The sequence below is a fragment of the Gossypium arboreum genome, chromosome 4 (genome assembly GCF_025698485.1).
Source record: "Gossypium arboreum isolate Shixiya-1 chromosome 4, ASM2569848v2, whole genome shotgun sequence".
NCBI classification, from domain to species: domain Eukaryota; kingdom Viridiplantae; phylum Streptophyta; class Magnoliopsida; order Malvales; family Malvaceae; genus Gossypium; species Gossypium arboreum.
The window spans coordinates 11,556,621-11,700,799 of NC_069073.1; the positions used below are offsets into that span (position 1 = coordinate 11,556,621).

Below are 144,179 nucleotides of genomic sequence, written 5' to 3' on the forward strand. Positions count from 1 at the left end.
TAGTATTTTGGGTTCTTCCGATCTGGTATTTTTCTAATTTTTTTTGCTTTGAATCACTGTTTTGCTCTCTCTGTTTAAAAAAATCAAATGTTTTGTATTAAAAAATGCCCAATCCCCTTACAATATTTTGCTTGGCTTTTTATAGCCATTTTTTACATGCTTTTATTACTACTTTTTGCTATCTCTTGCTTCTGCCTTGCGTGTTTACTTTGTTTTTGCAGGGTATGGTCGGTGGAGGTGACTGGTGGAGCAGATGATGCCAAGGGATGGTTGCGGCTGTCAGTGCAAGTGGCTAGGGTTTTTTTTTCTGTTAATGTTTTGGCTATGTTGGGCTTATTTAGTGGGCTTTAGAGTTTTTAGTTTTTTTTTTTCTTTTAGTTTGGGCTGATGCAATTGGGTCAAAATTAGGTCTCAACAGACACGGTTATAAAATTAGTTGAATTAAAGTACAAGATTTCATAAACTAAAATCTAATACAGTATTGTTGTAGGTGGATGTAGAATCCAATAATTAAAAGTAAAATTGTGTAAATAATGATTAAAAATAAGTAAAGAAGTTTATAGAAAAGATAAAAGAGAGCTGTGATTTATTGTTTAAATGCTATTAATAAAATTCTTAGATTAAATGAGTTAATTCAAATAATTTTAAATTTTAAATTTCAAATAAAAAATCTTTGTTTTCAAATGATTTGGTCAATCGATACGTCTGCCTCAAGTTTGGAGTTTGTGGAGTAATATTTAACTTGTTGAGGTTACGCATGAAAGTTGCTTTGGATAGTGCTTTTGTAAATGTATTTTGATCAGTCGCAGAAATGTGAATGATATCCAATTATTTTTTGAACATAATCACAAAAGAAATGTAAATCCAACTCAAGATACTTCATTTTGCTATGCAAAACTGAATGTTGATTTTGAGATATTGCACCGTGATTGTCAAAAAATGGTTTTCAGGAGATGAGATAGTGGAGGAGCGGGCAATGGTACGTTGCTTCTTTGAGAATCATCTTATTGAATTTTGACCAAAAAAAATAATAATTTAAAACCAATTATTAAACTATGATTGGTGTGGTCACTTGCCTAGGTAACGTTTGAGTACATATAAAGACTCGAATCCATATGGCGAGTGAACAAAAGACCATAGTTAAAAGGTTTGTTTCAATTGCCAAATAATTCATTTCACTCCCTTCCGATGTATGGACAATAGAGCATGCATAAATTAAGAAAATATGTTCACAACAAACAAATATCAAGTCTTGTAAAGGAAGTATATTGGAGTTTCCCAATAGTTATTCAATATATAGTAGCATCAGTAGGGTCAAACTTATCTTGAAGCTTGTAATGGTGAGAGGAGATCATTGGAGTAAGTACTCCTTTACTGTCTTGCATCTCTATATCATTAGTACATTCTAAATGTATTTGCTTTATGACAAGAATAGATCATCTGTAGTTGATATTATGTCAACCCCAAGAAAAATTATTAATGAATCAACTTCTTTAAGTGCAAATTTCTATGAAATAGAAATAATTTGTTCAACAATTGTTGAATTATTTTCGGTCACGATAAAATTGTTTTCATAGACGAGTAGATAAATTAAAATACCAAAATCATTGATAGGATGTCGAGACCTATAAAAATAAAATCTACTTAAAAATATGAAGTTAGTAAAAGCAACAAACAGGGTCATTTCTACAAATATTGGTAATAATTTTATTTTTTAAGAGAAATAGAAAAGTAAATAAAAAAGGGTTTTTAAAAAAACTAATTTTAAATTAAAAACTAAAACAAAAAAAGCAATAATCAAACGTTTTAGAAAAACCAATGGTAAAAAATTCTAGCTAAAGGTAAAATCTTCATTTGATTCATAGATTCAATCATTGATGCAATGATATTTTTAATACCTTTAGTATATTAGTTCTAGTTGCTGGCTCAGCGTCAGGCAACCAATAGAGATAACCCGTTTGAAATTACTTTTCTAACCGATAAATAACATTGTAACTCAACGCCCAAAGTTTAACTTACTAACAACATTAAGAACTAGATAGACCTAATTCTAACTAGCAAACTCACCTCAATAGGGTTTTTTAAGATAGCTCACATATCAATACCACATAATCATGAACTACAACATAAACAATTTATGTAGTTCATCACTAGTATTATAATGAATTAAACAATTACGAATAGTTATTTTATATGATAAAGTAAGCTTTCTAAGCAATTAATACTAGTTGAATATTTAACAAACCTAAACAATTATAATTAAAATAAAATATGCATGAATACCAAAAAACAAAAAGGATTAAAATACAAATAAGTCTTACTTAATTTATCAAATCAAACTTTGATTAACCTTCACTAGAAAAGAATTGTTTATAAATTCATAAAGAAAATAAAACGCATAAAAACAAAATATATTATTTTATTATATATATATATATATATATATATATATATATATATATAAAGACATGAGTTTGGAAAAACTTTTGAACTGACGAGAATACCCTTTATTTTATATCATATTACTAAATTAACTTAATAAATAATTATAATTTAACTTAGAATTATTAGTTTAAAATGATGTGCTACTTTTAAAATAGAGTTAGTACTTGAATATAATTATAATTTACAATTATTTGTTAAAATTTTTACGTAAAAAGGTTATGTTTATTTTTTAAAAGAATTGTGCTAATTTTATTTATGTAAAATATAGTAACTACTTGAATAGAATTTTAAGCATCTGAATTATCACTTAATTAATATTAGAGTTATATACCTATTGAATTTTAAGTTAGCTTTATAAATAACATTAAATATTTAGACATATTCAATCAAGTAACATCAAAGAAGAATTACTAATAAAAAAATGAAGATTTTTAGAATTAACAAGTTAAAATAATATAAAAAAGAATGGAGAATTAAAGAAATGGCTCTTCAAGAGACAACATTGAATCATATTCGAATAACAATGGCACTTGAGAATGATCAAAGATTATTTTAATTGATGATGAGGTAATATAATATGATAATATTATTTTTAAAATTTTTCTATAAGTTTATATTATGTGAAGCAAACACTTTTAAAATCGTTTCTTTTTTTAATCACTATTATTAAATATGTTTATTAATTTAGTTTAAATATATTTCCTATTTATCTTGAACTAATATTATAATTGTTGCATGTTGTTTTGCCTATATTTTTTTTCAATTTAATATTTAGTTTACTTTCTTATATAGTTCCAAAATTTTATATTATTTAAAAATTTAAAAAATTATCATTATCAATGATTGGTAACAATAATATAAAATACATTATTTAAAAACTAATTAAAAATTAAATGCGTAAATTTGCATGCAACATTAAAACTAGTATAACTAAGGTGGCTATGTCTAGGATTGTTTTAGTCTTAACCTAATAATTTCTATTTATAGGGAAAAATAATATAAGGGAGAAAATAAAAGTTGCCCTTAATTAAATAATACATATTTTTCCTAGGCTTTTCAACAAATTTTGCCTCAAAATTTCAGGCCATTTTTGGGTGCCTTCCTGGTGCTTTTTGAGCTTGAGTCATAATATAATATCAACTATTATAGGCCTAAATCGAAGTTCTATAGGTTAAGTTATAGTCAAAATACTAAAGTTGCACTACACTAAAATTCCGTACTTAAAAACTTGTTAAAAATAAACTTTAAATTTCTTTTTCTTCAATTATTCTCTAAATTAATAATAAATAAAATATAAGTAATATAATTAAGAATAAAAATAGCATAATTCAACATGAGAAATATCATAAATAATTGAGAAATTACGCAATTATTAGTCACCACAGATAAATAAGAATGCATCGCAGTTAGATTGTTTGAGGCCAATTTCGAGTTTAAATTTTTTGAGTTCTTTGCTCCATTGTTGAGGAGCTTGCTTGAGTCTACATACTGTCTTTTTTAACCGACAAACATAGTTAGAGTGATTCGAGTCTTCACAACCCAGTGGTTGCCTCATATAAACCTGATCATCAAGATAGCCTTGTAGAAAGACATTGTTGATATCAATCTGTTGTAGTAACCACTGATTTTAAACAACAATTAATGGTACAAGGCGAATGGTTGCAGGCTTAAAGACAAGACTAAAAGTAGAATGATAATCTACACCTTCTCGTTAGTGTACCCTTTTGCAACAAGTTGAATTTTATAATGCTATATTGATTTATCTAATTTTTGTTTAATTCTGAAAATCCACTTGTAGTTAATTACATCGGTGTATTTGGGTCTCGAGGAACAAGGGTTTAAGTCTCATTGGTTTTTAAGGCATCAAACTCCTCTTGCATGGATGCTTTCTAGTGTGGATATTTGGTAGCTAGTTTGAAAAAGGTGGGTATGTGAGAGGCAATTAAGATGATCGAAAACTTTTTTGGGCTCGGAAATTTGGTTTTTAGAGTGAATGATGACATGGTTTGGCTGGTCGGAGAGGGATGACTAGTGGAGATGGTTCAGATTGGGAGATGTTTTGAGTTGGTGGATTAGTTAACTGCATGGTATGGGTTTAGTGTTTGTCAGCTGAGATAAGATTAAAGGTTGAAGGTAAAGAAGTTTGAGTGGTGGAAATGGGGTGAGAGCTAGTACCTTTGTCGAAACCTATAATTAATAATTACTTAAACAAAAATAAAGTGCATAAGTGGTGACCGAAGCGACAATGGAAGTGGACATTTCAAATGGCATTACAATAAACAACAGAAAAATAAGGGACAAGAATTGTTTACACAGTTCTATTTTCTCTAATTCTATGGAATGTAGCTTAATGAGTAATTTTATTATCTTTAATTCATAATGCAATAAATTATTCAACTTCTATAATATGAAGAGTAGAGTTTGAAGGATTACCTCACAATTAAAAAGCTTGTCGAATAGCTCTTCATATGAAATGGCTTCATTTTGAGCCTGAATAGTTGTCTTCATAAAATCATACTCAATATTGAGACCATTTAGGAATTTTAGAATCAATTCTTCATCAGTTATTGGAGCATCGGCAATTGCAAGTTCATCTGCAATTTTACGGATCTCTTAAAGATATTTTGTTATGGTCTTTGAGCCTTTTATAATGACTTGCAGATGGTTGCGAAGACTAAAAATGCATGTATGCAATTTGTTTGCTTACAAAGTGTGTAGTTTATACCAGGCTTGCTAGGAGGTATTGGTTTTTTCAATTGTGGAAGTTATACTGAGGCTAGTAAGGCATTGAGTATTAGTTGATCTTGCCTGAAACAAAGTTTGTATTTTGAGTTGGGGATAGCTTCATTTTGATAGTAATGGTTTGTGATTGTGGTTCAATAGTGCCATCGAGAAAAGGCATGAGATCATGGTCATACATCAACAAAACTAGGTCATGTGGTTGTGGTTCATTTTGAATGAGCATTTATTTATACACATAAACTATCAACAAAACGAGGAGCTAATTCAAATAAAAAATTTTAGTTGCCAAAGACTAGGTCAACTAATGATGATTAACATTCTATCAGTAGAGATAGGTGAAAGATCACAAATAAAAATTGTAAGGTCAATACAATGAGAATCTAGTCAAAGATGAACTCTTAGCTTTGATTAATGAGTTTAATTATCTATGCAAGGATAAATTTAATATTGTTAAATGAACTATTTATAGTTACCAATGTTGCGTCTTCAATAACCAAAAGAAAGCTGGTTGAAGTTATTTTACTTATTAACAAATAACTCTAAAACAAATCACACAGAATTTAATTCATTAATAGCATTAAGAATTAGAAAAACTTAATTCTAGCTAACAAACGTACAAGCGGAGTTTATTTAAACTAAATTACATATCCACCAAACATGAATTGTGTACATAGCCTATACCCAATCATGTTACTTTCCGCAAGCATTAAGATATTTAGGCAATTATAAATTTAAAAATCCTATTTGAGCAGAAAAATATTCTCTTCTATCTAATACGGATCCAACAAATTTAAATATTTGTAATTAAACTAAAAATATATAAATACCAAAAATAAATAAATACTTAGAGCTTAGGTTAATTGTTTATAAAAATAAATAAACTTAAAAATTATGCATAATATTACTACCATACATGGATGAACTCGAATAAACGAATAAATACCAAATATCTCCTTTCTTTTTTTTAATGGCAAAAAAAAAGCTATTATTTTGTTTCCAATTTACATGGCACATGTTCAATAAATTTTCTTTTCAATTTTTTAAGAGAAAACATGAGATCCATCTAAAAAAAAAAAAAACCCTAATACTATACATGTTTGAGTGGAAGAGTTTGAATTCCAAGTTGGAACCATGTGGTGTGATTTGGCAATGCGCGTGTTGTGTGATGTGCTCGTGAACCATGGTTTTCCCTTGAACCCAGTTTGAAGGTTTATTCATTTATTACAAGTCTTTATTTTGATAGTTTATGTATTTGCATTTTGTTTGTGTATATTGTAATAAAAAAAATTATTTATTTAATTATTTTGTGAATAATGAATACAACTCACCATGCTAGCTTAAATTACATTTAACAAAATGAAATTTAGATCACAATTTTATTCATAAACAAATCTATTTGTTAAGAAAGAAAAAAGTGGTGAATTGGTAAAACTTGTGAAAACATTAATTTCAAACAAAAAGAACTTCTCAATGTTTGACCCTCTAAATTTCCAGTCAATCCAACTGAATTTCGTTTCTTGCTTCCTTAACATCAACCCCATTTCTCATACTTGTTTCAACCTGAGATTTCCCCACTATTTCTGGTCAAAACCAAGCTGTTATTACCTTTCCTATATAAACCACACTCATGCAATAACATATTCAAACTACATTTACACATTCTTTTTCTTTACACCCTTTGAATATATATACACACACACAAAACATAAATCCTTCATTCATGGTCATGAAACTCAAATCCACCCTCCCTTTCGTTTCCTTTATTGTTTTCTTGAGCTTCACGTTACTGGTTTTCACCCTGGAAGCTCGTACTTTATCTCCAAATCATTTTCCCCATGACGGTCAAGGAGGCCGTGGACTTCGACTCGATGAAGTTCTCGAAGTTCTCGATCTTCTGGGAATCAAGGATTCTTCAGGGCCAAGTCACGGCGGAGAAGGGCATTGATATAAATAATTGTCCATGGTGTATTGAAAGTTTGCAATGGTTGAAAATAAACACCTTTACTTTGGAGGCAATTTGTAGTTTGTAATAGGATCATATTCTTAGAGGAATTATAACACATAATTCATAAGAAAAGAATCATAGTGGTTGTTTATTTGTTCTTTCATATTCACGTTTTATCCAACTTTTATCTTATGAATCTATGATATAATGTGAAAATGGGATTCAGAAATGGATTTAATACATTAATATTAAAAAATTTAGATTTATTATTTAGAGGATTATATTATATCATATGAATTTATACCACACACAAGAAATGTAGAAAAAAGGAAAAATCCGAGTAAAATAGCTTTAAAAGCTGAGAGTAGTCGCATATTGAACTATGATCTGCAATCGAATTACCATCTCTAGAAAGCTATGTTATGTTCTATCATATACAATAAGAGCGGAAGAAAGAAAATGATGGAATGCAAAGATCCAAGTGTGAACATCCGCACCCAATCTGCAAGGTATTATCCCCTTTTTCACGGCATCAATTGTGAAACTTTGGAGTCAAAATGGACAATATCCTGCAAGTTGAGTGCGGGCTCCGGTACAAGTACTTAATAAAATTATTCTATACCTGGTAGACCATCCCAACCTCTAGTGTAGATGCATGAGGAATGCTTAGGACGTAAGTTGGTCCTCTAGAGTTTCTTCTTAAGAAATCATATCCCAAATTTATCACAATTTTCTTTATCAAACTTGATCCTTTCTTTGCTCTTACATATGAATGGCCAAGTATGAATGCCATTCCTGCCTCCCTTGCTTCCATCAGTTCTCGTAATTCCTCCTTCACGCCGTTATCGATCTGTGAACTTTCCGGGACAATGAACCGCACTCTCTTCCTCACCTTCTCCGGGGACTTTGCCACCCTTCGCTCTGAAGTGCCAACAATTTCAGATGAATCCACATCACCATCTTCATGCATTCTTATACCTTCTAAATTAGATGATGATGTCCCGATAACTGTCATTCTTTCATCATTTTCAGAGTCTAGTATCGGAATACTACATTCAGGTCTCTCTGATCTGATAAATTCCGCAATACTACAAATAAGATCTTTTTCAAAGTCGAGATCATCTTTGTGAACGTCTCGATATCCATATCGTGCTATACATCGATAGAGCCTGTATTCCTTGGGACCGACTCTTCCTACTAGGAACCTTTCCTTTGGACTCACATGTGGTACTGGAACTGATTTTATGCAAAGAAATACTACAACTTGGTGGAATGCAGGGAGGTTGGTGACAAAGTGAGAAAAAATAGCTGGGATCCCGGAAACAAGCTCAGTATGTATAAGCCCAATGCCTCGGACCCGAACAATACCGAGAGTCGGACCTAGAGCAAGGAGCCAGTTGATAGAGACCTTATTCTGAACATCAAACTCATATTTCTTGAGTGTGCCATAGTGCCAAACATACATTATGGCTGAAAATATTAAAGCAAGGGCAATAGGAACCCAAGCCCCTTCAAGGAACTTGATAAGAGATGCTGAGAAATACAGTGCTTCAATGGAGCCAAAGAAGAATATAAACAAAATAGCCAGAAAAACACTTTTATGCCAGCATAAGACAATAACCAGAGACATTAAACATGTTGTAACCAGCATAACTGTTATAACTGCCAAACCTGTAGGATGTAATAAGAAAAATGCTGTAAGAATGATGATCATCACACAATTATGAACTCTCGAGATCAAATAAAAATCCAGAGAAGATGATACCTGATGCATTTCCCATGCGTTTTGTGTCTCGAAAACCAACAGTCACTGCCAAGCATAACAGCATTAGAGTCCAGTTGATCTCCGGTATGTAAATCTGGCCATGCATTTTGGATGAAGTGTGGATAATTTTGACCCTTGGGAAGCAACCCAAAGCAGAACATTGTTTGATGATTGAGAATGTTCCAGTAATTATGGCTTGACTTCCCACAACTGCTGCAAATATGGCTATAACCAGAACAGGCCATCTTATTTTCTCTGGTACAGAGACATAGAATCCAATCCGGTAGTCGGTTTCGAGAATATGATGCTTCGAAAGATATGCAGCTTGTCCCATATATGCAAGGATTAGAGATGGATAAACCACAAAGGTGAAAGCAATCTGCAGGAAAGTTGCATTCTGTTAGGGAAAAAACAATAAATATGAGCATTTTATACAACTAAAACATGAAATAATATTTAAGTTACCTTGATGGACAACTGTGAAAAGTGTCCAAGATCAGCAAACATAGCTTCTGAGCCTGAAACAATAAGATCAGCATTAGTACTCTATGTGCGAACCCGTATTTGAGACATATTTGGACACGAGTATACTCGTATCCGACACCCACACTCCAAGATGCAGTTTTCCTGTACCTGTTATACAGAGCAGGATCCCACCAAGTGACATCCAACCACCCTTTTGGGTCTTCTTCAAGAACTTGTACATGTAAAAAGGGGACAGAGCTTGGTAAACCTTGGGGTTCCAATAGAAGATATTGTAAACCCCAATGGCACTGATGCATAAAAGCCATGTTATCACCACTGGTGCAAATAAGAACCCTACTCGATGTGTCCCATAATGTTGGAGCGCAAACAAGAATATGAGAATGGCACAAGCTGCTGGGACTTCGACATCTGCAGAATGATATAAACTCTGAGGAAACAGAATATTAAAGCACATAAGCAGTGTTTTGAGTTTGAGCTTTTGAAATAAATTACGTTAACCATATATGATGCTGTTAAATTGATGGACAATTTAGATACCATCTCATCTATCTCTTATCTCATGTAATTCCAACTCGAGTGGTGAGCATTGGGCTTAAGAGGTATTTGTCCATCATGATTATATTCAAAAAAAAATTTCTTAATAGTTTTTCATGTGCTTAGAAGACTTTCGGAGAGTGGTATGCATATACCTATATTCAAATATGCATTGAATATGAGTGTCAAATACGATAACCTTAAAAATGAAAAATGCAACATATAAGATATGCTTAGATAGTTGCAAAATTATCATTGAATGAAATCTTAGATCTAATTGTTTAGGATATTTTATTAGAACTGTGATGCCATGATAGAAAGCTCAAATGAGTACATGTCAGCCATAAATAGAAAATGCTAGCAAACAAAGGATGCAAGGAGACAGACGAAAGCCCACTTGTAGAAAGAATAAGGTAATGTGAACAAAGAATCAAACATGATAAAAAGGAATATAAGAAAAATATTATGCGATTTCATTAGAAATTTGGAAATCAAAGTAAAAAAAAAATCATTAAAAAGAGGATGAGTTTACCACATTTTCAGTGGTGGCAGTCAATCAAAAAATCATTCAAAAGTGATTCAAGCTTAGCTGAAGCCATGATGACCCTTATGAGGGGTTTTCAGTCATGGTTTCCAGGTTGACTATTTTAACAAAAGTAGGTTTGCCAAATAAAGTAAATAATGAAATTTCGATATAAAAAAATGATTTTTATTCGAATACTGTTAATGTAGTTCTGTTTATCCCAACTTTTATCCTTCACCAAACATACCTTTTTCTAGCCTTATAACGACAGATTAACATACGAAAATTGACACTTTCCCATCATCTTTCTGATTTATGAAATTTAGAAAACTTGTTTTCTTAGCCACATGTTTCACCTTTACTTCAATTACATACAAAATAGCTAATCAACTTGACTTTCCACATTATGCATCTAAGCGTAATTTTATGAAGTTGGTGAATTGAGTTTTATTAAAACAAGGAAGCTTATGAGGGACCCCACACTAATGCAACACCTTTCACGATTTTGATAACCTATACATCAAATACTAGGATTTGGATGAGTGTGGGATACGGTAAAACAAGGTTTCTGCAAAACAAAAATATGAAAGTTAGGCTTCTAATTTAAGGACTTACATCGATGTTGCTCTTTGGACATTGAAAGCTCCAACCCTGAAACTGCTGAAAAAACTGCAGAAACCCAGAAAGTCTTAGTATAAACCCAAGGAAAAATAAATGAAACCCAGATTTTATGTTTGAAAAAAATACCAGAAATTGCAGGTGTGAGAACCCCATCTCCAATGACCATGCAAGTTCCAATCAAAGCCAATACAAGCAATAGCCTTTGCAATATTTTGTGTTTTTCTAAAGTTGATTTCAAACTTGAACCCCAAAAGCTCCTATTATTATTTGATGCCATCCCATCTTTTTTGTACTCTGATAATTCCTCATCTGCAAGCTGACAATTAGGCAAAGAACACACCCTGGCATGCCTGCAGAGCAATGAATATAATGCAAAAGTTCCACCTTCCCCATTATCATCAGCTTTGAGCACAATAAACACATATTTCAGTAATGGCATCAATGTCAATGTCCAGAACACAAATGATAAAACCCCAAATATCTCTTCATTTGTATCAGAGTGTTGAATATCCTCAGCAAAAGCACTTTTGTATACATATAAAGGGGAAGTACTTAAATCTCCATAAACAACACCTAAACTCTGATAAGCTAAACTTAACACTGTCTTCCATGATTCCTTCTTCTGCAACCAAAAAGAAAAACAAAAACAAGTTGAGATTTTGAAGAGAGTAACCATTCAAAAGAACTAATTACTGCCACTTTCTTACTATTGGACTCGCGGGGATAGCACCTTCAAGATCCATTATAAACTTGTCTACAGTCACTCAAAATCCATTCTTTCAACAAGTAAACCAATTCTTAAAAGTTGAACAGAAACACACAAAAGGGTAGGCTTGGCTTGGTAAGAGATTATGTATATACTGTAGAGAGAATAAGCAGGTGATGAAGAACCAGACAATGTAGATAAGTCGAGAACAATTTAACATGAAAGACCAAAACGAAGAAGATATGTTTAGAGAGAATGGTATTGAAAATGGAAAGGTGATTGGATTTAGAGCTATAAGAATAAAAGAATATTGTGAGTTCTAATTTTATAGAGAGAAAAAGTAAAACAAGATGGATTGGAAAAATAAAGAAGTGGTGGTTTTTGAAGATTACAAAATTTGGGTAGTCTTTTTAAGCTTTTTCTTTTAGCAGTATTTGAGATTCTAGATTACATGGATTTTGTTAATGCTATCAATTTTCATCCTAGAGGGAAAAAAAAAAACCAAAATCGAAAAAAGGAAGAAAAAGCATGCTTAAAGGTTTTTTGTTTGTTTACTGGGAAAATGTAGTGCCTTATAAACTGGGCAATGGCCATTCACTAACTGAAAATTGAAAGATTTTCCCTTTTACTTTTCCTTTTTTATTTGGTGAAACCTAACACAGACCACTCACTGAAACGTCTCTCTTTTCAAGTTTTTCTATTGTTTTTGTCTGGTTTATTTGATTTACTGCTAATTTAGCACGGAAAACGGGACCATCTTATTCCACGAGTAAGATCGGATAAAATTACGAGGTGTAAAATTTATCTAGTTATAATTACCCCTAAGATTACATCCTTTTCAAAATAATGGAATAATAGCTATACTACTAAGATATTTTATTATCATTTTGATATGTATTAGGACAATGATTATTACTTATATTTATATTTAATATATATTTGGATAATAAGTAAACTATTAAAATAGTCAATTTTATTTATCTCATGTTATATTTTTAGTCACTTATATTAACATGTTGTAACATTTTAGTCATTAAGCCATTAATTGTTGTTAACTGTCTGACGGTAAGCTGACGTAACACGTTAGATTATCATTTCAAACAAAAAATTTAGGTTAAATGATACAATTGATCCTCATATTTTTTAGTTTTGAGTAATTAATTTTTTTCTTTTATGTTCTTTTAACTTTCTTTATTTTTCATTCTCTTCTGCTTCTCCTTCTGTTTTCCTCACTTCTCTATCTCTTTTAACGTAATTTTGTTCTATGTTTTCCATTTATTAAAACCTTTTTATGTTTATGAAAAATTAAAAGGCAAAAGTTGAAATCAAAATAAAACTCACTTCGCATATTCTCCCCCCACAATTACAAATCCTCGTCGTCTATCATCACTTTAACGAACCAATTTGGATCTCTCAATGACCTAATCCACAAGCTTGCCTCACTCGAAGACCTCGCCAATCGTGACTTATGGCAGTCCACCCTCAACAAAATTTTCCTAGTCCATTCCCTTAACCTCCTAACCAACCCCACGACCACCTTATCTATCTTACCTACAACATTCTCGCCCTCTTGAAACTACGTTGTTTCACGAATTCCTCAAACAAGCTCTACACTCTCAATAACTAAAATGAACACCATACGAAATTTACCCTCAACTTTACCCAAACCAATTTGGTTCCATGCTCCCTTTCTCTCTTCGGTTCATCTATGCTTAGCTTCCAATCAAGCTTGTTTGGGAATATCCAAGAAAGGTTTAGATCAATTTTACAATTTGGTTAATTTTATTTGTCAAAAAATAAAAGAAAAAGAAATGAATAATCTACACGGTTCTGTAAAAGTTTGGGAACGAAAAAAAAATTGTTTTGAATATAAAGAATTCAATTTATGTTTAGATTTGATTAAGCATATGATTTTTATATTAATTAGTTAGATCTAATTTTACTTTCAAAATTAGGTTATATTCAAATCGAGATTTAATTAAAATGATTGATATTTGGTTTTGAGTGAAATTCAATTTCGAATCATGTGAAATAAATAAGGACTTGGTTTATTTGATAGGAAAATATTATGTTTTTGTGGTAAATAATATGAGAAGAGAGAAAATAAAAGGGAAGAAGAAAAGGAAAATGAAAAATAAAAAAGTATAGGGACTGGTTTTAACAAATAGAAAACATAGAAAAACTACATTTAAAAAAATAAAGATGGGAGGAAAACAAAGAGGAAAGGAGAAAAGAGAAAAATAAAAAGGGAAGAAGAAAAGGAAAATGAAAAATAAAAAAGTATAGGGACTGGTTTTAACAAATGAAAAACATAGAAAAACTATGTTTAAAAAAAATAAAGATGGGAGGAAAATAGAGAGGGAAGGAGAAGAAAATAGAAAAAAAAAGTTCAAAGAACATAAAAATGACTAAATTGCTCAAAATGAAAAAAAATAGAGATCAAGTGTATAATTTAACGTAAAATTTTTGTTTGAAATAATAATTTAACGTGCCACGTCAGCTTATCGTTACGACACGATAACATAAATGGCTAAAATATAACATTTGAAGTATAAGTGAATAAAACGTAACCTAATTGTAATAAAAAAAATTATAATACTCCCCATTAAATGTAAAAACATAATTTATTATGATTCACAAAGCAAATTATATGAGATTAGAATTAATGTTAACAACCTTTGAATTGTAGGAAAGAATAAAAAAAGAAATAATGTTTCGTAAAACACAAAATTTGTCGACCAACTTATTTGAAGTTTGGAAATCTTCGAATATAAATATTAAAATAGGATGTTGAAAAATAAGAAAAACATACATTAGTCTCAAATCCAAATACCTTGTATTCTCATTTTGTAATTTGTAACCAAATTTAATGCTAAAACTGAAATTACTTTGTACTGCCCATTGGATTTAATTCTAAAATTCTCCATAAATTAATATTTGCATCTAAGAATCTAATAATCACTAAATAATTCTTTATCCATTAATTTAACCTTTTTCTTATATATATAGAATAAATCCTTCAAGAATTAGATCCTTTTGAAAGAGCATTAATTAGGATCACTTCACTGAATATTGCTTACATTATTATTCATCATGCTTTTACTATTCGACATTCTTCACGATTCCAACTTTTGATTATTACATTGGAATAATGTAATTTTTAATTTTAATATTTGTATTTAATAATTACTTTTTAAAGTTAAATTTAGTCATTCACATTAATTAAATCATTTTTAAAAATAAAAATATTAACTAAGACATAATTTTTTAACGATGTTAACCTGAAAATTTAGGTGAAAAATTAGGACCGCGAACTCTTCACTAATTTTAATTTCTGAAGAAAATTCATTGAAAATATTACTTAGGGCTGAAAAAGTATTTCCAACGAAAGTTTCATGACATAAATTATTCACGATCGAAATTTTTTTTTAATCAAAATCGTTTTAGCGACTAAAGATTAGCATCAGAAACAGTGGTCCCCTTGGAACCCCACATTTTGTTAGTTTCTTGCTCCATAATTTGAATGAAAATGGTTTTATTTAGTATCTTACCAATCTTAAATATATCTTTTCCAATAACAGAAAAAGAGAAAAAAAAGAAAATTTGATCCCAGTTTGAGTTAATGGAGTACTCAGCACCAAGTGCTACAGTTGACCTTATCTTTGCACTATTTTTTGATATTAAAAAGGGATAAAAAGATGATTATCAAAAGGGATCGGGAATGAGACAAGAAAATCCACCAAATTATGTCATTTTTTTGCATTGTTGTATAAATATAAAAACAATAACATGATTTCATATCAATATATTAAACAATTAAATTTTATATAATATGATTTCTAAATGCAATAAAATTTATATAAATAAGAGGTTGTTAATTACGCTAAATAAGGTATATATCTCTTTTTTTTAATTTCGTTTTTATGTCTTTTTTAATTAGGAAAGACTCTTTTTAAAAAAGAAAATGTGAAAGCATGAGCAGCTGGGCTCGCTTTCATACTCTCTCCTCATTTTTCTTTTAAATTTTGTTAGGGTTAGGGTTTTTTTAGGAATTAAGGTTAGGATTTTAAGGCTGAAACCGTAAATATTTATAAGTAGATTTGAAGGGCTAGGGATGAAATAACATGCCTCAAAACACATACATTTCATATGCCACGCCGGGATGGGACCATTACATTAGAAAGTCATCCTATGGAAGTCAAGTTTCGAGGTGACAATACTTGATACGGTCACATATCGAAGTCTAAGTGGAGGTCCCAGTCGACGACCGTGATGCAGTCACGGGTTCAAGTATAACTGGGGGCCAATTGACGGTTGCTATACAGACACAAGTTCAAGCTTTTTGGATACTTGCAAACGATGCATTATATATATCATATATAAGATTCAGGTCATGATCATAGGGAAAAATGGAAGGGTTCCTAGTGTAATCAACGTAATTTTTTTCTCTATTTCCAAGTAGTCAGTAGCTTTAACCTTTCATTTTTATCCAAAGGCTGACACCGAGATGGACACAAGAAAGCTCTCAAGCAGAGAGTGGATGTTTCAGCACAGTAGAGGTCAAACTCAAGTCAGGGTAACCACGATTGTAGTTATTACTGGGTTGTTTAATAAAGAAAACCGTTGTCACCCCGAAATGAGCATCACCTTTACTGCATTGCAACAACCACTGTTTGCTTGAAAGTCCCCCTGCGTCCACAATGATGCTAGCCTTCAGATAAAAAGTAAGGTCAAAGATATTAGCTGTGTGGAAATGGAGAAAAAAATTACACAAATTATAACGGGAAGCCCTACAGTTTTTCCCTATGATTATGCCCTCAAACTTCTGTATTGTATTTATGAGACAATATTTTCAGGCACCCGAAAAGTTTGAGCTCGTGCCTGTGTAACAACTGTCAACTAGCTCCCCTGTTATACTCTGATCCATAACCTCATAACGGTCATTGATTGAGACCTCTATGTAGACTTCCACTTGTAACTTTGCAAAAGAAAAATATCCCCAGAACTCGACTTCAATAGGATAGGTTTCAAAGGTAATGGTCCCATCTCAACAGGTTATATTAAATGTGTGCATTTTGGAGTAATATCGCGTCATCGATGACTCAAGAATACCTCGAACTGAGAATTTTATTAGCGACGACCTGATACTCATGGATCACTTGTCTAGTGATGACAAATTCATGATGCATATACCACTGTCTTCTAACACCCCTCACTCGTATTTAATGCCGGAATAGGGTTACAGAGTATTACCGAACTTATTTCGCAAATAACTATACATTTCATAAACATCTTCATATTCCAAATAAACATCATTCAAAATCATTCACATTGTCCCTAAAACGATCCTACGAAGCCCAAATCATGCTTTAAAAGTGGTTCGAGCCTAAACCGATAACTTATGAAATTTCTGGAAAACTTAAAAAATTTTACAAAATATAGGGGACACATGGCCGTGTAGCCCGGTCGTGTGTCTCACATGGCCAAAGACACGCCCATGTCACAGGCCGTGTGGACATTCGAAATAGGATCACATGGCTGTGTCCCAGCCCGTGTCCGACCCTATGCAACTCTCTGATTTGGGTCACACGACCAACCACATGCCCATGTGACCAGCCCGTGTGCCCTTCAAAATGGCCACACATGCCCATGTACCAAGCCATGTGTTAGGCCGTGCCAAACCTGTAGGGTATACTGACTGTATGCCACACAGCTAAGACACACACCCATGTGCTGAGCCGTGTGGAGCATACTGACTTGGTTTCTAATTAAACACCAGAGGACACACAGCCATGTCACTTGACTGTGTGTCACATACGACTGAGACACATGCCTGTGTCTCTGCCCCTGTGGACAAAAATAGGCTATTTACCAAGCCATTTTACTCACCCAAATAACACATACCTACATCAAACCAAATGGCACAACACAAGGCATAAATAGACATTCAAACTAATCATACCAAGCCTAATTCATACTAATTCCACACCATCAACCATAAGACACACATGTGTCAAGATAACTCATATGATTTCATACCAAAATTCACATTTATAATTCACTTAAATGATTACTTCATACATACTTTATCTTGCCATAAAATCATAAGCATATCAACTTCTAATTTCAACCATTTGACATCCATAATACCAATTCACAACAAGCATATAAAAAGGCAATTATAAACCATACAACAAAAACTATTTACACAAATATATACATCACTAAATATACCAAAATAAGCAACTCTCATGGCTATACACAAAAACAAGTACTTAACATTTACAAGCCAACTCAAATTGCTAAATTCATTACTAAACTATATACCAAAATGACTAAATTCCTATACATGCCATATAACCAAAACAAAAGTTCAAAAGTATCAAAGTAGATGCTCGATAGTGTGATACGATCTCCGAAGACTCCCAATTCGAGCTAGTTTCGATATTCATTATAAAATACTAGAAAATAAATAGAGTAAGCTGTAAAGCTTAGTAAGCTCGTATAGTTAATAAGTAAACTCACCATTTAATCACCATTCAAGTAATATAACATAATATACCTCAAATCATGTAATTATAAGGTTAACATATATTCAATCACATAATTAATCAAGATTTCACAACTTTCATAGTTTCAATGTTCATATAGTTTCTGTACATAGTTGTATTGATACGTATCTATTTCTCACCATTTCATATCTTTGATATACCCGTTGAACCATTCGGAATACTATCGGATACTCGAGAATTTCGCACCCTAAGTGCCAATATAGCCGAAGCTATCACAATCTTATATCACATATAATGCTCACTCTCGAGCTATCAACGGGTCTGCCCACACAAGCTAATGGTAATGACGTAGCTACACGGTGCTGCTCACACAAGTTGACGAGAATCTATAATACATGCTGGATAACTTAGCCACCGGTAGGACGTACGGACCAACACCCAAATCACATAACCCTTAATGACATGTCATTCGTATCTTAATCTATTCCTAAGGTTCAAACGGGATTTCTTAATGCCGAATCTTCGTCAAATATATCCGCAAGGTCGAATTTCACAAATAATTCAATAATAAAAATTTAAAATACAATTATATTAAAACTTATTAACATACGAACTTACCTCGATCGTGAAAACAACGAAACATATCGACTAGTCCGAAACTTTGTTTTTCCCTTGATCTAAATCCGAACTTCGCTTTTCTTGATCTAAGTCCGAAACATTCAAAAGTTTTGTTCCTCAACCTAGTAAGTAAACAAAAACAAAAAGGAATTCAATGTTTAGGGTTCAATATAAAAAATAAGACTAAAATTAAATTTAAAGGACAAATTTAACTAACTAGTTAATGAAAAATTACTATATTAATAACTACTAGAGTTATTTGATTAGCTTCCCTCATGAGATCCATAGTCAAGTTTAAAAAGTCTATTTTAAGGTGAAAAATGAAGAATTTAGAAAGATTTTTTACTTAAGAAATCGAAAATGGTGGGAGGCAACTTTAGCTTAGGTGGAAAACCCAAATGAGGAGAGGGTGTATTTATAAGCATGGTGAAAAATTTCTGAAGAGGCCAACACCTATGGGTATCAACATTAATTCTTGAGGGTTAGATTTAAGCAATAGATTAAAATTCAATTAAAAAATTTGGCATCTATGAGTATTAAATCCCTATTAAAATATTTATGAGAATTAAATTTATATTAAATAATAAAAGTTAAATAAATACAAACTTAACACTTATAAATGTTGAGTTTAATATAACACTTTATTAATCTTAAATTCAATAAATAAAAATTTTAAATGCATAAGAATTTAATATCTCTTAGTGTGGAGAAACATTTGATATATAAGTTAATTACCTATGTATTAAAATATATACAATAATCGTTAATTGAACTTTAACTCGATTAGTATATGAAACTAATTTTATAATAAAATTTGATAGCGATAGATGTTGAGACATCCTATTTAAAAATGTATTAATAAAAAAATATTGAAGTAAAAAAAGGCAGTTGCCATATGTAATATATATGGTTCCAAAGATCCTATATAAGCCAGTATTTGTCACGTCAATTTACTTAGTGGGTGACCACTTTCCACTATTGTCTCAATTTGGCTCTTTTGCTTTGCTATTTTGATTTTTGAATTGGATTTTTTTCACTTTTTTTTTATCAAGTTGGACCCTATTTTTGAGATCATCATACAAATAAATAAATAAAAATAAAATTTTAAAAGCCTAGCTTTTGTTTTGATTTTACTCCATGTTTTGCAGAAAAGGAAAGTGAAAGATTTGAGAGGTGATTGATATTGCTTTGACAGCATTAGTTTGATTAAATAACTTTAATTTGATGTTATCTTTTTCAATATACCTGAGATTTATTAGAATCACACATAGATTTGTTATTTAATAATTCAGATCAAATTGCTGCTTAATTATAAAGATATTAATTTATACATTTCTTTAATCACTCATAATTCTCTCACCTCTTATTATAATACCAACTAAATTAAAATTTAATCATATATTAAACATTTTAATAAATCAATTCACAAACTAAACTGAAATTAAAAAAAAAGTTTAAAATTCTCCCACCATGAATCACTTGTACAAATAGGCCTTGTTACTTTTAGGCCTTCGTAAAAATAATAATTTCATAATTTGAACTAAGTTTCTCCAACAAAACATTCATGCGCCCCAGCTATATCTGAAGCAGGAAAATAAGAGAGGTAAAAAGAGAGAGTTAAAATGGTTAATAAAACTGACAAATGGACCCACTCAAACCCTGTTAGAGGAGCAAAAACAGGTGGGATCACATCAAGCACATCACAAAAAACAATTTTAATGGGATCTCTCCGTCTTAATAAAATATAGTGAATAAGATCAAATAGAAGTTTCGTTTGGCGATGGAGCGAGTCCTTTGAATCCGGGTTTTATTCTGTTATTGTTAACATAACAGGGCCAGCTCTAAGTTTAATTATTTTTTGCATGACAGAAGTGTGAAATTATTATTTCTTTGAATCTTGATCTCTGCCATTCCATTGTTTTCCTTTTTAAATATTTACTTTTATGTCTTTGTATGCAACCATTTTTTTTTAAATATTTTCAAGTATATTCGTAATGGTTATCTTGGAGACGATTCATCTTTTAATGGAATCACAATGAAGGTCGAAAAATGTTTTAGGTTTGTGTTTTGGGATTTATTATTTGCTTAAAAATAAGTATTTTGTGCTACTCTTAGACCATTGCCAACTAGTCCTAACATATGTTATGAGCGTCTGTTAATTCATTAAAAGTCGATTTATTGGTTTGGGGATCCAATGCTTGAAAATATCCTGTTAGCCTGACATCAGGTTTAGATGCAGCCCACATCACAGATATGAAGGCTATCTTATAGAAATATTTATTTATTAGGAGAGAGTTATTCCCGAGACAGGAAACATGTGGCGAAAGTGCTCAATTTTCTAGCTTCCTGAGGGTCTAATCACAGCATGAAACACAAGTTATTTGGATGGAAATGGTAAGGAAGTCATACCTAATACTCATTTAACATCCACACCAAAAAAGAACCCTTAGAATCCTAACCCTCTAAATTAGTCTTAAAAACAATCATTTCTACTATTATAAGAGAATATTGACGTGATGGTTAACAGCTGCTAAATTAATAGTAAATACTGACATTGAATTCTCATGCACGATATCAAAATGAAAATTTAAAAATATGATAAATATTTAAAATTTAAATTCTAGACAAATAGTTATCTAAATTTTATTTAGAATTATTTTATTAATTTTTCTGAAGTTTTAAATAATATTAAAAATATAAAATAATTAAAAATTATAACTATTTTTCTGAAAAATATTCTAAATGTATTAATAATAATTGTATAAGGCTATATTTGATAACTAGAAAATTTAAGTGCTAATAAATTGGAAAGATCTGTTTTATATTTATTTGGTTTAATTCCTTTAAAAAATTATTTGGTTTAATTATATTCATTAATTATATACTAACTTATTCATTAACAGATCATTATTAAAAATCTTCAAGTGGATAATCTTGTAAGTATAAATACAATAATTAAATTAATTGTAAAGGTAAATCTTTAAAGGGTTTATGTTCTAAGCAATCAAGAGATATAAAGATATAATAGATAAATATGTTGTTTTGACTTGTAAAAATAATAATTAAGACTTTTGTTAAATATTTATTTAACATGAGTTTAAATCATTTCATCTCTTATTCTTAATATTGTATTAAGAAAAGATAAATATACTTAAAATTGCATCTTAAAACAAACCACTCAAGAAAGCTAAAAAATATATTCATAAATAAGTGAGTGTATGATTTATATTAAAAAATTCACATAACATTATTTATTTATGAATTTGGTTCTGTATATATCTTATTAATAAAATAAATTCAATGTATATTTTATAATTAAATTTCTCAATTTCTTTTTTACATTTTGCATATTAATATCACTTATTAATTTTAAATTTTTGATCCATGAAATATTATGTATAATTTTTTATCATATTTAAAAAAAAACTCATTATAATAAAAGAACTCAATCAATATTTGTTAAAATAAGGGAGCAGTGTTACGAGTAGTGATACATGTAATGGAAGCTGAGAGTGTTATTGTGATAGAAACAAAGATGAATAAAATTAAGTTGTTTATGCAGTTCGGTTTCCCTATGTCTGTTATGGCCTTACTTGATTTACAATCTCACTTTTGCACATAAATTTTAGATCTCTCCAACAAATTTTCCCCTTGAAAACTTAGTTGGTAAATCAAGTGGTTCACTCGTTTAATTACATAATGGACTCACAATAATAAATTCCTAATGAATAAATTAAGTGCTCAACTCTCCTCACTTCTAACTTACACAAACCTCTAATATATAAGAGTTTTAAGGCTTGCTTAGATAAAAGATCAATTACAACCAAGGTTCCACTAAAATAACTTAAAAGGGCTTTACAAATATCCTCATAAAATTTAGAATAAATCATATATCTCCAAGATAAGTCTTCAAATCAATCAAGTCAATCCCCATAAAATAAGAGATTCGACTTACTTGATCCGGATTGATATCCAATCTTCAAAGATTTGCTGCCCCACAAGATTGATCTTCAAATATGGACTAGCATGAATCTATAATATCTTCTAAGTCATTACCTAACAATTTTGGTACAACATATTGTCAATTCTAAATAAAGCAAGTTATGATACTTGCACAATGTTAAGAGCAGTGGTACTGCTTACATAATTACCTTACAATGACACCTTTTAAGGTTGATGATAAACTATAAAAGTAACATGTTTTAATCTCATGCTTGGCATATTTTTGGATGATTTATTATGTGAACTAGTGAATTTGATGCTCCTAATCCTTTAAATTTATGTTTCTATACTTAGGTGAGCATAGGGGAGTGAAAGAAGCGAAAAAGGGGCAAAAATCGGACAAACAAAGCTATTTTCAGGAGCCACACGGCCTAGACATTTTCATACGAGCTGGGCACACGTCCATGTGCCAGCCGGTGTTGATTTCAAACCCTGCTTCACTTTTATGCAGAAAAACTCAATTTTTAAGGTTTCTAAGCATTCTAAAGTTTATAAATATATATTAGAAGAGGACTAAAGGGGGTACGCAGAGAATAAAGAAGAAATTACTCGTAGAACACCACGGGATTCAACTCAGAAGCAGATCTCCTTCAAGATTGAAGATCTCCATTCAAATTTCGTTCGAGGTTTTATTGAGTTTCTTATGTCTTGTTGTTATTCTAATTTTGAGATGTTTCCCTCCCAGATTATGAACTAAATTCCCTATATACCTAGGGAAGATGAAACCTATGATGGATCTTATTATTTGATTCTCTGAATTACATGATAAATACTTGATTCTTTTTCTCAATTATGTATACTTATTTCTTGCTTTAATATTTTCAGGATATTAATTCAAGTGTGATATGCTTATTTCAGTAGAGCAAAAGTCCCTATTTAAGAGTAGATCTGGCATAACTGAGTGGAGTTACATGCAATCCTAGAAATAGGACGACATAAATCTACCGGATTAAAGTAAAATCTAATTGGGGAATCCATAGATCGAGTTAATGCGACAATAAGGGTTTTAATTAGAAAGAGATTTCAATTAATCAACCTAGAGTCTGTTGTTTTTACTTTCGAAAGAGATATTAACATAATTTAAGGATTTCTACAGATCAAGGCACAAGTGAATAAATCGTTTAATTCAGATTCAAAATAATAAGTGAAGTCTAGGTGGATTCTTTCCTGGATATTGTCTATCTCATTGGTTTTCTTCAAATATTTTCCCAATTCGCTCTCTGTTGCATTCTTAGTAATTCGTTTAGTTAATTTTAGATTAAAATAATTCCTTCGATTTATTGACTAGATAATAAAAAGATAGTAATTACTAGTACTTTTAGTCCTCGTGGATACGATATTCCCGACTCATAATAGCTATACTACTATTCAATAGATGCGCTTGCCTTTTTCGTAATTTTAGTTAGTTTAGTGACTCATCAGTTGAATAAAGCTATTATATTTAGAGTATAAATCTATCTTCACAAAGTAATATTTAATCAATCTTGATTTGCTCAAATCTCATCAAATCAAATACTTAGGATATAAAGGATTGAGACAAATCTTCATCAAGTCATCCCCGTAATTTAATACAATCACAAATTTAATTGCATAAAATTCAAAAAAAAAAAATACAAGCAAGTAACTAAAATATTTTAATTAAACATGTCAATTAAATGAAGTTGTGAAATTTGACTAGTTACAAATATAATGATGATTGTTAAAATCACTATGGTCAAAACTTGCCTTAACATATAATAAGCACGAAAAAAACAGGTTTATTGCATAAAACCAAAACCATAATCTTATTAAGCTGGGCAGTATGATTGGGAAAATTAATTAAAATTCCACCCCCCACTTCTGAGATTTTTAAAGTCTTAAATTGCTCCAATGAATTTAAATTAAAGTCAAGGTTTGTTAGCTTGTCTTACCAAGTACTAACTAGTAAAAGTTTTAGTTTAAATTTGAGTCATATTTTATTATTTGAGTTAAATTTTTAAATTTCTGTTTTATATGAAAAAAATTAAATTGTTTGAACTAGACTAACTTATCTAATAAAAAATAAGCTAGATTGGTATGTTTGAATTAAAAAAATTTCAATACTAATTAGTCTCTTCAGCTACTCATATCGGCCACTATTAACGAGCCAGACACATTATTTATTAGATATAAAAAAATATATATAGTTTTCTAGAGAAAAAGGGTATATACCTTAAATTCTTGAAGTAGAGTTTTTGTTTGAGAGAGTTAAGTCCAGAATATTCATAAAAGATAAGAAGCCTTTATTTGGGGGGATGAAATATACGAAGCCATTGTTGAACACGTTTGGTTCCTTTCCGTTGTCTTTTCCCATCATCTGAAAGTAGCCTTAGCAGGCGGTTTATTTGTAGCCACCCACTTGCCAAGCCTGTGGTCCGGTCTGAATGACATTTATGAGTATATAATTCCCACCAAAATAATCCAACAATCTTAATTAACAAATTATTATTTTCAAGTGTTTGGTTGTGTTTGAAGTTGGGAGGAATTAGATTTCACATCTAAATGGGGCATCTTTGAAACTACAAGGCATACGCAGCTACACCTTGTACTCTACTCACGTGTTTTGCAACTTATTCGGATTTGCTTAAAAAAGAATTCCAATTCATTTGGTGATTGTCAACTTTAGCTATTAACATAGTGAAATTCAACTACTTATTGTTCGATGTTAATATTTTGGATGTATGTAAGCTCAACCTTGAAGACCAATCATTTTAAAGTAACTTTCCTTGAAGATTGGATCAAGCAATCAAATTGTGGAGATCAGATCAAAATAACATTGAAGATACTATTAAAGAACGAATCTCCAACAATTCAATTTACATTGGTCTTTATTAGTATATTATATTTTGCTATTTTATAATTGTTGTTTAATAAGGACTGGATTGTAATTAATCTCTAGTATGTCAACAAGTCTTGAAAACTCTTATATATTGAGGGACTTGAATAGCTTTTGCATATAGAATTGCATGCACTAATCTATTCATTGTGGAATGCTTGTTGAGTGCATTTGAAAGAGTAATCACGTTTTGTTTATTGCCTAAGTTCTCAGGGGAAGAACTTAAAGGTGAATGATTTAGGTCTTTAGATACAAAATCGAGGTTGCTATACCGAGAGTGTGATAGAACTTAAATCACTTGTTGTATTGGCGATTAAAGATAATTGATTTACACACTGAGTTAGACTTTGTAGACGTAGAGAAACTAATAAGCCATAAAAGTAATATGTTTTTAATCCTTTTCTTGATTACGTTTTTGGATGATTTATTATATGAATTAGTGAATTTGATGCTCCTAATATTTTAAATTCATGTTTCTATACTTAGGTGAGTATAGGGGAGCGAAAAGAGTGAAAAACGAGCCAAAATTAGGCAAAAAGAGCTGTTTTCAGGATCCACACAGCTTGGGCATTTCTACACAGGCTGGTCACAGGCCCATGTGAGCCACACGGGCTGGCTACACGCCCATGTGCCAGTCCGTGTAGATTTCGCACCCTGCTTCCCTATTACGCTAAAAACTCTAATTTTTAGGGTTTCTAAGCATTTTAAAGTCTATAAATACACACTAGAAGAGGACCTAAAAGGGGGTACGCAGAGTAGAACGCAGAAATTACTGAGACAAACTCAACTCAAAAGTAGGACCTCCTTCAAGACTGAAGATATCCATTCAATTTCTTTAGAAGTTTTTGGGGTTCTTTATGTTTTTTTTCCCTATTTTTGAGATGTTTTTCTTTCCAAGTATGAACTAAATTCCCTAGATGCCGAAGGAAGATGAAACCTATGACAGATCTTATTATTTGATTTTTCTGAATTACATGATAAATATTTGTTCTTAATCTCAATTATGTTTACCTACCTTCATGTTTAATGTTTTCAGGATATTAATTCATGATTGATGTGCTTATTCAGTAGAGCAAAAGTCCCTGTTTAAGAGTAGATCTGGCATAATTGAGTGGAGTTGCATGCAATCCTAGAAATAGGACGACATAAATCTACTGGATCAGAGTCAAATATAATAGGGGAATCCATAGATCGAGTTAATGTGACGATAGGGGTTTTAATTAGAAAGAGATTTTTAATTAATCAACCTAGAGTTAGTTATTTTCACTCTCGAAAGAGATATTAATATAATTTAGGGATTTCTACGGATCAAGTCAAATGAATAAATCATTTAATTAAGATTTAGAATAATAAATGAAGTCTAGGTGGATTCTTTCCTGGGTATTGTCTCTCTCATAAGTTTTTCTTCGATTATTTTCCCAATTCGCTATCTGTCACTTAGTAATTAGTTTAGTTAAAATTAGATTTTAAAACAAATCCTTCAATTTATTCGGCTAAATAATATAAAGATAGTAACTACTAGTACATTTAGTCATCGTGGATACGATATTCTCAACTCACTATAGCTATACTACCATTCGATAGGTGCGCTTGCCTTTGTCGTATTTTAGTTAGTTTGTGACGTTATCAGAAACTAAACTGTGCAAATAATCCTGTATGTTATTTGTTTACTTTGTTTTTTAGTTTGTTCATTACAATGGCAATGAACTTTATTTTCTAAGCAATTGGCAACTATTCGATTAAAAAAATTAATATTAGAGCCCACTAAATGTATTTGGTGGTGTTTCATGGTGTTGTTGATGGCTAGATATGGAAAGATCTTTGACGACTCATCCCCCTATGTTAGACAGTGGCAACTAAGCCTATTAGAAGACAATGGTAAAACCCTACATCAAGTCAACTGAAGAAAAGACATGGTGCTCTATTCTCACTGGAAGTCAAGCACCTATGATTGAAACTAAAACTAGAAAAAATCCTAAATCTAAGTTGGAATGAACTACTGATGAGGTTTAGCCTGGACATGTAACCTAACATGTGTATATTCAGCTTGTACAAACAATCAAATGTGTCGTTATAAAGGTTTAGCCTGGACTAGTAACCTAACACGGATATATATTTAGCTCGGACGAGCAATTGGTGAATTGAAGATATATGTGACACATGTTTAACCTGGACAAGTAACCTAATGTCATTTTAAAGGTTTAGCCCGAACGAGTAACCTGACATGTATATTTTCAACTGTGACAAGTAATTAGACGTGTCTTTATAAAGATTTAGCCTGTATTAATAACCTGACATGAGTATACTTAGCTTGGACAAGCAATTGGTGTAATCGAGATACATGTGTATCCGAGTCCATTTACTATTGTTCATCGGGTAAAACAAATTACATGAATTGAGAAATTGAAATGAGATATAATGATCTTGATATTCACTTGTGAAATGTTGAATTTGAACTTGAACAATGTATTGGAGAAATGACATTAGCATGTATACAAATGTTTCATTCCATGATTGAATTTGTTTTGATATTGTTAATCAAGATGACATGAATTGACATGACATGTTATTATGGTATTATATGTTTTATTTACAAGATAAAACTCACCTTATGAATATATGGTTTTCCATGTATAACAAACTATACCAAGCTTAATAACTTATTATGTTTGATTGAAAGATAATGTAAGTTTTTGTTCAATGCCTATGAACTTACTAAGCATCATATATACTTACACCATTGTTTTCCCCTTTTTCTTGTAAATCGTCACCTTGTAGAACATGTCAAGCCGAATCGACTCAACTTTCACATTATCCTATCACCAAATCGGTAACTATTTGATTATTTTTAACTTAAGGTTGTGGCATGTATATAGATATCTTGATACATACTTAAATGTATACAAGTCTTGATGACTTTGGTAACTTTTGATGGATTTGGTATATAATGATTCTCATGTTGTTCATGGAAAGTGAATTGGTTAATGCACGAATTAGCAATGCTTGATGAATGTGGAAAGTTAAAACAATAGTTTACTTAAGTTTGATTTATATGTTTGAGATATGTATTGGTTGATTTGATTCAGTTTTAATGCCATTAAATCAATAAGGTATATAATGTTCACATATGTATAAAATGGAAAGCTTTAATGCATTATAAAAAAGGTAAGATTGTTATTTGAAGAGTTACATTGATTTGTTTGAATGACATTTGATTGATTGTATGGAAATGGTTAGCTTGGTAATAGGTTGAACCTATATTGAATTAGTTTGATTTGAAATGATTAATTGACTTGTTTTTATATGTTTTTTTGTATGATTTTGGGCATATTTTGAATCAGGTGAAGTTAATATTTTGTGCACAAATTGATTAGGTTTGGTGGAAGGCTTGAAATAGGTACTAAATGGTTCATTTTTACAAAAAACTGAGTCCACGTCCTGACAAGCAACCTTTCTCGTTGCAACGTCGAGTGGCTTAAGGTCACGATGCAAGAAACTATTTAGCGACACCACACATGGAGGATGAGACGTCATGACATCGACCCTAATCTTTAAAAGTTTGCAATTTGGTCATATTTCGCGCTCAAGTAAACAAAAGAGCTTTTGTAAGCTCGATTTTGATTGTTTAACCATAAACGAATATGTTTGGCATTGAATTACTTATGCATGTGAATATTTTACTGTAAATTGATTGTAGTTGTTCTGGAAATGAATGTAACATCCTATAGTTTGGACTCGATGATCGGGTCAAGCTAGGGGTGTTACACCATATTTGAAGTTGGCAATTTATTGAAACAAAATCTTTCGACTTTGAAATAATATTGATATTCTGGAGGTATGCAAGCCTGACCTTCAAGACTAATCCATTTAAATAAAATTTCCTTAAAGATTAGATTGAATTGTATCAAGCAATTAGATCCCTTGGATTATGGAAATTGGACTGGAATAGCATTGAAGATACCATTAAAGAACGAATCTCCAACAATACACTTTACATTAGTCTTTATTAGTATATTGTATATTTCTATTTTATACCTATTATTTAGTAGGGATTTAATTACAATTGATCTTTAGTACGTTAGAAAGCCTTGAAAACACTTATATATTGAGAGATTTATATAGGTTTTGCATGGAGAATTGAGAGCACTGATGATCGTTTCATGAATCACTAAACTAGACTATGATCACGACTGAGGCAAGCGCACCTATCGAATGGTAGTATAGTTATGGTAAATCTAGAATATCGTATCCACAAGGACTAAAAGTACTAGTATTAACTATCTTTCTCTTATTTGGCCTAAAAATATAAGGGATTTGTTTTAATTTAAAATTAACTAACTAATTAACTACTACACGTGACAAAGAGTGAGGGAAATAATCGAATAAACCAATAATAAAGGCAATACCCAAGGAAGAATCCACCTAGACTTCACTTATTATTCTGACTCTGAATCAAACGATTTATTCACTTGTCTTGATCCATAGAAATCCCTAATTTATGTTAATATCTTTTTTGAGACTAAGAACAAATGACTCTAGGTTGATTAATCGAAATCTCTTTCTAATTAAAACCCCTATTGTCACATTAACTCGATCTATGGATTCCCTTATTAGATTTGACTCTAATCCGGTAGATTTATGTTGCCCTATTTCTAGGGTTGCATGCAACTCTGCTTGATTATGTGAGATCTACTCTTAAACAGGGACTTTTGCTCCATTGAATAAGCACATCAAACTTGGAATAATATCCTAAAAATATTAAAGCAAGAATTAATAACACATAATTAAGAACAAGAACAAGTATTTATCATTAAATTCAGAATATTAAATAATAAGGTCCATCTTAGGTTTCATCTTCCCTAGGTATCTAGGGAATTTAGTTCATAATATAAAAGAAAGACATCTCAAATTTAAAAAAACAACAAGACATGAAAAACCCAAATAAACTCCGAGAGAAATTTGAATAGAGATCTTCAATCTTGACGTGGATCTGCTTCTAAAACGATTCCAACGGTTTTGTTCGAGTAATTTCTACTTCCTGCTCTGCGTCTCCCCTTAGTTCTTCTTCTAGTATGTATTTATAGATTTTTGAATGCTCAAAAACCCTAAAAATTGGCCTTTTTTTTTAGTGTTTGGGAAACAGGGAGAGATATCGACACGGGCTGACACATGGGCGTGTGGCCTACCCGTGTAGATCACATGGGTGTTTGGCCTGCCCGTGTGGATCCTGAAAACTCCAATTTTGGCCCCTTTTTCGCTCCTTTTGCTCCCAAATGCTCTCCTAAGTATAGAAACATGAATTTAAGGGATAAGAAGCATCAAATTCACTAACTTACATCATTAATCTTCCATAAACGCATTAAGAATGGGATTAAAATATGTTACATTTATGGTTTATCAAATATCCCTACACTTAAGCATTTGCTTGTCTTCAAGCAAAATCCTCAATTCACAATTAAAATTAATTCTTCTTAACTTATAATTGTCTTCAATAATGTTTCAAAATAATTCAAAAATAATCATGCATTGAAAATTCAACTAAAAGAGCCCTAAAGATTCAAACAATCCAAGTCACACTTTTTTTAAGACATGAAAACATAAGTATCTCCCATTATTTAAGTATTTACCTTTAATTCAAAATCGACAAGATTTTACATCTTCACTAAAGATTCACTCAAATCACTCAAAGTGTTTAAGGTTAAAAAATTAGCACTCAAAAGTAAATTATGAACAGTCATTACCATAGGCTTGCATGAAAATCAAATCTCCACCACTATAGAATGATATGATACACAAATCAAAAGGTCTTTAAAGAGTTGTAATGAGGCTTGGGTTAAAGGTGTGGATAAAGGCTGAAAAAGAAGGTTAGGATCGAGATCGAATTGATAAATTACCTAACTAGAAAAATAAACTAATACTGAATAATTACATCAATAGAAATTATTATAACACGAGCTTCTTCTCAGAATATGCAATTAACTACTTAAGCTCAAAAACATAGAACTAGTAATAATTCAACATAAATGTATTTTTTTTCACTTTTTTATTTCACTTTTTTTTTTTTTGGAGAACAGTAGATAATAAGAGAAAATTTAACAACTGAAACAAAAGAACATAGTTAAGCAACTAACCAAATCAAATCTCAACAAAAAGGGAGTCAATAAAACGGGAAACAATTCTCAATGAATCAAAAAAAGCTATGGGCTAATATTAAAGGGTAAATCAAGAAATGGTTTGTTAGGCTTAAAGGGGGTTCACTAAGGGTTAATTATGTAGGTAGGCTTATGGGATAAGTGGGTTAAAACCTAGGTACCTTTATCATCTCAGTAAATCAAATCAAATGTGTGGTCTCGACATGTATAATCGAAGCAAGTTCTAGAATAACCAATCAGTATTGACACACTCATAACCAATAATAGAGTGAGCAAGAAAAGTGTATGCTCTAAAGGCTCAAAATCTCACAAAAATTATGGTTTTTGATGTTAATCTTGCAAATCTCAAACTTCAAGGTAATACTTCAATTTAGGGAAACAACTTAAAATTTTTAATTCTGAAAATAGACTTATCATGCTTGATTCTCTAGTGTCTTAAAGTTTAAACAATCAATGCATAATTACCTATGAATTTAATCTAAAACACATAAATGATAATCATAAGTCAATAAGAATTCATTCTAATAGCAATGTGAGAAAATTACTTAAATACAAGGTATATAATTCAGGGATTTTCTAATAATTCTATAGATAACCTCCTCCACACTTAAGATGTACATTGTCCTCAATTAATGTACAAACATATATAATCACAATATAAACAGAATATCATAAGAGAGGGAGAAAACTGAAACTGCCCTGAATATTGGATGAAATCTTCAAAATAGTGAAAAGCGAAATTGCAGTTAAATTTAAATGTAACTCATGATTCCGAGCAAACTAACAAGAAAATAAACACAAATAATAAAGAAAATTAAGGGTTATAACTTGATTAGAAACAATCATAAATCTTTCAAAAATAATAATAAAAATAAGTTGAAGAGAAAAAAAATAAAACAACTAAAGCAAAATTAAAAAGAAAGATAAAATAATAATAATAATAATAATAATAAATAATAATAATAAACTCAATAATATCAATAAACTTAAAAGGTAATTGTAATGATAATAGTAAAAAGAAAAAATACGAAAGAAAAAAAGAAAAAATAAAAATAGCAAAATTAAAATTAAAATTAAAATAATAAAAGTATATAAAAATTAAAATTTAAAAAAATTTAAAAATATAAGTATAAGAATAATAAATTAATTAATTAATTAGTAAAATAAAAATAAATAAAATAAAATAAAATTAGGGTGATTAACCCAGTTTTCACATGGCCATGGACATGCTAGTGTGTCCAGGCCGTGTAGGTCACATGGCCATGTCACCAGGCCGTGTGTGTTTTCCTTTATTTCTCTCATGCCCATGTGAAATCCCACATGCCTGTGTAGTCAGGCCGTGTAACTCTTTCACTTTGAAAAAAAATAGCTTTAGGTTTCACACGGCCTAGGACATGCTCATGTGTCCCCACACGGCCATGTCACCAGGCCATGTGTGTTTTCCTTCGCTTCTCCCATGCCCATGTGAGATCCCACACACCCGTGTGGCCAGGCCGTGTGCTCCACACATCCGTGTGGCCAGGCCATGTGGGTCAAAAACACAAAAAAAAAAAAAAAATTAGATTTTGAAAATTAATTAATTTTTAAAAAAATCATGAAATAATGTTAAAAAAATAAGCAGTGTTAACATTCGGGTTGCCTCCCGAGAAGCACTTATTTAGAGTCTAAGCTCGACTTACCTCTCATTCACATGGTCACGGTGGATCATGGAGTCGAGACTCCTCTTTCTCGCTGTATTTCCTCTATTTAAATAAGGTTTAAGTCGAGTACTGTTTACCTTAAAAGTGCCGAAATGAGAATGAGTTACCTCGACTGTACCGTATGGAAAGACATTGAGTACCGTAAAAGGAGTCGTGCCATTTGCGTTGAGCTCTGTAGTGATAATTCGAGGGTCCTTTTCATCTAACAAGACTTGGTCCCAACCTTGAATTGATTGTTTCTATCATTAAACTCGACATGGTGTTGCTTCTGCTCCTCCTTGCCATAAGTCCGTCATTCGTCTAGTTCATCTATTTGTAGCATTCGTCTTTCATGGATGGTTCCATTATTAGTGCATGAACTAAAACGTGGCTCATTTATGCTTCTCGAAAGTGTTTTCTGCAAAGGGGATTGAACCACATGATTAGTATTGTTAACCAGATTTATAAGGTCATCTTTATTACTTGATATCTCAATTGAATCACGAGCCTGAAGAGTAACCGTTTCGTCACCTGCACGAAGTGTGAGTTCACCTGTACCAACATTAATAATAGTACTAGCAGTCGCTAAAAATGGTCGCCCTAAGATTAAAAGAACGTCACTGTCCTCTTCCATGTCTAAAACAACAAAATCTACTGGGAATATGAATTTATCAATTTTTACTAGTACATCTTCAAAGATACCCCTAGGAAATCTAATAGTTTTATCCGATAGTTGAATACTCATCCTAGTTTGTTTGGGTTTCCCAAGACCTAGTTGCTTAAACATTTTATAGGGCATGACGTTAATACTTACCCCTAAGACAGCCAAAGCATTATTAACAGCTAAACTACCAATTAAACAAGGAATAGTAAAACTCCCAAGATTTTTTAACTTGTTGGGTAGTTTATTTTGTAGAATTGTAGAACAAACTACATTTAATTCTACATGCGATGAATTATCTAACTTTCGTTTGTTTGCCAGAAGCTCCTTTAAAAGTTTAACTGAATTGGGCATCTGTGACAGAGCTTCAATAAACGGTAAGTTAATATGTAACTTTTTTAAAAGGTTAAGAAATTTACCGAATTGTTCATCTGTGCGCTCTTTCTTTGTCGCTTTAGGGTATGGCACGCGAGGTGTATATTCTCTGCTTACCAGTTTTTGTTTATTCTGGCTTTCATCCACCTTATCTTTACTTATCGCGCCTTCTTGCCTTGGTTCTGGGTTGGAATCAACTAACCCTTCATCATCTCTAACAGTAATCGCATGGAGTTGCTCTATTGGGTTAGTCTCGGTGTTGCTAGACAGGCTACCTTGTGGTCTTTCAGAGATCAGTTTAGCAAGCTAACCTATTTGGTTCTCGAGCCCTTGAATCAACGCTTGCTGATTTTTAAGCGTTGTTTCGATGTTTTGGAAAAGTGTTTCTAACACCGAGATGAATTTCGTTAGCATCTCCTCAAGGTTCAACTTCTTTTCCTGCTGGTACGGTGGTTGAAAGCCTGAAGGGGTTGTTTTCTTTGATTACCTTGACCACCCCAAGAGAAATTGGGATAGTTCCTCCAACATGTATTGTAAGTATTACTATAAGGGTTATTTTGAGGTCTAGAATTGTTACTGATTTAGTTGACTTGTTCGTTCGTATTGCTAGGGTCGTAGGCTACGCATTCTGGATTATTCATTCCTCCTCCACTTATGTCACACTGCATCACCGAATGTACCTGCGTAGAGACACATAAACCATCAATCTTTTTATTTAAAAGCTCTACCTAGTTTGATAACATGGTGACTGTGTCAAGGTTGAAAACACCAGCGGCTTTTGTCGGCTTTGTCCTTATGACTTGCCACTGATAATTATTCAGTGACATTTCTTCAATAAACTCATAAGCCTCCTCAGGTGTTTTGTTATTTAGGGTCCCTTCGGCAGCTACATCGATTAATTGTCTAGCTAAGGGGTTCAAACTGTTGTAAAAAGTTTGAACCTGTAGCCATAAAGGTAACCCATGGTAAAGGCACCTTCTCAATAAGTCCTTATACCTCTCCCATGGATCGTAAAGAGTTTTTAAATCCATCTGCACAAAATAAGAGATATCATTCCTCAACTTTGTCGTTTTAGCCGGCGAAAATTACTTTAGTAAAAACTTTTCGGTCATTTGTTCCCAAGTAGTGATGGAACCTCGTGGTAACGAGTTCAATCACTGTTTAGCTTTGTTCCTCAATGAAAAGGAAAATAACCGAAGGCGAATGGCATCATCAGAAATGCCATTTATTTTGAAAGTATCATAGAACTCTAAGAAGTTGGCCAAATGAATATTCGGGTCTTCATCCTACAAACCATCAAACTGAACAAACTGTTGAATCATTTGTATAGTGTTAGGTTTCAGTTCAAAATTATTTGCAGCAATTGCAGGTCTAACAATACTCGATTCAGGCCCCGCTAAATTAGGCTTAGCATAGTCGTATATAGTATGAGGAGCAGGATTCTGATTTACAGGATTTGCAGGAACCACAGGAGGTAGCGGATTATTCTGATTTTTAGCCATCTTCTTGGTAGTATTGGTATCGTTCTCGTGCTCTTCCTCTATAAACTGTAGACTTCGCGTTATTTCTCTATGATTTCTGCGAGCTGTGCTTTCAATTTCGCTGTCAAAAAGTAGAGGTCCTAACGGATTTCTTCTAGTCATAAACTAAAGAAACCTGCCAGAAGCAAATAGAAGATAAGTTAGTAAATTATAATATAAAAATAAATTGCAATAATAAAAAATGGTTAAAGTAATAAAAATTAAACGTTCCTAATATCTTAGTCCCGGCAACGACGCCAAAAACTTGATGATTGTTTTATGAATCACTAAACTAGACTACGATCACGACTAAGGCAAGCGCACCTTTCGAATGGTAGTATAGCTATGGTGAGTCCAGAATATCGTATCCATAAGGACTAAAAGTACTAATATTAACTATCTTTCTATTATTTAGCCTAAAAATATAATGGACTTGTTTTAATTTAAAATTAACTAACTAATTAACTATTGCACGTGACAGAGAGTGAAGAAAATAATCGAATAAACCAATAATAAAGGCAATACCCAAGAAAGAATCCACCTAGACTTCACTTATTATTCTGACTCTGAATCAAACGATTTATTCACTTGTCTTAATCCGAGAAATCCTAATTTATGTTAATATCTCTTTCTAGACTAAGAAAAACTAACTCTAGGTTGATTAATCGAAATCTCTTTCTAATTAAAACCCCTATTGTCACACTAACTCAATCTATGGATTCCCTTATTAGATTTGACTCTAATCCGATAGATTTATGTCACCCTATTTCTAGGGTTGCATGCAACTTCGCTTGATTATGTGAGATCTACTCTTAAACAGGGACTTTTGCTCCACTAAACAAGCACATCAAACTTGGAATAATATCCTGAAAATATTAAAGTAAGAATTAATAACACATAATTAAGAACAAGAACAAGTATTTATCATTAAATTCAAAATATTAAATAATAAGGTCCATCTTAGGTTTCATTTTCCCTAGGTATCTAAGGAATTTATTCATAATATAAAAGGAAGACATCTCAAATTTAGAAAAACAACAAGACATGAAAAACACAAATAAACTCCGAGAGAAATTTGAATGGAGATCTTCAATCTTGACGTGGATCTGCCTCTGAGACGATTCCAACGGCTTCCTTCGAGTAATTTCTGTTTTCTGCTTTGCGTCTCCCCTTAGGTCTTCTTCTAGTATGTATTTATAGGCTTTTGAATGCTTAGAAACCCTAAAAATTAGCTTTTTTCACATGTTTGGGAAATAAGGAGTGATATTGACACAGGCTGGCACATGGGCATGTGGCATGCCCGTGTGGATCCTGAAAACTCCGATTTTGGCCTCTTTTTCGCTCCTTTTGCTCCCAAATGCTCTCTTAAGTATAGAAACATGAATTTAAGGGATTAGGAACATCAAAGTCACTAATTTACATCATTAATCATCCATAAACGCATTAAGAATGAGATTAAAATATGTTACATTTATGGTTTATCAAACACTAATCTATTCATTGTGGAACACTTGTTCAGTGCATTTGAAAAAGTAAACATGTTTTGTTTACTACCTAAGTTCTTAGGGAAAAAATTTAGAGGTGAGTAATATAGGAGTAATATAGGTCTTTATATATAAAAATGAGGTTGCAATACTGAAAGTGTGATAGAACTTAAAGGGTAAGTTCTTCTATTATACCCTACTTTGCATAAGTTGTGCATTTAGTACCTATACTTTAATTTGGTTATTTTCAGTCATTGTTCTTATATAATTTGAAAATTTTAGTCCTATTCATTAAGTTAAGTTCTATTATTTTTAAAATTTGATATGTCAAAGATATTATGACATGTGTAATGATTTTTTTTTTTTGTTATTTTCACGTATATTACTTGCGAAAAATCAGTTGAGAGATTTAATGATTGTTGTTTGCATTAAGACTAAAGTTTTGAAATTAAAAAATATAGCCACTAAGAATGATCCAATTGGTAATATTGACTAAATCTATAACTTTATGCATAATACAAGACTAATTACATAATTTAACTAAACAAATTTAACTCTTACACTTCGGCCAAGATTAAAATTTCAAAATTCAAAAAGTACAGGTATTAAAATTGATCAAATTAAAGTATATGTACTAAATTCATAATTTACACAAAGTATAGTGTCTAACAGCAAAATTTGACCTAACTTAAATCACTTATTGTATCGAGGATTAATGATAGTGGATTTACTCATTGAGCTAGGCTCCACGATCGTAGGGAAACGAAACTGTATAAACAATCTTGTGAAATTAACTTTTAGCGGCGTTCTTTTATGCCTATAACGGCGCTTAAAAGTGCCGCTAAAACTATTTGCGGCATTTTTACAAGCGCCACAAAAAACGCTAAATTTTACGACGTTTATTTTAAAAAACGCCACTAAAGGTCATGGCCTTTAGCGGCGCTTTTCTCGAAAACGCTACTAAAGGTCATGAAATTTAAAAAAACTAAAATATTATAAAATATTATAAAAGGTCGTGAAAAATATAAAAAAATTAAAATTCATTATCAAAATATTGAGAAGAATAATGTCCATGATATAATATAAAAATTTTCTATTAAAATTCATTATCAAATTAAAATAAAATAAAAATATAGAATCAAAACTAAAATAAATAATAAAAATTAGATTAAATATAAATATAAATAAAATACAGCAAGTCTTTTACTAACAGCAAGTCCAAATATAGCATCTTATTTGCGAACCTAAACAACACTGAAAATGCAAATGTCTTTTATAAAAGACAAATTGCTAAGTTTTGAACTAGGAATTCTAATACCTCGAAGGACAATGCAAAGTTTAAAGCTTTATAAAGTACACTCTAATCAGGACAATATGCCAATGAACCTACAAACAGAGGGGAAAAAATATTATAGATTTGAATAGTCTGAAAGTGTCTAAAAGATTTTTGTACACTACTCCAGTCTGTTAATGCAGAAGTCGTTGAAAAGGCTGTGCATAATATGTACCTACAACATACAAAATAATGTAACGTGAAACCCAAATCCGTTAACTACAAAATTGTAGGAAAAGAGAGAACAACTTAATATTTCGGTTAATTTGGTTGGTTTTTGTTAACTAAACAAAATTAGCCTTCAACATTTTTTCAATGGATAATTCTACATATCCAATCAAAATATCAGAACAAATCAAAATCTAGAAGCACAATACAATGAAGATATTAATCACCATCAGATGTTAAATGAACACATACTAAAAGTTCAAAACAAATAAAATGAAGGTATAAAAACTTAACAGGACTAATCCTAACTAATAACCAAAATAACATTCAAATATCAAATTTTCTTAAAATCTCTTCTGTTAACCAAACTGAATTTTTTATGGTTAACCAACAAACCGAATTTGGTCAGTTAATTCAGCTAAAAATAAAAGAATATTAGCAACAAATTATAAATTGAATTTCAGGACCATGTTAAATTTTCCTAGAAAACTTCTAGTCAATAAAAATTTTGAGAAAGTAGTTCAAAAACTCCAACACTCAAATAAACAACATATGAAAACTACATACAAATTGTTTAAGACAAGGATTGATGTATAAGTATCTTAACCTCAGTTTTCTTCAAGTAACCAAGTTACATACACTCAACACCTCAAACAGATTATGAAGGTATAACCTTGTAATGACTTACCTTGATTGCAGCACCAAAACATGACTCAGCAGTTGTACTACTCTGAAACATTGTTGGGATGTTTTCAAGCAATAGTTCTAAATGCTGGAGGCACTGAATCCTCGGAACAAAAAAAACCAAGTCAGTACAAAATACTCGAGAGGCCTTAAATATGACATCATAGTAAATTAATAATTAAGAAACTCCAACTGGTATAAGAAAAAAATTCTCATATATTAAGAACTAGCCTCGAAAAGCTGGACAATAACATCTGTTTCAAGAGGGGTATAGATAAGCATCAATGGCTGCAAAATTTAAGACATCAAAATCAGCTAACATTTTCAGGAGGTTCTTCAGTAAATAAAATCAGAGAAAAAGATCGTATAAAAATTAAATGCAAAGATTTCTCAACATCCAAAATCCTTATACCAAATAATGAATATATATACACACATGCCCCAATCGAGAGAGAAGTAATAACCTAGAAAACTTACATGAGGCAATTCAACATTTTAGGAGCAATGCCTTTATCAATACGATATTCACCATTAACGAGGTAATCAGGTTCCTTCATAACAGGGAAGACTCCACCTCTGATTCTCACAATCCACAAAAATCTATTTCCCAATAAATATTTCTATATTCAGTCCATTATTTCTATTTTTATGATTCATTAACTCAAATACTACTTTCTGCACTTTAAATTTTATTATATTTCCTCATGTCTGTACAATTTGAAAAATAAATAAATCTGTCAAAGGATAGAGGAAGTAATACTTGGTAAGAATGAATTCAGTGATGAAATGGCACTGAAACACCCTCAACTGGCATGCTAATACCAAAGAATAAATTCAAGACTCTAAAACCCACCTAATCAACCAAGTATAAATTGAAGAGCTTCTTTGAATAGCAGTTCGAATGTCATTGTCAGTCAAGCCTTCACATGGATCAACCCCCTGTACAAAAATCAGTTAACCACAAACTCAAAACCAGCATCAGGCAAAAGTATTTACATAAAGGCTCTTGTTCAGAGGCACGTCTTAGCAATTCTAGAGTTGCAATGTAAAACTAATGTCTGTGTTTTACATGAAACAGTGCCATGACAAAAGTTAGAAAGTTCTATTTTATTGCAGAAAAAAGGGAAGGTGAGAAATTAACATCATGAAACCAGATAACCACTTATATTGATCAGGTTTTGGCATCTTTATTTTAAGCATCCTGTCCTTGCAGACAACTTATGCACAATCACATTGGCGAGTAAAATACACTCATCACTAGAAACAACAGAAATATTAATGATAAAAGATAGTAACTAATGACCAACAGTTTGTACAATGATGTCAATATTAATAATTAACTGATGACCAACTTTGTACAATGATGTGATGAACCACCCTTCAACAAACCTTATGAGCATGGAGGCGAATAAATACACGGATAGGATATGTAAATATTTATATGAAGAAAGGGCAAAGTAGCCGAAGGTTCATAGGCAGCTGAATATTTATAGCTAGAACAAAGCATTGACATTTGAAATTGAGTTATATTCCATAAAGTTTATGAAAACTTCATCTTGCAAATACTTTACCTGGTTCAGCTTCTTCGCCAACTGACAATTGTTGCCCATAAAACATACATGAAAAAAACATGAAACCATTGGCTTAAGTTTATGAAGCCAGTTTCTCCACAGACTACATGGCCAATATGGATTCCAGTTTTTATTCTCCTCCACCTGAACATGTTACGTCCTGATGTACTGCCTTTTACTCTGAGCTGTCTCATGTTATACATACTACAACTCAGTAACCTCCTTTTTCTACCCAAATTTATTTTTCCCAAAATAATATTTATTAATTAATTAAAAAAATTCTTTATACTTTTTTTTTATATATTTTTCGTTCCACAGTAGTCCATTATTAGTTTTGATTGGCAATTTTAAAATTTCTTTTGTTGAGACGAGGACACCAAATGACAGAAACTGCATTGCAGTGGCAATGTAGCATCTAAATAGTGTGATGTCTAAAACAACATGATATAAAACATGAGACACCAAGAAAAAAACATGAAGAAAACACCCACACAACATGAATACTCAAACATGCCAAAATCTATATAAAAACAAATAATTTAACTTGTCAAAAGGCATACCAATATAAAATAACTTAAAAACAGTTATGACACTAGAAAATATATGAAACACAACACGGATTGCCAAGACTCCTAAGTTGAACATCAAACCATTGCAAATGTAATGAATGAAAAAGGTAAGAAGTTCAATGGTAGATTCCCGATAATGTTCACAGGTTCCACATTTCAATTACTAACAAGAAAATTTCAATTCCAAGACTACAAATATTTTTATCAGCAACAATTACTTTTCACAGAATCTTTATGTACTGAAATGCTAGAGGCAGGTGAATTCATTCTTTCAAAGATGATAAAGCACATAAACCTTCTATCAGCGATAGACTAATGGATAACAAGCAAATTACCGAAATCATCTACTGCAGCTCCTTTATCCCAGGAAAAGAAGAGAGAATTGCAATAAGATCATCACCATATCCGATAGAATCTATCATATTTAAGCAAAGAAAGTAAGAATAAATGAGTAAATGACTGGATGACACTGTAAAATACCACAAGGTGAAATGTATTGAAAGATGGAAAAGACATACCACCATCCTCTCGTAGAATTTTTATGACCTCCCTGGATACATCAGACTATAAAACAGTGATCGGAATTAGAGATAATCCAGATTGATTGATCATATAAACATAAGCATACAAGAAAACTAGAAAGACAAGTAGGGTGAACCGTGAAATAAACCCTCATTTCCATTTGTTAACATGCAGAAGCCACATCGTAATTCCTGTTAAGTTGAGATTTATACCGCAGTCAGAATTTCGCAGCCTAGTTGTCCGATGTAGTAAAGCACCTGGCCTTCCTTTACTATTTGCTTCTGTTGCATAAACAAAAGCAACAATTGAGACTTTGAGAGTACAAAGGAACCAATGGAACACACTAGAGATGGCTTCCAAGCCAATGGTTTCATGTATGATCAAAGTAGAGATCATCAAGAAGCAAAACTATGATAACTTTGTGGAGAGAAAGATATAAAAGGGTTTTTTGAGACAAAGAGTTGCCCATAAAAAAGCTTGTGTACATTTTTTCAATCGATTCCTGATCTATTGACCAGCCCATATAAAAGGCTTTGCCTTGATCTATGCTAAATATCACACACCAATTGAAACAAATAGCCACCTAAAGCTTATGGAAATTGTGTATCTTTCTTCTATAACCCAAAGGATTTTATGTGAAAGCAAAAAATAGCAGAGGCACCTCTAGAAACCAGAAATTTCAAATGTCACCCAATTAAAATGTTTCTCGCTTCAATGTTTTATCTTACAATTCTAAGAAACCTTACAAGCAGTTTGAAAAGGGGAAAATGATAATAAAATTGCTAACTTCTGCTCTTCTCAATCATAACAAGCAAGACAGAACCTGAATCTCCCTGCGAATCTCAGAGAGGTCATAGAAGCGCTTGCCAGGCAAGTGAAGAAACTCGACATACTCTTCATCAGAACCATCAGGTTTACGCTTGGTCTGGAGAAACTAAAGGACAAGAGGGCGACGTATGCATATATTGGAACCACGAGGCAAAAAATCACGACCAACTAGCGACTCTAGCACACTGGACTTGCCACTGCTCTGGCTTCCAACCACCGCCACCTGCGGCAACTCTATAGTGGACTGGCTACCAGGTTTAGCGAATATGTCTTATAGCTTGTTCACTAGCGGTATAACAGAAGATCCCAACGGCGACGCAGATGATTGAGGCGGCACCGATGCTACTGCTGCTTCTTCAGCCATTAACTTAAATGATTAACGGATTCGAGTTTAGAAAGTGAGGGAATAGTGTAGCCGCTAGGGTTTTTTCTTTTTCTATTCGAGAAGTGAAGTAGAGAAGGGTACATAAACTCCATTACTTCTTTGATCATTGCTTCTACTAATTTCAGGTGAAATTTTAGGATTTCTTTGGGGAGGGGGGAGGGAACCGATTTTGGGAAAAAGAAAGAGGGAAAAGGAATAGATTTCAGGTAAAATTTTGGGATTTCGGGGGGAAGGGGGAACCAATTTTGGGAAAAAGTTTAAGGCATTCTGGGGGTAACAAAACGAAAATTTTTTGTGTAAGATATTTTACGCGTTTTTTATAATTGCTTACCTGGTATTTTTAATAAAAACGCCGCAAAAAGATATTTTTCTTTACACAAAATATGCTATTTTGTGTAATACATATGAACTTTATCATTATCTCTTAAATAATTTAAACTATATTAATAATTTTAATATATTAAAATTAATACTATCTTATTTACAATTATATAAGAAATTAATTAATATATAAATTAAAAAATAGTCATATACCCAAATAAAACTTTAAAATTATTTTAATTAATAGTATTTTATTTTTTCATTTTTGACATGTATTTTCTATATTTTTACTTTCAAAATTTTTCTCACTAAAATCTAAATGTTGCTTCAATTTTTCGACAGTAAACCTTAAAACTAAACCCCAACCCATAAACCTATATCCTAAACCCTAAATATATATTACAAGAGATAAAAGTAATTAAAAAAAATCTTATTACTTACCAAAAATAATTTTATTTTTTGTTATCTTATCGAAAACCCTAACCCTTAAACCTTAATAGCCTAACCCCTAAAACCATGAACAGTACTACGATCCTAACTGTAAAACAAAAAATCAAAAACTCTAAACCATAAACCCTAAACCAAAAATAATAAATATTATATCATACACCATAAACCCCTACATTAAACCTTAAATCTTAAATCATAAATCTTAAACCCTAAAATAATAAACATTATATCCTTATCCCTAAACTCTAAACCATAAACCATAAACCCTTAATCCCAACCCTTAAACCATAATTAGATATTTAATTATATGTATACACCTAAATTTTGATAGAGATACATCTCGAATTATATATGAATTTCGATTTAATGTGTAATTATAGACGTGAAATTCTAATTGTGGTTTAAATGTATAATTGAAACTTTAATTTTGATTTAATCATACACATTTTAAAAATAAATACATCAATATATTTTTATATTGAATAAATATAAATATTTATGTATGCAATATATAAATATAAAATGATGTTATATCAATAATTGTGTTCATAATTTATGCTTTTGGGATTTAACCCATTTTGATATATATATTTTTAAAATAATAATTTATATATATCTTATTTAGATTTATATTATAAAAAAATCCAATATACACAAGTTAAGTAGTTTACCATATTTACCTCTAAACCTCAAATCCTAAACTCCAAACCCCAAACTCTAGGCCTTAAACCATAACCCATAAACTAAATTACTTTTTTGCGGCGTTTTTTAAAAAGCACTGCTAAAAGCTCAATCTATAGCAGCATTTCTCTAAAAGCGCCGCTAACAGCTCGATCTATAGCGGCGTTTCTCCAAAAGCGCAGTTAAAAGCTCGATCTATAGTGGCGTTTCTCCAAAAGCGCCGCTAAAACCTCAATTTATAGTGGCGTTAGCGGCGTTTCTCCAAAAGCGCCGCTATTGTTCAGTTTTTAGCGGCGTTTGAACCAGAAACACTGCTATTGCTCAGTTTTTAGCGGCGTTTAGACCAAAAATGCCACTATTTCTCAATTTTTTATGGCGTTTTATTGCAAACGGCGCTAATATATAATATTTGCGGCGTTTTTGTCCAAACGCCACTAAAAACACCATTAAAGCCCTATTTTCCTGTAGTGGTTATTTGTTTACTCTATTTTTAAATTTCTTCAACACAATGGTAACCGAAGTGGCCATTGGAACCAAACACTTCCATTCAACACTCTATTTTCTATGCAATTGGCAATGGTTAGATTCAACAAAAACAACTAAAAGTGGAAATATAAAAAGGAACACAACAAATTGGTTACAATTCAAATCTAGTCCTACCTCTGTATAGCCTAGTCCAAAGAGTATTACACTATAATTCAATCGCACAAGACACTTTCTATTATGAAAACTTAGAATAAATTGATAAAATAATTTATTAAAAAATGAATAAATTCGATCTCTCTAATTCGCACAAGTAAACATTAAATAAGTCTATACTGTACAGATTTTATAGACTTATAAATCAAGCTAGTTTGATTGCAAAACTAATGGATTTTCGTTTAAAATAAACTTTTTCTTTTGAAATGAGAGTGTTGTAGGCCCAATTTGCCCTGCCAAAACCAAACAAAACCAAAAAAATAAAAAATTGAGTCCAAAAATATAAAGAGTCCATTTACAATAAATAAGCCCAAATTACTTAAAAACCACTACCCAAACTTTACAGACCCAATTAACCCAACACCTAAACAAAACAAAAAAGCCCTAGCCCCCTAAGCCTTTAGCCGCCGCTCCTCCCATGCGCGCTGCACGTCAGCCGGGCCTCCTCGCACTCTACCACCTCAGCACGCGTCTGACTCCTGCAAAACAAAGGCAACACGTAACAGAAGCCAACAATCAGTAAAAACAATAGAGAAAAAAACAAAAAATAGAAACAAACAGCCATGTAGTTTGGCTATAAAAGCCACAAACAGTATCTTTGTATTTTTTTCGGAAGATAAAATACAAAAAAATCAAAGATTTGAACTTATAATTTTTTAAGAAGGTGATATTCATTTGACATTTCTATTTTTTTACTTTTAAGTTTTATTATATTTATTTTTTTTATTTTTACCTACAAAAATAAAAAAGAAAGAAGAAGGAAAACCTCACCGGAATCATCCCGCAGTCTCGTCGTCGAAATCGGACCTTAAAGGGAGCGGGAGAGACTGTTTCTTTCGATCTTTTGGGGGTTGAGAAGGCTTGGCCTTCAAATCATTGAAAACGGGGCTAAAAAGCTCATTTTGTTCATCACACCTTACAGCCACGGCAAGAAGTGTGGTGGTGCACTGCAAGGCAGTGCCTATGGTCGGCCAAGGAGAAGATTGAAAGAGAAGGGGAAAGCTTTGAATTTTTATTTTTATTTATAGAATGACTGAATGAGTTCAAATTTTTTTTTTATTTAAATAAAGGCACGAAACGGTGCCGTTTTGAACTAGGGTCACCAACGCCAAAACCGCGTCGTTTAACCTTGACCCGCGCGCGACCCGACCCTCTCTAGGGGGATCTGCGTGTTTTCATTCAATGGGCTATTTACGCCCCTGGTCCTTCCGCATTCTTGTTCCTTTTAATTTAGTCCTTTTTCTTATTTATTTATTTTATAAATTTGACCCCAAAATTTACGACGCGTTTCAATCGAGTCCCTGACCCACTGATGCTTTGAAAAATGGACACGTGTCCAAGGATTGGGTTTTTTTGCCCATTTGGTCCTCTGCCTTTTCGCTTTTTTTTTATTTTAGTCCTCATTTGTTTATTTTGTCATAATTTTTACTCTTAAATTTCATTTTTATTATGATTTAGTCCCTAATCTGTTTGATTTCAACCTTTTGCAATTTATTTATTTATTTTAAATTTTTCATATTATTTACTTTAAATTGTTTTATATATATATTATTTTGTTTCGTTTTCTTTGTTTGTTAATATTGATATTAAAGTGACATGTGTTGTGTGATAATTGGCATTATGTGTATTATAATTCGTTTATTCGTATTTTCATGTTATTGTGATTCATCGATTGTAACATTTTATTCGTAAATTATTATTCCATGTTGTATATTATCATTCCATCCCATTTCATTAAAATCACTTCAAAGGTCGCGTTTAATTTTTTTCCTTTATCCATAATAGGCCATTGTATAATATTTTAACGAAATAGCACGCATCGTTTAGGTTTTGTAATCACTATTATTCAAAAAAAGAAACTGTTAAAAATAATGTTTTGTTTTTTTGAAAATTTGAGAAATCGTACCCTAACTTACAGGATTTCGATTTTCTCGTTAAATCTAAACAACCGAACATCCTTTTAAATTTAAAATACCTGAGTTTTAAATAAAAATCGAAGGCAAGCTTATTCTCGAGGGTTCAAATGTCGCATCCTAACTTGCGGGATGTGGCATATTGTTATCGCGGGACGACTAGGCCTTTGCTGCTCATTTCAATTTAATTCAAGCATTTTTAAAATTAACATTAATAAAAATGGATCGTATTTTAAAATCTTTTCAAATTTTTAACTTTCGACATTAAGATATTAAGTAATCAACTAGGTACCAATTTTGGGCGTATCGAGGGTGCTAATCCTTCCTCATGCGTAATCGACTCCCGAACCCATTTTCTGAATTTTGTAGACCAAAAATGATCATTTTTAGTAAATTTAAACTTTTATTAAAATGATTAAATTGTGAGATGATCCGATCACACCTAAATAAAAAGGATTGGTGACGACTCAATTTTCGTTTTTAAATAAAAAGTCGATCCCTTTTAAAAAAAATGGTTTCGACAGAGAGAACATAGAGATCTTCATCACTTGAACTTCTTTGATTGAATCTCTTAAAATTAGATAAATCAATCATACTAGATCACTTCATATATCCTTACTTTGAGTGAATATCTCGTCAATTATAATAGTGAAGTTGGTTGCATAATAACCCTTAGAAAGAATAGATTAAACAACTAAAATTTTCAAAGTAAAATATACCAACAAAATAGACAACTTATCACTAGTTTAGTTGCATGGCCAATTGCATAATTGATTTTTTTTTTTCAATTAGTACCAGTAATCAAAGATGGCCCACCTTCATTTTTGTCTATAGTTTGGCATTATCCCATAATTACTATGAACCACCAAACATTAAACATGAATCTATTCTTTAAATTTGTGATGGGAGATATTAAAAGTTAGGAATTTTCAAGTTTCAACTTACAATCTTTTGACTTATGCTTTTATTGCTGATATTAAATAAAAAGAAGATTTCATGAATGGAATCAATCAAAACTAAACTATGAAATCTTAAAACGCCATGTACAAGTGAAACTCCACACTTCAAACAATTCCAAAAACGTGAACCGCAAGTCTGGTGAAGCAACTCTCAACTTCACAAGTAATTGGCTTGTCATTTCATGCCCTTTTCATTTCGAATTCTTGTAAAGTTTAAACCACCACCCACTATCGAGCCGTATTCAAATTGCTATAATTGGACTAACCCATTTTTTATTATTACTTTTATTTTGTATTGGAGATATTTAATTCAACTCCATCTACAACATAAGCAAAACATGAGAAGTGAGCTATATTTTTCACTCGTAAATAGGCAATTTTGAGCTTAACTAATTCAACTTAATCTTCAACATAAAAATCAAACTAATTCAAAGTTCCAAATTTCAAGTTTGTTGTTTAGAGATTCGTTCGGAAAAAGTCTTTGAAGTGTCGTTCTCCAAGCAGTTGACACTATACTCAACAACCAAAGGTATTGGAAAGTTGTGTATCATTAACAGAGGGAGGTGCCTCAGTTGGTGAAGATTACTACCTGCAAGACTTGAAATAAATGTTAGTATTGGACGTGTGAATACTTATAGTAATACTTAAGCGTGTTGTATATTAAACCACCGACCAATACCTTATATAAGACTTATAAATAAATCTAATACCACTTGAGTCACTTAAACTCGACTTGCATGAGGTAATTATTAATTTTACCTTATAAGAGTAATTAACTTAATATATTTATATGAATTTTAATATATTAATAAGTTGAGTTAAATATGTAATATCTTATGTAAAAATAAAAACACTATACATTTCCCAAGTTTCCTGAAGTGGATCTCAAATGGGTCCAAATTTAATTTAGCAAGCTTGCTGAATTGCAGGCCTAGTTCTTAACATTGGGCATATAAATATCCATATGCATATGAACTTTTACCAAATCAAGATAATCAATACTCAATATGAAACATATAACCCAACAATTTAGTTATTGAATTAATGTCCAATACATTTCAAACTTAAGATTCATTCTTAGCCCTTTTTTTCCCACTTACAACAGATAGTAAAAGAAATTGTAAATATTTATATTTAAACTTGAACTTATGAAATATTATATTTAAGTCTGCTATTAGTACAAATGTTTTATTTCGCCTTTTTATCTCTTATAAAAACAAAAATTACATTTCAATTTAAGACAAATCTCCTTTTTTATGACAAAAAGATAAAAGGAAAAGCAAAGATAAGTCTCCTCTTAAGTCAAAGAAGATGTGAACCAAACCAACCAACTAGCATTTCCTTTAACTTTCCACCAATATGACAAACCATGAAAAGTCAATCCCTTGGAAAGACTTCCACTTTGTAGTCTTCACCTTCATATTGAGTCATTGAGTGTGAGGATAAGGTATTACAATACAGTTGCTTAGATCACTACGATGGAAAGTTCATCAAGGTTGATGAAAGACAGACTTGGGTTCTTTGAGATAATCCAACAATCTCTGAAAATCCCATTGAATAATCCCAATTTCATTTTATTAACCTTCCTCACTTCCTTCCCTCTTTTTTGTTTCCTCGTTTTCTACGAGATCATCCTTCAGCATACCCTGATTGAATCCGCACAAATCTTTCAGAAAACATATGATGACTATGAAAGACTAACCAAAATTGGGTACTTGTTAGAGAAAGTTTCTCCTATGGATCTTTTCATGTGTGTCCTATTTATGGGAACCCTCCATTTCGTAGACCTCTTCAACACCATTGCAATCGTGGATATTGCATCAATGATATATGCAGGAGAAAAACCCATCAGCCTCAAACACATGATTTGCAGATCTATCAACGAAACAAGGTTCAAAGGGCCTCTTATCACATCAATTTGTTCTCTCTCTTTAGCTGCCCTTGTTCTCCTTGGACTGATCTCGTTTGCAACAAGCATATACATATTAGCATCATTAGCTGTCTTCTTCATGGTGATATTTATGGTGCCTTTTATAGCTTTATTGGTGAAGTACCTCGAATGGAGTGCGATTTGGAACATGGGGATTGTGGTTTCAATCCTGGAAGATAATAAACAAGGCGATGTAGCATTATTCCTCTCATCGTATCTCAGTAGATGTAATAGGGGCGGTGGATTCTTCTTAATGCTTGGATTCTTTGTTTGGAGATTTGGGTTACGATTTGCTTTCCTTTATAGAACGTGGTACAATGGAGACAGTAGCATTGGGGAAACGACTCTACATATTAGCCTAGTTTGCTTGGGGAATTTGGTAAAATGGGTGGCCCTCATGCTTTACTTTTATGATTTTAAGAACCAAACTTCCTCTAAGATTAGTGATGTTGAAGACGCAAAAATTCAGGAACGAAGATCTGCAGCTACATAATAAATTTTCATGTTTAAATTTGGCATTTTACCAAATCTGTATAATTGTCTTGTTTTTACATGGAATTGTTATTACTAAAGCTTGATCTTGCAGTTCATGTTCTAGTTCAATTGATCTAATAATCTGTGTTTGTAAATAATAAGAAACCGAAAACTATTTTTATTGATTCTTAAGGATCATTTTTTTTTTATGTAACCGCTAAGTTTGAAGTTAAAATTTTACTCATTTCTAATTAAACACTTCCTGATTCGTTGATGGAGGTCTTTATACTAAAAGTTAGATTGAATTTAGACCTTTATAATAAAAAAATAGATAAATTAATCCATGTATGGTAGATTATATAGCAACCTAATCCTTCTATTAAAAAAAGCATCAATTTTTTTGTATTAAAAATTGGTCATTGTACATCAGAATGAGGTACAAGCAGCATGTCATGTGTTATTGTCTGACTATTCTGTCAGCCACGCCTATTTTTGATAGTACAATGGGATGAAATTTTTAAAAGAAATGATTAATTTGCTCTTTGAAATAATGTACAGGGTCTAATTAGATCAATTTTTGAGTAGAGAAAATAAAATGTAATTTAACTCTCAGTAGAAGGGCTTCTATAGTAACTTAAGCTTTATTAGGTGGCGGTAAAATTAAATATTGAAGTGAAAATCCAAAAGGATGCCTTCGAGATTTTGTGAATGCAATGAAATCATAATTCCTCTTTTGGTCCCCTAATCTTTATTTTTAAACTTAAATGTAAAATTGGCCTCAAACTGTATTTCATTTCTCATTTAGGTACTTAAAGAATTTTTTGTACTCCTAAACAGGGGCGAAGTCAGAAAAATTTTTTAGGGGGGGCCGGATGAAATTTTAATTTTTTATATTTTATATTTTTATAATTTGTAAAGGATTAAATCGAATTTTTATAATTTTAGGGGGGCCAAAGTGTAATTTTACCTTTATTAATTTAAAATTTTTAAAAAATTTCAAGAGCCTAAAATGTAATTTTACATTTTAGGGGGGTCAGGCCCATGCCAGCCCCTTTGGCTTCGCCCCTGCTCTTAAAGAAGAATATAAGTTTATACCTTAAAGATAACATTATTGGGAAGGGCAACCATGAACTCAAACAAAATCATAAAATATATTGGAGAATAAAAAAACCAATCATAGAATTTTTACTAAAATAAAAATTAAAGAAAAAGTAAATTTAAAATTAATTATATTTTATAATTACATATAACTTATTATTTATTTACTTTCATCATCTTTTTTTCCTTCCTCCCTTTCTTCCTTTTGTCATCTCTTTCATCATTTTTACTTCTTCTGTTGTTATTCCTAAATTGAGTATAACAAACACCTCAAATCCATGAGATAGAATTTTACAAATATAAAAGGTTACAACTGTCCAACTAAAATAAATAAGCTAATTATATATATTTACAAATACATGAGAGAAAATTTTGCAAACATAAAAGGTTACAACAGACCAACTAAAACAAATAAGTTAATTATATATATTTAAAAGAAGGTTTATATTAAAATTCGACCCTTGAGTTATATTCATTTTTTCATTTTGATGTCAAAACTTTTTTTCCCACTTTAATATTAAAATGATAATTAGCATGTCTAGCCTATAGTGCCATGTAGTGTTTATTTTTTCAAATCATTAATTTATGTGCTAACACCCTATATCCGACTTGATTTATCGAATTCAAATATAAGATGTTATAATACTTATATACTTAGCAAAATTTTTACAATCTACAAAAGCCTTATTGAATGCAGCTCTTATTTATTTAAAATCTTTTCTAGGACAATAAGTTTGAATAAAACATTTATCGTTTGTTACAGACTTTCCAAGGTAATTTAAAACCTTACAACTAGAGGTGTTCATGGGCCGGGCGGGCCGGGTTTGGGTCGGGCTCAACTAAAAAATCATACCCATTTATTGGGCTCGGGCCGGGCCTAAAAAATGGGCCTAAAATTTTGCCTAAGCCCGACCCAGATAAAAATACTAAAATTCGGGCCCGGTCCGGCCCACCCGTATTAATTTTTTATATTATTTTATTATTATTTTTAAATATATATAATACATCAAAAATACTAAAAATATCAAAATAAATATTTCCCAAAAAATTGAAAATAAATTTTGAAAAATATGTAGACTTAAATTAACACTAAGATAAATGCAACTTAACAAGCAATTGCTTCTAAAATAATAAAAAATTAACAAATGCCTTTAAAATAATAAGAAAATTAACAATAAAATAAATTTTAGACAATATCCAAACAATAACAACAAAATAATAGCAACATAATAGTAAAATAGTAGCAAAATATAGAGAAAACAACAAAAAAATAACATTCCAAAATAAAAAAAAATATGCAGATTTTTTTTTGTCCTTTAGTGAATTCGGGCCGGGCCCGGGCTAAAAATATCTTACCCGAGGCCCGGCCAATTTAGTCATTTTTCCTAATTACTCTTAATTAAACTAAATTTACTTAATTAAACTCTAATTAACCACTCAATTGACTTCGTAAATATTTTTAATAAATATTTACGAATCCATTTTTCAGAAACGGAGACCCGAAAATACACTTTTTCGGTAACGGTAAAATTCGGGTAGTTACAATTCTCCCCCCCTTTTATAATTTCGTCCTCGAAATTTACCTGAGAGAGGTGGGGGTATAAGTACAAAGATCTCGCTGTTCCTCTCGGTTCCCATATTGCTTCTTCAATATTATGACATTACCGCTCGGGCTAGTATCTCAACCGGCTCTTTTTCATACTATAGATTACATCAAATCTCAATATCCTTTGTCGGTATAACATGCAAGAGATTTGATCTCTATAATCTTCTGAGCTTCAAATCATGAAAAATTATCATAAACTTTCTGTAACTTTAGAAGCAAAACCAAGCAATATTTTACCAATTTGACTTTTCTACAACTTCACATAGCCCAACAGAACAAGAACTCAATTTCATTTTCAACCTGATCTTTAAAATTTTCTTCCAAGGTGGATCTTTAAGAAATATCATATCACTAATTAAATACTCAATATCCCAACGTTTCAAGTCCACATATGATTCTTATCTGTCAAAATTACTTTCAATCTATCTCGAATCACTTCCACTTTTCTTCAATTTCACGAATTAAACAACTCGCATATTCTTTTCTCTTGTATTTAATCAAATCCCATGCAGTTTTACATCAATCATTATTCAGAACTTCATACAGTGTTGAAAACTATTATTACGCACCCAAAACTTCTTGTACTTGTTCTATAATCAGAGTATAAACCACGTATCTCAATCAGAAATAATAGAAACCACCATACCATGTAATCTGATAATCTCAGAAACTGAGATTTCAAACAATTATTGAGTAAGAAACTTATTCATACTAGAATAGAATATACAAGCTTCACCATACCTTCGATGATTACTCAAATACCGTCTTTCTTTTTCAAAGATCGAGATAATTCCAATTCAAACCCATAGAAATTATATCCCACTTCCATTCTGATGTCACCACTGGTTGTAACAGTTCTGAAGATATCTGTACCTAATATAAACATTTATATGCAAATTCAAAGTATTGCTTTTCTTTTTCCAATCTTCAATACATCTGTCTCAAATTACTGTACATCTTATTCTTCCAAAATGCATAGACATAGTACTACTATAATTTCATGCAAATTCTCCTGTATAAGTTCTAAATCTCTCTGTTCAGCTTTTATTTCTAAATAGCAAACAACCATCGTATCCAATTTGAAATGTTTAATCAGAAATCTGTATACTATATCCATTTAATCGATAACTCATTACCACATTTCTGAGCTTCGCAGATCTGCTGTAAAGAAGTTGGTTTAATTTTTTTTTTTATCTCTACCAAAATTGAACCATCTTCAAATGATAACAGTCAGATGTTCATAGCTCATAACACAAAACAAAGCTTTCAACTTGAATATACATACATTCATTGTCTTTTCGGATGATAATTAATTATCATATCTTGATCTTTTAATGCAAGAACAATAACTACCACTTCCGAATCAGGTATCAAATAATTCTTCCCATGTGATTCTAACATTTCGTAACATAAACCATTACTTCACTTTCTTTTTTTTTGCATCAAAACACGCTATCCCGCAAATCACAAGTTTCTTTATCGATTTTGATCGAACGAACTAGTGCTTGATTAATCGAGCTTTCAACTAATCGGAACCTTGCTAACGTCTATCGATCATTCCAATTCCATATCTTTCGTAATAACCGACTAGTTTTAGAAAACCTCTAATTTCAAATATATTTTTTACTATCTTTTCAGTTACAAAATCTATAGCACATTCAACTTCTTCAATCAATGATGAGTTCGGGCAACTTTTACGAAAACACATTAGAATTCTCTTACACTATTGCCATTGATTTAAACCTTAACTTAAATATTTTAATATTCAATACATAAACAAGGTAAATACCATGACCCCTTTCCAAGCATATATACGTGTTGGCATGTTCAATATCACAATAGACAATTAGCTCAATCTTCTCGATTCAACAAAACATTTCATCATCTTGATCTTGCAACATATTATACTTCGCTTATAATTTACCACCATATCATGCGAATTAACCATTCCATTATTGAGATTATATCAACAGTAAGAACATCAAATCGTTCGAAAACAGTAGTATCATTATCAAGCAGTTCCTGCAGATCTTATCACCCATAAATACTAATCTGAAAAATTTAATGCTTCAACCCAAAAATTTCAGCAAACCCAACAGCAAATCTTTAATAGATCTTGAACTTATGTAATCATAGGAATAGTCAAACCAAGATAAATTTAAAATAATCATATTAGTGTCGATAAAGAAGAAAGTACCGTAATGACATCCGGTAGAGATAAATCTTCTCATATATAATTAACATATACCACGGTCGATGTTCATTCTCCAGATTTTACAGTGAAGTCATTTGTCACACTTGGCTTTCACTCGTATTTTGAGATTACAGGTAACCTACCTCTGTTAACTACATTACTCGGTCTTGAACTCGAATAATGTTTTTTTTCAATTTTCTTCAAGCAATCACTAAGATAATAATCGGAGAATCATGTCTAACACATATTCCATTCCTTATTCTATATTCTTCACTTCATCTTCATTTAAACCATCTTCAAACCATTTGTATCATACGGTTTCTATCGGAATATACCTCGATATATTTATTTAATCAAACAAATTCCCTTCATACACGATTGCGATTATATGATCTGTTTAAGCTTCAAGAATTTCAGACGTTTCGATCAAGAAATCTCTGATTGATATATATATATTTCTTTCAGAACTCATCTCAAAAAATTTCCAAATAACCCTTTCTTAATCACAACATAATCAATTTTTCTACCACTGATAACCTAAATCTTTTAATGAAATATCATACCCTTCTAACATTTAATCGGTGAATGAACAATTCATTTACAATCGATAATATTCTCTAACCGATTTCAGTTCTTTCAAGATCATTCTCAACTGTAATTCTCAATTCATCCACACTATATATATATATGTACAGATCATTAACAGCAGATAACTTACCCATTCAGACAAGCTCTATACCTTGAAGCACTTCGGGAACCGAGTAAGAAACAGGAGGGGTAGATATCATAACAAATACAATTTCTTCTATTCATTGAAAAACATCAGTTATAATTCTAAATAATTATGTATCCTTTTTTTTTTCTATTATTTCATCAGTCATCATTCAGTAATTAATTACCCATTGAGTTTATACCCAGTGTTGTTGATTCAGTTTTCATCTAATTCACGAGACTATTCGTCTCTAGTACACATTTCATAATCGATACCATCGATATTTTCCTCTAACATTTTCACTATAAAACAATACCAAACAAATATATCAGCATCCGATCCCGACTCAATTATGGCATGTACCTCTAGACTCAATTCCGAGTTCGATTTAGTCCGAGAATCGGCTAAACCTGAATAGCTTTGATACCACTAAATTTGTAACGCCCCCTAACCCTATACCGTCATCGGAACAGGGTTACGAGACATTACCAGTCAGTACAGTCCAATTTCTGTCATTAATTAAAATAAATATTTACACACATCCTATTTTTAAGATGTCGCCCTTTTAATGGGCCCTCGCGGTCCAATATGAACAGTAAATTCAATTCGGGACTAATTTAGAATCACTACGAATTTTTAGTAAATTTCAAAATTCATACTACATACCGTTGCCAACCATAATTTACTCATTTCATGAGTACATCTACAACCTAAATGACTCTCATAAAACATCCTAGGTACATGCCATTACCAATAATTAACACACTTTACCTTAATCAATTCGGGATCGAATCGGGATCTTGATTCAACGTTCTATCTTTACTAAACTGCATGCACGAAACAAACCAGACAATGAGTATGGTATACTCAGTGGTATTTCCATAATCCGAACACTTAATAATATAACAATTAAACTTAAAATCACAATAACAATTATAAGTATTCATTTATTTGTTTTATAGATAAAATTTCAATTACTTACCATATAAATTCTATACAAGTCATATAACAAACACAATAACATATTTGTTCAATTCTTTTCATTTACTTACCGTATAAATTCTATACAATATATTCACAATTCACTTGTTTTCACACTTTACTTCTTAACAATATACCATTTTAATTCATTCTAACATCAATCATCATCCATTTGAACTTCACTCATTTCATGAACCTATTGGTTCATGTTTTCAATCTCATATCTCAATTTCAATTCTCAATTCAATTTCTCATTTCATTCCAATAGCTCAATCAATCAAATTCACTCGACTTATCTTTTCACTTATTTACCCATATTAACAAGACTCGGACCTTGGCGGATACACGGATCCAACCAAACACACCAATATGGCACCCAGTGCCTCATCGGATAGTTCGAAGCAATATTTGACACCCAGTGTCTCATCGGCCTAGCCGAAGTAAAGTTGGTACCCAGTACCTCATCGAATCTATCCGAAGAAATATAGTGACACCCAGTGTCTCATCGACTCGAGGTCGAAGAATCCTGAACACTTCCAATCCTATGGCATGCCAACTATATCCGACTCAGCCCGCATCTTTGTTAATAGGGTATTCAATTCACTTTCAATTTTTTCAATCAATGCACATTTTAATTAATCACATAAATTCATAATTCAATACAATTCAATTCACTTTTCAATAACAAATATCCAAATATCACAAATCTCATATTTAAAATTTTCAAACAATTTATATTTCAATTCAATTCAAATAATCAATATATATTCAATATTCAATATATATATCTATATATATATACGTAATTCAATCAATATAAATTCAATAAATTCATCACATACTATATCAATCCATTTCATTTGCAAAACACAATAATTCTTACTTCAAAACACTTAATATACATATTAAGAAATAAATTCAACAATTAAGTATTAGGTTCAGATTATAGAAATACAAACCGTAATTTTTGAGCTAACTCCCGTTGACTTTGTCTTGTCCTTTCTTAGCCGAGATTTTTGGTACCACATTGACTACGAAATTAATACAATTCATAATCATTAATACATTACTAATTCATATCTTGAGTTATAGAATTCTAAATTAAGATCCGCTAATTTTTCCTGAAACTAGACTCACAAATCTTCTTACAATAAAATTTTCAGAATTTTTGGTTTAGCCATTAAGTACAGTTTATTCTTTAAATTCACCCCTATTCTGCTGTTTGACAGTTTCGTCCCTTCTTCACTAAAAATTAATTATCTCAGAGTACAGAACTCGGATAACATTCTCGTTGATTTCTAATGAAAATAGACTCATTAGGGATTCTAAACATATAACATTAAGCCTCTAATTATTTTTATTCAATTTTTGGTGATTTTCCAAAGTCAGAACAGGGGAACCCGAATTCATTCTGACCTTGTCTCACAAAATTCATTATATCTCATAATTTACAATTCAATTGCTTATATCGTTTCTTCTATAAGAAACTAGACTCAATAATATTTAATTTCATATTTTATTCATCCTCTAATTCAATTTCTACAATTTTTGGTGATTTTTCAAACTTAGACTACTGCTGCTGTCCAAAATAGTCTTAGTACAAAATGTTGATTTACTTTAATTTCAATTTAATTCTAACTAAATTCACTTACTTTTCTATCTTAATTCATACTTTATTTCTATTAAAATTTCATCCATACTCTCATTTAAATATTAAATTTCCAGCATACTTTCCTAATTTCAAAATTTCATCAATTTAGTCCCTACAACATAAAACTTATAACTTACTTTACAATTTGATCCTATTATCAATTCTAGCTTGAAATTTACTCAATTAAACCCTTAATTCACTATTCAACATGAACTATACTTGAAAATCTATAAACTCTCAAAATATCAACTTAATTTCATCAAAGTCTTGTTCCAAAGCTTCTAAAACATCAAAATTTAAGAAGAAATGACTTAATTGACTTACCAAAGTAAACTTTGAGCCTTGAAACCCAAATTTTCCTTCTTCTTTTTCTTTCTTTCTTTCTCCCCTGTTTCTTCTTTGTTTCGTTTGCTTTCATTCTGTTTCTTATGTTTCTTTACTTATTTATATAATATAATATATAATATAATATACTATAATATAATAATAATTTAATATATATTTTAACACATAAAAATCTCAGATTTTTATGTTTATGCATCCTCACTTAGGACAAATGGCATAATTTCCATTTTGGTCCTCTTCATTTTCTTTTAATCTACAATTCAACTTTCATCTTTTATTCAATTTAGTCATTTTCCTAATTACTCTTAATTAAACTAAATTTACTTAATTAAACTCTAATTAACCACTCAATTGACTTCGTAAATATTTTTAATAAATATTTACGAATCCATTCGAAACGGAGACCCGAAAATACACTTTTTCGGTAACGGTAAAATTCGGGTCGTTACAATACAGCTCTAATGAATCAAATTGAGCTCTTATTTTAGATTCATGCAAATTAGCTTCTAACTAAGCTAGATACTCATCTTCATCATTTTCATGTGGAGAATAAAATAGCAAGAGACATTCTGAAGTATCATCAAGAGAATTATGTTCCAACTCTATAGAAACTAAAGAATCCAATATTGAAACATAGAGCATTCTCTAACCTCATCAAGAGATTTCATAGAATTTAAGACATTAAAAGTTAACTTGTCATTGTGGACCCTCATGGTGAGTTCACCCTTTTGCACATTAATCAAAGTTCTACTAGTTGCAAGGAACAACCTTCCCAAAATAATAAGCACCTCTTTATTTGCCTCATAGTCTAACACAATAAAATCAATGAGAAATATGAACTTATCAACCTGGACCAACACATATTCAATCTTCTCATCAAGATGAGCAAGATATTTGTCTTCCAATTGAAGAGTAACTGTAGTAGGTCTGACTTCATCAATCCCAATTACTTAAAAACCGACATTGGCATCAAGTTTATACTAGCACCCAAATCGCATAAGACCATCCCACAATAAAAGTCTCCAATATTGCATGAAATGGTGAAACTCCTTGGATCATTCATCTCAAGTGACAACTTGTTCTGCAAAAATGAGTTGCACTATAATTAGAGCTACAATTTCAAATTACCCCAACCTTTTCTTCTTAGAAAGAATATCCTTCATAATTTTGACATAGTTAGTGATATGCTCAAGGGCTTCCATAAATGGAATGTTGATATGAAGTTGTTTCAACATATCCAAAAATTTCTTAACTTGAGTATCTTGCTTTTGCTTCTAAAACTGTTGAGGAAATGGTGGCTATTGAATTTTCAATCATCAGGATGGCTTTACTGCGGCAATGTTGCAACATTCGACATAATAGCATATTTCAGTATATTAGGAATTCTAGCATTCTCTTGAATTTTCTCACTATTTTGGATTGCAGATGATTCACAATCAATTTTAATTTTTTTTATCTCCAACGTCTTTCCATTTCTCAATGTGGTGGCTTTGCATGGTTCATTGCCAATGTAACATATCGCATTATGCCACGAAGACAGGTACAATACTATATCAGGTTAGAAAATAGTAGGGAATTTCCAGAATAGACAAAATAGGATTTTTGATTGATAATCTAGGAAGTAATTAGAGCCAATAGAAATTAGCAAAATATTTATTAGAGAAGAAAAATTTTATTTGAGATAATGATTAAATTGTAATAGAATAGAAAATATTGTGACGAAAGTAGGAAAATTAAAAGTTAGGAAATTTTATGGAATCAGTGGGAACCAAGGAAAAACCAAGAAGAAATTTTACCAAATAAAATATGATTCATACTTGGTATTGTAGGAAAAATGAAGGATAAAATGGTAATTAATAGATAAGATATTATGAGAATTAATTATTAGGGATCAAAGTGTACAGATGTATAGTTAGAGAACTTAATAGCAATTTAACCATTATTTTTTAAATTGTGAGATATTTTTGAAGAACTATGTAGAAATATGGAGAAAAGATAGAATATCTATCATCCTTGCTTGAGAAGCAAAAACTGTCACCCTTATTTTTCTACCATTTCAACTTTCACTTTTATTCCAAACAAGTCATTCCACCACTTTTTTAACCTTTCCAAGTTTAAACATTCAAGTTTCTTTCATGTTTCTTTAGAAGAATCAATAGAGAATCCTAATAATCACCTTAAATTCATGATAAGATACTCCATGGTTGCTCTAAAGGAGAGAGAAAATAAGAACTAAGTTTTAGTTTCAAGAGATTAAGCTAAAAATGGTGAAATCTCCGTTACATACATGTTTATTTCAATAAATAGCATAGAAAAGTTATTTGATTGTGATTTTTACATATAGGTGTTATATGTTTCGGTATGGGATTAAAGAAAAAGAGAAGAAAGTTGGGACCAAATTGATGGAAAAGGAAAAGATGAGGCCAATGATTGAAAAGAGAAAGAAATATATTATATCAAATTTTTTTGTAAGTACTACAAGTATTTCACATTATTTTCTTAAGATGTTTAATATGGTAGTATAATTAGTTAGATTAATTGTGGAAAAATCATGGAGTATGTTATGAACATACATGTAAAGAATTTTAAAAAGACATAAATTGTGTATGTCTTAATCTTTGTATTTTGTATGGGGAAAGTGTAGTAAAAGTATATTATTTATGTGTGCTTAATTTAAGGATTAAGTTGTAAAAAGAAGAAAAGTAAGTATAATTCTTCACAAGTGTATTATTGCCTAAGTAGGCAAAGTTAGAACTATTAGGATATTAGTGCATGCCATTAAGGATCTTTAGCATGCTATCTGATTTTAACACGTTGATATTCTCCATTTAGCACATTCGTACTTTCTGTATAACACCTTAGTACTCTCTGCTCTATTAATGCATATCAATGCACCTCTATATTTTTTTTTGTATATCTTGGATGTTCTATATAGTCTACTATGGGCAATTACAAAAATATGAGGAAAGGGTGTTTAACGTATCATGGTAAGTAATAATATCTACAATAAAAAAAATTAGCTTCAATGGGACGAAAGCTTATGTAAGATTAAGTTCATAAGTGTAGTTATGTTATGGTTAAGTAAGTTGGATTATTATTTATTGAATTTTGATTACTTGTAGTGCTTACTAAGCCTTTATCGGCTTAACTTATTTTTTTAACACGTAGGTAAAGTTATATCCAAAAGGCTAGAATTTAAGTCGATAGTTTCTTATCTTATCACATTGCCAAGCGTGAGGAGAGTACGAACTAAATTTTGGACTTTAGTTATGGAATGTATAATAGAATTATGTTATATATATTTTGGATGCATGTTGTGAAAACATAGATGCCATGGCTTGAATTGTAAACTTTGCATTTTGGATATATTTGAAATTGTTTATGGTGATTTGAGTACATTTTTAGGCTGGTAATTGGTATATTTGAATGTGATCTTGGATGTTGGAAGGTTATATGGCATATGGAAGTAGTTTTAGGTGATAAATAGCAAAAATTTGCAAGATGTGCAATTGCAGGTTTGACATCGTAATGAGAAATCCCACCTAGTCACAATGAACACTGACGTGCAATGACAGGATGTTATATCCGTGACAAGTTCAAGACATTGAGTCACATTGTGACGAGGGATATCCTAGACATGATGAAAGACAGACATCGTGACGAGGAGAAACTGACATCGTGACGAGCTCTCGAATGCATGAGTTTTCATCATTTTGTTCCAATTTGAGTTTTGTTTTGTCTGAAAGTTTTCTAAAGTTCATTTAAGCTCAGTTAACTAAAGCTCATTTTAAACTCAATTAAGCTAGAAAAATCACATTCTTAATGCAATAAGAATGTTTTATTGATAAGATGTTATCGTAGTTTCTTTAGCAATGAATATGACATCCTGGTACTTTGTCTCGACAATCGGGTCGAGTAAAAAGTGTGACAACTAACATTTTTCAAATTTTTTATATCACTAAGTAAAGCACATTGGGATCAATTTATCAGCTTATTAGCCAGCTGCCCCACTTGATTTTCTAAATTTCTCAATGTCGTTTCTTGGCTTTGAATAAATGCATCATTCTTTTCCATGTAAGCCTTCAACAAATTTTTAAGAGTATTAGAAGACTTAGCTTGTTGAAGTCTTTGAACTTGTTGAGAATACCCCGGAGGATAATTTGGTCGACAAGACATAGATGAGTTGCTAAGACTAACCTATTGATTACTCCATAAGAAATTTGGATGATACTTCCATGAAGGATTGTAGGAGTTCAATTGCAGCCCATTCCTATTTTAATTTCCCATGTAATAAATCGATACCAGATTTGACGGGAAATTATCGAAAGTATGACCATCACCATAATACACACAAGAAACATTCTCGAACTGGCCTAGAGGTTGCCCCCATCCAGCTACCATTTGATGAATTCATGTTCATATTCTTGAGCATATTTGACATAGAGGAAAAAAGTTACCCGATTGATCGTGACATTGCAATGGTCTAATAGTGGGTGCTTCCCTCATTGTTCGTCGTGAGTGTGAATATGTTGTGCTTCTTTCATATGAGGTTCCTACATAGAAAATTTCAAAATAGAAAAGAAAAACAAAAATAAAAGTCTACAATTAATCCTACTCCTAAAACTATGAAAATTAACCAAAATTACAATGCTTAAAAATAATTCAAATAAACTATCCTATATGTATCAGCTTAGCATATACTTGTACAATTTTTTAAGAGAATTAAACAAACTTCCTTATTCATCCCCCTTTTAGAGTTTGCGTTTTCTCCTCTCTTCCTTTTGTTTTCTATGAAGTAACAAAAATTGTTTGTATAAGTCATCTCCTAATAATTTCTTTAGAGGGTTCGTCTCTTTGTCTAATCGAACCATGGGTACTCTTGTTGTTTTGCATAATTCTGTTATTAAATGTGGGAAGAATATTCTTTTTGATTGATTCCTTACACACTCAATCATACTCTGATAAATCCAAGTACCAATACATCTACTTCTTTTGCAAGATCATATAAACTAGAATAACTTGTATCGGGTTGATATTAGAAATATCTGATGTGGGCCAAATTCTTGAACATATGAACTTCATCCAGATTTTTTCTCTTGGAGTCATTAATGTTTGATTGAATGTTTCGGGTATCATTATTCTGGGCTGATACATCCATTCTTCTTTTCCTTTTGTTAAAAATCTTACGACCTTTTTCATGTCTATGTTTCTGAATAGTTTGAGATCTGTTTTGAACATGTAATCACAGTAATAATAAGGAGCATAAAAAAATTGACAAATACTTATTTCTGTTACCAAAACATTGACCCTTCTGACTTTGACATATGTTTCCATATCATAATATGGTTTTGCCACTTCTCTTTCTTTTAATGCGAGATAAAATTCCTGTACAATTGGTATTATTGTTGGTTCATTAGGTGGTAAGTAGAAATTAGTCCATTCACCTTCAGTTGCAATCTCCTACACTCTTTTACAATTCCTCATCAAAGAATCAAACATTTTTTTCTTGGACAAATGTATAAGGTTGCAACTGTTGTAGGTATTTATCTATAATCAAACACTTTTTCTTGGACAAATTTATAGGGTTGGAACTGTTGTAGGTATTTATCTATGTTGTTTTCCTAGAATTCAACAGATGTATTCATGATATTATAAAAAGAAAATTTGTAACTACACAAACCTGGATTTACTGTAGTATTTCTATCTGTATTTATTGAACTTCTTGAATGACTAAAAAGAAATCTTGCAGTTTTCACAATTCAAAAGAAAATGAGAAGATATTTGTAGCCTACTAACTGTTGGAAGAGGATGAAAATAAGAATAAGGGTTCAAGTTATGATAGGAATGCTATTTGCAAAGAATTATAAACTAATCAGTTCTAAATATACTAAAACTCAATTACAAACACATTTAAAGCTAGTAATTTTTGGGTTGCAGATTACGTCAACATACCTTGTTAGTGTCGCGACAACGAAAGCAAGTTTCTTGCGCTGAATTTCGTTCAACCGTGACATGCTAAGTTGATGTCGTGACATGGGAATCAATTTTTGTTGTAATTTGTTGTTCCTTCTAGATCCTCGTTTATCTCTTTGCCCATTTCCCATTCTTTCTCCATAATTTCTTCTTTTTTTCAAATTGACTCTATAGAACCTTAGATTGCACTACTTGGGTGTCAATTACTTCTTTTGTTGTTCCACCAAAATAATGTTTTACTCTTTTTCCATTGATAATAAAAGTTTTCCCTCCATTTTCAATAAGTTCTATTGCCCCATGAGGTGTCACTTGATTTATAGTATATGGGTCTATCCACCTTGATTTTAAATTGACAGGTGTGAAAAATAAAATAGAATAAAATAAATAAAAATAAAGAACACATAAATTTTACGTGGAAACCCTTTCGAGAAAAAAACCACGGGCAGAGGAGAAGAAAATTCACTATGTCGAAATTTTTTTTTTTTTACTCAAATACAAGAGGAATAGACTATGTCTATTTATAGGCTTGCAAAGCCATATTCTAGTAGGATTGAAACACCTTATCCTAATCAATATAAAATAGATGGAGTTTAATAAGGTTTAAAACCTTATTCTAAAATAAAATAAAAGAAGTCTAGTTCTATATGGATTTTACTTTTATTTTATTTTCCATCGTATTTTATTTAAATAAGAATTTGGGTCACTTAATTCTAACAATCTCCACCTTGACACAAATTCTCAATGAACAAGTTCTTCATCGCGAACTTTCAATAAACAAGTTCTTCACCTCTTCCAAAAACCCTTAAGGGTTTAACTTCAACAATGAACACCAACCAAGTCTAAGCAATGCTTAAACTTGGTTATAGGAAGTGACTTAGTCATCATATCTGCAGGATTTTCATGAGTGCTAATTTTGCTCACAACAATATCACCACGAGCAATAATATCACGAACAAAATGATACCGAATATCAATGTGTTTTGTTCTCTCATGAAACATTTGATCTTTTGTAAGAAAGATGGCACTCTGACCGTCACAAAATATCGTGTCTTGATTTGAAGGTCTTCATTGAGTTCACTAAATAGTCCCTTCAACCAAATAGCTTCTTTACAAGCCTCATGAATCGCCATGTACTCAACTTGAGTGGTAGACAAAGCGATCGTAGTTTGCAAAGTGGCTTTCCAACTAATTGCACAACCTCCGATTGTAAAGACGTAACTTTGTGAGAGATCTTCTTCTATCAAGGTCTCCAGCAAAATCAGCATCAACATACCCTATAACTTCATCTTTAGTTCTTCCAAATTGTAAGCAAACATTAGTAGTGCCTCGTAAGTATCTTAAAATCCATTGAAGCGCTTTCCGGTGTTCTTTACCGAGATTCGCCATGTATCGCGCTAACTGCGACTTGATTGCATATGATAAATCGGGCGTGAACAAACCATAGCATACATGAGAGATCCCTCTGCACTAGAGTATGGAACATGTGACATGTACTCAATCTCATTATCGATTGAGGAGATAAGGCCGATGAAAGTCGAAATGGGTGCTAAAGGAGTACTAATGAGCTTAGCACTCTGCATATTGAACACGCAAAGAACTTTCTCAATGTACCCTTCCGACTTAGGTACAATTTACTTGCTTTTCTATCTCGAGAATCTCCATACCAAGTATCTTCTTTTTTGGTCCTAAATCTTTCATCTCAAATTCTTCACTTAGTTGGGCTTTAACCTTTCTTATCTCTCTTTATCTTTTCTTTGTTATCAACATGTCATCAACATAAAGAAGTAGATACACAAAAGAACCATCACTGTTTTTCTTAAAGTAGACACAACTGTCAAAACTACTTCTTTTGAAATCATGAGAAGTCATAAAGGAATCAAACCTCTTGTACCCTTGTCTTGGTGATTGTTTCAAACCGTAAAGGGACTTTTCAACAAGCAAACATAGTCCTCTTTTACGAGACTATAAAACCCTCTGGTTGTTGCATGTAAATATCTTCCTCAAGTTCTCCATGCAAAATGCGGTTTTACATCTAACCGCTCAAGCTCCAAATCATGCATGGCCACAATACCAAGCAAAGCTCGAATCGAACTATGCTTAACAACCTGGAGAGAACACATCATGAAGTCCACTCACGGAATTTGATGTAACCCTTTGCAACAAGCCTTGCTTTATATCCGGGTTCTTCAACTCCTGAGTCCCTTCTTTCTTTTAAACACCCATTTACAACGAATGACCTTTTTACCTTTAGGAAGTTTTACAAGATCCCATGTTACATTTTTGTGGAGTGATTCCATCTCCTCTTGCATAGCAAACATCCACTTTTACGAGTCTTCACGACTAATCGCCTTAGAATAATTAAATGGCTCTTGATTAGCATCTATATCTTCACCACATTTAAAGCATAAGTAACTAGATCAACCTCGGTATACTTCTTTGGAGGTTTAATTTCTCTTCTTGTCCTGTTTTTGGCGATAGAGTATTGCGGTGAAGAAGCAACTCTATTCTCAATTTTGTCTTGGCTTGAGGAGTTGATTCGTATTAATCGATGCTCCACCGCTTTTGGTTTTCTTTATTGGAAGAGTCTTTAAGAGATAAGTTAGGTAGCATAGCAGTTTCATCAAAAACAACATCTCTGCTAATCACAACTTTTCTATTTTGAGGACACCATAACTTATAGCCTTTTACACCACTTTATAACCAAGAAAACGCATTTAATGGATCTCGGTTCCAATTTTCCATTATCAACATGAGCATACGCAGACACCCAAAAATCTTTAAATCGAATAATTAGCGGGATTACGGACCATACCTCTTGTGGAGTCTTTTTCTCAATGGCAGCGGATGGAGATCGGTTGATCAAGAAACATGCGATGAGGTCGCTTACGCCCAAAATGACTTGGTAAGTTGGCATTTGACAACATACATCGAACCTTCTCCATGATCGTTCGTTCATTCGTTCGCAACGCCGTTTCTTTGTGGAGTATGACGAATCGTCAAGTGTCTCATGATCCCTCCGACTTGCACAATCTATTAAACTCATCGAGCGAACTCTAAGCCATTATGCGTATGGAGGTATTTTATCTGTTTTCCGTCTGTTTTTCAATCATAATTTTCCAAGACTTAAATGTGGAAAACACATCGCTTTTCGCTTGGGAAGAACGCCCAAACTTTTCGGAAAAATCATCAATAAAGGTTAGCATATAATTAGCTCCACCTCTCGAAGGCACTCTGGACGGCCCCACGGATCGAATGGATATACTCCAACGTTTCCTTCGTGTTATGGATTCCTCTAGTGAATCGAACTCTCTTTTGCTTCCCAAAACACAGTGCTCACGAAATTCGGTTTGCAAATTCCTTGCCCATTAAGAAGTCCTCTTTTGCTTAATTCGCCATGCCATTCTCACTCATATGCCCTAGGCGCATATGCCAAAGTTTAGTAATATCATCATCGACAAGGAAGAGAAGCGGCAATTGCATCACCGATAATGATAGAACCACAGTAAAACATATAACTTGGCAATCTTTCTTTGCCCTTTCATCACAACAAGGGACCCTTTGAAATCTTTAAAACCCCACTTTCATTGTGTATCTATACCCTTTTGAATCAAGAGTACTCAACGAAATTAAATTTCTTTTCAATTCGGAACATGCCGCACGTCACTAAGTGTTCGACAACTCCATCAAACATCTTAACTTTAATTGTTCCAACACTGCGATTTTACATGAAGCATTATTTCCCATCAAAACAACACCTTGAATCATTGTTTCATAAGTTGTAAACCAATCCCGATTGGGACTCATGTGGAAGGTGTAGCTTTGAATCAAGTATCCACTCCTCGCTTACTTTAGAATCATTGATGAAGCAACTAGAAGTTCACCATCGTTGTAGTCTTCTACAACATCACTTCTTAGGAATTTTCGGTGTTTTCCTTTTGATTCGCAGACCTCCTTTTAATCTTATTTTGTAGCTTATAGCTTTCAGATTTAATGTGCCCTTTCTTCTTGCGAAGTTGCAAGTTTTACCTCTGTTTGAAGATTTCGATCTACCCTTAGATTTACCACGAGGATTCCGTTCTGTGTTCTACCACGATCATCATCAACATTCGGTCTTGTCTCCCACGAACAATGAGACCCTCTCCACGAGAGTTGGGTTTAACCACAAGATGCTTCATCTTATCATACGAGGTTAAAGAATCATAAACCTCATCAACTGTGAGAGACTCGCGGCTATATAAAATCGTGTCTCTAAAGGTTGAATAAGGCAGGGCAACGAACAAAGTAGAATCAACCCTAGATCTTCCTTATCATCTTGAACCTCCATGGCCTCCAAGTTTGAGAGAATTTCTTTAAACACTGTTAAGTGTTCGTGTCTGACGCACCTTCCTCCAAGCGATGAGCATAAAGACGCCGCTTCATATGCAACTTGCTTGTTAGAGTTTTCGACATACATATTTGTTCTAGCCTCTTCCATAATGCGTGGCGGTTTATCTTTCATCACATCCTGCGAATTTCGTTGGACAAATGCGAGATGTAATTGTGTTAATGCCTTTCGATCCTTACGCTTCTTCTCTTCATCTCGTTAATGTCAAAGGCATCTTATCTATCCTAGCGGGGCATCCTCTAGATCCATCGTGCAAGAAGCGCTTGCATCTTAATTTGCCACAACGCAAATCGGTGTTGCGATCCAACAGTGAATTTCATACTTCAAAGACGCCATTACCGTGATCGAGATGAATAACACGGAAGCTCGATACCAATTTGTGAAAAATAAAATAGAATAAAATAAATAAAATAAAGAACACATAAATTTTACGTGGAAACCCTTTCGGAAAAAAACCACAGCCAGAGGAGAAGAAAATTCACTATGTCGAAAAATTTTTTTTTACTCAAATACAAGAGGAATAGACTATGTCTATTTATAGGCTTGCAAAGCCATATTCTAGTAGGATTGAAACACCTTATCCTAATCAATATAAAATAGATGGAGTTTAATAAGGTTTAAAAACCTTATTCTAAAATAAAATAAAAGAAGTCTAGTTCTATATGGATTTTACTTTTATTTTATTTTCCATCGTATTTTATTTAAATAAGAATTTGGGTCACTTAATTCTAACAACAGGAAATAATTTCAACCATGAATTAAACAATAGGACCTTTTGACTTGGTGCGAACTCTTGTTTCCTTATTTTAGTGTCATGCCAAAGTTTGCTTCTTCTTTTTTTATATAATTTAGTGTTTTCGTAAGCCATAAGCTAAAATTCTTCCAATTCTTGCAATTGAAATAGTTTTTCTTTCTTGGCTAACTCTGTGTCCAAATTTAATTTTTTTATTGCCCAGTATGCTTTTTCTCTAATTCGATCGGTAGATGACAATTTTCCCGCATACTAGTTTGTAATGGGACATACATAACGAAGTTTTGTATGTTGTTCTATAAGCCCATAGTGTATCATCTAATCTTGCTACCCAATCTTTTCTATTTGGATTTACCCTTTTTCCAAAATTTGCTTAATTTCCCGGTTAGACACTTCTGCTTGCCCATTCGCTTGTGGGTGATATGTTGTTTCTTTTTTTTCCTAGCACTGCTTCTACAACATAATCACTAGTATCGCATATTATAATAAAAGGTTTTGACCAATTAGGAGTAATAATTATAAGTGCAAAAATAAGTTTTTTTTATTACCTCGAAAGCTTTAATGTAGTCTTGATCGAATATAAAATGCGTTTCATTTTTAAAAAGTTAATTCAATGGTTTAGAGATATGAGCAAAGTCTTTTATAAATCACTCGTAAAACCCAGCATGTCCCAAGAAATTTCTTACTCCTCGAATTGTTGTACGGTTAGAAAGATTTTTTATGACTTTGATCTTTGCTTTGTCCACTTCCAATTCTATTCTTGATATTTGGTGTCCTAAAACCAATCCTTCTTTCACCACAAAATGGCATTTTTCCCAGTTAAGCACCAGATTTGTTTCTTCACATCTTTGTAGGACTTTGTCAAAGTTATCTAAACATTCCTAAAAAGAATCTCTGTATACTGTGAAGTCATACATAAATACATTCAGACCCTCTTCAACATACTAGCAAAAATGACAATCATGCATCTTATAAATATTGCAGAAGTATTGCATAACCCGGATGGCATTCATTTAAAAGCATACGTGAGAAAAGGATGTGTAAATGTAGTGTTTTCTTGATCATCTGGATGTTTTAAGATTTGGTGATATTTAGAATATCTGTCAAGGAAACAATAGTATACTTTTCTAGTCAATCAGTCCAACATTTGATTAATAAAATGAAGAAGAAAATGATCTTTTTTTTATTGCATCACTTAGTTTTCTTTAATCAATGCATACCATCCAACCAATGACTATCCTAGTTGGAATTAACTCATTCTTATTGTTCTCAACCACTGTTAATCCTCTTTTTTTCGAAACACATTGTGTAGGGCTAACCCATTCACTGTCAAAAATTGCATAAACAATACCCTCGTCTAGCCATTTAAGTAATTCCTTTTTCACCACTTTTTTCATAGTCAGATTTAACTGACGCTGGGCATCTACCACTAGTTTTTCCCTTCTTATAATTTGATCTTGTGTTGGCACAATATCGGATTAATTCCCTTAATGTCGGTGATAGTCCATCCAATGGCTTTCTTGTATGTTTTTAAAATACTCAATAATGCTTCTTATTGCTTAGAATCTAATCTTACAACTATAATTACCGGTAATGTATTGTGCTCTCCTAAAATACCCATTCTTCAAATGTTTTGGTAATGGTTTTAATTCTAGTTCAGGAGGTTTAACAATGGAAGGAACCATTTTTATCGTGTTGGAAATTATTTGTTCCAATTATTCTCTACTTTTACACCACCAATAAAGTGTAAAGCTATCTCTTTATTTTTCTCATTCAACATCATCTAATTTTTCCTCGTTTGATTCATATTCATCCTATTTAGCAAAATCTCTGATAGTTAAATCCAGAGTATTATGGGCTTGTTCTTTTGGCTTAGATTTTACAAATTTTGCAGCTTCTAATTCTCGATGTATATCCCAAGTTACTTTATTTTCACTGAACTTTTCCAATATTTCCATGATATTTCTTCTTGTTTTCTTCCAAACACTTCCTCCAGTTATAATGTTAAATTGTTGTTTGTTCTGGCTATCCAATCCATCATAAAAATGTTGAATTTGAATTGAAAAATGTATACCTCCTCCCAGTATTGACCTAAGGATTGCTTTAAATCTTTCCCAAGCTTGCCCTAACGTTTCGGTAGCCTTTTGTTTATATTTGAATAATTTTTCGTAAATACTAATTACATGAGTCATTGGCAAGACCCGTCGAAGGAATAACTGTACAAATTCAGTCCATGTAGTAATTGCATCTAGTGGGAGTGTATCTAACCAAGCTCTTGCTTTTCCACCTAACGCAAATAGGATTAGTAATAATTTAACAGCTTCTGTCGAGACACCAATGTAAGTGAAAGTATTGCATATATGTTCGAACTACCGAAGGAAAGCTATGTGATCCTTTTTTGTATAATCATTAAACCTGATATTAGAAGAAATTCATGTTAACAAGGAGGGATTCAATTCAAAATAAGGACTATAGATCATGGGATGGGTGATACTAGATCGGAACCAACTCATATCAAAAAGAAATGTTCCTAACACCTGCATCATATTGTTAGAGGTCATTTATCATATTATGGCAATCAAATATTAATTTGTCAACTTCCTTTATGAGTCGTTTCTTGTTTAGTCTTTCTAGATCGGTGGTTAGCTTTATAGTTATCCCCCTTCTGAGAGTCATACATTGAAACCACAAAGCAAAATAAAAATGTTGGTAAAAAAATCGTATATATAATTTAGATATTTCCTAATTATTCTATTGAACATAAAATTAAAACTAATCTAGTAACGTTGCCTCCTCCGAAATGGCGCCAACAACTTGATCGTCTCCAAACATACCAACGTCTAGAGTATGAATACTACAACTAAAAGATATGGAATTGAGGTGGAGTCCATAAGTATATGGGTTAGGTTGTAAGATAGTTACAACAAAGTAGGTTAGTGCTCTGAGGATCGTACCAAAGGAAGGTAAGTACTAAATTAATGTCAACCTAAGCGCAAATAGAAGTAATTAGTAGTTTAAATAAATTATAGTATGGTAAAACATAAAAATAAATATTTTTGGGTTTTTATAAATACTGAAATAAAAATAACAAAAGGAAAGTGAACTTCGGAAATATAAATTCTAATTTAATCAAATTTAAGTATGAGTGATTAGCTCGATCTGGTCATCATAACTAATTCCTATTTTGGGTTTCTATACAATCAACTAGTCGCTACCCTAGTAGGATCTCTTGATCTTCCACTAAACTAATGAGTCAGCAAGAATTATTTATCTCTTGACTTCACAGTCCAGACCAGTTCGGGGTTAAGGTGTTCACGGATAAGCCATACCAATTTTGGGCTAATTCCCACCAAAATGACTTCATAGGGTCATCAAGCTTAGGGTTTAAGTTCTTTCTAAACAACTGGTCTGCTAAGAAAATCCTACATAGTAATTAATTAATCACATCTCCACTCATTAATTCCCCATAAAAAGGATTAGTTCATTGTGGATCTCATGAACTAATAATCGTGATAATAAAGATAAGCATGAATAATGAATCAAGAGAAAGGGTTAAAGAATCTTGAATTGTATTGATTGAAGCGTAAAATCCACAATAGCAAAGAACTGAAATAAAACTAAAGTTTAAAAAAAAAGGAAAAAATAAAGACTAAATTTACAAAGAAAAACTTAGAATATAAAAGTTGTCTTTCAACAAGTGTTTTAAGAGCCTATTTATAGAGTTAGGGTGTAACACCCCGAACCCGAGACCGTTGCCGGTGTCGGACACGAGGGGTTAACAAGCCAAAACCACTTATGGCACCGACCAATTTGACATTCCAGGCAAGCTGGAAAACTGCGTTGCTGTCGCCTTAAAAAGCATATCTCGAGTTTCACAACTCGGAAACTGATTCCGTAAACTTTCCCTGAATTTAGACTCATATATCCATCCATGGATTTATTTCTAGAATTTTTGGTCGGGCCAATTGGTACAGTTTATTAGTTATAGTCACCCATGTTACAGGGGTCGACTACACTGACCTTCGTGCGTTACAACTTGAATATCTCTCTGTACAGGGTTTCAATACTGATGCTGTTTGTTTCTAATGAAACTAGACTCAAAAAGGAATCTGCACATATTAGTAATGACTTCTAATTAATTCTGGATAATTTATGGTAAATTTTCAAAGTCGCGATAGGGGACCCAGAAACCGTTCTGGCCCTGTCTCACGATAACTTTAATATCTCTTAACACGTAACTCCTATGACCGTTTCGTTTCTTCCATATGAAAGTAGACTCATCAAGGTTCATTTACATAATTCTTTCACTATTTAATACCATCCCTACAATTTTGGTGATTTTCACATTCCCATCACTGCAGCTGGCAGCACCTGTTTTTAAGGTAGGTCTTACCTATTTTGTAGTCTCCATGAACCAACTAGTCTTGCCATACATAGGTTCACCTATGATCATTTTAGCCATTCAATGGCTGATCATGTGACCAACACTCCCATTTCCAATCCATAATCACATCATGAAACCATATATATATATACAAATCACAAATGGTCTAAGTTAGTACTTTACTTCTACGAGCCATTTTCGCATGGCCGTACACATGTACATCACAACACATTTGAACCAACAAGGGTAGTCCTATACATGCCATTTCAAAGTTCAACCAAAATTATACCAAAATGGAGGCTTTGATAGTGTGGATGACTTGACTTCAATGATCCCGTATCCGATCGCTAACGAACAAAATCTATAAAACAGAGAGCCAAAGCAACGGGGTAAGCATTTTTATGCTTAGTAAGTCTCAAGCAATAAAATCAGCTTTAACTAAAGCATTACATTCACATAGCCAAATGAATCATTTCATTAATACACATTCACATAATCATACTTACTTCACACTTCATCATTGTATACTTTCACAAGATATCAACCAATTCAATAGCTGAAAATTCGTTAGTCGATTGAACGAATGTTACTCAAACATATCGACTTTTCCAATGCACATATAAACATACCTTATCCTTTGGGCTTTTCGAGCATACTAATTAAATTTATTACAGCAACCAACGCCCACCTTCAGCCCAAGCTTCTTCGGAATACAACCGGATATAACCACATGCACGAATGCCTTGGTCTTAGCCGGATAGAACGACTTGCACAAATGCCTTGGTATTAGCCCGGATTTAACAACTTGCACGAATGCCTTGGTCTTAGCCCGGATTTAGTCACTAGCATAATTGCCTTCGGGTCTTAACCCGGATTTAACTACTAGCATAAATGTCTTTGGGACTTAGCCCGGATATCATTTAATTGCTCATGCACACACATACATCAATAGTCATTACACATCCATGTTTCGTTTTCGTTACTAAGGCTCAAACACAAACATATCACTAGCATAATCGCCTTGGGACTTAGCCGGGTATCATTCAAATACTCATACACACATAAATCAATAATCATTACACATCCATATTTCATTTCGCATAATTGAGTAGGGTCATTTCTTGAGGACTTACCTCGGATGTTGTCGAACAGCTTCAACGACTATTCGATCACTTTTCCTTCCCTTATCCAATTGTGGCCCTCTAAGCTCTCGAACTTTATGTTAACAAGTAAATTGATTTAGTCGTTTGAATATCAAAGGGGAATCCAAGGTACTTAGCCCTTATAAGGCCGCACACAATTATATTCACACACTTGAGCTCATTAATTATAACATAGCATCAAGCACTCATATGGCCGATTATACTTAGTCATACTTGCACCAAATCAACAATAATTTCAAGGTTTTTCATACTATACATGCACTAGGCCGAATGTACATGCAAATTTCACAACCATTCTTCAACAAATTTCTCCTTTAAAGAAACATATTTATCACTTTCTTCATAACCAAAACATCATGTGCAAACATATATACACATATAGGTGTAAGGTCAATTTCAAGGTATCCATAACCATCCAAAACACAAATTTTAACTAACATGCAAGAAGCATAAACCATGCTCATGAATGCATCATGGCGAATACATCACAATCATGCCCCTTTCAACTTCGGTCATGGTTAAACAAAACAAAAAAAAAAAAACTCAATGTCTTACTCAAGATTGCTACAAAGAAATTTCAAGAGTAGTCAATCCATCATTGCATGCATCATTAGCAAGCTTCACATTTAGCATGCAATGGCTTTAACACAATAATAACCTTGGCCAAATACCATTTCCATGGCATAACAAGGATTTGAACCATGGCTAACATGAACATCAAGTTAGCAACCAAAACATGCATGAATCTCATGACACAACCTCATACATACCTTAATCTTGATGCAAGTTTAGCCAAATCTCCTTCTAGATCTATTCTAAACAAAGAAAATGAAGCAAAAATCTCTTCTTCCTCTTAAGAATTTCGGCCAAAGGAAGGAGGGAAAAGATGAACAAATTTTTTGTTTTTCTTTATCACCTACACGGCAATGGGGGATGCTACACTCACACACATTTTTTTTGTTTCTCTTCCCACATTTTAATTATTAATCATTTCTCTCATGCTCCATTAACAAAACATGTTTCAACATGTTTTCTTTGCCCATAAACCATGTCATGGCGGCCACCACCTATAAAAGGGAATTTGACATGCAAGTCCATTGTTTTGCATGCATGCTTTAATTAGTCATCACACATTTCCCCATCATACTTTCAAAGTTTACTACTAGGTCCTTTCTAGTGAAATTCACATTTATAGCTCTAAATCAAAACATCAAAAATGTCACACATGAATACACACATATTATAGGCATCAAAATAAATTTTAGATTATTTTTATGCCTCAGTTTTGTGGTCCCGAAACCACGTTCCGACTAGGGTCAATTTTGGGCTGTCACATAGGGTTGTCGTCGTCATTAACCCTAAGTTAGCTTACGTTCTCATGTTTAATTTTCATTGTGCGGGCTAAAATGCCCCTGGCTCGTGAGTGCTTCTCATATAGAACTGATGTTGCGACACCTTAGTCCCTATGTCACGACATCAAATGCAATATGCACGGTTTAAGGCTAGCTTCAGGGGTGTGTCGCGACACACCTTGGCTATGTTGCGACACCAAAGGCAGTATAGCAATCCTGGCATTCTGCTCCCTATGTTGCGACATCGAACACCCAACATTGCAACATAGCGACCAGCTTTGAGTTCCAATGCCTTTGAATGGTCTCCTGCACACTTACTAAGTATGTTAGCTCACATTTAGGCCTCAATCAGCCCTTAAGGTCAATAAAAGACTCAAAATGTTCTTTTTATTGAATTTAACTAAACTAAGAAAGCATAAATAAAACATACTAGAATTGCTCATATTCAAGCTCCTCAAGCACGAAAATTAGTTTAATCTGCTACACCGAATTACGGCAAATCATAACACCAACTTAATCAATAACATTATCAATATATATATAATTGATGGATGCAATAAAGTGTGAATAACTAAATTAAAATGTACAAAATGTTTTAAGGTAAAGTTTTGGTTTAGTGGTAAAGTTAAAGTTTTATTTATACAAACTGCATGGGTTCAAATCTCATCATATGCATTTTTTATTGTTTTTTCAAGTAAAAAAAGTTAAAGTACTCTCGAATAATGTAACTTTATTTTAAACACGGGATGATACTTCATAATTTCTTTAACCTAGTTGGTGCTTAGTTGACTTGATACACCATCTCAATGAGATGAAGATAATAAAATATGCATAATAAAAGTAAAATGTAGAGAATATTTAGAGATAAAATTTTGGTTGAGTGGTAAAATTAAGATTTTACTATATAAATGACACATGTAATTTTTTTTGTTGTTTAAATAAAAGGCTAAAGTGTCATCGAATAATACAACTTATTTTAAATACGAAAAAATATTTTCGTAATTCACCTAATCGAGTTGGTATCTAGTTATCTTATGACTCCAACTTTATTAAGAACTTAAATGATAGTACAAATAGAATATAACTTATATAAATATAAATATAAATATGATTTTTATAATCTTCAATTGTAATTTAACATAAATATAATTTTAACATTTTTCATTAATTTGTATGTATATATATACTACTTAATCAAAACTTGAATTTGGTGTATAAAAGTATGAAAATATTTTATATTAATATTTCATAATAAATTTAAATTAAAAATTATTTAAAGATCAAATAATTCAAAATAATCATAACAGTGGGCATTGATTTTATTAAAAATCCTGATAAAAAAAGAAGCAGGGTCCGAGCTTCATGCAGGTTGAAAGGTTGGGCGCAAGTCTCTCGTCTCTCTCCTAAACCAGTTTCTCTTCCACAATCCATCATCTCTCTCCTTCCCTTGTATCACCGCCACGCCATTTCTCTGCCCTTTTTCTTTGTTGTATTTTTCTTTCAATACATTTTTCATGTCAACTTATTTGATACAATTTTAAGTTACATTGTTTTGTTTTGTTTTGTTTTTTTCTTTCTATCCTCCCCTCTTTCGCCGCGGAATCGGTGTCGCATCAGAATCCGCAATGGAAGATGAATAGCGTACTCCCTTCGTTCCGCTACTTACCTGCCACCTCCACCACCACCGCCACCAATGCCACCGCCACACGTCCTACACTACAATCCAAAGACAATGATAATACCGACTTCTCCCTACTATGGCATAACCAAATATTGGACCCCGGCAGCGACCTTGTTTCCTATTGGAACCATGTGTTCTTGATTGTTTGCATTATGGCATTGTTCATAGACCCTCTTTACTTCTTCCTCCCTTACGTGGGGGGGCCTGCATGCTTGGCCTCCGACTCCAGCATGGGGGTCTTCATCACTGTTTTAAGGTCTATGGCCGATCTTTTATATCTTTTCAACATGGTAATCAAGTTTAGGACGGGTTTCATTGCCCCCAATTCTAGGGTTTTCGGAAAGGGTGAGCTTGTTATGGATGCCAGGGAGATTGCGATACGGTACTTGAAGAAAGATTTTATCATTGATCTTGCAGCTACATTACCACTACCTCAGGTTTCAACCAATATTCTCATTTCTTATAAATTTTAATTTAATGTAATCATTTTTCTTAGGGTAGTTTTTTTGTGCATGCAGTTTGTGATATGGGTATTGATTCCAACCACAAGACACTCAAGAACGGATCATGCAAACAACACCATTGCTCTTATTGTGCTCCTTCAATATGTTCCAAGGTTGTTTATTATCTTCCCTCTTAACTCAAAGATCATCAAATCCAATGGAATAATTGCCAAAACAGCTTGGGCTGGTGCTGTATACAATCTCCTTCTATATGTCCTCGCTAGTCATGTAAGAAATGCAGCCGCAATCCACCTCATAATTATTTTTTTTCTTTTCTTTTTAAAATTATAAACTGATGCTTTGGTTCCGTGTAGGTATTGGGAGCAATATGGTATCTGTGTTCAATAGCGAGGCAATTCTCGTGTTGGAAAGCGGAATGCGCGAAGGAGAATGCCTTGAAGGTGATTGCTTGCATCCCAAGTTTCTTGGATTGCAATAGCTTGGTGAAACCGGAGAGGGAATATTGGGCGAATGTGACCAACGTGCTCAACAACTGCGATGCCTCCAACGAAGAGACTGATTTCAAATTCGGAATGTTTGCAGCTGCCTTCACTAATGACGTTGCTTCCAAAAACTTTGTTATCAAGTACTTGTACTGCCTTTGGTGGGGTATCAGAAATTTAAGGTATTGCATTACCTAAAGTGTTCGTGATGGTTCTTAGCTTGCAAGATGTTTATTATGCATTAATTATGAGTTCCTTTCAATTTTGCAGTTCATATGGGCAAAATTTGGAGACAACCATATATATTTGGGAGAATGTTTTCGCAATTGCCATATGTTTATTAGGACTGGTTCTGTTCGCACTCTTGATTGGCAACATGCAGGTATGGTAACTCTTGCTATTGCATTAAGATAGATTGTATCCATGTCCCAATATGTATGAGAAATAATAATAAACTTGTTATCCTGGAAGACATCATTGCAATCAATGACTGTAAGGATTGAGGAGTGGAGGCTTAAACGAAGGGATACAGAGGAGTGGATGAGGCATCGTCAATTACCTGAAGATTTGCAAGAACGTGTTCGACGATTTGTTCAATACAAATGGCTAGCCACTCGAGGTGTCGATGAAGAGTTTATATTGCAATCTTTGCCGTTGGATCTCCGCCGCGAAATTCAACGCCATTTGTGCCTTTCTCTTGTTCGCCGTGTGCGTCATCTTTCTGTATTTCTTGTTCAAATATCAGCATCTACTGGAAAATTTATCTACTCTTATTTATTTGGCTAGGTTCCTTTCTTCGCACAAATGGATGACCAACTTTTGGACGCGATGTGCGAGCGCCTAGTCTCGTCGTTGAGTACCGAAGGCAATTACATCGTCCGAGAAGGAGAACCGGTCAACGAGATGCTCTTCATCATCCGAGGCCAACTCGAGAGCTCCACGACTGGTGGAGGAAGAACTGGCTTCTTCAACTCCATCACCCTCCGGCCAGGTGATTTTTGTGGCGAAGAGCTTCTGACATGGGCTCTAATGCCCAACTCCACCCTCAACCTGCCCCTCTCAACTCGAACCGTCCAAGCAGTTTCGGAAGTTGAAGCTTTCGCACTCCAAGCCGATGACCTCCAGTTCTTCGCACATCAATTCAAAAGGCTTCAAAGCAAGAAGCTCCAGCACGCATTCCGATACTATTCTCATCAATGGCGGACGTGGGGCGCATGTTTCATACAAGCTGCTTGGAGAAGGTTTAAGAAGAGGAAGATGGCGAAAGAGTTGATTAAAAGAGAGAACAGTTTCTATTACAGGACATTGGGTGATCAAGATGGTTATCATTACAACATGGATGATGTGGAAGAAAGGTTACTAGACCATGAAGATTACATTGACGGAACATCATCATCATCCATGGATAATCAACAAAATTTTCAACTTGGGGCAACCATTTTAGCTTCAAAGTTTGCTAAAAACACTAAAAAAGGATCTAAAGTTCCTTTGATTGATTCCTCTGCTGATAGTTTAAAGATGCCCAAGTTGTTTAAACCAGACGAGCCTGATTTCTCGGTAGACCATATTGAAAATGTTTAGATAGACAAATTAAAAGAAAAAAAAAAACAATAGTTAGACAAATTAATATAAAAACTACCCTATCTCTGTATATTTATTTTTACTTTTAGAATTTTAAAAGAAAATCACATTCTTAAATATCCTTAATGTTGACTTTTAAACCTTATAAGCCAAATTATAAATACAAGTAAAACCATATTTATACAATTCAGGGCATTTAATGATTATATTCCATTAAATAAAAAATGTTCAGATCCATCCATCCAATTTATTTGAATACAAATCTCACACGTATTTAATTAAAAGGTTAATTACACCAATTATTATTTAATTTTGGGGTAGTTGATAAAACAGTCATATTGGTTTCATTTCAATCACTCAACTTTAGAAAAATAACAAAACAGTCTCTAACATTATCAAAAAGTGACAAATCAGTCACCTACTAATATTTTCCGTTATAGACCTAACGGGATAGGTGACGTGGCCAGTTAACTAGCTGACGTGGCCAATTAACTAGCCACGTTGGATGTCCACAGTGGAAACCCACCCAATTTAAGAAGAAATTGAAAAAAAAAACCTAATAACAGAGAAGAAGAAGAAGAAGAAGAAGAAGAAGAAGAAGAAGAAGAAGAAGAAGAGACTATAAAACCCCTCTCAAAGTCTCCAACGACCCTAATACAACTAACCCCACAAACAAACCAACAACATCGACAAATACTCCGGCCACCACCACTTGCACCACCATTAAATTGGGTTAGGTTTTTTTTCCCAATATTCTTCTATTGTGTATAAATTTCGAAGGCTAAACTTTGTACCATAGAGAAATTTCTTCTTGAAATACTAAATCGCCAAAAAAACTCTTATCTACCTAATTTTGGTCAATAACAGTACATAAGTAACTAGAACAAAAAACAAAGATTGAAGGATAAAGCTAGAGAAAGAGAGAAAGATATGGGTTTTTAGTATTTTACCAATTTCTAAATCCTAATTTTGGTTTCAATTTCTTTTTATTGTCGTTCTCCTTTCTTTCCTGCCTAACAAGTTTGACAAAGTGATTAGATAGAAGAAACAAACAAGATGGAAAAAAAAAAAACACTCAACACAGATAAAAAGAAAAAAAAAAGAGCTTTCAAATATGGGTTTTCCCCTTTTATCTTTTGCTTCCCCATAGTTTTTTTTTTTTGTTCCAGTCAAATTATGATTGTTTCCTTGTTTTTGCAGTTATTTCATATTAGAAATTTGGCAGGGTCTTATTCTGATATCCATATAATAAAAAGAGGATAGATAGGTATGCTGAGGAATAGGTCCAGAGCAGTGACCAGCAAGCAAACTTTAATGGCTGATCACAACTCTCAAGCATCCCTTGCCCAGAATTGCACTAAACCAATCCCATTTTTCTTCAATTCTCTGCTATTTAAAGCTTTCACTTCAAAAGCCTTTCTTGACACTGAATCTCTCAAGAGTCCTATTTCAATCCTTGACAACAAACCCTTCTTCTTCTTCTTCTTCTTCTTCTTCTTCTTCTTCTTCTTCTTCTTCTTCTTCTTCTTCAAGTAAGATGTCATTTGCCATGTCACTTTGCCGTTATGTCTATAATAGAAAACGGTAAAAATGACTCATTTATTATTGTCGAAACCCTTTTTTATTTTGAAAAACAATGGGGATCGACTTTTGAAAACAAAAATGTGGAGTCGCCACCAATCTATTGATTTAGGTGTGATTGGGCCACCTACTAAAACATTTTATTCAATGAAAAATAATTTTGGTTCATGTAAAATCAAATGAAATGGGTCCGGGAGTCGGTTACGCATGAGGAAGGGTTAGCACCCTCATGACGCCCAAAAATTGGTACCAAATTGATTTGATGCTGTCCTTATACCAAAAGGTCTTAAAAGAAAAGATTTTTCAAAGTATGATTTTTTAAAATGCTTGAATAGTTCAAATTAGTAGTCAAAAATCTCTCGTTTTAAAGATATGCAGTTTCATACCCAGTACGATTGGATACGATCCCTTATACCTTTAAAATGCTATTGATTTTCGACTTTTAAAAATCTCATACATTAAAATTATAAAAGATTATCCAAATATTTGGTTCACCGGAAAAGTCATACCCAGTACGGTTGAGCATGATTTTCCGAATTCCCCAAATATTAGATATTGCCTTATTTCAAAATTTTTGAATGACAGAAAATTAGAAATTTGTTTTTAAAACAAATGAAATATTTGATGCATTACTGACGAAATGTATATATATAAAAAAGGGTTAATGAATATGAAATAATATACACAAAGTACAACCTCATTTAATACATCTAACAATTATATACAATTATTCCAAGTATAATGTTACCAAAAATTCTTTAAGCATGGATAATGAATAATTAATATAAAATAAAATACACAACAATCAACATAACACAAAATAAAATGATGCACAAAAATATGTATGAAACAAAATGATGAATTAATGATCATATATATAAGTTGATAAATTTGCATAAAAATTTAGGATACATGTTTATTGAAATAGTTATTATAAAATAAAAAAGTTCAAATCAAATTATATATGAAATATTTAAAACACAAATTCATTCAAAATTGATAATTCACATGATAACTTAAATAATGTATTAAATATGAAGGAATGACAATACATGATATAGAATAATATACATAATAAATTTATGAAGCATGTATATACAAGTAAAATTGGGTATAATTATTTGTAAAAAAATGAAATTTATAATGTATGAAAGAAACAAAGTAAATATATAAGTTATATATATAATGAAATTTCTAAAAACAAGGTTATATACAAAAGGCAAAATTATATTTACACATAAATAAATTTAGTGATGTATATTTATAAAACTATATATATAAAGGAAATTTTAAAACAAATAGTATATAACATAATTTTACATGTAGCAAAACGATTTGAATTGATGGAACGCATAAATAATGCATACATAAGGATAATATAAGAGTATATACAATAAATAAGTTATATGATTTAAAATATGGTTCTTAAAAGAAATATAATATACACATAAATAACTTTAAAAGAAAATATATACATAGAAAAATAACTTTAAATATGAATTATAAAATTAACTTAAACTTAGCATAAATTATATATATACGACAAATAACGTAAAAAAAACTGCAAATATATACAAATTTGCTAAAAATTATATGTATAAAATACTAATATTTAGTAAATGTAGATAAATTTAATACATATATACGTATAGTTAGAATTTAAATAATGTAGAAAACATATGATTTTATTTTAACCAACAATTACATATATAACATAAATAGGTGAAGAAAAAACAATTAACTGTACATATGATGCAAATTACAACATTACATAAAATTGTATGCAACAAGTAGAAACACAATTACCCAAATTACAACAAATAAATAACCAATAATACAAATGATACAATTAATATGAACATTACAAATAATATAAATGATAAAAAAATAAAGAATAAATCTATATACATCAATAAAGTAATTCAAAATGTAAGAGTAAGTAAAACCAAATTTAAAACTATAGCATAAGTCTAACAAATTACTCAATGAAAATCAAAGTAAAATAAAAAGGATAATTTGCATAAATAAATAAACTATTAATAATAAAATAAGGACTCATATATAACATGCTTGAATTCACAGGGACCATGTTCGAAATTGTCCCTGATCCTGAAACACTGCGTGAAGGCATGGATTAAAATACAAGATTATACAAATTTTGGGGAAAATTTAAAAGAAAACCGAAACAAAATAGTTACAAGAAGGATTTAATCACAGTGCGGCGCAAAGGGGAGGGGCCTGCTACATAAATAAACCATTTCATGCGCAAGAGGGTGGATCCAGGTCTCCAAACGGGCTGACACGCGGACCCTATCCCCCCCCCTTTGAAACGGCGCCGTTTCAATAACAGGGCATTTAACCTTCCTTTTCCCATTCCTTCCCCAAAACGCAGCTAATCTTTCCAAATAAAGTATATGCTATCAGCCCAATCCCTTAGGGTTTCATCTAGCAAGCGCCGCCAACAGGAGGAGCATTTGAGTCATGAAACCAATTTGCAGCCTTAAGATCTCTCCCTTGTTTTCTATTTCAACAAAACAAAGAAGATCCATGGCGAATTTGCAAAGTAAGATATTTTCTTTCGCTTTAATTACTTTTTATTTTGAAATACAATATCGAAAGATTGAATAGGAAAAATGAAACGATTCAACGAAAAAAAACTAAAAGCCAGTAAAAAAAACTAAAAATCACCTTTTTAAATTTGCTTTTGAAATACTTTCTCTCGTATTTAGTATGCGTGCGTAAGTGTATACTATGATTAAAAAAATCGAGGTACAAATAATGGCTTTTTATAGCCAAATTTACAGAATAAATGAAAAATAAAAAATACATTTTCCTTCTGTCACTTGGCTGTATATTCTGTTGCTGATTCTTCTCGTATATTCTTTTGCAGGTATAGAGAAGCGACCGTACGGAGAAAATCGCTCGTGAAAGCCGTGATTGCAGCACTGGTGTGTTCTAGAAACCCCTAGTGCTTTCGGCTGCTGAGATTCCCCTTTTGGGTTCTTTCGAGTTTGGGCCTTTTTGCAAATCGGGCTTAAGGATATTGGTCTTTGGGCCTCTGTATATGTTTGGGCTATTCGGGCATTGGACTAGATCTGTTTTTTTTATTTTTGGGGCTAGTATAAGTTTAGTGTTTATTAAAGGTTGTAAATAGACTATTTGGACTTTATTTGGGTTTATTTGACTGACTATTTATTTATTGCGAGTGAAAAATAAAGGGCCGGGCAAAATTGGTTGACTACAGTTATTTTTTTTAAAAGTTGAGTGACTAAAATAAAAGTAAGGTAATTGTTTTGTCAACTATTCCAAAGTTGTTGAGTGACTGTTGGTGTAAATTACTCTTAACTAAATTTATATTTTCATTACTTTTTAATTTAATACTATTTATATAGGATTGTGTTATCAAACTAGTCCAAGAAACAAGCCACGTTGAATTTGTCTAGTTAAGATCCAAAGGAAATATGATCAATTATAAAAATAAAAATAATTATAATTATAATAAATGGTTTAAATGTGTCAAATGATACTATACTTTTTCCTGAAATTTAAAATTTAAGCCATATACTTTAATTTTGGAACATTAAATTTTATATTTTTGTATTTAAAAATATTGACCCTTCATTAGTTTTACATTAAAATGGTTGATTTGTCAAAAAAAGACAATAATTACTCGTTTAGCTCCATTATTTATGTGAATTTGATCCTTACCTTTAAAACCACAAACAATTACAAGAAAATATTAAAAGTTAAATGTATTTTTTATTTTCAATAAAATATATTTTAAAAAATGAAAACTCTTTAAATTAAAAATATTTTTTAAAAAAATCATTTTAAACAATTCAAAATATAATAGGTGTTCTACAAGGGTAAAATAAAATATTAAACAAATAAGTATTTTAAAAAATATATTTATCACTTTTTAAAATTACTTGTGGAATAATAAAAGTAAACTACGTATATCAAATACTCTCCTTTAAAAATATATAAGTATATATATATATATATATATATATATATATTGTTCTAAAATTTTAAAAATATGTTATTTACTTCATAAATGGTAATAAAATCTCTCCAAATTTTGAGCTATTCATTCGATTCATATAAATCAAATTTTAACAAATTTTTATTTTAAATAAGATATTTAGTTATATGGCAAGAATATTTTTATGTAAATTTAATTATAAATATGTAATATTAGTACAAAATAATTTTTAAGCAATGATACAAACTCTAAAACAATTAAGATTAAATTTAATTATTTTTTCAAACTACAATATATTAAAAAATTTCATATAAAAATAGACCTAGTGTATCATGAGCAAAATTTTCCACAATATATTTAAATTTAATTCAGTTATTTTTCTAAAAATTACACTAATATTTTTAATTATTTATAATTAAATTTAATTAAAATATTTTTCATATATAAATGATTTGAATGAAATAATGATAAAAACTCTAAAACTTAGCTCCAACCTAATCAAACAAGTTGTTATATTATTATCCAAACAAATGCAGAAGCTATAGCTAAGTTTTGAATCCAACTTGGGCTTCTTATAGCTTAAGCTAAGAAATGGAGAGGAGGACCATAAACATTTTTAAAATTAAATAAAATAAAAAGATGTGAACATATGATAAAGACTTCTAAACTAAACCCAAACTCTTAGATACGTTACCCAGATTTAGCATGGGTACATTAGATACATACATACATCATACATGTATCTATATATATATAAATATATATATATATAATACAAGTACATTAAAAAAAAATTAAAACATCATACCTCATTTCTAAATATATATAAAAAATAGAGAGTGAAGATTTAATAAATTAGACTAGCAAACAATAACACCATTATATGTCATCGGTTCACAGCATGTATACATGGCATTATGTAACATATATGATAGAACATTCAGCTATGAGATTAAGCACAAAAAAAGAAAAAAATGGAAAGCTGAAGCAAATGTATACTATTTTCGGGAACCATATGCAAAGAATATCATTAATTCGATTTCAATTCCAATCCGACTAATTTCTTAACCAAGATGGGAGATGATTCGAGAGAATTTACAAGGAAAAAGGACAAAACCAAAGCCAAAACAATAATAGGTGACTGTAGACTCTGCTCACTAAAGCTCATATATTTGTGGCCAAAATTAAAAAGAAGACATTACTTGCTACAAACTCATTTATGGTCGATATAAAACTCACCGTTAGGAACCAATAACGAGACCTTCCCGAGTGATGTTTGTTGTCACGCGAAGCACTGCTTGTGCACTTAAAGGAGAGAGCTTTGACAGACAAAAGTTCTCCCAAGAGCCCATTTCTGGATTCTCAGATACTACAGTTGAGAGACCATGGGACTTCTCATATACAGTTTGCAGCTCCAAAAGAAGGGTTCGAGCAGCCTCCCGTGATTCTGGGAGCTGGTCGCTTAGTTGGGATGCAGCTACTTGTATCAATTTGTCAATTCCATATTCTTTAATTCCCTCAACACCCTGATAAAATCAAATGAATAAAAAAAGAAAAATCATAAAATACGACAGGACATCTATCAAATCCTATAAAATAAAGCAAACAATCATGAAAATAAGTGAACAAGGATATCAGAGGTTGAATCATCAGTATGCATGAAAAAATGGTGGGATAAAAAGGAAAAAGAAACAGTAGCTTTGCAAACCATATATACCAAAAATACCCATATATAGCTAGACGCTAACTACTTTAAATGAACTTAGTTAATAGAAATCTATATGAACTATGTTGCTGCAAATATAGCAAACAACGGTACCATCCAAACCAATGAAACAAATTGAACATGATTAAGACTGCAAAAAAAATGGACTTCCTTCCAGGTAAATAAAATAGCGCTAAGCATATCAGATCCCAACTGCCTACCAGACGTGGAACACTACGACTAAAGCACATTGATGCCTTTGCTCGAATTCGTGGGTTTCTGTTCTTCAGATAGGGTTGCAACTTGGGCAACAACAACATAGGGGAAACTGAAGTAGTCATAGCCTCTAAGGCCCTCTCAGCTGCCTCACATACAAATCTTTTGTCTTGTGAAGCCTTAAGAAGAAGCTGTACAAGCTGTATCAATCATATTTGAACACATCAGAAAATCCAGAATAGGTTTAATTGTTTCCCAAGATGAAGAAACATTAACAAAAGAGAATAATATCAAAGATGGAAATGCACCATCCAAGGCATAGGAGCAGCCAGACTAATATGCAATAAATCGTAGGGAATGTGAAAGTACCAGGGGATCCAAAGAATCAATCAAATCATCATTATATGCACTGAAAATATCAGCAGATGTCATAATTGCAGTTTTACAAACAGCACTCCTAGGATTCTTCAAGGACTTAACTACAAGAGGGATCAAATCACCCCTGCACATTAGAACAAGGAACAGAATACACTAGTCAAATTAAACCTAAGACACCCGATTCTCTAGTCTTTCTAGTCAGATAACCAAGTAAGAATTTGAGACTTACAGCATACTATGCATTCTTTCCTTATGGAATACTGATAATCGACGAACATTATTGAGTGTTTCAACAACCAGAATCCAATCTTTAGAGTCAAGTCCAGGTAAGAGCTTCTGAAATAGGTATATATGCAAATCAGAAAACAGTACACCAAATATTAGAAATTGAAGTGTAAACCGAAAGTAAATTATACCTTAAGACATGTATCAACATCTTCTAGATCACTCAAGTTCTCAGATTCAATGTATTCTACTTCCGAATTAGCTACCTCCACTCCAACATTTACAGTTTCACCTCCATTTATTTGAACAGAAGTGGAGCTTTTATTGTGCTGCAAATTTAAAGTTTCACCTCCATTTATTTGAACAGAAGACAGGCTTTTCTTCAGCTGCTCTTCAACATTTTCAATTGTCTTCCCATTGCAAGGCTTAGTAAAATTCCCTTTACTGGAGCTGTCATTCTTCCTCTCAGGTGTAGGTAAAGTATTGAGATCTCTTAATGCATTCCCCGACATTATAGAAATTAAAGTCTGAAACTGAAAGGCAAGGAATAGACAAACAATGACATATTCCAGAGAGTGATCAACAATGAACAAACCTTACAAACTTGCAGCAAAATTAAATTAATTGCTTGGCCAGTTGGTTTAGAGAACTCCATAGCTGAAAACAGTAAAAATCCTTTCTTTTTTTCTGCATATTCAACGACTACTCATCTTTCATCTCAGATCAACACAGAAAACAAAGTGATTCTAAGCCAAGCAATCGAGAATCCTTAAGCAGTAATCATATGTTCAATGCTTGAATCTTTCCTTCCACAAATTTCATCTCATTTTTAACAATTTATACCTATAATACCTACTACTGTACAGCCTAACTGCCAACATTTTAACCAACATTCACAAATTAGGCAATATTTGAGCCACAAAACTGCCTACTTCCACTTCAAATTTTTCTTTCTAAACTGCCATAATCTGAAAAACATTTTACCAGTTAAAGACTCTAAAGCCTCAATTAAACCAAATTTACCACTTAAAACAAAAAAAAAAAAGCCAACAACAAATATACACCAAAAAAATATTTAATTATAAATCTGCGTTCAAAGATATAATCAACGAAAACGAACAAATCTAAGTAACTCTTCATTAACTTTGATTAAATACAGATAAAAATACACGGTTCCACAAATTATGAAATTTCCAGTTTCCACAACAAAATTTAAAAAGATAATCAAGCAATTGCAAAGAGAGATCTAGATGTCGAAAATGACATCACATAAACATTAAAAATAAAATAAAATAAAATAAAAATATATTATACTAAATTTATATATATATGAAAGATCTGACCGAGAAATGTGCTTAATTTTTCTCCGAGATTTAAATTTCACGAAACAAAAATCAAAAATTAATATATATATATATATATATATATAGAGAGAGAGAGAGAGAGAGAGAGAATACCAAAGATGGAGAGAGAGACGAAGCGATCGGCGAACACTGTGACTTGTGTTAAGACTGACCAGTGAAAATGGCGACTCTTTTATATAGAAGGAAACAAACTGATCCAAAACGATATCGTTCCAGGCTATTGCGGGAAGAAAATCCGACCGGGGCCGGCAGGCACGGGTCTATTGCATGTGACTGTGAGAGACGGCCTTTTGTCTTTCTCTCTCTCCTCTCTCTCTCGCTGTTGAAATTAATTTTTATTTTCTAAGCGCCCTTGGTCTGGCTTTAAATACCGAAAATGCCACTGTTCCATTTTTCTCTTTAAAAAATGAAAAATGAATGACTGCAGAATAAAACATTTGAAGTTGACGGTCCAACATATAGAAAAGGAAATTTTGATTTTTGAAAAGGTTTTAGGCTCCCTTCATTTTGGATTTAATAATCTCTTTTTTTAAGGAATTAGACATCAAATAAATTTATTATTGAAGACTTTTGAAGTTTCATGTTTTTCTCATAACACTTATTTATAATATTATTTTAGGAAAAAATAAATTAATTGATTTTTTATTTTTGCTTTTTATTAACATCTATTTATATAGTGTCACTAGACATTAATTAATATTTCCTCTTTTAAATCATACATTGCCGTAACATTAGTTAGCTTAAAAGAGGAAAACCATGAAATGGATTGTTTTTCCTTTTCCATGTTGTTTAGATGAGGTGATTACTACACTATCAATATAATTTTGTAGCAAAATAAATAAACATCTATAATTAATTTATATTTAATGTAATCACAGCATCTATTAAAAATTTGTTTTATTATTTATTATAGAAAATAAAATTGATTATTACATAATTAGAAATTAGATTTTCCTTTTATTTATATGATTTCATATGTGCATTTATAAATTGATAAAGATAATTTTTATTTTGCAAATAAGATTAAAAGCAGGCATCATCATCCTATTCATTCCATTTACAAACCAATAATTTATAAATGATTTATATATTCATGATTTCTAAAATGAATAAATAAAAATAAAAACCTTTCACATGGGAAACTAGTGTCGGTGCACCATAATTTGGGCTGCTATTATTGAGGAGACATTCAGTAATTTTCATGGGCCTTAAGTAAGCCATATGCTCCTGTCTCCTTTTTCTTCATTTTTATTTTTTAAAATTTTATACAAATGGGATGTCAATTTCAACTTCGTCTTCTTCTTTTTAATTCAATCCTTTTTCCTTCATTATTTATGGATAAATATTCTGTTCAATAAAAAAATTCACATGTCAAACCTCCTTTTCTATTTTTTATTATTATGTTATTACCCTAAAAACATACTATATCATCCTAAAATTTTTAGTACACACAATAATATTTTATTTAGTAAATTACAATAATAGAGTAAAACTCAAATAATAATCACATTTAAAATAGTGAACATCTTTCACCATCATACCATTACATAAAATTTATAATTTATTATTTATATCTTATTAAAATAGATTTTAAATAAATTAAATGGACTTGCATTTTTTATATATAAGTTCTTATTCCATGAAGTTATTAATATATAATTAATTAAGTGTTCACTTATGGTTAAAGCAATCATTATTTCTCCAGAACAACCTGAAAAGCGGTCCATAATTGAACAATTTTTAGTTGATATTTGGTCCTATTTCAAAGTTTCAAGAGAATGCATTGATTTATGAGTAACCTGTATGATTGGTTATCTATCGACTATTATTGAATTTCATTTTAATGAGATAAATTATTTTAATTATCATTATTTCTTATTTCTTATTTTAATCGTGCGACAACTAATAATACAATTACGATATGTTGTGATGGCAACAATCATACCCTTAGTTAGACCTTTGACTACATCTAATTCTACTTAAATAATTGCATTTCAAATGATTTTCTTTATTCAGTTAGATGTTCCTCAGTATATAAAATTTTAATCCGTTTATTTCCCATAAAATGGTTTTGAAAAATTACTTACCTTTATCGAAAAAAATAATATTTTTATATTTAGATGAATTTATGTAAAATATTTTTCATTGTTTGGTAAATTTCTTGAAAATATTTTGTAAAAGTTGTTTGCAATTAAACAAATATACATTTGAGATTTATGAAGTAGTGAATTTATTACAAAGTGATGTTAAGGTGAAATTATAGTAAATAATGAATCTTCATGATGTTAAGGATTAAATCGTAAACTTTGTGAAATTTATAATTGAAACAAGATGAGTGATCTGCATAAAAATTTGTTAGGTGAAATAAGACATTATAATGAAATTATTTGATAAAAGTGTTAATATGATGAAAAATAAATTACATGGCAACAGAGACTAAGCTAAAAATTGTATAACAATTTAAGTGTGAAACAATTTAATATATGAATAAGGAAATTATGATAAAAGTTTAATGAATGTGTTATGAGATAATGAAATATGCATAAAGTATTGCAAAAGTGAAATTGTGGAAAAATATGAAAATTTTATAATGACAAGGACTAAAATTGTTAAACTTGAAAAATATGTAGATGAAATAATAGAAGTGAAATACATAGAAATTTGATATGTAAATCAACATATCGAGATAAATTATGTGATTAAAGTGTAACAAGAAAGAAAATTGATTCAATATGATTAATTAGTGAATATTAAACTTTTATGACAAAAAAGGACTAAATTGAAAAGTTATGAAAATTTATAAGAAAATATTTGATAAGTGAAGAATGTAGTAAAGAATGTAAAATCTCAGTGTTTTGACTTAATGTTCAGGACAAGTATGAGGGTGTTACAGTGAATAGAGCCTTATCAATTTGGAAAATGTCTTACGAAAAAAAATTGGTAAAATATTTTACAAGAATAATAAGATAATTTTACGTGGACCATCCTATTTTACATGAAACAAACTTCGAAAATGACTGAAAATATGAAGAACCTAAATCATGTATGTTTTCATTTGAGAATTGAAAAATTAATTTAAAAAAAAAATCAAACTTGGCTCTTATTCAAACCAAGAAAACATAAGAAACATAACCAATTTAAAAATAGTTCCAGGCAGGCCCAAAACTTCAAAGGCCCGTGATAAAGAGAATTATAGAAACATAATAAAAACAAACCCCAATTTGACTCATTGCACTGGCACCCACTCCACTATCATTATTATTTCAGTTTGTCAGTTCCAGATCTCCAAGAAGAAAGTCTGATTATTCAGCTTGGGACCCTTCTTCTCTCTACTCTCTTTCTCCAACAAAGACACTTCAGTCTGGTTCCCTTGGCTGCCCCATCTCTATTTGCCAATGAGCGTAACTAGGAATGCAACCTACCAGGTAAACCATTTCCTTTTTCTTTAAAATCGTCGTGGCTAAACTATGGGCTAACTGATTAGGCAATCTATGCGCATGTCTGAATAGAATAAAACGAAATCCTTATTTTTCTCTTTGAATATCTCTAATGTATGTGCTAATTTGTGATTTATCTGCTAAAACTGCTTTGCATTTGTTAATGACAGACTTGGAATCCCCCTCCACTATCGCCTCTGCCAACCCCATACCAACCCCTGAAAGCACTGCCTCTAAGCATGCGAGGGCCTCCACTCCAAAGGTCGACCCCACACCAGTGTGTAACCGTGACTTTGAGACCAGAACCTCCCTTTTCGCGTTTCTTACTATAACCCACGAGGTAGATATTTTGAGGTATGAGCCTTCTAACAGTCTTCATTCCTTATTTACTCTAAAACAGGTACTCATTTCCTCTTCCAATCTGTCCAACTCCTAAATATAGTTGATAATTAATTATGATACTTTACGCAGATTGATTAACTTAGATCATATTTCTTCATTTCACATTAATTATAATCATAAATGTGAAACATGTGTTGAGGTAAAACTAATAAGGTCTTCATTTTAATCTGTTGAAAGAAATACTGAACCACCTGATCTAATATATAGTGATATTTGTGACTTAAAGTTTAATCAAACTAGAGGAGGGAATAAATATTTTATTATCTTTATTGATGATAGCACAAAATATTGTTATGTATATTTTCTTAAAAGCAAAGATGAAGTTATAGAGAAATTCGTTCTCTATAAGTAGGAAGTTAAAACCCAACTTAATAAAAGAATTAAGAGGGTGAGAAGTGACCATGGTGGTGAATATGTTGAACCATTTGGTAAATTTTGTGCACAACATGGTATTATTTATGAAGTGACACCACTATACTCTTCTCAATCCAATGGAGTAGTAAAGCAGAAAAATAGAAGCCTAAAGGAAATGATGAACGCAATGCTAGGAAATTCTGGGTTTTCAAGTTGTTTTATCAACGAATTACTTTTTAAATAAGGTACCTTGCAAAAAAAAAAAAAAAAAAAAGACACCGTATGAGTTATAGAAGGGTAGGAAACCTTCCTACAATTACTTGAAAATACGAGAGTGTCTTTCAAAGGTAATGGTTCCTTTATCGAAGCAAATAAAAATAGGTCCTAAAATGGTGAATTGTAATTCCATTGGTTATGCATGCCACAGCAATGAATATCGGTTGCTTGTGCATAAATCAAAGAATTCTAAAATTCACAAGAATATGATATTGGAATCTAAAAATGCCTCATTCTTTGAAAATATATTCCCTTGTAAGACTAATGAAGTTGGGTTAAGTTCAACAAAACGAACTTTAGAGATTATTGATAATCAAGACTTTCAACAAGAGGTTGAAGTCGAGGCAGAGCTAAGAAGAAGTAAAGGGCAAGGGTGGAAAAGTCCTTTAGATAAGATTTTCTAACCTATATGCTAGAGATTGAACCTTAAACTTATAGTGAAGCTATACTCTCATCTGAAAGCACTTTTTGAAAAGATGCTATCAAGAGTGAAATTGATTCCATCATGAAACATCATACATGGGAATTAGTGGATCTACCTTAAGGAATTAAACCACTAAATTCTAAATGGATTTTCAAATGAAAAATGAAAGTAGATGGAACAATTGATAAGTACAAGGCCAGATTGGTTATAAAATATTATAGACAAAAGAAAGGCCTTGATTACTTTAATACATTTTCTTCTGTATCAAGAATAACTTTTATAAGGATGATACTTGCTATTGCCACTTTGTGTTCATCAAATGGATATTAAGACAACTTTTCTAAATGAAGATCTTGATGAGGAGATTTATATAGAACAACCTAAGGGTCATGTAGCTCCAAAGCAAAAAAAAAAAAAGTCTGTAGATTGGTGAAGTCTTTGTATGGACTTAAGCAAGCACCAAAGCAGTGGCATGAAAAGTTTGACGGTGTCATGATATCAAATGGATTGAAAATTAATGAGTATGACAAATGTGTGTATGTCAAAACCACTGTTGATGGATATGTAATTTTATGTTTATATGTTGATGACATACTCATTGTTGGAAGTAACAACGAAATGGTAAAACGTACCAAAACCTTGTTAAATTCAAGATTTGACATGAAAGATATGAGACTTGTTGACATAATTTTAGGCATCCAAATCAAAAGGTCATCTGAAGGTCTTGTATTGACTCAATCACACTATGTAGACAAGATTCTTGAGAAATTTCGCAAGGATGATTGATGAGTCACTTAACTAACTAAAATCACGACAAAGGCAAGCGCACCTATCGAATTGTAGTATAGTTATGGTGAGTCAGGAATATCGTACCCACGAGGACTAAAAATACTAGTAATTACTATCTTTTTATTATCCAACCGATAAATTGAGGAATTGTTTTTAATCTATAATTAACTAAACTAATTACTAAGAACGCGACAGAGAATGGAATGAGACAATACTGAAATATAACCAAAGAGAAAGACAATATCCAGGAAAGAATCCACCTAGATTTCACCTATTATTTTGAATCTAATTTAAACAATTTATTCACTTGTGCCTTGATCCGTAGAAATCCCTAAATTATGTTAATATTTCTTTCGAGAATAAGAATAACTTACTCTAAGTTGATTAATTGAAATCTCTTTCTAATTAAAACCCCTATTGCCGCATTAACTCGATCTATGGATTCTCCTAATAGATTTGAATTTAATCCGGTAGATTTATGTCATCCTATTTCTAGGATTGCATGTAACTTCACTTAATTATGCTAGATCTACTCTTAAATAGGGACTTTTGCTCCACTGAATAAGCACATTTAATATGAATCGATATCCTAAAAATATCAAAACACGAAATAAGCATACATAATTGAGAACAAGAAATCAAGTATTTATCATGTAAATCAGAAATTAAATAATAAAATTTATCATAGGTTTCATCTTTTCTAGGTATTTAGGGAATTTAGTTCATGTTCAGGGAGGGAAACATCTCAAAATTAAAATAACAAGGCATAAGAAACCCAATAAAACTTCGAAGGAGATTTGAATAGAGATCTTCTATCTTGAAGGAGACTTGCTTCTAAGTTGACTCCGACGACCTTCGAGTAATTTCTTCGTTCTACTTTGTGTATCTTCTCTAGTCCTCTTCTGATATGTATTTATAAACTTTAGAATGCTCAGAAACCCTAAAGATTAGGTTTTTCCCCGTAAAAGAGAAGTAGGGTTCGAAATCGACATTGCCTGGCACATGGGCGTGTGCCCAGCCCATGTGAAAATGCCCAGTCCTTGTGGTTCCTGAAAACAACTCTTTTTGTCTGATTTTGACCCATTTTTTACTTTTTTCACTTCCTTATACTCACCTAAGTATAGAAACATAAATTTAAAGGAGTAAGAGCATCAAATTCATTGATTCACATAATAAATTATCCAAAAACATGCCAAGCATGGGATTAAAACATGTTACTTTTATGGTTTATTAAATATCCCTACACTTTATCATTTGCTTGTCCTCAAGCAAAATCCTCAACTCACAATTAAAATTAAACTTTCTCAATTCATAATTCTCATCAATAATGTTTTTTTATAATTCAAAAATAATCATACATTGATAATTCAACTAAAAGAGGATTAAAAATTCAAACAGTCAAAGTCGAACATTTTAAAGCATGAAAACATAGGAATTTCCCCTTATTTAATTAATTACCTTTAATTCAAAACCGACAAGAATTGACATCCTCACTAAAGATTCACTCAAATCACTCAAAGTGTTTAAGGTTAAAAAATAAGCACTTAATAGTCAAACATGAAAAGTCATTACCATAGGCTTGCATGAAAATCAAATCTCCACCACTATAAAATGAGATGATACACAAATCAAAAAGTCTTTAAGAGGTTGTAATGGGGCTTAGGTTAAGGGTGTGGAGAAAGGCTGAAAAAAATGGTTAGAATCGAAATCAAATTGATAAATTACTTAACTAGAAAAATAACAAATGCTGAATTACAAATAATTACATCAATCTAAACTATTCAAAAATAACACGAGCTTCTTTTCAAGATATGAATTTAACTGTTCAAGCTCAATTAACAAAAAACTAAATAACTATATCTTTTTCTTTTTCTTTTTTTTTGATGATTTTATATGTAAATAAGAAGAAATAATTCTACAACTTAATCAAAAAGCTTAATTAGCCAATTAACTAAATCAAATCTCGATAAAAAAATAGAGTCAATAAAATGGGAAAAATTCTCAATGAACAAAAAATGAGTTATGGGTTATCATTAATGGGTAAATCAAGAAACGGTGTGTTAGGCTCAAAAGGGGTTCGCTAAGGGTTAATTATAAAGGTAGGCTTTTTATGGGATAAGTGGGTTTAAACTTAAGTACTTTTATCATCTCAATAAATCAAATCAAATGTGTGGTCTCGACATGCATAATCAAAGCAAGTCCTAAAATAACACATCAATATTGACACACTCATAACCAATGATAAAATGAGCAAGAAAAATGTATGCTCTAAAGACTCAAAATCTCACAAAAAATTATGGTTTTTGATATCAATCTTGCAAATCTCAAACTTCAAGGTGATACCTCAAATTAGGGAAACAACCTAATTTTTTTTTAATTCTGAAAATATACTTATCATGCTTGATTCTCTCATGTGTTAAAGTTTAAACATTCAATGCACAAATATCTACGAATTTAATCTAAAACCTATCAATGAAAATAACAAATCGATAAGAATTCATTCTAATAGTAATATGAGATAATTACTTGAACACAAGATATAATTTTGGGATTTTCTAATAATCATATAAATAACCTCCCACATACTTAAGATGTACATTGTCCTCAATGTACAAACAACAACAATCACGGTAGAAACATAATATCATAAGAGAGGGAGAGAATTGAAACTACCCTGAATATTGGATGAAATACCCAAAATAGTGAAAAGTGGAATTGTAGACAAATCTTAAATATAGTGCATGATTATGAGCAAGCTATTAAGAAAATAAACACAAGTAGTGAAGAAGATTAAGGGATTATACTCGATTAGAAACAAACATAATGAATAAAAATATAGTTTAAAATATAAAAAAAGAAGAAGTTTAAGAAAATAACAATAAACATAAAAACAAAACTGAAAATAAAAATAAAAATGACCATAAAATAAAAATAAAATAAATAGACTCAATGGTCCTTATCATCAGACACATCAGTGTCGTGAGTTGTCAGTGCTGGAGAGGAAATATGGAGATGCTGATAGATCTTCTGCAATGTCGCGTCAAGACTGTCAAACCTCTGAGCGCAGTACTGCTTGAAGCGAGTGAGCCGTTTGGAGATGTCATCTGAAGTAGAAGTAGAAGGAATGATGGTGACTCGAAGGTGGAAGCTGTGGTGGGTCCTCGTGATAGGGAAGAACATCATCAGTGAAGTCCTCTGGTTCATTCTGAGCGTCAAAATGAAATAATCGATACTGGGGGGTCCGCTCCACAACGTTGCTTAATCATCCTCATGTGTATCATGGTCCAGATTTCATGTGGGGACATCTGGCCTACAAGTGTGAGTGTGGAAGACTGTTTTGATGTGTCTAAGAGACTGAAGTGTCGAGCGAGGCGTGTCACATAAGGGCCTAAATAGATAGGGCCCTTCCTGTGGCAGTCAGTCTGATGGTGAAAGGCTAAGACAATGAAGTACGCCAAGTCAAAGATATGCTCGGTGGCCATGCTCCATAGAAAATAGGCGTCATAAGTACTAACGACTCTAGTGCTCTCCCTCCTACCAATCAATTAAAAGTGCATGAATGTACCGTAAAACTGGAGGGAGAGAAGTCGCCTTCAAGTAACTCGCGTCATATGGTGTCTGACTTGCTATAAACTCAGTCCAACACTGAGATAGAAAGTAATAGATGTGTCAATGAAGTCAAAAGAAGTTCTCGGCGCTCATAAATTCCTTTGTGTAAAGTCCCATAACAGCACCGAACTCGAGGACGCTCATGTGGCGCACCAAACCATCAAGTCAAAAAGTGATGGTGCCTGGCTCGTTATGAGTCGTCATGACCTACTGTACCAGAAACATCGCGCAGAAATCCAAGGTAAGCTCCATGTAAGTGGGCTCGATGATGGAGAAGAATCTATTCCACAGAGCTGTGGTAATGAAGGCGCGAACATCATCAGCTAGGCGGACCTGCTCCAACGTGTCCTAATCGATACAGTGGCCTAGACCGAGTGGTCGTACGCGAAGAAACTGATATAAATCCTCTTGGGGGCCTATCGAAAATCGAAGATAAGGGTGATGGGCCTCGGTGAAAATGCTCGAGGATGAGTGGGGACGACGGTCTTAGACTTGCCACGAGTGTTCGTCATAATATGCTTGCAATAAACAATCAAGGAAATCAAATTGACGAATCAACATAATAGGCAAGCTAACAAGAAATAAGCATCCAAGTTCAGCTCAACATTTGGACTAAATAGAGAATGGACTTATAATATGTTGAAACTAACAAGCAAAATGCCAATACAAACAAAAACAAAGGAAATGTAAATAAAATTGATAATTATCAATAAAAATGAATAACTAAAACTAGCCAGAATAAAATCAACAATGAAAGTAACTAAAATAAAATGAACGGATAAAATGGGGAATGAAAAATAAAATAAAATAAACTAGTAAGAATATTCAACAACTAAATCAAGAATCAATCCAAAATCAATTAATAAAGAAAGTAAATAAATAAAACATGAACCAAGCAATAAATAAAATTAGTAAAACCACGACAAGAAAATAATAATAAAGAAATAAACAAAGAAATCATAATAATAATAGATAAGAATTAAATAAATAATGAATTAAATAAAGAAAATAGAAGGGCAAAAAGGGAAACCGATTGAACAACTGACGGTGAACGGAGGTGCGGGGGCTCGGCAGTCGACGGGGAATCGGTCGACCGAATGGTGTGAGTCGTGCGTGGGGGTGTGAAACAGGAAGGAGAACAAGAGAAAAGGGAGGGGTTCGTACGGGAGTGGGGGTGTACGCGTAAGGGGAATAAGGCTGGGGCTCGGGTTTTCTGTTGGAGTAAGGGGAGAGGAGTGGTTGGTGTTTGCTAGGATCAGCTAGTGGTGTGTGTGGCATGTGTTGTTTCGAGAGGAGGGAAAAGGAAAAGGGCGACCGAAAGAGGTGGGTGATGGTTGCGAAGGGAATGAGTGAGGGAGAAAGGGGAAGATCGGGATTAAATGTTATGGAGTGGTAAACGGCGGTCGGAAAAAGAGAGTTAAGGGAACGACGATGGTTAGGGTTTCTGGGGAGGAAGAAGATAAACTAAAAAAATAAAATATAGTTGGGGCTTTTAAAAGGGTGACACAGTTGTGTAAGGCCTGTGTTGGACCACACGATCGTGTCACACACCCGTGTGGCTTCTGTTTAGCCCGTGTCAGTTAATAATAAAAGCCCAGTCTTCACACGGCCTCGAACATGCCCTTGTGTCCAGCTTGTGTGGCACACACAACCGTGTCGCATGGTTGTGTGTAACCTCCTTCGCTTCTCCCATGCTTATGTGGCTCAGCCGTGTCTCGCACACTACCGTGTGCCTTGCCTGTATAACTCTCTGACTTGTTTTAAAATTGAAAATTTTAGCTCCAGGTTTCACGTGGCTTAGGACACGCCCGTGTCACATGCTCGTGTGGACTAGTTTAGGTTGTCTCTGTCGATTTTTGTAAAATTAAGTCCTAGTATCCACACAGCTAATGACACACCCGCGTGGTCACACGGCCAAGTTGCCAAATAATGTAACTCATTGTCGATTTTTTTCAAATTTTAAAACTAAGTCATAGGATCCATACGGCCAAGGACACGCCTGTTTGTCCAGGCTATGTGAGTTAAAAACTGACATTTCTATTTATTTATTTATTTTTTAAAAGATATCATGTAATAAAAATAAGAAAATTAGTAGTGTTAACACTCGGGTTACCTCCCGAGAATCGCTTATTTAAAGTCTAAGCTAGACTTACCTTGTGCTCATAATTACGAAGGTTCGCGGAGCTGAAGCTCATCTCTATCATTTCTAGAATCCTCACCATTATAAAGTTTAAGTCAATGACCGTTTACCTTGAATGTGCCATATTCTGGATGAGTTACCTCTATCATACTGTATAGGAAAATGATTTATATTATGAATGGACCTGACCATCTTAATTTCAGCTTTCCCGGAAACAACCTGAGCTTTGAATTATATAAAAAGACAATATCTCCAGCTGCGAATTGTTTGGGCTGCTTCAAACAAGCATCATGACGTCGTTTTGTTGCTTCTTTATATAGTCGCGAGTTCTCGTAAGCATTCACTCGCCATTCATCTAGCTCGTTCAGCTACATTAATCTCTTCTCACTTACAAGTTTAAGATTATAGGTTAGGAATTTTATATTCCAGAATGTTTTGTACTCAAATTCAAACAGTAAATGACAACTTTTTTCATAAACAAGTTTGTAAGGAAATATTCTTATGGGAGTTTTAGAAGCTGTTCTATAGGTCCATAAAATGTCATTTACTTTTATCGCCCAATCCTTCCTATTTGATTCTATGGTTTTCTCTACGATACGTTTGTGCTCTCGGTTTGCAACTTCAACTTGTCCACTAGTTTGAGGGTGATAAGGGGTAACTGTCTTATGATGCACTCCATACTTCTTAAGGACTTTACCAAATTGAGCGTTACAAAAATGCATATCTCTATCACTAATAATTGCTTTAGGTGTTCCGAACCGAGAAAAGAGCTTCTTGAGAAATTTAACTACCACTCTAACATCATTGGTAGGTAAAGTTTGAGCTTTTACCCATTTCGACATATAATCGACCGCTACTAGGATGTATTTATTACCAAACGAACTAAGAAATGGGCCCATAAAATCAATGCTCTAGACATTAAATATTTCACATGAGAGCATATAAGTTTGAGGCATTTTATCACGTTTAGAAATATTACCTATTCTCTAGTATCTATTACAAGAAGTAACATACCTGTTAGCGTCTTTGAATAGTGTGGGCCAATAAAAACCTGATTCAAGCATTTTGTGTGCTGTCATAGTTCTACTGTAATGTCCTCCTGTTGGTCTTAAATGGCAGTGTTGCAAGATTTTACTCGCTTCTAATTTTGTAACACATCTCTGAATTACTTGATCTGCACATACACGAAAGAGGAAATGGTCCTCCCAAGAATAATTTTTCACATCGACAAAGAATCGCTTTTTTTGATGATGTGTCAACCTTTTTGGTAGAATGTTAGCAGCTAGATAATTTGCAATATCTGTAAACCAAGGGACTTTAGAGTTAGTTATAACCAAAAGTTGTTTATCAAGAAACGAGTCATTTATCTCATTCCCATCAAGCTCCTTAAGATGTGAATTCTCTAACCTAGAAAGGAAATTGTCTGCAAGATTTTCGGCTCTCTTCTTATCCTGGATTTTTAAATCGAACTCCTACAATAATAAAATCCATCTTCTAAGTCGAGGTTTTACATCTGATTTAGTGAGGAGATAACGAAGAGCTGAATGGTCAGTGTAAATGACAACTTTAGATAATATCAAATATAGTCTAAATTTATCAAATGCAAAAACCACAACTAGCAATTCTTTTTCTGTAATAGTGTAATTTTCTTGTGCGACTGTCAACGTTTGTTAGCATAATAAATTGGTTGAAAATGCTTGTCTTTTCGCTGTCCAAGAACTGCACCTACTGCAAAATCACTCGCATCACGCATTAGTTCAAAGGTAAATTCAAATCAGGTGCAACCACAATCGGATCATTAATTAATTTGTCTTTAAGAGTATTAAATGCTTCTAAACATTCCTAACTAAAATCGAAAGGCATATCTTTTTCTAGCAAATTCGTTAAAGGCTTAATTATTTTAGAAAAATCTTTAATGAATCTTCTATAAAACCCAGCATGTCCTAAGAAGCTTCGAATAGCCTTAACTGAATTAGGGGGAGGTAATTTTTCAATAGTTTCAATTTTTTGCTCTATCAACCTCAATCCTTTTGCTAGAAATTTTATAACCCAACACAATCTTTTCTCTAACCATAAAGTGACATTTTTCCCAATTAAGTACAAGGTTCGTTTCCTCACATCTCATTAGAACTCGTTTTAAGTTTTTAAGACAAAGATAGAAAGAATTACCGAATACCGAGAAGTCATCCATGAATACCTCCATAATGTCTTCTACAAGTTCATCAAAAATGGCCAACATGCAACACTGAAAAGTAGTAAAAGCATTACACAATCCAAAATGCATTCATTGATAAGCAAACGTACCATATGGACATGTAAATGTCATTTTTTCTTGGTCTTCGGGAGTTATCGAGATTTGAAAATAGCCAGAGAGTCCATCTAGGAAATAATAATATATATGCCTAGATAGTCTTTCCAACATTTGATCAATGAATATTAAAGGGAAGTGATCTTTTCTCGTGGCATCGTTCAACTTCCTATAATCAATACAAACTCTCCATCCCGTGACTGTTCTTGTTGGAATCAACTCGTTCTTCTCGCTGGCTACAATAATCATGCCTCCTTTCTTAGGAACAACCTGCACAGGACTCACCCAAGTACTGTTAGAAATAGGATAAATAACTCCCGCATCTAAAAGTTTAATTACCTCAGCTTTAACAACTTCTTTTATGTTAGGATTCAACCGTCTTTGAGCTTGCACACATGGTTTGTCTTCATCCTTTATTAAAATTTTATGGGTGCAAAAAGAAGGATTGATCCCTTTAATATTAGAAATCTTCTATGCTATGACTCTTTTATGTTCCTTTAATACTTGTAATAACTCATCTTTATCATTTGGCTATATTTTTTAAGCAATAATCATTAGTAATGTAGAATTATTTTCAAAAAACGCATACTCTAAGTGATTTGGTAATTACTTCAGTTCCAATTTGAGAGGTTCTTCAATAGAGGGTTGTAATTTTAATTCAACGTTTACCTCAATGCCCTCATAATTCTTTTGTCTCAGTGAAGACTCATTAGAATTTAAATCCATTTTTGTCTCACCTATCACAATAGTATCATCATCTACCTCCTCTCCTTGGACAAGACACAGTTCCAACGTGTCTTTATGCACAATTTCCTGTAAAGAATCTTGAATAACATGATCAATAGAGTAAATAAAATAACATGAATCATTTTGTTCTCTAGAAAATCGCATGGCATCATAGATTTTAAAAACAATTTCTTTGTCACCTACCCTAAGCACAATTTTACCATCACCCACATTAATAACAGGCCTAATAGTGGCTAAAAATGGGCGACCTAAAATAACATGTCAAGCACAACAAAATCAACAGGGAATATGAATTTATCTACTTTTATAAAGACATCTTCAATAATACCCCTAGGATATTTAATAGACCTATCAGCTAATTGAATACTCATCCTAGCGGGATTTGGTTCTTTAAGACCAAACTGCTTGAACATTTTATAAGGCATCAAATTAATACTAACACCTAAATCAGCTAATGCTTTCTCAATATTTAAACTACCAATTAAACAGGGAATAGTAAAACTTCCTGGATTTTTCAGCTTGGTTGGTAGTTTATTTTGAAGAATAATTGAACATTCCTCGTTGAGTTCCACAGTAGATAGCTCTTTAAACTTCCTTTTATTTGTTAAAAACTTTTTAAAAAATTTTACATGTGTGGGCATCTGCGAAATATCTGCAACAAAAGGTGAGTTAATATGCAATTGTTTAAAAAGTTCAAGAAATTTACCAACTTTTTTGGATATGGGATCGGTGGTTTATATTCCTTAAGTACCGGTGTTTCACTCACTTCGAGTTTTATCTCCTCGTCCTTTTTCTTATTAGATTCCTGTTGTAGTTTCTTTTTAGGTTCAGTCAACACGTTCCTATTTCTTAGTGTAACTGCTTTCACATGCTCTTTTGGGTTGGGTTCGGTGTTACTAGGTAAACTATCTTGCTGCCTTTTTGAAACTAATTTAGTAAGCTGTCTAATTTGATTTTCGAGCCCATGAATCGACACTTGCTGATTTTTCAAAGTTGTTTTGGTGTTTTGAAAATAAGTCTATAACATCAAAATAAATTTTACCAATATCTCTTCAAGGTTTGGTTTATTCTCTTGCTGATAAGGTTGTTGTTGAAAACTTGGAGGGAATTGTGGTATTTGATTTCCTTGACCACCCTATGAGAAATTTAGGTGGTTCATCCATCCTGCATTATAGTTATTACTATAAGGATTATTTTGAGGTCTAGAATTATTACCCATATAATTTAGTTGCTCATTCTCCATGCTAGGACTATAGGGTAAATATTCTGAATTATTAATTCCACCTCTATTTGCGTCGCATTGCATCACTGGATGTACCTGTGTAGAAACACATAAACCATCAATTTTTTTATTCAAGAGTTCTACCAAATTCGACAACATGGTGACCGCATCTAAGTTAAAAACACTAGCTACTTTTGTGGGCTTCGTCCTCATGACTTGCCACTGATAATTATTCAGTGACATCTCCTCTATAAACTCATAAGCCTCTTCAGGTGTTTTATTATTCAGAGTCCCACTAGTGGTTGTATAGATCAATTGCCTAGTTGAGGGATTCAAACTGTCATAAAAGGTTTGAACCTGTAGCCATAGAGGTAACCCATGGTGAGGTCACCTTCTCAATAAATCTTTATACTTCTCCCATGCATCATATAGGGTCTCTAAATCCATTTACAAGAAGGAAGAGATATCATTCCTCAGCTTGGCTGTCTTAGCCGGTGGAAAATACTTCAGTAAGAATTTTTCAGTCATTTGATCCCATGTAGTGATAGAACCTCGTGGCAGGGAGTTCAACCACTGTTTAGCCTTATTCCTCAATGAAAAGGGAAACAATCGAAGGCAAATGGCATCGTCAGAAACACCATTTATCTTGAAAGTGTCGCAGAATTTTGGAAAGTTGGCCAAATGAGTATTTAGATCTTCATCTTGCAAAGCATCGAACTGAACAAATTGTTGAATCATCTGAATAGTGTTCAACTTCAATTCGAATTTATTTGCAGTAATAGTAGGTCTCATGATACTCGATTCAGCCCCAGTTAGAGTGGGGTTGGCATAGTCCTACATAGCACGAGGAGCAAGATTTAGATTTGCAAGATTCGCAGCAACCACAGGAGGTAGCTGATTATTCTGATTTTCAGCCATCTCCTCAGTAATAATTATAACGTCCTCATGTCCTCTCACTGTACTTTGTCGATTCTGCCTTGCTTCTCTACGATTTCTACGAGCTGTGCTTTCAATCTCACTGTCGATTATTAAAGGACCTGACGAGTTTCTTCTAGTCATAAACTAAAGGAACCTGTTAAAAGCAAACAAAAGAAAAATTAGAAAATAAAAACTAAACTAAAAACAAAAATAAAATGAAATAAAAAATAGCTAAATTAATAAAAATCAAGTGTTCCTAATATTTTAGTTCCCGACAACGGCGCCAAAAACTTGATGAGTCACTTAACTAACAAAAATCACGACAAAAGCAAGTGCATCTATTGAATAGTAGTATAGCTATGGTGAGTCGAGAATACCATACCCACGAGAACTAAAAGTACTAGTGATTATTATCTTTTTATTATCTAGTTAATAAATTGAGGAATTGTTTTTAATTTATAATTAACTAAACTAATTACTAAGAACACGACAAAGAATGGAATGAGAAAATACTTGAATATAACCAAAAAGAAAGACAATACCCAGGAAAGAATCCACCTAGACTTCACCTATTATTCTGAATCTAATTTAAACAAATTATTCACTTCTGCCTTGACCCGTAGAAATCCCTAAATTATGTTAATATCTCTTTCGAGAATAAGAACAACTAACTCTAGGTTGATTAATTGAAATCACTTTCTAATTAAAACCTCTATTGTCACATTAACTCGATCTATGGATTCCCCTATTAGATTCGACTCTAATCTGGTAGATTTATGTCGTCCTATTTCTAGGATTGAATGCAACTCCACTCAATTATGCTAGAACTACTCTTAAATAAGGACTTTTGCTCCACTGAATAAGCACATTTAATATGAATCGATATCTTGAAAATATCAAAACACGAAATAAGCATACATAATTGAGAATAAGAAATCAAGTATTTATCATGTAAATCAGAAATTAAATAATAAGATTTATCATAGGTTTCATCTTCCTTAGGTTTTTAGGGAATTTAGTTCATAATCTGGTAGGGAAACATCTCAAAATTAGAATAACAACAAGACATAAGAAACCTAATAAAACTTCGAAGGAAATTTGAACGGAGATCTTCGATCTTGAAGGAGATCTACTTCTGAGTTGACTGTAATGGTGTTCTTCGAGTAATTTCTTCGTTCTACTCTTCGTGTCCTCTTTAGTCTTCTTTTGATATGTATTTATAAATTTTAGAATGCTCAAAAACTCTAAAATTAGGCTTTTTCGCGTAAAAGAGAAGCAATGTTTAAAATTGACACGAGCTGGCACATGGGCATGTGGCCAACCCGTATGGCTTACACGGGCGTGTGCCCAACCTGTGTGAAAATGTCTAGGCCGAATGGTTCTTGAAAACAACTCTTTTTGTCTAATTTTGGTCTGTTTTTCGCTCCTTTCACTTCCCTATGCTCACCTAAGTATAAAAACATAAATTTAAAGGATTAGGAGCATCAAATTCATTAATTCACATAATAAATTATCCAAAAACATGCCAAGCATGGGATTAAAACATGTTACTTTTATGGTTTATCAATGATTTGGTGTAGCTAGAACTCCGATAGATATAAGTCAACATCTATCTAAAAAAAAGGTGAAAGTGTTAACCAATTAGAATATGCAAGAGTTATTGGTAGTCTAATGTACCTTATGAGTTGCACTAGACTTAATATTGCTTTCACTGTAGGCAGTTTAAATAAATTCACAAACAGTCCAGGGGAGAATCATTGGAAAGCGATTATGAGAGTACTGAGATATCTCAAATATACTCAGAACTACAAATTACATTATTCCAGAGATCCTACTGTGTTAGAAAGGTTCTTCGGTACTAGTTGTATATCTGATATTCAAGATACCAAAGACACAATTAGTTATATTTTCATATTAGGAGGAAGAGTTGTGTCATGGAAATCCTTAAGGCAAACGATTATAACCAGATCCACAAATAGAATATGAGTTTGTAGCTTTAGACAAATTTGGAGAAGAGGTAGAATGGCTACAAAACTTTTTAAAAGATATTCCTGAATGGCCAAAACCTGTGCCCACAATATGCTTATATTGCGATAACCAAACAACAATTGGTAAAGCATAGAACGTAACGTATAATAGTAAGTTGAGACACATGCGTCCTCGACGCAATACCTTTAGACAACTGATCTCAACTAGAGTTATCTCTATTGATTTTGTAAGAACAAAAGATAGCACTACGGATTCGCTAACCAAAGGGTTAAACCAAGATCAAGTTGATAAAACATTGAAAGGAATGTGACTAAAGCCCATGAATATTTAAGGCGGTATATGAAGGAAAACCCAATCTAGTTGATTGGAGATCCCAAGATCTTGGTTCAATGGGACAACCTACTTGCATAAACCTTATAAGGTCACTGTGCGGGTTCTTATCCGAACTCCATTCCTATGATAAAAATAATGATTAAAATGTGGAAAAGGTTAAACAATACTTTTAATGACCATTGTGTGTTTCAGTGAAACGAACAACATAAGTCACCTATGTGAGAGTGAAGTGGGGCCACTTTAAGAAGACTATTGAGGCATAATTCTCTAAGCTCTTATAGAACCAAGAGGATGTTCATGGCCATATGAACATACCCATGAGAACCAAAATCTTGCTAAAAAGGTGATTGTGTGAGGTATATCATTGTTTACACAAACGATAGAACAGTTCAAGGACATTGCATCTATTGGTCAGCTAGTAAAGTAAATATATTTTCACAAGGGAAAGTTCAAGGGTTGATGCCTACCTATCCTATGCAAATATCGAATGTAGAATCTATCACCTCTTTGAGTCTTATTGATCCATCAATTTTATTCACGTAGGGGATTGTTGGAAAATAATGGATATTTTGGAACTTTAAGGCATATTATTTTATTGATAAAATTGAAGGTTTGAATAATAAATTATGGATCTATATTCTATATAATATGCTCAAAATTATTGAGTGATTAATGATAAATTGATGCTCAAATTAAACAATAGTTCTGTCTCTTGATGAACAGTTGTATCTCTTGGTGAACAGATTCATTGCTTTTGGTTTAATATTGCATCTTTTCATTCATTATGTCTGCTCACTTATATCTATTAACTTTTCTACAAAACTCTTCATGAATCAATCTAAATCTCTTCATTCATTTCCTCTCCTCTATATAAAGCCAAGTTAGGAGACTTCTAAAACACAACATAAAAAACCATTAATATAAAAAATTCCTTCTAAATTCATTCCTCCTAGTGATAAAAAAAAGGGCAAGATTGTGTTTGATTGATTACTGTTGTTGTGTCACTATTGTGATTGTTTGTTGTTGTATCTTAGAAGATAGACGTCCAACGTTACTCAAAGCACCGAAGAGAGGTCCAATCTGTCTTAAGGAAATTGTTCATATAGGCCTCAACAAAATTCTTCTTTTAATTTTTAACTCTGTCCGGTTACAAGTATTCTGTTGTGTTACTACTATTACATTGCATTGCATTATGATTATTACTAACATATTAATACTACATACGATATTATGTTTACTTACATATTCAAGTAACAATTACTAAATTAAACATAAAAAAAATAAGTAAATAAAACTAAAAACATAACCAATACATATTTGCATTCTTCTTCGTGAGACAAAATAACAATAATTATACAACATGAGAATAAACAATATACTAAAGTGTAAGCAAATAAAATTCAAGAGCTTTCAACAACTTGAATAGTAGGAATATTAGACCTAATAATAATCTGTTTGATGATAAAGATATATTAAAAAAATTAAGATTATTTTATAATATTAAAACAGGTTTTAATATCACTTTTAAAAGTATATCTATAATTTGATTTTATTACTAAAAAATAAATTTAGTGGATAATAAAAATTATAGAAATAATTTAAAATAGAGAAAAGAGAGAGCGCCATGTGTTAATCTATGTAATCTGTATATATATGGCAAGTAAGCCTAGAGTGTAATAGCAAAAATCTTCTATTGAAATAAAGTTATGATAAATCTTGAGTTTAATCCATGTACAATTTTACCTCTTTTCTTATAAAAAATATATATATTTATAAAATTTTAATTATAAATATTTTATATTCAAAATAAGATATAAATAAACATAAAAAAATATTTTTATTGATTAGATTCAATCATTTAATTTATTCATTATATGTGATTGAAAATATAAAGAATAGAATAAGGATAAAACTTAATATATAAATCAGTATGTTATAACAATCAAATTATTATTAATCACAATAAAACTATATTTAAAAATACGCTTTAAATATTTTGAATTTCAAAGTTTTCTTACGTAATTTCTTTTATATAATATATATGTTTCAATAATAAAATCACAATCAATTACGATCATAAATATAGATGAAAAAGAATCAATGCAAAATAGGCAAGTGGCTTGATAGTATTATTAATTACCATTTCACAAATATAATAGTTAATTGTTGAGATAATTACATCAAATATTCTCTGCCACTCTTATTTTAAATTGATTTTAAATTTTAAATATTTTAATTATATCTTTAAACTATCGGTACTATATTAATAAAGTTCTTTTATTACTAAAACATTAATTTAATTGTTTTTTTTGAAATCGAAGCGATACTTGTATTGATAAGGAAAATAAATAAATATATCAGGCCTAAAAAGACTAAACCTACACCTATTTGTATCTTATAGGACACCGAAATAGTGCTTTTAATAAACGAGAATTAAATAAACCAACTAAAACAAAACAATAAAATTAAACTTATTTTAACCATACAAAAATGGAAATGAAACGACTAGCCTAGGCAACATACACTTAAAAACTCAGTTTCCCTTTCGTCAAACTCCGATCTCTCTGTATCAGCTACCCACAACGATTGATAAGCTCCCAGTATCAAAACTATTGAAGCCGTCTTCTCGGCCGGTCTCACGAGCTCATCGGACAAACAATTTGCCTCTAGTCCGGACTCTAGCTTACCCTCTCTCCTTCCTCTCAACTCGCCTTTCTCCAGCCACCAGTCTTTCCACCGCCTGCGAAACCTCCTTAATCCAGTATTGGGGGCTTACATATCGCCGTCCCTCCATCGCCATCCTATGGGCTGCCTTATTAGCCTCCCTTGGTACTTGCTGAAACCTCGTTCTTCTGAATCTGGAAAATCGTCCCTTGATTTTGCTAATCAGACTGCTAATCTCAGACTTATCTTCTTCTTCAGAGTTTAACTTTCAGATTACCATTAACGCATCGCCTTCAATGCAAATATCTTGGAAGCCCATGTCCTCAGCCATAGAGATGGCTTGCAAACACGTCTGTGCCTCAGCCATTACTGGATCTGATATATTCTCCCATGTACAGGTATACGCTCCCATCACCAATCCATCATTATTCCTTGTTATAACTCCTGAACAAGAGCTTCTTGTTTGGTAGTTAAACGAGGCATCGAAGTTGATTTTTATGGTATCTCGTTCTGGTGGTTTCCATTCAGAACTGTCCACTACTTGGACTCCCCGCAATACCACCCCCAGCGCGGCTATCTCTGTGCAATAGGCTTGCACAAAACCAACAACTTCATTAACTTGCTCTCGGACTCCATCATGGTAAATCTTATTACGGTTATACCAAATAGCCCAATAGGCAATAGCTCTGCTTTTACATTACTCAATGCTCAGATTATTGAACTCTATTGCTAACCATATTTTCCAATTGGGATCTTCATTGTATGTTACAACTGTCACCCCCAATCCCCTTAATACTTGCTGCGTAAAGAAGCAATCTCTGAACAGGTGAATGACAGTTCCCTTTACTGTTTTACAAACCAGACAGAGTGTGTTGACAACCAAATTACGAGTTCTTAGATTGTATAAAGTAGGGATGTAATCGTTAGCAATTCGCCACATATGTATTCTTATTTTGCTTGGTATATGGAGACCCCACAGTTTTGGAAAAAAATTAGCTAGCAAATCAGTTTTAGAATTAGGCCCCGTAGCTGTAATTTGCCACTTATATCCACTCCTAACGGTATACACCCCTGTATTGTCACCCCTCCAGACTAAGATATCCTTTGATTCACTATGTACCAGTGGAATTAGCAGAATGTTTGCAAGCTACTCCTCACCGAATAACTCCCAAATTGTGTCTTGCTTCCAGGTAGTGGTTTCTTTGTCGATTAAATCTGACACTTTTGTATACCTAATATTTATATGTTGACCCTGTATCTGCCCGTTTCCAGGTCGCGGAAGCCAGACATTATTTTATATGTTTACTGCTTCCCCGTTTCCAATCCACCAACCGAGCCTCTCCTCAAGGAGTTTTCGAGCTCCCCAAACCTAACCTTGCACTCATAAAGTCCTCTTTTGAGAAATATTTTACTTTTATTACTTGAGCAAGCAAGCAATCTGGTTGCGTAAGAATTTTCCAACCTTGTTTCGCTAACAATGCCAAATTGAACTTCGATAAATCTTTGAAACCCATCTCTTTCTTCGCTTTGGAGAGATACATATCACGCCACTTGCACCAATGTATACCCTTATTTATTTTAGAGCTACGCCACCAAAACTTATTAATGATACTCTCAAGCTCATAACAGAAGGATAACTGTAATTTGAAATATTGCATTGCATAAATCGGTATAGCCTGTAAAATAGATTTTAAAAATACCTCCTTACCCCCTGTCGACATGACCCTCATATTCTAGTTATGCAACAGTTTGACAAACGTTCTTTAATGTCAACAAAAGCATCTTTTTTCGATGTTCTACCTTAGTTGGCAACCCCAAATACCTTTCTGGGTTATTCAAAATATGAACCCCCAAAATTCTACCCACCTGGTGTTGTATGTTAGAGCCTACATTCCTACTAAAATAGATAAGTGATTTATCAAAATTTACCAATTGCCCGACAACCTTTCATACTCCTTAATCACATTCTTCAAATTAGAAGCCCCTTCAATGGAGGCCTCTCCAAACAGCATACTGTCATCAGCGAAAAAGAGATGGGACACCTAAACGTTACTTCTACCCACCTTTGTTGTCGAAATCCTTCTTTCCGCATTAGCAAGTGCTATCAGTCGTGAGAAACCTTCAGCACAGATGAGAAACAAATACGGACTTAACGGATCCCCTTGCCTTAATCCCCTGTGAGGCTGAAAGTCCTCTCCATGTCTTCTATTTATTACCATTATATACACCACACTGGAGATACACTTCATAATTAGAGCAATCTATTCTTCACAAAAGCCCATGCTACGTATCATTTTTCGTAAAAGTCCCCACTTAATCTTATCATACGCTTTGCTCATATCCAATTTTAAAACAAATCTTTTCTTTGACATCCCTCGCCGTTTCTTAAACGAGTGCAAAATTTCATATGCCCCTTGGGTATCCTCAATACAATAATGTAGGACACTGAGGAATCTATGAACTAGCACTTTCGAAACAATTTTGTAAATAACACTGCACAAACTAATTGGGCGAAATTGGCTCATTGAAGTTGGTGAATTGACTTTAGGAATCAGTACAATACTTGTTTTGTTGATTTCCTCTATATCTCTTCGGTTATTTAGCACATCCAAACAATACAACACATCCAAACAATACTTAATCACATCCTCCCCAATAATATGCCAGTATTTCTGAAAAATAGTGCTGGAAACTTATCCCTACCTGATGCTTTTAGAGGGTCGATAGATTTCATAGCCACAATAATCTCTTCTGCTTTAAACTCAACCATTAAATCCCTATTTAGGTCATCCGTTATGCATGGAACAAAATACTCAAATAAGCGATCACAATCGCCGGTTTCCGTAAACGGAAACATGTCTTTAAAATAATCTGTTGTAATTTTTAAAACTTCACCAAAATTCGTCACCCACGTCCTAGCACCATTTAGCAGCCCTCTAATTACATTTCTCTTTTTTCGGTTGGAAGCACACCTATGGAAGAAGGACGTGTTCCTATCTCCCATGCGAAGCCAATTGACTCTCGCTCTTTGTTTCCAGAAGATCTCCTCCTTATTGGCTTCAAGGTTCAGAGCAAGTTTAACCTCTGTGATCTCTTCCAACACCTCATCGCTTATCTCGCAGGCACTTAATTCACTTAATCTCGCATTTAGCTCCAGTGTTCGACGTTCTCGATACTTTTTAGACTTAGCTGCCCAGGAACTCAAACTCAACCCCACCTTCCTCAGTTTTACTAGAAAATCTTGATGATTTTAATTCCATTCCGAAACTAACCCCTCCTCAAAATCTGACTGCAAAATCCAAACAGCGTTGAATTTGAAATGCCTTTGTTGTTCCCCAAAACGCAATCTACCATCCCCCTCTGTGTCGACCAATACTAGACAATGATCAGAGAAACTATGTTGTAGATGGCTTGCCCTAAATCCTAGAAAAAGATCCCACCATTCTGGATTCGCCATTCCCCTATCCAGTCTTTCTTTGATATTGTTGGTCGTCAGCCTACCCCTTTCCCATGTAAACCACTGCCCAGAAAACCCCAAGTCGTTCATCTCACATTCTTTCAAAACTTCTCTAAACACAGTCATCTGTCTTTCCTCCCTAACTCGTCCCCCTTGTTTCTCATACGAGAATACAATTTCGTTAAAATCTCTAGTAATTAATCATGACTTGTTGTTTCCACGCTTCAAGTGTCTCAACAAGTCTCACGATTCCCTTCTATCCTGTTCTACTGGTGAACCGTAAAAATCCGTAAATCTTCACCTAACCCTTTCAGCTTCTTCTTCCACCTCCATATCAATGTGAGCTTTCGAAAAACTCCTTAAAGATAAACTCACCCCCTCTTTCTAACCTAATGATAAACCCCCTCGTCCCTACCGCATCAATATCAATCTCATGAACAAACCCACATTTTCTTCTTACTACTTCCATTTTCCTACCTGACATCTTTGTTTCCATGAGAAACAAAATTTGAGGCTGAACTTGTCTCAACTTATGCTTCAGACGTCTAATTGTCCGTGGTTGCCCCAGTCTATGGATATTCCAGCTTAGAATTTTCATTGTGTCCGATCGACCAACTTATCTATGGCTGCTAATATTCATATGTTGACCCTGTATCTGCCCGTTTTCAGGTCGCGGAAGCCAGACATCATTCTATATGTTTACTGCTTCCCCGTTCCCAATCCGCCAACTGAGCCTCTCCTCAAGGAGTTTCCGAGCTCCCCAAATACTTCTCCAGGTATACAAAGGGTAAGAGCCTAACCTTGCACTCATAAAGTCCTCTTTTGGGAAATATTTTACTTTCATTACTTGAGCAAGCAAGCAATCTGGTTGCGTAAGAATTTTCCAACCTTGTTTCGCTAACAATGCCAAATTGAACTTCGATAAATCTTTGAAACCCATCCCTTTCTTCGTTTTGAAGAGACACATGTCACGTCACTTGCACCAATGTATACCCTTATTTGTTTTAGAGCTACGCCACCAAAACTTATTCATGATACTCTCAAGCTCATAACAGAAGGATAACTGTAATTTGAAATATTGCATTGCATAAATCGGTATAGCCTGTAAAATAGATTTTAAAAATACCTCCTTACCCCTATCGACAAGACCCTCATATTCTAGTTATGCAACAGTTTGACAAACGTTCTTTAATGTCAACAAAAGCATCTTTTTTCAATGTCCTACCTTAGTTGGCAACCCCAAATACCTTTCTGGGTTATTCGAAATATGAACCCCCAAAATTCTACCCACCTGGTGTTGTATGTCAGAGCCTACATTCCCACTAAAATAGATAAGTAATTTATCGAAATTTACCAATTGCCCCACAACCTTTCATACTCCTTAATCACATTCTTCAAATTAGAAGCCACTTCAATGGAGGCCTCTCCAAACAGCATACTATTATCAGCGAAAAAGAGATGGCACACCTAAAAGTTACTTCTACCCACATTTGTTGTCGAAATCCTTCTTTCCGCTTTAGCAAGTGCTATCTCGTGAGAAACCTTCAGCGCAAATGAGAAACAAATACGGACTTAACGGATCCCCTTGCCTTAATCCCCTGTGAGGCTGAAAGTCCTCTCTATGTCTTCCATTTATTACCATTATATACACCACATTGGAGATACACTTCATAATTAGAGTAATCCATTCTTCACAAAAGCCCATGCTACGTATCATTTTTCGTAAAAATCCCCACTCAATCTTATCATACTCTATGCTCATATCCAGTTTTAAAGCAAATCCTTTCTTTGACATCCCTCGCCGTTTCTTAAACGAGTGCAAAATTTCATATGCCACAAGGATGTTATCAGTAACTTGCCTTCCTGAAACAAATGCCCCTTGGGTATCCTCAATACAATAATGTAGGACACTGAGGAATCTATGAACTAGCACTTTCGAAATAATTTTGTAAATAACATTGCACAAACTAATTGGGCGAAATTGGCTCATTGAAGTTGGTGAACTTACTTTAGGAATCAGCACAATACTTGTTTTGTTGATTTCCCCTATATCTTTTCGGCTATTTAGCACATCCAAACGATACTTAATCACATCCTCCCCAATAATATGCCAGTATTTCTGAAAAATAGTGCTGGAAACTTATCCCTACCTGATGCTTTTAAAGGGCCGATAGATTTCATAGCCACGACAATCTCTTCTGCTTTAAACTCAACCATTAAATCCCTATTTAGGTCATCAGTTATGCATGGAACAAAATACACAAATAAGCGATCACAATCGCCGGTTTCCGTAGACGGAAACAGGTCTTTAAAATAATCTGTTGCAATTTTTAAAACTTCACCAAAATCCGTCACCCACGTCCCAGCACCATTTAACTGCCCTCTAATTACATTTCTCTTCTTTCGGTTGGAAGCACACCTATGGAAGAAGGACGTGTTCCTATCTCCCATGCGAAGCCAATTGACTCTCACTCTTTGTTTCCAGAAGATCTCCTCCTTATTGGCTTCGAGGTTCAGAGCAAGTTTAACCTCTGTGATCTCCTCCAACACCTCATCGCTTATCTCGCAGGCACTTAATTCACTTAATCTCGCATTTAGCTCCAGCGTTCGACGTTCTCAAAACTTCTTAGACTTGGCTGCCCAGGAACTCAAACTCAACCCCACATCCCTCAGTTTTACTAGAAAATCCTGATGATTTGAATTCCATTCCAAAACTAACCCCTCCTCAAAATCCGACTGCAAAATCCAATCAGCGTTGAATCTGAAATGCCTTTGTTGTGCCCCAAAACGCAATCTACCATCCCCCTCTATGTCGACCAATACTGGACAATGACCAGAGAAACTATGTTGTAGATGGCTTACCCTAAATCCTGGAAAAAGATCCCACCATTCTGGATTTGCCATTCCCTTATCCAGTCTTTCTTTGATATTGTTGGTCGTCAGCCTACCCCTTTCCCATGTAAACCACTGCCCAGAAAACCCCAAGTCGTTCATCTCATATTCTTTCAAAACTTCTCTAAACGCAGTCTTCTGTCTTTCCTCCCTAACTCGTCCCCCTTGTTTCTCATACGAGAATACAATTTCGTTAAAATCTCCAGTAATTAATCATGACCTGTTGTTTCCACGCTTCAAGTGTCTCAACAAGTCCCACGATTCCCTTCTATCCTGTTCTACTGGTGAACCGTAAAAATCCGTAAATCTCCACCTAACCCTTTCAGCTTCTTCTTCCACCTCTACATCAATGTGAGCTTTCGAAAAACTTCTTAGAGATAAATTCACCCCCTCCTTCTAACCTAATGATAAACCCCCTTGTCCTTACCGCATCAACGTCAATCTCATGAACAAACCCACATTTTCTTCTTACTACTTCCATTCTCCTATCTGACACCTTAGTTTCCATGAGAAACAAAATTTGAGGCTAAACTTGTCTCAACATATGCTTCAAACGTCTAATTGTCCGTAGTTGCCCCAGTCTACGGATATTCCAGCTTAGAATTTTTATTGTGCCCGATCGGCCAACTTATTTATGGCTGCCGATATCGTATTTTTCGAATGCATCTCCCTTTCACCGTTACCCACTTCTGAATGAAATACTTGTCTCTTTTTTCCATCAATGAATTCAGCAGGAAAGTCTTCCATCCCTACGCCCTCTCCTTCTCCTATAGCATTTTTCGGAATATCAAGTGTACTTCTCTTCGTCACTAGCCGAACCTGTCGGCTAAACCGTCCCACAGACCCCCCTCCTTCTCTATGATCACCCCTATTTGTTACATCCGCTCCAAATACCCTTTCCCTGCTTTCCCCATCAACATCCATTCTAGCCCACATATCAGTTTCATTCTCCTCTCGCAACCATTTACTCACCGCTTGCCCTCCCTTTCTTGAAGTCGCCCTTAATGAAACGTCCCATCCAAACTCCACTTGTTGATTTCTTAATGTTAACCGAATCTGACAGAAGCTTTCCCCATGGCCAAGGCGACCACAGAGAAAGCAAAACAGGGGCAGTCGCTCATACTGGAACACCTCATAAGAGGAACTGCTTTGAACAGCACTTATTCTTTTCTTTCTCTTAAGTGGAAGCCCAACATCAATAGAAACTCGTATTCTCATATATTGACCAAACCCCCTCGTCACCAAAGATGTGTCATACTCCAAAAACCTACCAATAAAATCTCCAATTTGGCGAGCCATCCCTTCCATCATGAAACCACTTGGTATATTGTGTATTTGTACCCAAAACATCGTTTCCCAAAGGGGAACTATGCTAGGATCCTCACCCCGTACTAGCTGATGAAAAACAATAAGATGTCGATTAAAGAACCAGGGCATACCATCCACGACTCTCTGTAAATCTATCTCGCAATAAAACCTAAACATGATCTATTTATCCTCCAATTCCATTATTGAAACCCCTCACAAAGGATGCCATAAATCCGCTAAAGTGTTTTTTAGCGCCGGAAAATGCACCACGCTATCCATAAGGACTCTCCCCACCAAACATAAATCATAAAGATACTCTACATCGTCGGCGTCACCCAGCAACACCAATGGAACTTCTTCTTCGTCCAAAATATTGAGAGTAGCGAGATCTTCAGCCACTGCATTATCACTAGTCATGCCACCCCTATCGACCGAGATATCCCAATCCCTTGTTTGAGAAAACCCTAACCAAACCCTAAGAAAAAAACTGTGCTACAAAGCAGACCAAGAAACCCTAATCGTGTTAAAAAGCATACTAACTCAATAAATGAAAAAATTTAAAATTATTGAACTTTGCTGATATAACATATAGCATTAATTTAATTGTTAAATGATATCTTTATGTGACATAATTCAAAATGAAAAAAAAAGAAAAATAAATATGATAAAATTAATGTTGTAAAAGTTTTGGTTTTGAGGTTTTCGAAACAGAAAGTATCATTCACCTTTTTTTTTTAGTTTTTAATTTTAAAAGTTATGTGACAATATTTTACTTTTTTAAATATTCATTTTAAGTTATATCACGTAAAATTTTACGTATCATTTAATGTAATCAAAACGTATTGAAATTTAAAATTAATTTATCACGAGGCTGATACTTTGAAAATATATGATACAATTAATTGTTTCGCCCTTTTTTCTAAAGATTTATTCAAAATCATGATATTTTACTGTCAACCGATAAGTTGAAAATCTAAATCTTTCTAAAAATGGTATAGTTTAATCTTGATAAAGATATCTTAGATGGGTTTTATTTATGTTTTTAGTGCAGATTAACTGCATTTCCATGAAAAATAGTAAAAAAGAACAATGGTTGGTATAAGTCGCTGAAGTTAAGCATAAGATTACTCATGGGATTTGTATGAGGTTTGGCCCCCATTTATCATCATTTCGACTTATGAATTTAATAAGCTAGAAAACCCCCTTTTCTTTTCATTTATCCAAAAATGCTAAAGTGAAGGCACTCGAAGATTCAAGTGCCCCCAAGAAACTCAAAGCACCATTCACGATAGGTTGCAAAATCTGAAACAATGTGCAATCAATGTCCACTGCTGCTTAGACCGTACAACTTATCCGGGCATGAAATACACCCATTTGACCACTCTTTTTTTCTTGAGAAAGAAAATTTGAACTCAAATTCCATTCATCCACCATTTTATCCACTCAGACCCTTTTTCAGTAGCTTACCACGTTGCCCATAGTAGGCAATGACATGATGTGTAAGCATTTAACTGGCTGCTTTATCATTACATGGTAATCCAATTTAGTTCCTAACCAGCCATATATAAAAGTCGGTAAAGGCAAATTAACTTCTCATTTAGGACATATTCTGATATTCTTTGTTTCGGGTTCTTCATTTTTGGCTCCTTTTTACCAAGTAAAGCTTGAAAGATGGTTACTGCTGATACTGCAAGAACTATTGTAGGGATCATTGGTAAGTTCTTTCCGGTCTAAAAACTCTTCTTCTTTAGTGATTAATGTTTATCCTATTGGAGTTTAGTATTCCGAATCCTATTTGTGAAGTTTTGTTTTGCAGGAAATGTTATCTCATTCTTCCTGTTTGCATCACCACTGTAAAATCTCTCCCTCAAAACCCTTTTTTCATTTTCTTTTGTATTGTTTATATTTGCATGAAAACTCTTGAAAATGTGGATAATAAGAATACTTTAATTCCTTTAACAAAATAATTAATAAATAGTCTTTGTTTGCTGTCCTTATGAAACCCACAAGTTGAGATAAGCCCAATGTTTTGGAGTAAAGGTATGTTCTAGGTGTTTCACCCCCATAGTTCTTCACGACCCACTTGTACAGTCTTTTGATTTTTTTTCTCTTCATCTAATTTAGCCACATGGGTAGAGAGAGAGAGAGGGGAGTTTCATTATGGATTATATTTTATTTATGACAGACCAACATTTGTGAAGATATACAAGAAGAAGGCAGTGGAGGAATTCAAGCCAGATCCTTACATAGCAACTGCAATGAATTGCATGTTGTGGATATTCTATGGCTTACCAATGGTTCATCCCGATAGCGTCCTTGTTGTCACCATTAATAGCATTGGACTTGCAATGGAGCTCATTTATCTCTCCATTTTCTTCCTTTATGCCCCCAATAAAGGCCGAGTACCTCACTTTCCCACCCATTTTCTAACCTTTTCTTCCATACATCATTCCTACACATGTTCATGAATTGAATTTTATATATAAAATTGAAATTGCAGGCCAAGGTTATTGGATGGCTTGCCCTAGAGATTTTATTTTTGGGTGTTGTAGCCGCATGCACGTTGACATTGCGCAAAACCCATGCCCAAAGATCGGACCTTGTTGGAATTCTTTGTGCCATATTTGGAGTATTAATGTATGCTTCACCTCTTACCATTATGGTATGTCATTTTTCTTTTTATCTTTTCCCTTCTTTTTCCTATATTATTTGATTTTAATTAATGGGGTCATAAGGTCTAAATTTAGACTATTTGGATGATAATCATATTTATCATACTTTGTAAAAATAAAAATTAGAATCCATTTATACATGCTTATATCTCGGTTAAAATTATTTATTAACTATATATTTTAGAATATGGGTAATTATTTGGAATACAAGTAGTGGAAATTTTAATTCTACAAGTAGGACTTAAATTTTGTCACACGTATTATTTATTTTAAAATCTTTTAAACACAATTTAAAGTCACATGAAAAAACTCTCAACTTTGCTTGTGAAATTAAAACTTACAATTACCAATGTACCAAATATTATCCTTAAAGTATTTTTAATATTTATTGAACATAAAAGAAGAAACATAATATGTCAATTGCATTTCTCTTTTTATAAATGGGAAATTATTTTGTACATTGGAAGTGGAGCTTTTAGATTACACAAGTAGCGATAAGGGGTTGATAAGTGTCTTATAGGGATATAAAAAAATATTAAAAAAAGGCCCATATCAATTTTTTTAAGGCTACTTGTAGAATAACAAAAATACATTGTCAATTGATCAAATACTCACCTTTTATAAATATCATTTTTAAAAATTATTGCATACATAATTTATCAATTTTCTAGACTCTACAAGTAAATTTAAGGTTCGACAAATGTTTTATAAGATGTAGTAAAAATTAAAAATAAATATAACATTTCTCATACTCTCAATGCTTGTGAACTATCAAATAATTATAATTTTGGATTGCACTTACAAATTTAGAAAATAAATTTGATACATTATGAATGATAATTTAGATTTTATCCCTAAATTAATAAATTGATCCCTCAGGAAATAATTAAGTTATAATTTTTAGTTTTTTTTTATCAATTTAATATAATATATATGTTTTTTAATTTTACAGAGGAAGGTGATTAAAACAAAGAGTGTAAAATACATGCCATTTTACCTCTCATTAGCCAACTTTCTTAATGGAGTTATTTGGGTCACATATGCCCTCATTCGCTTTGATCTCTATATATTGGTAAGAATATATAAGCTAAAATAACCTAAAAAAAAATACGAATTTATTTAGAGATTTTTTTTTACATGTTAAGTTATTGACTTCTGATTTGTAGTTAACTTTTAATTTATGGCTCAAAAAGCATTTTAGACTTTTTTTTTATGATAAATTTATTTATTTATTTTTATAGTGTTTAGGCATATATAAAGTAATAATAACTTGTTCGAGTGTAATAAAATGTATTTTGAAAAGAAAAAAAATAGGTGAAGCATTGTTTTAATAAATTTTAATATGTTTGGTTGATGATGTAGATTGGAAATGGATTGGGGGCACTCTCTGGAGCAATACAGTTGATTCTGTATGCTTGCTACTTCAAGTCTGCCCTGAAAGACGATGATGAAAACGACGTCGTCAAGCCATCTGAGCTGCAACTCTCCGGCAGCAATGGACCGGCTAGACCAACAGTTTGATCGTTTATATATATATGTCAAAAGGCAAAAAAGCAAAAAAGACTTTTAAATATTTTCCAAGTAAATTAATACAAATATGCATGTAAAGATTTTCATAGTGTTGTTAGAATATTTTTCTTTTTTAAAAAAAAAAAGAAATAAAAAAGATAATCGAATTTAAAAAAAAAAGCTTAGGTACCATATTAGAAAAATAAGAAACTCTCCAAATGGCTCGTGAAACTCTCCAAATAACAGTTTTTGTGAATAATATTCGGGCAAGCATGCACTGGAAAGGATTATGGACGTTATTCAACTTCTATGGAGTCGTAAAAGATGCTTTTATTTTGAATAAGAAAAGCAAAGTTGGATCAAGGTTTGGATTTGTGAGATTTTCGTGTGTAACGGATGCTCAACGGGCAATAGAAAGACTTAATGGTTTCGTCATTCTAGGGTACAGAATTGGGGTGAAAATGGCTAGCTTCAAAGGAAGGAAGATATGGAGAAAAAAGAATACTCATGCAATTTCAATCAGTAATAAGGAGACTTATTGAAAAGGAAATGAGAAAAGTGTAAGCGAGAAAGGAGAAACTTTTGGGAATTCAAAGGATGATCAGTTAAAAAATAGGAATTGTTTTGGAATGGAGGGGAACTAAGTGAGAGTAGTTGAAGGTTTTGTGGAAGTAGAACTTCTAGGGAAACTTCAACGATGTTTGGTGGGGGAATCAGCGACCGTTAGCGACACAAGAAGTATGGCTGAAAGATTGTCTAAGTTTGGACTCGAGGAGATATCTGTTAAGAGAATTCAAGGAAGATTTTTTCTTATAGAAGTTCCGGATAATGAGTTTATGGAAGTTTTGAAACAAAAAGATTGGGCTTATCTGAAGGAATGTTTTATAAAAATCGAACCATGGTTGGAAAAGAGATTTCTGTCTAAGAGGGTAGCATGGATCGACGTTGCAGGTATCCCATTACATTGTTGGAATTACGAGACTTCTAAAAGAGTGGCAGATTTCTGGGGGAAGTTGATATCAATGGGAGAAAGCTGGAATAATTCTAGCAGTTATGAGCGGATGGGGATGTTGATTTCGATCAATCAGCCTTATTAGATTGATGAACTGATAATTATAGAGGTTGGTGATTGACAGTTTCCGATCAGAATTAAAGAAAAAGGTCTGTTAGAATAGAAAAATGAAATTCTTTTGAAAGTAAGGGGCCAGCCGGAGGAGGAGGAAGGACAAACACCGGAAGTTGAGTCGGGGACCAGAACAGAATCAGAACAATTTTCGAAGGTTAGACGAAATGATGTGGGGGTGCTTTAACAATCAATCTTGAAGAATGTGAAATAGAAAAAGATAGCATGGGGTTGTCTATTGAAGGAATATTGTCAGAAGAAAATTTAATTGGGAATAAAGAATTAATATCAGTTGGGGATGTGGATAATGATAAAGAATTGGTTAGGGCTAAGGAGGATATGTTAAACATGGGTCTGCTTATCCAAGTGGACCCAAAAAAGAGGCTTGGCCAACAAAAGAGTGTGGATCTGAGAGTGGGTTTTACAGGTGAAGATAGGCAGTTCCTAAGGAGTGATAATAGCCCAAATGCTATTGAAGGAGGTGATAATTGTTTTGAATGCAGGAGCTTCGAAGAAGCGGAAGAAAAATTAGAAATAGAAGAGGAACTTTTTCAAATTAACCAAAATAGAAGGAAGAAAGAGTCGTTGAATAAAAGGATTCGTTTTATGCACAAAATTTAGGTCGGTGTCCTGTTGACAAAAGAAAAACAGAAAAGGGATAGAAATGAGAAGTTAGAGAAGGGTAAAGCGATAACAAGGTTTGAAGAAACAATAGCAAATATCTCGCTATCTGATTCAGACATTAGCAATTGTAGAAGGGTCACTTTAAGGGAGGCAAAGAGAACTTGGGAAGTAGGGAAGAAGTTGGGTTTCAGTATGAGGGGGGATGTGGAAGAAGAAATTGATGAAATTAGAAGATTAAAAGGGCAGTAGAGAGAGGAAAATGGAGGAAATAGTCGCGTCAAAGACTTAAATTTTGGTGAGTTTTTCTAAGTTTGGAATTCTTGTTTAAGTATTTGTAGTGTTTGTTTGAATTGTTTGGGGTCATGAGAATTATATCATGGAATATAATGGGGTTAGGGTCAGAGGTGAAACTGGAATATGTCAAAAGAATAAGTCGTTTGGCAATAGTGAATGTTTATTTTCTCCAGGAAACAAAATTAGAATTTGTGACTATGGATGTAGTGAGAAAATTTTAGGGGGATGATTTCTGATTCGCTGCTATAATTGAAAGGCTGGGAGAGCTGTTGACAATTTCGGATAAAGATGAATTCAAGTTATCCAAAGAATGGAGTGATAAAAGATTGATTGTAATTGAAGGAAAATGGGTAAATGAGGGATTAGAAGTGGTGTTGATAAATGTTTATGCCCTTAACAATAGGTCTGAACAGAGAACTTTATGGGGGGTGTTAACATATTTAAGAAAACAATTTTCAAGTCCATGGATTGTTTGAGGAGATTTTAATGTGGTGTGATGTAGAAGTGAAAGGAGCAATTGTGTGGGAACAGAGAAGGGGTCTAGAGAGTTTGTTAGTTTTATCCACAATTGAAATCTAATTGACTTGCCGCTGTTTGGAAAGAAGTTCACATGATATGGCTCGGATAATAAAAGGAGCAGACTTGATAGATTTTTGTTAGAAGAATAAAAGGAGCAGACTTGACAGATTTTTGATGGAAGAATTCTGGTTGATCCAGATCAAAGATTTACATCAGTAGGGGTTAAAGAGATCTGTTTCTGATCATATACTCATCTTACTAGCAGATGAAGAAGTTGATTGGGGTCTTAGGCCATTCAAGTTTACCAATGCGTAGTTTAAGAAAAAAGAATGTGTGGGGTTGATTGAGAAGGAATGGTCTAACATGTACAGTTTGAATGGGCAAGTAGTAAGAAAACTTAAGAGTGTCCTTAAGAAATGAAATGGGGATAATTGTAATTTTTTGGATAATAGAATAATAGAGTGTAAAGAAAGGATTAAGGTGTTAGATGAAACTAGTAATCAGAGGAAGCTGAGCGAGAAAGAATTGGAGGAGCTTAAAAGATTGAATTTTGATGTTTGGGATGCAATTAAATTCAATGAATCGATATGGCGACAAAAATCTAGAATGATGTGGCTGAAAGAAGGTGATGCGAATACAACTTTTTTCCATAGAGCTGTGAAGATAAAAGCAAAAAGAAAGATTGTATACAGAATAAAAATCGGGAGATTCTGGTGTAATGAACCAAGGGAGTTAAAGAAGAGAGTGTATGATTTCTTTAAAAATCATTTCCAAAGTCGCTCGAGAAATTGGAAGATGGAGATGGAGCTCAATTTTAGGATACTAAAGGATATAGAAGTCGAGAAGCTGGAGGAACCTTTTTCAAGGGAGGAGATTAGAGGTGCAGTATGGAGTTGTGAGGAATCGAAAGCACCTAGTCCGGATGGTTTTAACATGTGTTTTTATCGAAAATGCTGGAATATAGTTAAAGAACATCTGTTTAGAATGATGTTAGATTTTTATAGATCTGAGAAGCTTGAAAGATCCATCAAATGTTCCTTTGTAGCCCTTATTCCCAAAATTGATAACCCGTATGAAACTGCAGATTTTAGACCAATTTGTTTAGTTAGTTCTTTGTATAAAATTGTAGCAAATGTTCTTTCTCGTAGGTTAAGGAGAGGTAATTAGAGAGCTAGTCAGTGAGACACAGTGCGCTTTTATCAAAGGTAAGTAGATTTTTTATGGTATTTTAATTACAAATGAAGTGATTCATTCGATGAAGAAAATGGAAGGAAACGAGGGCAATTTGATCTTCAAACTGGATTTCTCCAATGCATATGATTGTGTTCGTTGGGATTTTTTGGAATTAGTTTTACGCATGATGGGATTTGGCGATCGTTGGATTCGATGGTCAATGGAGTGTGTTTCAATGGTAAGAGCAGCTGTTCTTGTTAATGGATCTTCCACAAATGAATTTAGTTTTGGTAGAGGTCTTCGTCAAGGAGATCCTTTATCTCCATTTCTTTTCATTCTAGTGACGGAAGTATTACATTTGTTGTTGGACAAAGCAGGGGTGATGGGATTAATTGAAGGAATTCAAGAAGTTCTTCCAGGTCAGATGATTTCACATTTACAATTTGCAGATGACATTATTTTGTTCTTGAAGGTTGATGAAAAGGTGATGGAAAATATGAAATTCATTCTTCGTTGTTTTGAGATTTTTTCAAGTTTAAGTATTAACTTCAAAAAATCATGTATTGTGGGGTTTGGTGTGAACGAGAAATTTTTTATCGTATGGCAGTTATATGTAAATGTAAGATTGGGGTATTGTCGTTTAGCTATTTGGGAATTCCATCGGGAGCGAATCTGAGGAGAGTTGCTACATGGAATAGTGTGGTTGAGAGATTTAGAAAAAATGGTGGGGTTGGAAATGTAGAAGTATGTCGTGGGCTATCAGGGTTGTGTTGATTAACGCAGTCTTATCGACTTTGCCTGTTTACTTCATGTCTTTATTTCAGGCGCCAGTGATAGTAATAAAAAATATTGATAAAATAAGGAGAAATTTTTTGTGGAGATGTTTTAATGGCAAACGAAAAATGGCGAAAGTTTGCTGGAAATAGATTTGTAGTCCTAAGGAAAAAGGTGGTGCCGGAGTGGTGAATCTTGCGATAAAGAACAAAGCTTTGCTAGCAAAATGGAGATGGCGTTTAGCGGTTAAAAAAAAGTCGTTGTAGAGTAAAGTTATATTAACAAAGTATGGCACCAGTGTGCAACATTGGAGATTTAGAGCGAATAAGTTTAAAGAAATGTCGGCAGTTTGGAGAGAGATTGTTGAGAACTCGTTTGATGTTAGAGTAGCTAGATGGATGAGAAATAAAAATTTTAAGTGAAAGATTGGGAATGGAAAGTCGATGATGTTTTGGGTGGATATTTGGTGTGGAAATGATCCATTAAAACTGGATTTTCCTAGATATTTCGATTAGCAAAACTCTAAAACGAGTCAGTTTTTTATTATTCGTACAGTAGTGATTTTAGCAATGTTAAATGGGATGATTTTTCTGTTCGACCTTTGTTAGATCGAGAATTGGGGATTCTTAGTCTCCTTATTGAAAGGGTGATTAGTGTGGTCTTGGCCGAGGAAGTAGAGGATCGGTTATTATGGGTGCACGATAGTAAATGTGAGTTCTCAGTGAAGAAGTTATCTAAATTGCTGATTGAGGGAGATGGGGATGACTCCATTTTTGCTTTTGATAAAATTTGGAAATTAAAAGTTCCTCCAAGGGTGCGTAACTTCATTTGGATGTTAGCTATTGACAGAGTTCCCACGAAGGATTTCTTAGTGAAGAAAGGGGTGTATCTGCAATCCATATTGAATGTTTGCCCTTAGTGTGAATGAGAAAGGGAGAGTGCGGACCATTTGTTCTTTAAATGTAATTTTGTTTTTGTTTTTGGAGGAGGTTTTTTAATTGGTGGATGTTGGCTGGTAAGTGGTTAGTAGTTTTGAAGAATTTTACTCTTTATGCTTTAATGTGAAGCTTCATGGTTCTTGCAAAAGTTTGTGGTTGATTGCAATTGAGGCATCTTGTTGGTCTATTTGGCTTGCTAGGAATGAGATGTGTTTGAAAGAAAGGTGTTGTCGATGGATACGCAAATTTTTCATTCCAAGATGAGAGCATTATTGTGGGTAAGAACTGCTTTCGATGAGTATATGGTTGAAGAGAGATTATGGTGATTTTGTCCGTACAAGAGCAGGTTTTCTAAATCTATTCCAAGGGGTTGGAGTTATCCTCCTTGTAGGTGGCTGAAATTTAAAGTAAGCGGTAAAACTTCTGAGGTTGCTTTGGGCGATGGAGGTGTGCTAAGAGATAAGGAAGGAATTGTAAGAGCTTTATTCTCGAGGCCAAGTGATGCTTGTGCTACAGATTCAGCTGAATTTAGGAGCAATAATTATTGCGTTGGATGTAATCATTGAGATTGGGTGTAGGGGAACTGGTTCGTTTATTGTCGAAATGGGTTCTTTGGTGGTGTATAATTGGTTATTAGATAAAGTTAGGAGACCTTGGTCACATCAAGCTACATTTGCTGATTTGGAAAGGAGTCTTGCTTGTGTGGGTAAGGTAACTTTTTCATTTGCAGAGCCGAATGGTAACGAAATGGCAGATACTTTAGCAGTTGCTAGAATAAAAAGGCCTGGTATGTTTAAAGCATGGTGGTGAATTTTGGAATTTTACTATGATGTTAGTATAAGCATGTTGGTATGCTGTTATGGGGTCTAACGGAGTTTTTTGTGCTAGTTTTTATTTTTGGTGCTTTGAAGGTTTTTTAACAGTAGGGGATTTTGGGAATTTTGTGGGTGTCTTTTGTGGTTATTTGTTTGAGCGTAATTTTTTATCATGGGTATGGGTCTATTTTGTTGAGGGTATGCTTGCATTTTTCGTTGCTGCAAATGCGGTATTGTTATACCTTGATTGAGCAAAAAAAAAAAAGAAATAGAAAAGATAAAAATTTCGTCCAAGTTATTTGGTGGCAAGCTGAACATACGGCAGTAAAAGATATATGCTTATATTCAAAATTAGTCTCTGAAATATGCCTCTTTCCTACTTGTCCTAGTAATGGTTCAAAACAATAGGCTCCATTTGAAGACATTGAGCCAATATTGCCTCCTGCATTAAGAAGAAGAAGAAGACCACCAGGGAGGCCTAATAAAAATAGGAAGAAGGAAGCTAATGAATTTACTACTGGTCAAGTCAACAAAAAAAGATAGGAAAAAATGTTACAACAAGAGAATCTATAAGGGGGAGGTGAGTGAGAACATATGATTAAATCAGGTTCTGACTATGCATTAATTTTCTAATGCATCACATTTTAATTTGCATATACCATGAAAGCTATTTATAGTAACTATTTTTATGTCTTAGGTCACAAGACCACATTTGCTGCGATAGGTCCTCAATCTTCAAGGTCTTTCCAAGGTAGAAGCGGCCTATAAGGAGGAAGCATATGTTGGGAAAATTCCATTTATAAAGAGATTTTTTTTATATTATTTTTTTTTAAATTGAGTAACTGTAATATTTATAGCAATAAATTTATTTATCAAATTTGTATCTGTGTTTTGAAATAGGTAGTGTAAGTCATTTTCTTGACTTTCTACGAATACAATCTTCTCTATTGTTCTTGAACCCTAGGTTTGTTTAGAGTATAGGCTCTAAATTTTTGGACTAACAAACACATAAAAACTATATCGATATTCAAGTGGGGAAGATCAATGTCTCTTTATGGGCTAGAAACTAACAACAAACTCTCGCAAAAATAAAATTTATTTGTAGAATAAATCTAACTAAAATTTGACAGTGTAACAACGTTTTGTGTTGTTTTATTTGACCTAACCCATCGTCTCTATTTATAGAGAGAAAAAAAGACAACAATTTTAGCTTAATAAGAAGAAGCCAAAAATTAATATTTTAATAATCCATGTATTGTACAATAATATGTTTTTCTTTAGTCTTTTAAACCAACTTATATAACTTAACCAACCTAATAACTCATTTAATGGTCTTATTCAATAATATTGCAATAACTAATTAATTTAATTTCTATTTGAACTTCAATTATTAAATTACAATCAATTAAATAATAATTCAAAAAATTAATTTAATATCCAAGTCATCTATTCTTCGTAGTGAGAAAACACATTCACTGTAAATATGATACATGCGATCTATTTCTCTAATTCATCATTTTTATTTATTCATTGCATCAGTTCAAATGCAAACTGTCAAGAGTTATATCGAGTTAGCAGAGGTATTGATTGAACATATATAATTAGGGCTCAAATAATTTCTAATTAAATTTTGACTTTTTTTCTATTAATTACAACATTATTTAGTTAATGAGTCAATCCATTAAAAATGTCATGACTAAACTCTCCCAATTATATATCATTACGAAAGCAACTCATTAAGTTCTCATCCACTGACATTATCAAATGTGTGTTACCCTCATAGGATATCCTTAATCTCTTTGGATTAAATTCGTTCACCTAATATAATCCTATTTTATCTTATGGTAACCATTACATTTTCCTTCATGAAAAAAGCGGTTACTAACAAATAGCAATTTAATAATTTTTCCTAAAACAAATGACCTATGACCATATTACTTTTCTATCTATCATGCAATACCTATAAGAGGATACTATTTACCTTTTATAGGGTTATGAACTTCACTATTCTAAACAAGGTCATGCCATGTAGAAGTCTTATACCCAACGTGCTAATTTTTAGCTCTATTATCAATTAAACTCAAGCTTTTCATACATTAAAGTATACAAGTCACGCACGCATAGTTAATTACTTACTCATTGAGGTAAGCCATACTATGAATATCATAAGTGAATAAATCTACAAATAGATCTAGGAGTTCGATCTACTTGGGTCATGTTCAATGTCTTGTCAGTCTAGATAATCACACCTATATTTTTATCTTTTGAGAGTCATCCGTTCCGATACCCATTTGGATTTGATAGATAACATAATAGTCATTTAATTGATTTGCTCAATTTCGATTTGTTAGATAAAGAACCATTTAGATTATTTGTTAATATAAGTTATATTCTCACATTATGACTCAATTTCGAATTTTATATTCTAAATTTCATCTCAAAATCCCATCACAACCCATATTGCATTTGGTTCACCTTCATTTACAAAAAGCAACCCTAACCTCTCTAAACCTACACTAAGAAACCAAATTAATACAAGATAAACCTTACTCCACAAACCAATTGAATCATTCAATCTCATTTTTCTCCCAAAAACTTCACTTCATCATCCAAACTAACATCAACGTAACAACCAAAGCAAATAATCACATTATCTACACCTTCTTTCTCTCCATCTCTATTGTTCTAATTTTTCTTAACAGCCCAAGCAGCACAACTCTTGCACGAGGTGTCATGGGCAGATCATAACTAAAAAACCTACATGAATTACAAAATTGATGGCCGAAGTGTTCTCAATAAAAAAAAATCTTCTACTTGGGTTATCATTAGACCATGACATTTTTAAATCAATCAAATTTCCATATAAAAAACAAACCGGATGAAATCGGGTAACACCATTTTTTCCTTCTCCTTCCTTCTTTGTCATCCTCTTCTTTTTCCTTTGCTTCATTGTTGTTGTGTCTAGAAAGAAACAAATAAGCTGAAGGCCGCCAATTTTAAGGTTTTGGTCTTTAATTTTTAATTTTATTTTCTATTTTCTTATTTTATGATAATATATGAATGATACTTTGTGCTTATGTGACAAACTTAACATGTCAGGTCGTTTCGCTATTAAGTTTGCCACACTTTTAACAATCGAGTGATCAAAACGTTAGAAGTTAATTACTCTACTATAATTTTTATGGTTCAATTGTAAAAAAAAAAGAAAATTAACCAAAATTATGCGAATATATATTTTTAAATTTATCCTATTTTTAATATAAAAGACTATATTTTATCATATTTAATTTAATTTATTTAATCATAATATAAAATCTATTTATGATGTACGTGTAGGTTTCACGTTGTTATTAGATTATAGGACACACACGATGTAGGTAAAAGAATTATGTAATATATTTATTTAAAATTGACACTAAAACCAAATACTACTTTGGTTCAAATAATAAAATAAAAAGTGAATGTTATGGTATCTCGAATTAAATCTCATTAGAAATATGTATTTTTTATTTCATATAAAAATAATTATACCTCAAAATAATAATTGCTTAATTTGTTAAAACAAAGATGGTTTAATTATTTAATAACTTAATTAGTACCCACTGTGGATAAGCATTATATATGTATTAATTATAGATTTGATATATTCTATCAAATTTGATATTGTGATAGACTAATTACAGTAATTGAAGGTGATTAATGTTGAAATTTTGAGTTAATTGAACTTATATCAGGAAAAGCAACAATAAATGCTCAATCCAAAAAATCTGTTTATTATTTAAAATATTAATATTTTTATTATTTTATTATTTCAAACTGAGTCAAACCAGTTTGAATATTTATCAAAAGTATCCAAACGCAATCCGAATAGTTGAAAATTTTAAAATTTATAATTGAATAATTCTAATAATAAAATTAAGAAAATATAAATTTAATAATTTGTAAAATCTTAACTGAAGCTGACATGGCAAAATTCTATTGGCGAAATGGAAATTTGGAAAGACGAAAATCTTCTCGAATTCTTTTTCGCCACGCATAATAATAATACATGGATATTCAGGTAATGGCAGTAATGGTAATTTAGATGAAATCCAACACCGAATGAATATCCTCCGTAACAACAAACACACAAACGATTTAAACGCCGCGTCTTACTTCTCCAGTTCTCCCCAATTATCCAAAGCCACGACGCCATGCAATTTGCATGCACAAAAAATAATACCAAATTTTTTAAAGAAAAAGAAAAAGGAATTAGAATTTAATTAGGATTAGTGGATAATTAAAATTTCGTGTTTCAAAAAAGAAATTTTAGTTTAAAAAGGTAAAATCTTATCGACGCGGATTTCTACTCCAACTAAAAATCCTTCTCTATCCCTTGCTTTATATATAACTTTCAAATCTGTTTCATCCTTCATCCTTCATCCTTCATCCTTCATCAATTTCTCCTCTCCTTTTCTCTCGTTACTGCTTAAGCTTTCGAAGATGGGACTTGCTCGCAATGTCGTTGGCATTATTGGTAATTTATGTTTCTCTGTTGAGTTTTGGAGCTTTTAGAGGTTTTGATTAGTTTTTTTTTTTTTTTTTTTATTTTGATCGTGATTAGAAGCTTTAAAGATGTTTTGAAGCTTTGATCAATGGCGATCGATGTTTTGTTAATCGTTTCCCTTTCTTTTTTTGGTTCAATAAGCCAATATAGTTTTCAAACTTCTTTTCAGTTTTTCATTAAGTAAATATGAACTTTAGTGTTCATGAGGTTAAGTTTTGGAGATTTTAGAGGTTTTAATTGCTTTTTGTTGAATTTCATCATGATAAGCGATGAGTTGACGTTAATGCGTTTAGATTTACTGCGAGTTTAAAAGCTTTGATAAGAGTTTTCACATTTCTCTTCAGTTTTTCATTAAGTAAATATGTACTTAAATGCTTATCATGTTAAGTTTTTACGTTATTAACGAATCTACTATTCTATGAAGATCGAAGACTGGTTATTCAGTTTTCTTTTTTCTGTTTGAAGTTGTTTCGTTTATTTATACATTTATATATTGTTTTGCAGGGAATGTCATCTCCTTCGGCCTCTTCCTCTCGCCAGTGTACGCATCTTCTGTCTAATTATCTTGCTATGAATTTATTATTTTATTTTAGATTTACCTAATTAAAAGCTTAACGAATAGCTGGTAAAAAAAAATGCTTAACAAATTTCTTTTTCTGGTCCGTAGTAAATTTATTACTATAATTCTAAAAGTATTATAGACTCGAATCTCTTTATTCCTTTTCCAGATGTTGTATATATAGAATGATAAACGATTATATAAATATACCTATAAATTGAGTTTTTTTCTTGAATATGTGAATATATATAATGAAGTTTTTCTTTTTCATAACTTTTTCTTTTGGATTCAAAATTCTCACTGACAATTGTTGGTTTTTGTGAATATATGTTAATAGGCCAACTTTTTTCCGAATTTATAAGAACAAGGCAGTTGAGGAGTTTCAGCCATACCCCTATTTGTGCACAGTTCTGAACTGTATTTTCTGGATGTTTTATGGTCTTCCCATTGTTAAAAAGGACAACATTCTAGTCTTGACCATCAACAGCGTTGGCCTTGTCATTGAGTTGCTCTACTTAACCGTATACGTGGTTTATGCTAATGATCGGAAGAAAAGGGTAATTATACATGAACCTTAATTTGCATGCTTATTGGCCTTTACATTCTTTTCTATTTTAACAAATTCACTGTGTGTATGTATAAAGATTGAACGTAGGCATCATTATTGGTAGAATTTTAGGATGAGAACATGTGTTAGATTGAACTTACGCATCAATATTTGGTATGTGGTTTTGGGGTTTTAAATATTGTGTTTTTTTTATTGTTATTTCAGCTTCGTGTTGCTCATATCCTTTTGGCTGAAGCAGCTTTGACAGTAGCCGTTGTTCTCATTGCAATGCTCTGCTTCGATAAACACAGATCTCTTTTCGTTGGAATTATAGCTGATGTTTTTAACATCATTATGTATGCTGCGCCTCTAGGCATCTGGGTAAAAATCTTCTTTTTAAATATTCATATCCATAATCAGATATATGCATGGTGGAAAACATATTTAACCGTCTTTGATTTTGGGCATTGTATTAACAGAAAAAAGTTATCACTACAAAAAGTGTGGAGTATATGCCATTCTGGCTCTCAGTCGCAGGCTTATCTAATGGCATCTGTTGGACCATCTATGGCCTCATACCATTTGATCTCTTCCTCCTGGTAATAAATTAAAAACTAAAATAATAATGATGATACTAATAATTAATTAACTAAATTAATAATGTGAGTATTGTGGATGTTTGTAGGTAAGCAATGGGCTAGGAGCAATATTTGGTGTGATTCAGCTCGGTTTATATTGTTACTTTTACTTCTATGGAGAGAAGAATAGTAAAGAGGGAGCAAAGAAGCAATCAGAGGTTCAGCTCTCTAATCACCCCACAGGAGCAGCCTGAAAACTTTAAAGCCCCTTTCTATTTTGAGTTCCAAAGGGAACAAAAACTTTAATTTTCAATTTTGCTTCTTTTTTATTATATTTTTTTTTAGTTTTTAAGTAGTCCAGAGGATTTCTTAGGTTTGGTTTATGCTTTATGGCTTGGTTACCTTGCCTATTGGTAATGGATTAGGTTTAATTCTTTTCTTTTCTTTTCATATGCTTTATTTGGAATTGCCCTTTTTTTTCTATTTTCTCTTATGATTTTTGCCAATTCTCATGCTCGATTGGTCCATTAAAAATTCGAATGCTATCTGCCACTTTTTTCCTCAATATTTTGGTAAAAAAAAAAGAAGATAAATTTTGCTTATTTTATATTTTAAAATGCATATACATTGCATTAAATTTTATTTAAAGGGAGAGATTTTTTTTTTGGTTAAAAATCGAAATATGCTATATATTATTTATGGTTAATATCTTTTTCCTTTTCATGTACCAAAAAGATAGCTTTCCATTTTTGCACACGAAATGTTTTATGTTGAGTAATTCATAATATGGGCAATGTCAAAATTTCAAGCCATTGGATCTTTCATTGGAACTTGCTATTTTTGGAAGACATTGGGTCTTTCATATCAGCTTCAAAATGGTTTCTTTTTCAAATCAGATCTGATTATTAATTATATACAATAATCTAAATAATCATCATTATTTAAAGAAAATTAGGTGTTTTAGGTGAGAGATTTGAAGAAAATTTGAGTAAATATATTGGAAAATTTTAAATTTAATGAGTAATTTTATAGATAATTTTAGGAGTTGAATTTTCTTTTCAAATTCTACTTAAATATGATCGTTTTTAAAATTCCTCAATTTTATTTCATTTAATTCACATGGTTCCATTATAAGATAAAAAAACTTTAAAAATAATTTTTATTTAATTGTAATTATATTTTAAAATTTTTTACTTTATTAAAACTATCAATAAATTTTTACAATTATAATGATATTTATATTGAATCTAGTATTAATATATCTCTTCCTTTATAGTTATTTCTAATTTATAAGATTTAATTTTTCCAAACAAATCAATTATAAATGCTAACTTTTGAATTGATGAATTCAAAAATGCTAGCATTTTAAAAATTGTAAAATTATTTGATTCTTAGACTATAATGTAATATTTCAATTTGCAATCAAATCAACTAAAAGGATTAAATTCCAATACTTGAATAAATTTCACATTTAAATCCAAATTAAAACACATTAGTCAAATTTGTTCAATGAAACCTTGTAAAAAAATCAAATATTATTTATGAGTTCAAATTGAATTTTTCAATATTAATAAAAACAAAAATAATTGACTCTCTTCATAGCTCAAACCGATGACGAATCTTGGTAATTAGTATGAGCAAGCCAATAACAAGATTGATCAATGAAACCATGGAACCTGAAGGGGGGGATTACTATTGTAGGAAAAGAAGACAATTTCTACATCATTCACTTCAAAAGTGAGCTATAGGTAGTTGATTCATGAGGAGAGCTTGTGTTCATTTGATGGTCAATTGTTTATCTTTGATGCATGGTGTCAAGATGATCCGATCAATGACCTTTATCCTCACTTCGTGATGATTTGGGTACAAATATGGGGTTTCCTCTTTGTACCGTTCATATTATGAGATTGGTGTACAGATTGGCTACAATATTGAAGAAGTTATCTCTGTAGAATGGCGAGAAACTTTCCCTCTTAATATTTGTTTCCTAAGAGTGAGGATCTGCATTGATCCTGGAAAACCTTATTAGCAGGATGTTTCGTGAAGAGTAAAGATGGCCCTATAATGTGAGGTGTATTTACGATACAAATATATGTAGGTCCCGTCGTTACCATGGCAGGATTGGGCACACGCGCGCCCACGAATTGTGCAGTACACAACAATGAGATTGAGCACATGATCAATGAGAAACTTACTTTCGTTGAACGTAAACTAGGCCATGCAACAACCATTGACCCCAACCAAGTGTTTTTTGCTGATAATGTCGGAGCTTTTAACAACAATGCAAATAGAAGAACAACTAGACTGGTCTAGCGCAAAGTTGATAGCAGGGATCGTGAGGAGCAAGGCCCTTTTATAGTTTAGGATGTTTCTATACACCCACTACCTTATGAGGAAACTAGTGGTACATCCACTAAATATTGTTTTGCCTGAGAATATGGATACCATTAATGTGGATGCTAGCAATGTGCTTGATATTAATGACAATGATGGTGTTGCTAACCCATTTTTACAAGAGAATGTAGTTGGCAAGAGAAACTAGAGTTTTTTTTTGGAATGGTCGAATTAATTATAATTTTTGAGGAGATTTAAAAAAGTAATTTTGTCATTGTATTAACATAGAATTTTATAATTTTTTAAGGGACTAAAATGTAAAATTTTCATTTTTAAAGATGACATAATTGAAATTTAAATTTTAGGAGTGTCAAAATACAATTGTACCATTAAATTAACTTAAAATTTTGAAAATTCTAAAGGAATTAAATGGGAACTTTTTATTTTATTTTATTGTGCATACATTGTGAAAGACACAATTGTTCCAGTCAATGCTACGAATGTTGAGAATATAGATACCTTATTTAAAGGTATTGATACCTAAAGCCAAACTTTTTTGGCATTTGATGATGAGTACATTAAGCTCAGTTTAGCATTTGATGATGAGTACATTGAGCTCGGTTTTGGTTAGTCATTCATCTCCTTTAATCAAAATAGCTCTGAGTTTTAATATAATATCATGGAGTCATTAGAGTTATCGTTGGTGTCTTCAAACATCGAGTGTAGCATTGCTCAATTAAGATTATCACCAATCCAAATTAAGAGTATTACACAAGTCATGTATGGAGAGCTTGATTTCTTCTTGATAAGTACTCATACATCACATAATTTAAGTTTTTATTACTTACTTTTCATTGATTCTCAGATAAAATATCATTTTTAGCTTAATTTGCATAATCAATGTGACATTTGCATACATTAACATTTTAAATATTTATGCTTTAATTTTTCATGATTTAGTATTTATTAATTAATGAGATGTTTTGAGAGTTAAAAAAGGTGTAAATTTGGAGACAGTTTAAAGTGAAGTAAGGAATTAAAACTAAACAAAATACGAATAGGAGAAAAAGAGGTGTGGGACGCAACTTAGAAAGCTGGCGCTACAGCTTGTATGGAAGAAGAAAATTTGGTGCCATGGCATGGGCATGTGTGAGCCCCAGCCACTAGTGTTAATTTGTGCAACAACTTTGGCCGCCTTAACTCCTAAAAGCAACGATATTTTCTCCCTTTTAGCTCAAGCACTTAATCTAGGTTAATTAAACTTTATAAATGGGATATTTTAGCAGAGGGTTTGGATTTTTTAACGAATTTTTATTATTTTTGCATTTTTCTGGTTCATGGATTTGCTAAGCAGTTAATTTTTAGAAATATGATGAAAAAATTTATTTAAGAAAGTAGGTCGTTTTTTTTTAATTTATTAATTTACGTTGTTTTTGGATAGAGAAAAGAAAATATATCCCACAGAGCACGCTTTTAGTCACGTCAACTGAAAACACGTCCTACAAGAAAGGTTTTTACTAAAAATTATCAATTCATCTATTTTCGTCAAATGGTTAAATGTTAGTGTTTTTTGTCATTGAGTCTCGGGTTTAATTCTTCTCTTACTCACAATAGTTCTTTTGATTAGATGGCTAGATAATTGTGATTTCATCATTGAGTCCTAAGTTTAATTCCTCTTATAAGTATTTTAATATGTATTTTTATTTCATGTTGTTTCAAGTTTTTTAATTAATGTTTATAAATTAATAAATATATTATTTTCAAGTTTTTTTATTTTTAATCAATAACTCTTTTATTTATAGAATCAAATAATTATTGTAAGTGCCATTATTTTTAGTAAATATAATTTTATATGAGTAATATTTATTTTAAATCCATATCATGAGTGTAGTAAATTGACATATTATATATTTTTGTATGCGTATTTGAAATAATTATTTAAAATATCTCACATATAAAAATATTTGAAATATCATACCCATAATGTAGATGAAAACAGTGATATCTAAAATAATTAATTGATTTTATAATATTAGAAATCATCATACCTCAAAATATAGGTGGATAAAATTAATATTTCACATATAAATATTATAAATAAAGAAAAATATATCTAAAGAATTAGTTGATATTTTTAAAAATAATTACATATTTATTATTTGATTTTATAAATAAAAGAGTTATTAATTTAAAAACTTGAAAATAATATATTTATTAATTAAAAAATTAATTTAAAACCTTGAAACAACATTAAATAAAAAATACTTATTAAAATATTTATAAGAGGAATCAAACTAGGACTTAAGGAAGAAATCCCAATTATCTAGTCATCTAGCCAAAAAACTTATGTGTTAAAAATATTAATTAAAATATAAAAAGCTTAAAACATGAAATAAAAAATACAAATATGAGTAGGAGAGAAGGCGAACTTAAGACTTAAAGATAAAAACACTAACATTTAACCACCTAACAAAAAGAGCTAATTGTCAATTTTCAGTGAAAACGCATCTCATAAGACATGCTTTCAGCTAACAGGGCTAAAAGCCCGCCTTGTAAGACGCGTTTTCACTGACACAATAGTGAAAAGTTGCCCTATAGGACTCATTTTCCTTTTTCTCTCCAAAAGCAGCTTAGAACAATAATTTTCAAAAAAAAAAAAACCTACTTTCTGAAATAAGTTTCTTTAACATATTTTTAAAAATTAGTGATTGCTAAAACCTCTTTTTCTATAAAAGCAACATCGAGATTTGATTTTAAAAGTTTGTGAAATCTAATTTCTCTTCATCTTTTCTTTTTTTCTTTAATATTTATATTTCTTCTAGTTTAATTATAAATATTTAGGCTTATTGAATATAGAGCTCATATTTGATAACTTAGAATTTTTGTCTTATCAATTAAAATAGTTTAACCAATACTTGTTTAATTGATTCTAATGCTTGTGACAAACAACATAATTGGATATAAAATATGTAAGCAATTTATGCTGTGTGGATATGTGACCTAATTTAAATAAATCTCGCTTGTTTGTGTTTGTTGGTTAGAATTAGGTCTTTCTCGTTTTTAATGCTATTGACAAGCTAAATCATAGGCACGAAGTTATAGGATTGTCTATTAGTAAGGAAAACAATTTCAATGAGCTTCCTTTTTAGTATTGACAATGTAATAAGAAATTGGTTACTAGGTGCGGCACCGACAATTATAACTAATTTACTAAAGAATATTGAAAACATCTTTGCATTGATGATTAAACTAGTGAATCAAACGAAGATTTTATCTTTGGCTAAAGCTTCATCTCATTGATTTTCTAAACCCCCCCAGTCATTTTTAATTTGCTTATCAATTATAATAATTAAATCTGTAATTGTTTAATTCATTCTAATACCTGTGACGAACTGCATAATTATTTATGTCATAACTTATGATTATATGGAGTGAATGTATGATCTAGCTTAGATAAGCTCCATTGAGGTGAGTTTGTTGGTTAGAATTAGGTCTCTGTCATTCTTAATGTTGTTAGTAAGTTAAATATTGAGCGTTGAGTTATAAGGTTATTTATTAATTAGAGAATTAATTTCAAACGAGTTGTCTCTTGGTTACCAAATAGGTAAGGAAATATTGGTTTCTCGACGTTGAGTCAACAACTATAACTAATTTATTGAAGGCATTAATGATATCCTTGCGTCAACGATCAAATCTATGAATTAAACAAGGATTTACCTTCGACTAATATTTTTCTTCATTGATTTCCCAAAACTTCTATTTACTGCTTTTTTTCACTGAGTTTTTTTTTCCTAAAAATTCCCTCTTATAACTTGTTTTTGTTTAAGAAATAAAGTTTATCTGTCTTTGTGGATACGACCCTACTTACAGCTATCTATTAATTTTTATGTTTGCATAATGACATATTTGGCCCTCCAACTTTACAAAAAAAAAAGTCATTGTAGCCCTTCATTTAATTTTCGTCATTTTTAGCTCTTAAACTTACATTATTTGTTAAATTACCCCCAAAATAGATGGAAAAATCAATGTCTACTAACTTTGTTGATGTGGCATAATATGAATTGGCATGTTAGCAATTAATTAATTATTTAAAATTTAAAATTTTAAAAATATATTAAAAAATTACTAAATTTATTAAAGTATAAAAAAATATTTTTTAAATTTTTAAAAATTAATTAACTGCTAACACGGCATACATGTGGACTAGCATGGATGCTACATCAGCAAAGTTAATAGATGTTAACTTTTTCATTCATTTTAGAGTTGTTGTGGGCTAATTCAGCCCGGAGCCCAATAAAAACAAGCCCAAACTAGCCCAAAAACCCCTAACAACAAACAAACTTGAAACCTTAGCAGCAAAGGAGTTGGCCTTCATGCCGCGAGCCCCATTTCGCCGCATCGTGCGCTCCTCCACCAACCACTATGGCCACGTCAGTGCCCACATCCGTCACGCTTCCGAAACCCACGTAGATACCTGTAACAAAAGAGCAAACAAATGGCAACGGCAGAGAGGAGATCGGGATTTTTGGATTTGCTTT

At 32.3% G+C, this 144,179-nt stretch overlaps 6 protein-coding genes, 5 long non-coding RNA genes and 2 other non-coding genes across 15 annotated transcripts in view; 8 read left to right on the forward strand and 5 right to left on the reverse strand.

Annotated features, from left to right (window-relative positions):
* Positions 1 to 7,505: 7,505 nt before the first annotated feature.
* On the reverse strand, positions 7,506 to 12,475 carry LOC108460806 (potassium transporter 8-like). Of its 3 annotated transcripts, XM_017760466.2 has the most exons (7): positions 11,769 to 12,475; positions 11,188 to 11,683; positions 11,056 to 11,109; positions 9,531 to 9,791; positions 9,363 to 9,415; positions 8,898 to 9,276; positions 7,506 to 8,803 (listed from the first exon to the last, which is right to left on the reverse strand). In XM_017760466.2, the coding sequence occupies exons 1-7, from the start codon at positions 11,802 to 11,804 to the stop codon at positions 7,749 to 7,751; spliced, it is 2,334 nt and encodes a 777-aa protein (XP_017615955.1). In that variant the 5' UTR covers positions 11,805 to 12,475; the 3' UTR covers positions 7,506 to 7,748. The 3 variants fall into 3 exon arrangements, with proteins under 3 accessions (XP_017615955.1, XP_052882998.1, XP_052882999.1); XM_053027038.1 differs by having other exon boundaries at positions 11,056 to 11,683; positions 11,769 to 12,461; XM_053027039.1 differs by lacking the exon at positions 11,769 to 12,475 and having other exon boundaries at positions 9,531 to 9,810; positions 11,056 to 11,356.
* Positions 12,476 to 35,577: 23,102 nt separating this feature from the next.
* On the forward strand, positions 35,578 to 35,684 carry LOC128292538 (small nucleolar RNA R71). The gene has a single exon (XR_008282523.1). It is a non-coding gene; the product is annotated as a small nucleolar RNA R71 (small nucleolar RNA).
* Positions 35,685 to 38,769: 3,085 nt separating this feature from the next.
* LOC128291881 (uncharacterized) lies at positions 38,770 to 39,912 on the reverse strand. The gene is made up of 2 exons (XR_008281853.1): positions 39,814 to 39,912; positions 38,770 to 39,132 (listed from the first exon to the last, which is right to left on the reverse strand). It is a non-coding gene; the product is annotated as an uncharacterized LOC128291881 (long non-coding RNA).
* A 128-nt stretch (positions 39,913 to 40,040) lies between these two features.
* On the reverse strand, positions 40,041 to 43,992 carry LOC108460935 (uncharacterized). The gene is made up of 6 exons (XR_008281854.1): positions 43,295 to 43,992; positions 42,684 to 42,752; positions 42,468 to 42,513; positions 42,285 to 42,364; positions 40,663 to 40,748; positions 40,041 to 40,097 (listed from the first exon to the last, which is right to left on the reverse strand). It is a non-coding gene; the product is annotated as an uncharacterized LOC108460935 (long non-coding RNA).
* A 6,032-nt stretch (positions 43,993 to 50,024) lies between these two features.
* LOC108459913 (uncharacterized) lies at positions 50,025 to 51,209 on the forward strand. Its single transcript, XM_017759313.2, has one exon. It carries the CDS (start codon positions 50,186 to 50,188, stop codon positions 51,128 to 51,130), a length of 945 nt encoding a protein of 314 aa, XP_017614802.1. The 5' UTR covers positions 50,025 to 50,185; the 3' UTR covers positions 51,131 to 51,209.
* Positions 51,210 to 79,066: 27,857 nt separating this feature from the next.
* On the forward strand, positions 79,067 to 82,063 carry LOC108458904 (cyclic nucleotide-gated ion channel 18). The gene is made up of 6 exons (XM_017758297.2): positions 79,067 to 79,823; positions 79,905 to 80,117; positions 80,204 to 80,514; positions 80,603 to 80,714; positions 80,804 to 81,040; positions 81,119 to 82,063. The coding sequence occupies exons 1-6, from the start codon at positions 79,338 to 79,340 to the stop codon at positions 81,911 to 81,913; spliced, it is 2,154 nt and encodes a 717-aa protein (XP_017613786.1). The 5' UTR covers positions 79,067 to 79,337; the 3' UTR covers positions 81,914 to 82,063.
* A 3,665-nt stretch (positions 82,064 to 85,728) lies between these two features.
* On the forward strand, positions 85,729 to 86,737 carry LOC108459504 (uncharacterized). Its single transcript, XR_001867360.2, has 2 exons — positions 85,729 to 86,057; positions 86,385 to 86,737. It is a non-coding gene; the product is annotated as an uncharacterized LOC108459504 (long non-coding RNA).
* A 1,743-nt stretch (positions 86,738 to 88,480) lies between these two features.
* LOC108457778 (uncharacterized) lies at positions 88,481 to 91,804 on the reverse strand. Its single transcript, XM_017756915.2, has 6 exons — positions 91,461 to 91,804; positions 90,195 to 90,536; positions 90,008 to 90,114; positions 89,770 to 89,902; positions 89,406 to 89,600; positions 88,481 to 89,005 (listed from the first exon to the last, which is right to left on the reverse strand). The coding sequence occupies exons 2-6, from the start codon at positions 90,513 to 90,515 to the stop codon at positions 88,721 to 88,723; spliced, it is 1,041 nt and encodes a 346-aa protein (XP_017612404.1). The 5' UTR covers positions 90,516 to 90,536; positions 91,461 to 91,804; the 3' UTR covers positions 88,481 to 88,720.
* Positions 91,805 to 94,596: 2,792 nt separating this feature from the next.
* Positions 94,597 to 95,719, forward strand: LOC108460422 (uncharacterized). Its single transcript, XR_001867541.2, has 2 exons — positions 94,597 to 94,792; positions 94,975 to 95,719. It is a non-coding gene; the product is annotated as an uncharacterized LOC108460422 (long non-coding RNA).
* An 11,729-nt stretch (positions 95,720 to 107,448) lies between these two features.
* Positions 107,449 to 107,555, forward strand: LOC128292116 (small nucleolar RNA R71). The gene has a single exon (XR_008282101.1). It is a non-coding gene; the product is annotated as a small nucleolar RNA R71 (small nucleolar RNA).
* A 14,668-nt stretch (positions 107,556 to 122,223) lies between these two features.
* On the forward strand, positions 122,224 to 131,954 carry LOC108460421 (bidirectional sugar transporter SWEET4-like). Its single transcript, XM_017759913.2, has 8 exons — positions 122,224 to 122,350; positions 122,453 to 122,489; positions 122,822 to 123,038; positions 123,137 to 123,298; positions 124,261 to 124,380; positions 124,671 to 128,788; positions 128,928 to 131,657; positions 131,775 to 131,954. Exons 1-6 carry the CDS (start codon positions 122,308 to 122,310, stop codon positions 124,827 to 124,829), a joined length of 738 nt encoding a protein of 245 aa, XP_017615402.1. The 5' UTR covers positions 122,224 to 122,307; the 3' UTR covers positions 124,830 to 128,788; positions 128,928 to 131,657; positions 131,775 to 131,954.
* Positions 131,955 to 135,496: 3,542 nt separating this feature from the next.
* Positions 135,497 to 137,750, forward strand: LOC108459877 (bidirectional sugar transporter SWEET6b-like). Its single transcript, XM_017759273.2, has 6 exons — positions 135,497 to 135,593; positions 136,128 to 136,164; positions 136,520 to 136,739; positions 136,955 to 137,110; positions 137,209 to 137,328; positions 137,415 to 137,750. The coding sequence occupies exons 1-6, from the start codon at positions 135,560 to 135,562 to the stop codon at positions 137,559 to 137,561; spliced, it is 714 nt and encodes a 237-aa protein (XP_017614762.1). The 5' UTR covers positions 135,497 to 135,559; the 3' UTR covers positions 137,562 to 137,750.
* A 6,120-nt stretch (positions 137,751 to 143,870) lies between these two features.
* The window catches only part of LOC108459827 (uncharacterized), a 978-nt gene continuing 669 nt past the window's right edge, over positions 143,871 to 144,179 (reverse strand). The window contains exon 2 of the long non-coding RNA XR_001867419.2: positions 143,871 to 144,115. This is a non-coding gene — a long non-coding RNA (uncharacterized LOC108459827). The remainder of the gene's footprint in view (positions 144,116 to 144,179) is intronic.

What these genes read in the sequence shown, in the direction of transcription:
- LOC108460806 (XM_053027038.1), bottom strand. Translation starts at nt 11,804, where the DNA reads ATGGATCTTGAAGGTGCTATCCCCGCGAGTCCAATA. An exon ending in GATCCTGCTCTGTATAACAG is followed by an intron (nt 9,416 to 9,530) that starts GTACAGGAAAAC and finishes TTATTGTTTCAG; the next exon opens with GCTCAGAAGCTATGTTTGCT. An exon ending in ACGCATGGGAAATGCATCAG is followed by an intron (nt 8,804 to 8,897) that starts GTATCATCTTCT and finishes TACATCCTACAG; the next exon opens with GTTTGGCAGTTATAACAGTT.
- LOC108459913 (XM_017759313.2), top strand. Translation starts at nt 50,186, where the DNA reads ATGGAAAGTTCATCAAGGTTGATGAAAGACAGACTTGGGTTCTTTGAG.
- LOC108458904 (XM_017758297.2), top strand. Translation starts at nt 79,338, where the DNA reads ATGAATAGCGTACTCCCTTCGTTCCGCTACTTACCTGCCACCTCCACC. An exon ending in CTACATTACCACTACCTCAG is followed by an intron (nt 79,824 to 79,904) that starts GTTTCAACCAAT and finishes TTGTGCATGCAG; the next exon opens with TTTGTGATATGGGTATTGAT. An exon ending in TCTTGATTGGCAACATGCAG is followed by an intron (nt 80,715 to 80,803) that starts GTATGGTAACTC and finishes TTATCCTGGAAG; the next exon opens with ACATCATTGCAATCAATGAC.
- LOC108457778 (XM_017756915.2), bottom strand. Translation starts at nt 90,515, where the DNA reads ATGTCGGGGAATGCATTAAGAGATCTCAATACTTTACCTACACCTGAG. An exon ending in GAAAGAATGCATAGTATGCT is followed by an intron (nt 89,903 to 90,007) that starts GTAAGTCTCAAA and finishes TCTAATGTGCAG; the next exon opens with GGGTGATTTGATCCCTCTTG. An exon ending in GTCGTAGTGTTCCACGTCTG is followed by an intron (nt 89,006 to 89,405) that starts GTAGGCAGTTGG and finishes TGATTTTATCAG; the next exon opens with GGTGTTGAGGGAATTAAAGA.
- LOC108460421 (XM_017759913.2), top strand. Translation starts at nt 122,308, where the DNA reads ATGGTTACTGCTGATACTGCAAGAACTATTGTAGGGATCATTG. An exon ending in TTCCTGTTTGCATCACCACT is followed by an intron (nt 122,490 to 122,821) that starts GTAAAATCTCTC and finishes TATTTATGACAG; the next exon opens with ACCAACATTTGTGAAGATAT. An exon ending in GCTTTGATCTCTATATATTG is followed by an intron (nt 124,381 to 124,670) that starts GTAAGAATATAT and finishes TTGATGATGTAG; the next exon opens with ATTGGAAATGGATTGGGGGC.
- LOC108459877 (XM_017759273.2), top strand. Translation starts at nt 135,560, where the DNA reads ATGGGACTTGCTCGCAATGTCGTTGGCATTATTG. An exon ending in CTGCGCCTCTAGGCATCTGG is followed by an intron (nt 137,111 to 137,208) that starts GTAAAAATCTTC and finishes TTGTATTAACAG; the next exon opens with AAAAAAGTTATCACTACAAA. An exon ending in CATTTGATCTCTTCCTCCTG is followed by an intron (nt 137,329 to 137,414) that starts GTAATAAATTAA and finishes GGATGTTTGTAG; the next exon opens with GTAAGCAATGGGCTAGGAGC.